Here is a 130,070-nt window from a genome sequence, read left to right as displayed (position 1 = left end):
ATCATACGTGACGATGATGCCACGCGGTTCAGTGCAGCACGGCCACGTCCGTACATTGCCTCGGGCTCAGGCCCGGCGTAGCGTTTCATATGTCTGCTACTGAAATGATCTTGGAAAACATGATCACAGGTTTAAGAGAATCACGTAGCCACCACAGGTCTTCGTATAAATAGGCCGTTGGACATTGACAACTGTGCAAAGCTTCAATAGCGGCCCGGGTGATGAATTCTGCCCATACTAATACAGGCCTGTTGATTTCCCATTTGCAAATGAATTTCTCAGACGTGAATGGACGTCTTCTCACCACACATAGTGAAATACCAAGGCAAATATCACGCTTGGCCTGGTCGCTGATTACGATGGGATGTGGACTGGTACAGCTGACAGCATGCTGATTCGATCACAAATTGCAGAAATTACTCATTATTTTACAAACGAAATCCAGTCATCTATATCTCCCACTCAATGTCTGACGCCGAAAAAAGAGAGAGAGAGACTGAGAGTACGTAGAACTAGTGTTGACATCACTTTAGTACTTACTCAAGTCACATCAAAATCCTTATCAGCGGGCTCCAGGCTGTGGAACGCCTCCAGTGGGTCTGAATGTTCGACAACGTCAACCATTACTTCTTCAAAGAATCGTCATCTACTGTTTACTGAGTGGTGTGCGGCCAGTCGCCAAGTACATGTACTCGTACCAGTGCGAGTACTGATTACGATGATGCCGTTCACAAGGGAGTAGTAAAATACCTACTCCGCGCCCAGCTCACAATCGATCGATTTGGTTTCTTTTTTTGTTGCGCGATCGATCGATTTTGCGCGATCGATCGATCGTTGCGCGATCTGTCGATCGACAGATCGCGCAGCAAAATCGATCGATGTGGCAGATCCATAGATGGCGCACAACAGATACACGTACATGTACATAGGGGCTCCCGTAAGAAGACCATAGGTCTGTGGGAAACACCCTAGTAAAATAAAATAATGATACATGACATGTACCAGCTCTGATAACCTGCCAGCAAGAGGCTATGGCGGTGTTGCTACTCTTGTAGCTGACAGATCGTTCATGTCCATCAAGCGCCGCTTCGACCTTGAGCGCTGTGGACTGGAGGCGGTTTGGCTCGAATTGCGGCCAGTGATCCTTCCCTCACTCCCCCTCATCATCTGCTCTGTTTACAGACCCCCTGGAGACAGCATCTCCCAAGTCCAGGCATTTAGTGACCTCCTAGAGGACTGTCTGTCCACTATTAGCCTTCCCAATTCGGCGATTGTACTTGCAGGAGACTTGAATGCTCGCCACTCTGACTGGTCTCCTAGTGACACCACGAATCGTGCTGGAAGGGAGTTCCGTAACCTCTTCTCTTGTTTTGGCCTTGAGCAAATGGTGACATTCCCCACACACTTTACCCCCCACGGCTCAACATCGTGTATTGACGTTGTACTCACGGATCATCCTCACCTACTACTCTCTGTTACATCTGTTGCTCCTCTTGGTGCATCTGACCACGCACAGATCCTCAGTCATTTCCTACTGCCTACTGATGCTGTTTACCGTGAGGAACCTGCTGCAAGCGGACATCCCGCTGCTGCACCCCAAAGCCACTTCAGCAATGTTCCTGCAAAGCCGGAATATGACTTTAAATCCGTGCCATCTTCCGTCTGGGATAGTGTGAATGCAGAGCTCTCTGATATTGACTGGAGCTGGCACCTGCGTACCAGCAACGTCGATGATGCGCTTTCACACTTTTCTTCCATTCTCAACAGTGCCCTTGAGAAGCACCTCTGGCCATTCGGAAAGCAGCCGTATTCTCACCGCTGCCCACGGCCCAGTCAGCCACCCTGGGTTGATGCCCATCTCCGCACAGCAATCAAGTGGAAATATGATCTCTATAGCATTTTTAGGAAGTACCCAACACAACAAAACAAACAAGCATACCAACAGCAGCGAAATATAGTGAAAACCCTGACGCGGACAAAGTACAGAGCTTATATCCGCTCAATGAAAACTACTTTGCAGGGTAGACACCGTCCATCGCTTCACCAGTTTGTGAGACAAGCAAGAATTCGAAACGTATCACGGGAAATTCCGTCACTCACAACAGGGACTCAGCAGGCGGCTGACCCTTTGGCCAAAGCTACCGCATTAAACGCCCAGTTTGCCTCTGTGACTCGGCCAGATGACCCGTTGCTCTCTATTCCCCCTATTCTCACCCGCTCGGAGCCCTCAGCTTGTTTCACGTCCGTCATCACTACAACTGCCACTGTCCGGCGTCATCTGAAGAAGCTTCCGACGTGCAAGGCGTCTGGTCCTGACGGCATCCCCAACCGGGTCCTCAAGGCCCTGGCACCATCCATAGCATTCCCTTTGTGCCATATTTTCAACATGTCATTTACCACGGGCATATTCCCTTCCGCATGGAAAACAGCGAAAGTCATACCTGTATTCAAGAAAGGTTCCCGCCACGAACCTGCAAACTACCGCCCTATCTCTCTTCTTCCCTGCGTGTCCAAAGTATGTGAACGCATCTTTTATGATCACTTATACAGACATGTTTCGCCGTTTCTGAGTCCCGCACAATCTGGGTTTCGTAAAGGCGACTCCACCTCTCTTCAACTGACCCGCATCGTGCAGCAGGTGTGCCAGCATAGGGATAACAGAGCGCTTGCTGGCATTTGCTTCTTTGACTTGGCCAAGGCTTTTGATACCGTCTGGCATCGAGGACTTTTGGCAAAGCTCGAGCATGCATTCAGGGTACGCAAACAGCCACTCTCCTGGCTGAAATCTTATCTCTCTGGGCGTTATCAGTACGTAACTGTGCTTGGCACATCCTCGGCTGCAGAGCCAGTATTGTCGGGCGTTCCTCAAGGATCAATTCTTGGTCCCCTACTATTTATAATTTACGTAAACGACTTACCTGCAGTCTTCCCTGGAACGTCTCTGTTTGCTGACGACACGACCCTTCTCACCTCATCAGCTTCCCTCACTGGCCTGAAAAACAACTTGCGTGCTGGCATTCAGGAAGTTCTTTCCTGGATGTCGTCCTGGAGGTTGTCCCCAAATCTATCAAAAACAAAGATCATGCTCTTCCCGCCCCAGCCGGAGTTCACAACCCTCATCCATGCCAACTTTCCAAATCCAATTGACATAGTGTCTTCTCACAAACACCTTGGCATTGTGATTGACTCTGCACTCTCTTGGGTACCTCACATCGAATATATCTGTAAAAAATCAAGTAAATCCTTAGGAATTCTCTCCCCCCACTGCTCCTACCTCCCACTTTCTTGCAAGCTTCTTTTTTATTTCGCCTACCTTCGCCCAATATTTCATTATGCAGATACGTCTTGGGTTGGGTTATCCTCTTCCGCTGCTGCAAAGCTTGAAATACATCACAAGAAAATCCTTAAAATTCTCCTCCGTCAACCCCGCATGCTCTCATCATCCGCCCTTTATAAAATCGCTCACACAACCCCGTTATCACATGGACGCAGTGCACACCTGGCTTCTCTTGTCCATTCTATTAATGATAGCTTGCATAGACCTCGGTCCTACCGGTAGGACCTACCGGTAGGACCATCATACACAGACATGCTGCATGGCCTCTGTTCTAACATTGACCTAAAACTTGACCCTAAACTGTTGCTCAGGGGCTAATGAAGGAGTCCACAAATTTTAGACGTGATCGCACAAGGCATACTACGAAATTCCATGGTAACAGCCCATGGTAACCATGGAAACGGTGTATGGAATTATGCATTCCACTGCCTTGGCAGACTAATAAAAACATTAGTACCTCACCACGATTGATGTGCCATGGTCAAAATTCACTTTGGACAGAGTTGCTAGCGCTCCGACAGGAGTATGTGCGGCCATTTTGACAATTGATAAAATTGCGCGTATGCAATGCACTGGACATAGCCTTGCATTTTGCGCCATTACTTTGCCTGACAAAGACCTCATCTCAACAATTGTTTCAAGAAATTTCTCAACCAAAAGCACTTTTGCAGCGCGATTTCTTGAGTCCTACCGGTAGGACCCGTGGTCCTACCGGTAGGACGGCATGCAAGCTATCATTAAGCTTGAGTTGTGCCCACCTCATCTCATGTGTTTTAATTGGTTCTCTTCTCTAAGAACTAGAAACTCACTCTTACTCCCTAAGTGTAACTCATCCACTCTTTTGCGCTCCCCTCTCTTTATTGCTTATTCTGTTTGGCTCACTCTACCCAGAGAAGTTAAGGACCTGACCTCACTCCGCCTGTTTAAGATCCGTGCCGCCCCTTATTTACTACGACATGCATAGCTCATTATCCACATGTCCTTTGCGTCTCTGTGTTTTTCACTGTTTTTATTTGACATTATCTTTCTTTACGAAATTGTGGTTGCTGTTCGTTTTGCTACTCTTTCTTTTTCCCTCCCCTTCTTTCTATTTATCGCCGTGGTTGGCAATCACCCACTCTCGTAATATTGGCCGGTGTTTCCGCCGAGTCTTGAGATGTTGCAATAAATAATAATAATAATGTAGAGGCGCTACATGTTGGCCATCATTAATTTTAGGGCATTCCATTGGTGACACAATTATAGGTTCTGATCGGTGGAATATGCTGCCTTCCACTGTTCGTGCTTATCGGCCATTTGTTCGTTCATGCTTAAGGTGGCAGTCTGGGTTCAGAGGGTCAAAAAACAAAGTTTCGATTTTCTGTATTTTTTCACTGGCAGCGTCTTGTGTATGGTCCAAAGGGTTTATCCTGAAAATTTGAGCGTAATCGGGTGCTTCCTTCCGGAGATATAGCCGCGCAAAGTCTGCACAATTGTTTTTGAAATACTGAAATATCAGCAAATTTCTACAAAATTTAGGTTTGCACACTATTCCGATTTTTACCGTCAATCTTTGAGCGATTTCATTAAAATTTTCTGGAGCGACTCCTGGTACTCCTCTGCGCTGCAGACTGACAGCCGCGCACGATCTTTGTCACCATGGCAACCAAGATAACTTTTGCGCATGCGCAAATTCAAAAAAATTCAAATTTCGACTCTCATGATCTCAGCTGATCGCTCTGCTGTTGAAACTAGTTACTTTTGGAGTAATTGTTTTGGAGTAATTGTTTCTTGGAGCTAACCCCTTCGTTGGCTACTATGGGGAAGTCTAGAGCCAAGGGAAAGCCCGGACGATCTAAGAAAAGGAAAAGAACGTTCTATGGAGTGTCTCAGGCGCCGAAGGCTCCCTCTGGTGAAATTTCGCCTGCAAAACAAATTCCTGACTTGCCACTGTCTGATGACGACCTTGAAGTGTCAGCTGAAGCCACGTCTTCAAACAGCGATAGTGATGGAAGTGGCGGTGAAGTCGACAGCAGTTCCTCCGACAGTGACTTGGATGAAGAGTGTGAGGAAGGGGCGCATGGATTTCGCCTGATTGATCTCGAGTGCCTTCAGCAGCTTTTGTCAGCTGCAGTTTGTTGCAGTGGCTGTAATGGCGCAGTCACGATCAGCGAATCGCAACGGGGAGGCCTTGCATCATGCCTGGAGCTTTCCTGTGTTAACTGCGGCGACATAGCAAGCGAATTTATGTCCAAGAAGTTCAATCGGGTCTGGGAGGTGAACAGACGAGCAGTATTCGGAATGCGACTGATTGGCCGTGGACGTCAATCAATGGTAAAGCTGGCGGGTGCACTGAATATGCCATCACCTATGAGTCGGTCGACATTTTACAGCCATGCTAAAGGCCTGCATTCCGCGTCCAAGAGCGTCGCTGAGCGTAGCATGACTGAGGCAGCTGAGAAAGCAGTGTCCGCAGCAGATGGGGGTAGCGATATCGCTGCTTCCTATGACGGTACCTGGATGCGCCGAGGATTCGCATCGCTCTTCGGAGCCTTCACTATAATTGCATATGATGTCGGCAAAGTGGTGGACTGCGAAGTGCTTTCAAAGTTTTGCCACAAGTGCACGCACTTGGCGTCTAGAAAAGAGAAGGGAGAGCTAACCAAAGATGACTATGATCGACAGATTGCCGAACACGATTGCTCAGTCAACACCACTGTATCAGCTCCTGCCATGGAGAGTGCAGCCGCCAAGACTCTGTGGGCCAGGTCCTTTGAGAGCCGCAAGCTGAGGTACACCACCTACATTGGTGATGGAGATACCAAGAGTTTTAAGGCTGTGCGTGACGCTTGTCCGTATGGGCCCGAGGTGCCTGTAGTCAAGGAGGAATGTGTCGGCCACGTTCAAAAACGCATCGGTACCAGCCTAAGAAAGCTGAAGAAAAACCTTGCGGGCAAGAAGAGTGCTGATGGGCGCACTATAGGCGGACGTGGTCGCCTCACGGATGCCATGATCGACAAGCTGCAAGCCTACTATGGCATGGCTGTGCGGAACAACAGCGGAGACTTGCAAGCCATGGCCAGGGCCATATGGGCATCCCTCATGCATCGTGCATCCAGCGACAGTAAACCTCAGCACCAGTATTGTCCGCCTGGAATTAACAGCTGGTGTAGATGGCAGCAGCAACAGGCAGGTGGTGATGTCTACGCCCACCACAATATCCTGCCAGAGGCAGTATGGAAGGAACTGAAGCCGGTCTACATTCGGTTGTCCGACCGGAGTTTGCTCGAGCGCTGCCAGAAGGGTGCTACGCAGAATCGCAACGAAGCGTTCAATGGACTCGTGTGGCAGTTGTGTCCAAAGACAGGCTTTGCATCCGCTCCCACTGTCCAGATGTGCGTCTACCTGGCCGTGGCCTGGTTCAATGATGGAGGTGTGGCAGTGAAACGCGTTCTGGACGAGATGGGCCTCCCTACTGGACACCATACGACACGTCTCATCAAGCTGCTAGACCGTGAGAGACAGGCACATGCTGCCAGAAAGAAGTCAGAAGAAGGGAAGAGGTCACGAAAGAAGCGAAGGAGGATCAGGAAAGGCATCCAGGATGAGCAGCAAGAGGAAGAAGGTTTGACATATGAAGCTGGTGGCTTCGACTAAGTTCTAGTAAGTTCTAGTTGGACAGACATACCTCCATCTGTACTTGCACAGAGCACTTTTTTTCTCCATTTTCCACTGAGTCCCGTACCTCTTAGACAGCGTAGCGAAGAACCTGTAAGTCACAGACCCCATAAACCATACATTTTTGGAAACTGTGAGCATTTATCAAGGTGCTAAGTGTCATGGATTTTTATATTTGTCTAGTAGCTTTGAGTAAAGTGCTACTGATCGAGGACCTAAATTTTGCGCGATTGCATGATTTTTGTTTGACAGCTTGAGTACTTTGTTCTGAATATGATTTCAAAATTCCGCTCCACTTAGCACCTAGGTATATGTGAAGGAAATCCTGTGGAGCACTCAGTTTCTACCCAGCTTCTTTCTGCGTTTGCATATTGCGTCTAAGGTATTGGTGGTACGGCATAATCGCAGATTTGACTATTGTGTCTGCGGATTCCCATGTGTGAGCTTGATTTATACTTCATTGGACTTAGTGAAATACACTGGGTATGTGGTCAAGATTTGAGCAAAATTCATCAATTATTATGGAAGTTACGGCTGTGTTCATGCGGTCGGGCCGCGAACCCAGACTGCCACCTTAACCTTTCTAGGGGCTCCCGTAAGAAGACCATAGGTCTGTGGGAAACACCCTAGTAAAATAAATAAAATAATAATAATAATATCCTTTAGCCAAAAAAACAAAAGAAATTATAGCAATAAAAACTGCTTTATGGCAGTTTTCTAAAAAAAAGTTATTGTGTTCTAGTCCATGGACCCCGTCTAAAAAGTAAGAAATTAACGAAATGTGATAGCCGAAAATTAAAATTTCACACAAAACCTCACAATAATCACACACAGGATGCGAGACGACCTTTTCCCCTCGTGGTCCTCTTTCATATGCAAGCATGTTGGCGCAGTACATGTACATGTACATGTTCGTGTACAAGTACAAGTGTCGGAATAAACAAGTGTTGAAAGCCGTACTATTAGATCTTCAAGTGTCGTGATTATTGTGAGGTTTTGTGTGAAATTTTAATTTTCGGCTATCACATTTCGTTAATTTCTTACTTTTTAGACGGGGTCCATGGACTAGAACACAATAACTTTTTTTTAGGGCATGTTCGATTGCATTTGGTAGGATCGGGATCCCGATCCACCGGATCCACTGGATTCGCACCCTTTCGATTGGTCGAATCTGGATCCGGATCCTTCGGATTTGGATCCGGTCAACCCACCTCGGGGAGCAGGGTTGACCGGATCCAACGGATCCAAATGTGACCTTTGTGCGTATATGGCGGGTAAAAATCGTTTTTGTACACATTGTGGTACGCACACGTGGATCGAGATAGACCTTGCTGACTTTTTGTACAACTGGCGCGGTGAGTACGACTTTTTATTACTTTCGTCAACATGGCAACAGTCAAGGCCCAAAAAAGTGTCCAGTGGACTCTGCAGGATCCGACGGATCTGAGATCTGGATCCCGATCCCGATCCTTACCAATCGAACATGCCCTTAGAAAACTGCCATAAAGCAGTTTTTATTGCTATAATATGATATGGCATACGCATGCAGTGCAAAAAAAAATTGACGGTTTTTTAATATTTTGACGACGTCGAACGTGCACGTGCACGTGCGTGCAGTGCGCTCAGCGCTAGTGCAGTGATCGACTGATCAACGTGCAACACTCAACAAAGTATTAAAGTATTTTGAAATATTCTGTCAAGGCCGTGCTGTTTCGATTTCCGAAGGTAATCATACTGTCTGCACAAACTGCGAGAAAGGCATACCGGTATCATTTCCCCTGCACGACTTTAAAGTGGAGAAGCCACTATAACACGTAGTTGGCTGTGTTCATTCCTTCTCGGATGAAAGAGAGACGATTAGTGATCCCTGACACAGTACAAATTAATAGTCATGTCATCTCCATCATCAGCATGTAATCCTTGTTTCATGGGATTAGACTTGAGCACTCAGCAGCTGAAAGTGATCGTCATTGATGGTCAACAGCAGATTGTCTACCAGGATTCCGTTAGCTTCGAGAATCATCCCGTGTTGGCGGAGAAGTATCATGTGAAGGAAGGATATCATGAGCATTCTGATGGACAAAGATTCACATCACCCACGCTGATGTGGGTGGAAGCCTTGGATATCCTTCTGGAGCGTATGAAACTGTCCCAAAGTGATGTGTTCAGTATCTCTAACATCGTGGCAGTATCTGGTTCAGGGCAACAGCACGGCAGCGTGTATTTCCGCACGGGTGGCCAAGCCCTACTTGCCGCTCTCAATCCGGAGAAAGCACTCTGCGAGCAGCTGTCGGCTGCTGATGCATTCGCTGTGGCCAACTCACCCATCTGGATGGATAGCAGTACAAAGGCACAGTGCAGAGGCCTTGAAGAAGCTGTGGGCGGTGCTGAGACCCTTGCCTTGGCCACAGGTTCACGCGCCTATCCTCGATTCACCGGCTCACAAATTGCGAAGATTTCACAGACCGAGCAGGATGCGTATGGTGACTGCGACCGAGTATGCTTGGTAAGCAGCTTCCTGTGTTCGCTGATCTTTGGAGCCTATGCACCTATTGACTATAGCGACGGATCTGGCATGAACCTTCTCAACATTCACACACGTCGCTGGTTCTCCGAAGCGCTGCAATACTGCGGCAAGGACTTAGAACAGAAGCTTGGCATGTCAACGGCTTCCTATGTGCCGGTCGGCAACATTTCCAGCTACTTTGTTCAACGGTATGCGTTCTCGCCGGGCTGCCAAGTGTTCCCCTGCACCGGGGATAACCCGTCGTCATTGGCCGGCTTGCGAATTCGCCGTGGCGATGTGGCTGTGAGCCTGGGATCCAGTGACACTGTGTTCCTGTGGATGGACGAAGCCAAGCCGGGTTTGCGCGGACACGTGTTCGTCAATCCGGTCGATGCCGACGCCTACATGGGAATGCTGTGCTATCGAAACGGCAGCAGGACTCGTGAGCTGATCCGCGACGATCGCGTGCAGCTCAACGGTGAATTGGAAAAGTATCCAGCTGATGTCATTGCTTCGAGATGGCAGTCAGAGTTCACTGATCACCTTCTTGCCACAGCGCCGGGCAATGGCGGAAAGCTCGGTGTGTACTTTCTGTGTGAAGAGATTGTACCTCTTGCTCATTGCATCAAGCGTGTAGATGCCAATGACAGTCCTGTCCACGAGGCGTTTGACAAGGCCGCTGAGGTGCGAGCACTAGTCGAGGGCCAGTTTCTGGCTAAGCGCATACACGCCAAGAGTCTGGGCTATAGCTTTGGAGCTGAGCGCCGCGTTCTGGCAACAGGTGGAGCATCAGTGAACCAAGCTGTCCTGCAGGTAAGACTACACGTGTCATGACGCTTCGGCTGTCCCTTCCATTGTGTGTCTAATTGGAGTACACTCAGTACAGTGAAACCTGTCTAAGACGACCGCTTAAGGGACCTTCAAGATGTGGTCTCTGTTACCAGGTGGTGTCTCCCTATCCAGGGTCATTTGACTGGAAATAGAATCCCTTGGTCCTGGTTTTCAGTGGTCTTCTGGGCAGGAACGTTTCTGTGGTGGCATTGTGCTTTCCACACCACTTTGGGAAGAAACAGCATGCTGATGATGATCGATTATTTTAGTAGGGCTGTTACTTTATCCTAGTCAAGGTTGATACGGCAACGGGGCATTGTCTGCGCATAGCCCATGTACATGTACATGTATCTGGTGTTGCCACTAGTGTACTTTTCTCTACTGTTGTAAATGTGTGCTTGAAGGTACTGTCTAACGTGTTCAATGCACCGGTCTACACACTGGATGTGTCCGAGTCAGCGTGCCTTGGTGCAGCCTACCGTGCACTACACGGCTATAAGCGTAAGGCGAACGAGTCGCTTTGCTTTGCTGATGCCCTTGGAGATCCGCCAAGTCTGAACCTTGTGGCCTCGCCAGACCCTAACGCTACTGCTGTCTATGATTCCTTGGTAGAAAGATACCAGCGGTTGGAGGAATCGGCAGCTCGTGAGTTTCAAGCCAGTGCGTAGAGCTACGATGATGCCTGTGTGTGTGTGTGTGTGTGTTTGTGTGTGTGTTTGTGTGTGTATGCACGTGTGCACGTGTGTGTGCGTGTGCGTGTGTGTGTATGCACGTGTGGGTGTGGGTGTGTGGGTGTGCACGTCTGTGTGTGCACGTCTGTGTGTGTGTGTGTGTGTGTGTGTGTGTGTGTGTGTGTGTGTGTGTGTGTGTGTGCATGGGTGTGCAGTTTGCAAGTATGGACGTGGTATATTGTTTTCACCTTGATTTGTCCTAGGCTCATTTCTACTACAAGTACATGTACCAATGAATGGAACGACCATTCTTAGATGAGCAGGTTTTCTGAAGCCTCCGTGTAAAGTTTTATTTCCTACTTTGAAGTATTTTCAATGGGTTGTGACTATTCATTTAGTTGGTGTGGCTCTAAACTATGACACAACTGTGTGTCACCACCTGATGGCTTGATGCTACAGCAAATCTCAGTTTGACGCAGCAGTGCTCTGCTGGCACGGAGTAGCTACGCTTTCTGCATTCTTCGCATCCCAGTGTGTCTATGTTGCACATCACATTGCCAGGTCTGCTCCTGGGAGTACACAGTGATATTGCAACGAAAAAGTGCACAGTGATTTTTCCCTTTCCTATTTAAAACTTATTTTGAAACTTCTCTCTAACACATGGTCGTGCGTACGTACGTGTATTTGCACATGCCAGAATATACATTGTACGGGTATGTTTGGACATTTGCAAGTGGTGTGTAGCACATGATGTATGGATGTATTAGGAATCCAACTTCAGTATAGCGATGAAGACTCTCCATACAAGTATATATGAGCCAGAGCACGCGAAAAGGGCCCTTATGGTGATTTTCAACAAAATTCAGCTGATGGCATTTTCAGGTAGCCAGTGATTGTAGAAATCGAATAAAAAAAATTTGACTCAATTTGGCCAACTCTAATCAAAGTTACGGCTCCTGCCGTGGGCTCGTTTTTTACGGAAAATGCGGACATGTAGATAAGGGAGGTAAGAAATTCCTAGACATTCAGCCAGAGTAGACTGGTTGCAATAGCCATGGAGAATATCTCAGCCGAAGTACAGCATTTGTACACAGTTACAGTCAAAAGACAAAATTGAAAAACAACCTGTTGAAATCTTTGTTATGTACACAGTAACTAGGGAGTCATCCACCATGGAGTACTACGCAAGAAGCGGACCCAGAATGTGGCTTGCGGCAAATAGTTGCAACGGAAGTTACAGTAACAGCAACAAACATTGTTCCCCAAGCACCAGGTGACCGGGTTCATATGCACTCTCTTCTCAGTTTCAAGGCGAGAGCTGACTAGAAGCAGCGGGGGCAGGGCAGAGAGTGTCTTGATGCTCCACAGCAATAAACGGCCGTATCTCCTTGTGCAAATACTCCTGGCGTGCTTGCGACAAGCCACCAGCAGGCAGAGTTGCGGGAATACCAGCAGCCTTTACCTCCTCAGCAGTCACTTTCAAGATAGGTACAGCCACAGCATCACTGTCACCGTTATGTGCTCTTCCAAATTGCGACAGGCGGTCAGTTTATCGGCTTCAGCCGCAGCAGAAACAACTTTGCGCCGGAGGTCCTCACAAACTGCACAAACATCCATTCGCGGCGTCATGAAGCGGATGTGTGGTAGACACTGATGCCAAATGCTGCGGAAAGTAGACTCCGCTATAGCTCTCCATCCCTCTGACTTACACAGTGCCACAAATTCTGCATGGACTTCTTTGTATGTCTGGTGAGCTGGCAAGAAAACAGGAGGTACATCATCACGCCGCGGAGAGGGGCTGGGTATGGGATACCATAGACATCAGCGTGTCGCTTGATGAAGTCAAGGCAATTCTTGACATCAGCAAATTCCAGTGCATTGGGCGGCCTTCGCCCACGGTTACCATGTACTCTTGCTGTGACACCATGCTCATGGAGGTGCTTTCTCAAGTTCTTTAGCCGCTTCTCACTGATGTCGTACAAAGTCCTGAATGCAGCAACACAAATTTCCACTCCCTGGAACGAATAGCGAAAGCGCTGTCGCTGTCTCTTCTCTCCTGGCTTGTGGGACAAAGCAGTTTCGTGTCGACCTGACTCGAGCAGTCCCAGTATAATCAGGTCACTCTCAGGTCGCTCGAGCTCCTTCATGTTCAGCACATTCACTTCAACATCTGCCTCGTCAAACTTCCTAAAACAATTCAGGCTGCATCCACACGAATAATTGCGATTGTGTTCAGCCGCTTCACCAGTCTGCATGGCTTCAGAGGGGCTACTGCTACTAGAAGTTGCCTGTGGAGCGGCGTGCGAGCTGTCCAAAGACATGAAGTCCATTGCTGCACTGGCTGTGTCGATTGTCGCAGCAAGGAAATGTTCTCGTTCGTCATCGCTGCTGTCAGAACTATCTTCACATTCGCTCCCTGCGCCATCACTCGCACACTCGTCATCGCCATAAAACTCAGCTTCATCTTCTCTGAGAAGAAGATCCAGCGCAGCATCAACAGTGAAGCAGGTTCTCCGGCTCATGTTCAACTCGAGCATCCACTGATCCAGCTAGTGCAAGAAAAGCTAGAGAAGGGAACGGCAAGTGAAGCGCAACAAGAAAGAAGTACATGTACTTTGCCGTGCCAGCAGCTAGCTGCCCACGCGCGCGCGTGCGAACAACCCACGAAATCAAAATCGCTGAAACTTTGGCTTCCGTAGCTCAATTTCATCGCGGTAACTTGCAAATGAAAGCTGGAAACCCCAAGATCATTTTGGAATAACACCTATTTCATCAGTCAAACCGTGGAAATAGTGCAGAATCGATCACGGTGGCCTGTCAAAATCCTACGGTAAATTTGACCCACTGCACTTCAAACGCGATTTTCTCAGTTCGCACGTGCATCCCATAAGGGCCCTTTTCGCGTGCGCTGGCTCATATAGTTAAGTACTACAATGTAGTAACGGTGTCCACGTTGATTATTTAAATCCAACTTCAAAGTATATGTTTTGTTTTGCACCTGCATTCCTCACTCTCCTTGTTGGATTATGTACAAACGTGTATCAAGCTGCAAGTGTCAGCATTTCCTAACTTTCAACACATTACAAGGTGATGGCTGCACGTCTTGAGTGCTGGTCGACTTTACATGTACGTACAGTGGATCCTCGTTTCTCTCTCTCTCTCCGTCTCTCCGTCTCCCTCTCTCTCTTCCTCTCCCTCTCCCTCTCCCTCTCCCTCCCGCCCTCCCGCCCTCCCTCCCTCCCTCCCTCTCTCTCTCTCTCTCTCTCTCTCTCTCTCTCTCTCTCTCTCTCTCTCTCTCTCTCTCTCTCTCTCTCTCTCTCTCTCTCTCTCTCTCTCTCCCTACTATCCTCATGCCAGTGGTGGGGTTTGGCCATGCTGTCTGACATAAGTCAAACTCCCTAAGACCCAGCAATATCCAGCCATGCACCATTAGATCGTCGTAGGTTGTTGCTAGTGCAATGCTAACCGCTAACTACTACTGAGTGATAGGCAGATTAATCATATATTATAGAAAAAAACGCTTAAAGACCGTCAGAGTGAAATCAAGCAAAATCGCTTCAAATATTCTCACAACTGAAAAATATCCGTAGGCTTGCTGTGTACTAAAACACAGTATTTATATCCAGGTTTAAATGGTGGTTGATGTGGGGGCTTAAAGTAGGCCTAAGCTACATTTTGTGTACTGTATACGGGGGGGGGGGGGGGGGGGTGCCCAGGCTCGTAGGGTTGGTGCTTTGAGTAGGTGCTATATACTGGAGAAGTAGAGTGAGGGCCAGCCGGGGCAGCAGCTGGAATAGAGTGCATTTTCGTAATGCATGGGAGTTCAGGGTGTGTTTATACTTGAAAAGTACTTTGGCCAGAAATGGCATGGGTCAGTGCTCCGTGCAAATTGGAATTACTTGTGAAGGTCCATTGCTGAAAGGAGGCAATTGAAAGAAGAAGCGCAGCTTCGTTGTGTAGCGGAAGACCATGCAATAGCAGTTGATAAAATAGAACACAGGCTGGATATTTGATCCTTGCTAGTGGAGCTGGGGGAAAATAAATAAAACATAATTAAAATTGTCCTATCTACATAACGTTCTCACACTCAGTATAGTATTGCTAGCAGCACTATTCCTCCCCTTTAGAACGGCCATATGAAAACCAAAAGCCAAAGCGTTGCTTTGCGGAGTGCGGCGGGGAATAATGGCGCATGACGACTGACAGCGTTGTCTCAAGCCCTGCTCAAGGAGACCGTGCGCCTTATCACCCGTGCTGTATTCATAGTATGTGCATGTCATGTATGTACGGATGAGATACCGCGTAGGCACGCCAGGTCCGTCCGATTCCATAGACTCTAGTGCATAGGTTCAAGGCATTGATACCGGTTTTCGCTTCCCGGTCTGTTCAGCACGGCAAGCTTGTTGCCATCGCTCCCCAAAGTACTAATGCGATGACGTGTACCCGGTACTAGTCGAGAGGCGGACGGCATTCTCGGCTGCATGTTATCCATGTTAATCTCGCTATAACTGCTGTCTGTATTGAGGTTGCCGGGAGTGGGGAGAAGCGATGTCGGGCGGCGAATGCAAGTAGCCATCTTGGACAGACCCCGCTTCTTCAAAGGCGACTCGCCGCAGAAGGCGTTGTATTCGTTTCCCGTAGTGCTTGATGCTGTTCCAGGGCTCGGCGTGTTGGTGCTCAGATCATCCAAAAAGCTGCCAACAGTGTAGCAGTTTTCGTTCATGATGGCAATGACGCTTGCAATACCGCTATCCATGGGCCTCTCGTAACCACCACGATCTGCATCCATCGCCGCTAGTACGTCGCTCGGAGCAGAATCTGTTACCGAGACAGAGCGGGTAAGATTAGACTGGTCAGCTTTGGCATAGATGATCTCCTCATTGTCACGGTTACCACATGTATCAGCCGTACTATGGTGCATATCCATATGTCCAGGGGGGATTCCCCCGTTCATCACATGACTAGTAACCGCAGTAGCATCTGCAGGTGTGCATTCACTCTCTGGCTGCAGAATAGCGTAAGCAACGGGCAAACTGTCCATGGAGTGCTCGCTGCCTACAAGCGCTGTGCACGTACTAACGCTGTCCTCAAGAACGTAGCCATTGCTGGCGCACGGGCTCATGCTGAACGTTGTCAGTGCGGCGGAGGTGTTGGCGCGTTTCTTGTCAGTGAAGTTATCGGACAGTCGGGATGAGTGTCGCGTGAGCTTCCGCGCAGTTGACCTTCTCTCATGGCGCGATGGTGTGGCGGGAACATCCGGAGGCTGTTGGGAGGAAAGATTCGGCTGTGCATACTGCACAATGGTGTTGCCTTGCTGCCTTTGACTGTTGCCACTTTCTGCGGTGGTATCACCCTCTAAGCGAACGTATTGATCATCTTTGACGTAGTGAGGTTCGGTGGCGCCTTTGTCTGGCTGTGTCTGGCGAGGGCTTTGTGAGCCTAAACGTTCGTATCCCTGCGACGCACATGTCTCAATGTGATTTACAGTTGCATGGTCGCCGGCGGCCATAGTAGCTGCTTGCACGTAATGTGTAAAACAGCAACATAGAAGACAAAGGCAGGGTAACGACGACGACACCGCCACACAACAACAACAACAGAGGAATCACTGTCAGTACCATCATCAGCATGAGCAGCAGGAAAACCAGATCAACAAGTGCCATGTCCTTTGCCACGCACACACACACGCACGCACACACACACGTGCACACACACACACACATGTGCACACACACACACACGTGCACACACACACACACACACACACCACTTCCACAGATAAACACATGAGACTTCCAGGCTCATTAATTTTAGAGTTAGCTGTCTGCAGCGTTGCGTGCATTCTTCTACTGTTGATGTAGACTACACACCGTGCTGGTAGCCGTTGTGAACTTTGTTTGTTAGGTGGCTCCTTGCTCAGTCGTGAGTGAAACACATACATTGTACATGGACTGGTAAGAGTCAGCGGTTGAGCGATTGAAAAAGAAACTTACATTTTGCAGGACGCTTTGATCGCATGTATATCAGGATACCAAAGATGATCATGATTACAAGCACTGCGCCGCTGCCCAGGCCAACCCAAAGGGTCATGCCTGACAACGATACGCTTCCCACGCTGTTGAGAATTAGCGGAAGGGGTGTTGCTGTTGTTTTTGTTGCTCCTTTTTCTGTTGTTGTTGTGTTGGTGACCGTAGACGTATTCGCTGTCACACTACTGTTGGACCAGTCTGGCAAGACTCCTGATATCATGGTGGCTTGCACTGTTCCTTGACCGGGGAGCGCTGTTGGATAAGGAAAGTGACACAGAGATATAAAATATTACTTCAAAATCCTCTCGGACTATCGGTGATGCAATGGTCCAGACAGCCTGCCGGGCTAACAGTATAACTGTATTCACGGGACAGCTTTGTACAGTTGTCAGTGGTACAAACATGCATTTTAGGATGCCACGGTCAGCCATTGTAGACTGTACGCAGAACTTGAACCTTTTTATTTTTATTTTTTACTAGAGCCACATAAACCCGTCATGTGTGAGCCATGAATAAGGGGAGTGGTGGCGTGGTCTGGGATGCTCTGCCGACCTTGGGTCGCGGCTTCATCACAACCAGGCGTGCCAATAGCAGAGAGAGAGAGAGAGAGAGAGAGAGAGAGAGAGAGAGAGAGAGAGAGAGAGAGAGAGAGAGAGAGAGAGAGAGAGAGAGAGAGAGAGAGAGAGAGAGAGAGAACTATATCACTATGCCTGCCTGTTATTGGCTAAGTGCCATGCTTGCTATCTTGCACATTTGTTATTTCTACTCCAAGTGTACATTCTCAGCCCATCACCACCATGCGCTCTCTGCCGAGCCAATGCATGAAGCATGAACACACCAGCACAGCAAGGACACTTCCGTTGACAGATAGTTTTTTTACGCCTCTAGACAGCTGTTTTGCTCCTTTGAGCTCATCAGTAGAGGGTGATAATGATGATAATGGAGTGTAAGGGAATGATCATTCTTATACATCAGGAGTGACGCAAGTGTGCACGCTTTCCACATAGAACATTGGCATATGCAAGCTGCCACATATGAGAATAGTGTGAAGAGCTATTGTACGCGCTCATTGGTGGAGAAACGCACCATACAGGCGACGTAAATCTTACACAGCAATAACACTACACCTGATTACTGTACAACTGAACTGACAGGGCGGTGTGAATCCTGAACGGCAACCGAGCCTGTCGCATTAGCAGATCTCGGCGGTGAGTCTCGCCTCGCCTGCACACACCGGACAATGCAACATCATCTCACTACCTACAACATACTCAGTTTCTAGTGGCATCATTATTCTCGTTTTATTGCAATCAGTTGTAGTGTCATTTCCACGTAAGGTTTACGTCGCCTGTATGACGAGTTCCTCCATCAACGAGCGCGTACAATAGCTCTTCACACACTCTCACATTTAGCAGCTGGCATATGCCAATGTTCCATGTGGAAAGTGCGCACTTGTGCCATTTCTGCTGTAGAATGAATGATCATTCCTTTACATTCCGTTATCATCATAATCGCCCTATACTGATGAGCTCAAAGGAGCGTAACAGCTGTCTAGAGGCATAACGATTATCTGTCAACGGCTGTGCTGTGCTGGCGTGTTTATGCTTCGTGCATTGGTTCGGCTGAGAGCGTGGCATGGTGGTGACGGGTTGAGAACGTAGTAAATTGGAGTATGGTCTGTCGCAATATTATATTTAATTACTTCAAGTGTATACATCGTATTGCTGTTTCCTATTCCCACTAGTCACGTGTTGCCACTGATAATACAGGTGAAATCCTGATAATTCGAACCTCAAAATGCCAGGAAAAAACTTATAATTATCCGGACATTCTAATTATCCAAACATGAACCCACAACACAATATGTATGTCAAAATGCGCTCACGGTCACGCAGAGTTGCGCTATGGACCTTAGACACAAATTTTACGGACACTGAACTGACCGGCACAGCCTGCTCGTGCAAACTGAATTGACCAGTACAGTGTACAGTGAACTTCGAATTACACTTTGCTAACTTCGAATTATCAGCACAAATCCCACACATTTTCTATGTAAGTGGAAACTGTGGGACTTCTAATTAACCGTACATGTCGAGTTCAAAGTTCGAATTATCAGAATTTTTTATGTGGGAATCGTATTGATAGAAATCGGTCCTGGAAAAACTTCCAATTAAGCGGTATGTTCGAATTAAGCCATATTCGAATTATCAGGATTCCACCTGTAATTGTGAAAAGAAAATGTTCTGAACCACAACTTTGTTGCCATGTACAGAGCAATCATACCTGCACAGGCTGGAAGGATGTGAACTAGAAGTACATGTGCAGCACAACCACTTGCATACCTTTTCCAGGCACCCTGGGGTCCTGTGGGTGTGGTGGGACTGGTGCTGTTGTGAAATCCACACCAGGCACATGTGTTTGCCCTGTAGCTGTTGTCGTTCCAGGCTCCTGTGGGTTTTGCGAACCTGGTGCTGTTGTGAAATCCACACCAGGCACATGTGTTTGCCCTGTAGCTGTTGTCGTTCCAGGCTCCTGTGGGTTTTGCGAACCTGGTGCTGTTGTGAAGTCCACACCAGGCACATGTGTTTGCCCTGTAGCTGTTGTCGTTCCAGGCTCCTGTGGGTTTTGCGAACCTGGTGCTGTTGTGAAATCCACACCAGGCACATGTGTTTGCCCTGTAGCTGTTGTCGTTCCAGGCTCCTGTGGGTTTTGTGAACCTGGTGCTGTTGTGAAATCCATACCAGGCACATGTGTTTGCCCTGCAGCTGTTGTCGATCCAGGCTCCTGTGGGCTTTGCGAACCTGGTGCTGTTGTGACATCCACACTAGGCACATGTGTTGGCCCTGTAGCTGTTGTCGTTCCAGTCTTCTCTGGGTGTCGAAAAACCGGTACTGTTGTGAAATCCACACCAGGCACATGCGTTTGCTCTGCAGTTGTTGTCGTTCCAGGCTCCTGTGAGCTTTGCGAACCTGGAGCTGTCGTGAAATCCGCGCCAGGCGTATACGTTTGTCCTGCAACTGTTGTCGCTGCAGTCTTCTTTGGGTGTCGGGAAACTGGTACTGTTGTGAAATCCACACCAGGCACATGCCTTTGCTCTGCAGTTGTTGTCGTTCCAGGCTCCTGTGGGTTTTGCGAACCTGGTGCTGTCGTGAAATCCGCGCCAGGCATATACGTTTGTCTTGCAACTGTTGTCGCTGCAGTCTTCTTTGGGTGTCGGGAAACTGGTACTGTTGTGAAATCCACACCAGGCATATCTGTTTGCCCTGCAGCTGTTGTCGTTCCAGGCTCCAGTGGGCTTTGCGAACCTGGTGCTGCTGTGAAATCCACGCCAGGCACATGTGTTTGTCCTGTAGCTGTTGTCGTTCCAGGCTCCTGTGGGTTTTGCGAACCTGGTGCTGTTGTGACATCCACACTAGCCACATGCGTCTGCTCTGCTGCTGCTGTTGTCGTTCTCATACGCGTGCCAGACACGCCAGGCTGCTTTGCAGGATCAGGAGCTGGTACTGTTGTCGTATTTATGCCAGGTGTGTTTGTTTTCCCTGCAGCTGTTGTCATTCTCAGGCTGGTGCCAGACCATGCTGGTTCATAGCGTGTTGACACAGTTGCCATATTCGGACCAGTTAGAGTACTCTCAGTGATACTAGGTATGTCATTGCTCCCTGGGTATGATGTCATTGTCCCTTCCATGACCTCAGGTATGGTTGAGTTCTCTGTTTGACTTGTGCTTGGTATCACAATGGCAGGGTTTACGGTCACAGCAGGACCTGCCATAGTTGCATCTGAAGTGAAAACAATATTTTTTCAAATCATGACTGAATACTAGGGCCGAAAGAATAATACGTGTGCCGATATAGTCCAGCAATTTGCGAATTGCAAAAAAGAGAAGAAAAAATTACTGGCTCAGTATCCGAGTTTAAATTCACAAATTATCGCCGTATTTGTTTCAATTAAAATCATTAGAAATTGATTGACCGAGTATTTGAGTTGCTACAGGTTGACTGGACTGACATAAGTACACTCACACCTCAGTCATCCGGACACTGGAGTTGCGAGCTCTTTGGTCTAAATAATAAAATAACCGGGGGGGGGGGGGGGGGGGTTGGAGGTCACACGTTAGCAATCATCAGACAGCACCACTGTCGCCGCAACTTGCCCTGAGTGTTGTTTGTGAGAAGTGGGAATGGGCATGACGTGTGTGGACTATCGTCTCCTTCTGACTCCGGAGTATGGCTATGTGGTATGGCTTTTTAAAAGCTGTAGATTCGTGAAAATATTCGCAGCAGTTGTGATAATATCTTACCTGAGCAGAATGCACCAGTTTCTTTGTACCCAGGTTTACAAGGACACGTGTAGGAGCCATTGGAGTTTTTACACACAGAGTTGCGACGACAACGATACGTTCCACTCGTACATTCATCGGTATCTGTAAAGCAAGAGCATTCCCGGGCCCGTGGAAGCAATGCTACATTACAGTATTGTTGGGCGCCAAAGAATGGAGAGCCGAAGAACGGCCAGGCTAGAATTTCACCAATTTCTAAGAACGGTCTAGGCTGGATATTTGCGGATAAGGACGGAAACTGTTATGTACACTATAATGTACGCTCAGACGTACATGTATAACTCTGCATAAATGCATGTAAGATTGTACCATGGAATGAGAACGAAACTGCTGTGTTTGCTAGAAATACGAGTGGGCTAGGCTAGAACCCTGGTTTTCGTTTGTCCATGTGTTGTCCATTTGACCGCTACGAGGTCTGAGCGCCCTTTTAGGGGTTTGGGGTTCGCCGTTGCGTGCACCACTACGCTCAGACTGTGCTGGTTGCGCTACTGCGTGTGTACATATTACCATTTCTCACAAAGGCAGAAGAGAACAGAGACAGCCGGCTAGGTCATTGTTGTAACGCTGCGTTTCATGCACGTAGCAAAGCTAAGGCAATCCTCAGATCTTTAGTATTGCCATTTCTCGTGTGGAAGTGCTTTGCTTTTTCCTGAACTCTCTCCTTGCAACAAGAACAAGAAACTGTTCATGCTAGTTGTGTGTACGAGTGAGAGTATCGGAAGAGCCCATCGTCAGTTTCGAACCCGACGACAATTGGTGCCCAACGTGGGGCTCGAACCCACAACCCTGAGATTAAGAGTCGCATGCTCTACCGACTGAGCACTGAGCACTGAGCTAGCCGGACTGCAGAATGTAGTACTAGAAGGACAGTAAGGACAGTGAGGGCAGAGAGGGCAGTGAGGACAGTGAGGACAGTGAGGGCAGAGAGGACACATTGCGCGAAATCGCGCATCTATGAGCGACATCCACATAAACTGCTGGGACCATGGTTTTGTACTCGAATCTCATTCTGAGCACCCTTTTTTCTTCCTTTTTTCAGCCATTTTTTTGCAAAAAGTCCTCGTGCTCGATTTTTTTGATCGATCGTTCTTCAAGGAAAGACGAGTGGACAATCGATCAACAGGGCCGAGGACGAATGCGTCTGGTTGGAGTTCTTGCGTGGCACAGGATGACCAGACACACATATAGATACATTGCGACGATCCAATCTGCACAGCGTTTCCTAATACCGCACGCACGACGGTAAGTACAATTCATGTGATTTCAAATTGTTTGTGATCTACAACGTCGCGAGCAGGACGGAAATACAGCAACAGCACGACAACCCGTATACCAGGCAGTAACCAACAGTCACCTCCATCACATTCTCCAGATCAGAAGGCAAGTGAGGCAGTGAACATGAAGAAATAAAGTATGAAAGAATGAAAAGTGAATAATTCAAAAATCTCAGAAACGTTGAACGTAAAAAAACACTGAGAACAAGGAAAGTGACTTACTTCGATGGCAAAAGACAAAGCGAATGTTCCTCGTATGGACCTGGCTCTTGCGGAATCAGCCACACTGTGGAACCATGTGTTTGATTCTACAAGGGATGGCTACCTGCTCCTCGCCAACCAGCCTCCACGACGGTGGTAAAGTCGCCAAAATTACGAAAGTTGAACATTTTGTGCATGCATGCAATAGAAAATTTGTGCTGAGTATGTCGAGTGGCCATTCGAACAGGACAAAGCCGTTGCGCAAGCTGTGACCCTGAAATTTCGTCCATTGGTAGCGAGGGTAACCCTGAGCTGGAAAGTGTAAGGGATGGCATGCTACACTCCCCCGCATACGCTTGACAGCACGATTTGAGGCGTGGAGTAGTAATATACCAGTATCTTACTACCCCCTGATACCTGATGCATGGACGTCGTCATCTTCATCCCGCAGATCGAAAATGTACAGATGTCGCGTGATTTCGCGCAATGGTGAGGGCAGAGAGGACAGTGAGGACAGGGAGGACAGTGAGGGCAGAGAGGACAGTGAGGGCAGAGAGGACAGTGAGGACAGTGAGGAAAGTGAGGACAGACAGTGAGGACAGAGAGGACAGTGAGGACAGTGAGGACAGTGAGGACAGTGAGGACAGTGAGGACAGTGAGGGCAGAGAGGGCAGAGAGGACAGTGAGGACAGTGAGGGCAGAGAGGACAGTGAGGACAGTGAGGGCAGAGAGGACAGTGAGGGCAGAGAGGACAGTGAGGACAGTGAGGACAGTGAGGACAGTGAGGGCAGAGAGGGCAGAGAGGACAGTGAGGACAGAGAGGACAGTGAGGACAGTGAGGACAGACAGTGAGGACAGTGAGGACAGAGAGGACAGTGAGGACAGTGAGGACAGTGAGGACAGACAGTGAGGACAGTGAGGACAGAGAGGACAGAGAGGACAGTGAGGACAGTGAGGACACTGTGAGGACAGTGAGGACAGTGAGGACACTGTGAGGACAGTGAGGACAGTGAGGACACTGTGAGGACAGTGAGGACAGTGAGGACAGTGAGGACAGTGAGGACACTGTGAGGACAGTGAGGCCAGTGAGGACAGTGAGGACAGTGAGGACAGTGAGGACAGTGAGGACACTGTGAGGACAGTGAGGACAGTGAGGACAGTGAGGACAGTGAGGACAGTGAGGACAGTGAGGCCAGTGAGGACAGTGAGGACAGCGAGGACAGTGAGGACAGTGAGGACAGTGAGGACAGTGAGGCCAGTGAGGACAGTGAGGACAGTGAGGGCAGAGAGGACAGTGAGGACAGTGAGGACAGTGAGGCCAGTGAGGACAGTGAGGACAGCGAGGACAGTGAGGACAGTGAGGACAGTGAGGACAGTGAGGACAGTGAGGCCAGTGAGGACAGTGAGGACAGCGAGGACAGTGAGGACAGCAAGGACAGTGAGGACAGTGAGGGCAGTGAGGACAGTAAGGACAGTAAGCTTTTTTTTTCAGTTGAAAGGTTTGGGCTAGTTAATACTCCAGAGCAAGGTTGCTGGTAGCCGATCGAAGCAATCAGAGCAAAGCATTGAAGAACACCAGGAAGAAGTCATGGAGTTCGCTGCTTTGGCCGCGTACTGCTGTTGGCGGTTGGCATCAGTTCCACACCTGCCAACCATAGCACCCGCGTCAGTTCGTCACAAAGCGCTACCTTGATCTTTAAGCACCATGGGTCGCATACCGTCTACGACTGAACAAGTTGCCATCTCACGGAAAGGATACATGGCGACCAGCACCAGGAAATTCTCACCAGAGACGTTGAGTTCTATCAAATCAAAGCTGACCCTGCAACCCATGTCACAGTGGAGAAATTTACTTTGGGTGGAAGACGTCCTAAGAGCATTGTCGTCATATCAAGGGACTCAACGATATGCGTCGGAATCCTTTTAACCCCCAATACTCATTTGAGGATGTCAACAGCTTCCTTTACATTTGGGAGGTTCAAAACTCGTCGAAGCCGGTGTGGTACCGCCCGGCAGAAGGACATGGCAGGCGTGGCAGCAGCCGTGGCAGCTGACGGCTCAGCTATTACACTGGTAGAACGCAAATTTGTTCCTGATTCGGAAGTTGAAACCTTTGCAGTCTCCTTCCCCAGCAATTATTGACTGGAGAGCTCTTGTCACGCTATCCAATGGAGGATTTTAATGCTGGCTCGCACCAGGATATACTTGCCTTAAAGGGTGGGGACATTTTCATGCATAAGACCCCCAATGCTTAGTAACAAGATAAGACAGCGCGCAGGGAAGTTGACTAGCTCCTTGTGAATTAAGCTATTATGTGTAGTACATAGCAGGGTTCTAGCCAAAGGAGAGTAGGGGGCGCAGCACACCCCCCCCCCCCCACACTCTAATTGAGTGCCCCCTCCCCCGGGAAAGTATGACGCCCCTACTCATTAGTCGATTTTGTGTTTTCAGGCAATTCAACAAAGATGCAGTCGAAAAGTCACTAACAGAGTGGTCATAAAGGCATACTTGCCTGCGGTGAAGTCAAGGGTTTGCTCCCGTACATTGCATTTTGCATTGCGAGATGACTTCGGAAAATGGAAAAATGGGTTACGGGGTAACTGTTCCCCCCCCCCCCCCCTATCCGCCCCCTACTATTTTGACCTGGCTAGAACCCTGCATAGGACTAGACAATATTTCGTGGCTAGTGAGAAATGCTGGATAGCACACTAGCAAATTTGCTCAGCAGCATTCCGCTTGCCGCAGAGTCATGATGATATGCTGAAAACTTGAGTGTAAAGTGAAATCACCTGATGCGGGATGTCATATCTCATGTTGCGGGAGTTCAGTCTCAAAAGCACTGCCCTCTCCTCCCAGGATTCGTTCTCATGATGTTTTCCAGCAATTGAGTCGCCCACATGAACAAGAGCGTATCCTGACCAGGGATTTCAAGGCTTACCTTTCCCACAAATAAAGCCATCCGCGGTTGGATAGGGCTGAATGACAGACCTGTCAACTTCTTGCATTTCAAGATTGTACCTGACCATGGTCATGTCAGTACCTTTCAGCCAAACATTCCTTACTTGTCCCTCAAGAAGTTTAGTTCTTGCACCCTGGATGCAGAAGAAAAGGAGAATTGCAATCGCAGCCGAGTGTGGTTGTATGAATACATGCTATCAGCAATGCGTCTGAGTTCAATCAGTGTCATTACCAGGGCAAAGTGTGTACACACACGCGCACACACATGCACCCGCGTACACAAATCTCAGTGGCATACATGTATACAGTCATACACACATGCTCCGGCGACCACGCACGAGCCTGTATGCGCACGCACACACATAAACACACACCGTGACTCGTTGTCTCCTTCTCTCTCATATCCCCGAATAGAGATGAAAGAAAAGAAGATCCCACATCAATCCAGCGTTTGTAGCGGCCACCTACTTCTACAATTACTGCCGTACTTGCACCATCCCAGTTCGTAAATCAACCATTAAATGTTTTAAACATTTCAAACTAACCTGGTAGCATTTATTCACTTTTAAAATGTGCTCAAGTAGGTCCAGCCTTAAAGGTGGCCGTACTGTTGTTTGGCATTTGCTAGAGACATGTGAAGCGTTCACCCGTGGATACGAATGGAAGCTGACAATGAATCCGCCACATGAAAGGTTGAACGATTTCTTTCCATCTGTGAAGGAGAAACAAAGTGTCCGGAGATGCAAAACTCACACTAGCATCTCCCCTGTGCCCGATCAAATCCCCAATTGCAGTCACTCATGAGAATGATCCTCATCCCACTGTCTGAACAGACGGCCGGACAGTGAGTGTGATCACTTTGAAGTTGTTCAAGTAGCGTAATGGTCAACCTGCACCACGTGCATTGCACTGTACAATATGCATGTTACTTGATAGCGCAGGCCAAGCATGGATAGTCTGTATGCATCGCAGTTTTCTGCAAGTCACGGGGACTTTTAAGTAGCAGTAGATCGATTTTGCATCGCAAACTGCGATGCACTGCAGGATAATTTCATCCCTGGTCAATGTGACCTTGGCTTCTCAAGTTCACGCAGTCACCTAAATGTTGGTGTTGATCATGCCTGCTACTGATATATGGGTCCATGTTGGTATTTCATCCATCTACTTCAAATAGTGTTCTGCACAGCTCATGCATACTGTTGGTGTCTAGTCTGAGCCACCCACCGGTACGTACGCCTGTATGTTTGATATATTGCAATACGTAATAATTATGACCCCGCTTCCTCTTTCACACGCCCTATATTGGCCAAAAGAAACCAGATCATCCAATAAGCGCATAAACACACGCTGAAACTGAGAAATAAATGGAGAGGATTTCAGACAATTGGGTACAGCATTAGGTAACAGAGCAGCGTGAAGCATAAAGGATCTATGGTCCTGCATTTTAAATGAGCAATATCATTGTGTGTCGCGACTACACGTACGCCGTGTAGATTGTGCGGTTGGGAATAGAGGTGCTAATACAGTGCAGTAGAAGTAGCAAACGTCGCAATGCCCGGACCCAGAAGTCACAATGTGCCACGATGACTGAATAGATGGTATCAAGCCACAGCAGGCATGCGCCGCGTAGCTAGTCAACAAACGATGACTCGGAAGTCCAGATACCACAGACGTGTGGCCTTCTTCATGGCGAACCCGACACTACCCAGGGGCCAACTAATAGCTGCTGCCTTGGTCTAAGGTCAACCTCACACACTCAACAAAGACTGCTTTTTTCACGTTGTGAGTAGTCATTCAAATCCGAGCTCAAAGAGACTGAGACTGCACGGAGACCTGAGACTGAGGAGTCTGCGACTGAACTGAACTCCGAGTTCTATATTGAGGAGATGAGTGCGTGGGTCTGCGTACGTGCTGTTGTGATTGTTGAATGCATTCAGCACCTCGGAATGCTAACCACCGGCCACAAGTCATGGAAAAGAATGGGCCAGAGGATTGCGGCGACAATGGATACTAGTACGTTAATGCAGCAACAACCCTCAGGGCAAAATAAGTACAAGTAGTTGTAGCTTACACGTGGAGCAAGATGAACGATTCATTTTTTCGCTGTTTTCTCCTTGATGCCACCGCGGATGGCCGATTATCATTAATAAAATAATTCTAATGTTGAAAATGCTCCATGGCTCAGTACCATACCTTTACATCTATAACTGCCCTTGGTGTTGATGCAAGCAAAGCCCATGGGGCAAGATGTTGGCATTTGACACTCATCTACATCTACCCAAGAGAATGGGATAATGAAAAAGCACATCAATGGACAACGAATGAGGTAAAGACTACTAAAGAGTTCATAACAATATGAGGAACACTAACACTTTGACAAGAGAATTGAATTAAAAGACATTACCTAGGATATCGAAAGCAACACTATTGGAAATCATAACCAAACAAAACATTTCTCTCCTGTACACATATCTCAGGGACAACTCCCGCATATTTCAGGGACAACTCCTGCATATTCAGAGCTTACAAAACAGCAAGATCTGAAACGCGTCAAAACAGTAAAATATCATCTTCGTGAAAACGACAACTAAGACCACCTGACAATGATTAAAATTCTGTTGGACAATTGACAATCCGACAGCAAACTGACAGAGCATTTGTTTTTGAAACATGAAGGTTTCAAGACCACACGTCTACCTCTCTGTATAGTCTATCAAATGGAGGTCAACACACACCAAACATCATACATTCCATCTATAAGTGAAAGACAATACTCACACAGCACATAAGAGTGAAAGAAATGCAAACTGCTAGGAAAGGTTCACCTAGCATGCATAGTGCACATCATCCTGATGCCGGAATAGTAACATAGGAACATCAGCACAGTCAACGCTTACCCTTTGCACAAACAAAGCCATCAGCTGTCACCATTTGATCGGTGGTCTCATTTCCCTGAGTTTCAGTATTATACAGGATTCCCGCTTTCTTGACATCAGCCCTGAACAAAACCTTCTTTACGTGTCGATCAAGAAATTCAGATCTAGCGGCCTGAATGCAAGAGAAAGGGAACAAGCTATGAAATGTTCGTACTTACAAGACTCCGCACTGTGAGCCTCCACCACTATCGCCAAGAGTACATACGCCCAGGGGTTATGCACGCTTTCTAGCGCTGTGCACAAGTCACAAGTTATCCATGTGAAGGAAGTACAGTTAATTTATGTCGATTGATACCCCACTCGCATACATTGCTGGACTACAATGCTGTACTATAGCATAATAGCAATACATCGCCTTAAAGTACCCTAGAGCCATGCTAGACAAGTACAGCAGTGTAGTAGCGGGGGGGGGGGGGGGATGTAACATGTAGATTCATGCACATGTACATATACAACTTAACAAGGAGAGAAAAACGTAAATAACTGTCTGTCTTGGGGTTCAAACCTAGGATCTCTCTAGCTCTACAAAACTGTGTTGGTTTATCACGGCTGAGCGTATCGAAAGAATGTAAAAAAATGTATTTTTCACTCACCATTTTCTTTCCGTGAACTGCTGCTCTTCCACTGCGCAACTCTCTCTCACCTGCCATCATGGTGTTGTGTTTGCTCGTGGTAGCTTGGAGCTTCCCTGCCTACCCTACCCTCCCTTGGGTTCCGTACGTTTTTGCTTGCTTTTCTGCTGTTTCTGGTTTTCCATGGCATGCCGCATGCTGTGTTTATGTTTGTGTACCAAGGGTCTCGGTGTTTTTTGCATGTTACTTTTTTCACTTGCTTCTCTTCACGTTTTGGGTGTGACCGGCAGTGGGGCAGGTCCCATATTAGTAGAAGGGTTTTTTGGCCACAAGGCGAGTTTTTCCTCCAGCCCGGTTGAGCGGTCGTGGCTGGAAATTTAGGGAGTCGTGTTTTCAGGCGCTCCCCTGCTGCCTAGTCACCCACACCGTGCCATTGCTCTGCCCGCGTTTTTCACTGATATCTCTCTTGCTGGCCGACATGCTCTTTATCATTTTCTGGCCTTGTTTTTTTGCTAGCGTGTGGCTGCGAGTGTGGTGTAGCGGTACACTGTGAGTACATTCTCTGGCACGTTCTCTGTGAGTACATTCTCTGGTAGACCACTACCGTAAAATTCCGTAAATAAGCCCACCCTAAATAACGCCCATGTCCGATAATAAGCCCAGTTTTAGGCGGTGTACACTTCAAGTCCGTTTTAGCGCCCATGCCCGAGATAAGCCAAGGGTGTAAAGTGGACAAGTGGTTTACCTATCAAATCTGTACTTTATCGCTACATTCTTGGTTACGACTAGGGGTGAAACGAAGTAGTCGAAGGTTCGAAGGACCTTCGTTTTCCTTTGAAACGAACCTTCGTTTTTGATTCGAACGAAGGTCGACACGGGTTTAGTACATGCATCAATGCATTGATCTTGTGCGATGTGCTGCATGCACTAGCACTGTCCTGTGTACATGCTGTACTACAACTACAAGTAGGGGCACGGTCTGCGTGCGCACCGGAACTGAAGAAGTGACAAGTCAGTGAAGAACTGGCCCTGTTCCAGTCACCAGCGTGTTCCCGTTTTGCGTTGGTGTGTAGATCTACCATGGTGTACACACGGATGACTTTTTTGATTGTATTCGTCGAGTGTTTGGCGCTCTGCGATACTAGTAGGAGAGTAGTTTTGCGATTTCGATCGTGTTTTCACTCAGTTATGCTGCTTGTACCAGGACTATAGCTTGCTGTGGGTGCTGTCGATATCTGCTAGTGATGGTGTCTGGAGAAAGTTGTAGCAGAGATACGAGTGTAGTCTCATAATATTTGAATCGAAAATATAAGTTTCCATCGCTGAAGCCATTGCAGTATTCACTCTCCCAGCAGCAGCGAGAGGGAGCGCAGCGATGGCCTGAAATCATCGACGCAGGTGAAGTTCCTCACCCAGTGACTACCGGTATTCACTCTCCTCTCAATCACCAATGCACCCGGTGGATGCGAGCAGATAAGCGAAAAGTACATGTCCAGATTTGACAATTTTTTTATGAAGTTGGGCATCTGATATTTACTACGCAATATGGCTCTTTTCCGTCCATTTTGGTATTGTTCAAGCACGCAACTGGCTGTATACTAGAGCAGTGATCTCTTGTCGCTTTGTGTCAAAAAGGCCAAGGCTAGCAAGTCTGTACACGATCCCAAGTACACTGATCTAAATTGTCAGAAATATGGACAATTGACTCACAAACAGGTATTGGGTATGGCCTCTATCAAGAGTATGTTAAAACCTTGCCTCTATCTATAGTGGTGAGCTGGGCCAAAGTATTTTCTTACCTGGAATGGATACATTGATACCAGCAGATTGAGAAACAAATTGCACATACAATATAAGTATTGGGTTCTGATATTTTGCCCCCTTTTATTTTTAAGATTTTTGAGCGTTGATCATGCTAAAAAAGAATCCTTCGACACCTTCGTTCGTTTTAATAAAGAAGTTTCGAATGGGAATTTGAGACCTTCGTTTCACCCCTAGTTACGACCAAATTTCCAGCTGTGGTTTGATGTACCTGTACCGCGCTCAGTGTGATTGGTAGTTCACTGAAACTAGTGGGTTGCTGATACTAGTGATAGATTGATCTTCTGCAGATTGCGTCCGAAATAACGCCCATGCCCTAAAATAAGCCCATGCCCAAATATACGCCCGGTTTTTGATGCTCTGCAAAGTATACGCCCGGGGCTTATTAACGGAATTTTACAGTACCTCACGTACAGACCGGTTGCTCTGTGAGTGAAAATATATATTATCTATACCGCGAAAAATATACTTTCTAGCAAAGAATGTAACTCCTACAGCAGCACACCTTCCAGTGAGTTTGATTGATTATACCCAGTGAGTAACCTGTTATCTGGCAAAACCTCTACTGAACTGGCTGACACATGCATGCACACGCACACATACACAAATGTGTGCAATCCCCTACCCCCCCCCCCTTTGGGGGCGCGCGCGCACACACCCACGCACACACAGACACACACACCCAGACAGACAGACAGACAGACAGACAGACAGACAGACAGACACACACACACACAGATGCTCTTAAAATTGCATTGCAGACAAACCTGGAAGCATTTCTGTTCTTTCACATAGTAAAGAAATCGAGTGAACTTGAAAAGTAATAGGTCCTGGATCTTGCATTCTGTGCGGGCAACCGAAATGCTTACTCTCGGGTACGCATTGAAGCTGACATTGAATCCACGGCATGCAAACATATTAAAGTACCGATCTGTTGAGGAGAGACGAATGAAAGAGATGACGAGATTAAATAAAGCAACACAGTTTTGGAAGTTCTACAAAAGAACACTATGGTGATCGAAGATGACCAACATGACCATTATACAACAGCAACAAACAACACATAGCAGCTAGCAGAAGAGCTTCAGACCCTCTGTTTTTTCATGTACTTGGTCCGCGTCAGCGATATTGTCGCTTATCTTTCAGCTTTGTTTACATGTCGCCAATGCTCACTTGGCAGCCCATTTCATCCCAAGTTTGGTTAGTAAGTTAGTTTACTAGTACCTGAAAGGTCTAGCTAGATTTCGAGTGGATATCGAGAGCGACGGGTGGGTGATTTTGATTGATACAGCGCCGCATCAAAATTGATTATCTTGTTACGCTGTGCAGGCAAGAGCAGCGCAAGTCGCAAGAAAGTAATCGGCTACTCGGAATCAGCTTCATTTTGCTGAACGGCCGAGATTGCTCACCTCAGGGATCGCTCGTCAAGCTGAGATCGCAGCTCCCTTACCTCCAGCTCAACGCTCGGAGTATCCAACGCGTCGTGGAGATTTGCAAGTACTGTACGCGTCGTTGTTGTCGTTCAAAATATAATCTTGCAAAGAACGGCGTCTGATTTGAACCACACAAGCTGTCGTGCTGCCCACGCGAAGTCCTATAGAGAAGGCGACCGTCATGATCGACTTCTCTTTAGAAAAAGCCAGGCAGCGGAGAAGAAGAGAGATGAGCTTGCAAAAGCAAGAGAGTCGATCCCGAGCAAAAATATTTGTCACCAGCGCTGAGAGCAGCGACGAGGAGGACCGAAAAAAGTATAAACCCTTCCTTGGACAATAAATTCCTCATAGCTAGTTGTCATTTTTTACCTTACCTTCCATCGTACCAAGTTTTATCACTTCAAGTGCACGCGTTGATGTCCAAAGTCTAAGTTCAAATTGTCGAAAGATAAGCGACAATATTGCTGACGCGGACCAAGTAGGCATGTACACACACACACACACACACACACACACACACACACACACACACACACACACACACACACACACACACACACACACACACACACACACACACACACACACACACACACACACACACACACACACACACACACACACACACATACACACACACACACTTGTACTTGTTGCTCACTGCCAAAACTGGTCACGTGGGTCTCCCCGGGAGAGGGGAGAGAGACTCAAAAGGAATCTTGGAAAGATGACTCAATTGGCTATTGAACCGCCCAACGGCCGACACCCCCTGAAATCACCAAAACTCTGGGTGGACTTGAAAATGATCCCACTTATGGGCTCACCACACCTCAGTAAGTGGGTGAGGACAAGTTGCAGAAAAAAGGATTTACGGCACCAGGGTATCCGTCCCGGGATCCAACTGCAGTCACCCCTGCCCCCAGTGAAGGTAATACTTGCTACTAGTGTGGGTGGCTAAATCAGAGTGGATCTGAGCTTCACTAGCACCTTTGATTACACAAGAGTTAATCTAGCCAGAAGCAGTCCATGGTTAACAGGTATGTATACTTCAAATAGAAAGTATATGAACCCTGGAACCAACAGAGGTGGCAGGTACAACATTACACCTTCAAGTAGCCGAGCCCGTTGGCAACAGACCCAACACAATCAGGCATAAGTGTACCCACCAACCGAACTAGCTGGCACACACACACACACACACACACACACACACACACACACACACACACACACACACACACACACACACACACACACACACACACACATACGCACACAGTGACACACATGCACACGCATGCACACACATCACGTGCAGCTCATGCGCTGCACTTTTAAAGTCCCTGCTTTGCGGGCCACCTGGTGGTTTTCTGTTTCAAACAAGTGACTACCTTACAGTAGTAAAAAGATCCTGCTAAAATGTCTCAGAGAGAGACACCTCCACCTCATTGCCCACCCCAGTATAGAAGTGAAGACCAGGAGGTACATACTGCATTTTTGGAAATTAGCGCCGGTCTCTTTTATCGCCCGTCTGAAAAAACCAAATCAGGGCTTTTGTGTGGATTTTTTTCAAATTGGGTGATTTTTGGGATCGCAAACTACTAAGTGCCTTGGCCAGTATTGCAGAAAATAAGCGAGTACTGCATTGACATACCCTCAACAGAACTGGACAATCAAGTTGACCACAATACATACTTACATAGCCAAGCTTCACTCTCCTCATATCTTCCCCGGGCTTCACACTTTTGGCAAGAGAGATGTCATATAGAGTGGTTTCACATCTGTCACATGACCACATGGGGCAGCCATGTTGGTTCCAACTCCACACAAACCCTGCATCTATGGGTCACATGATGTCGGCCATGTTGGTTCCACTGTCCACATGCCATGATCACTTTCTGCACAAACTTAGTCACATGACAACCACTCTTATAACCTCTCATTAGAACATGGACGATCTGGTGGTCTAGGAAACGACTAATCAGCGACGTTCTTACCAGGGGCCTTATCTGAGTTCAAAGCCTGCTGAATTGTAATGTTACTACTCTTTCATGCCGCGCTCAGGGCCTTGTGTTCACTTAAAGCCACTGAATGTATTCCTGGCAGGTGTGTACAACTTTGTATACACGTTGCTTTACAGTGTAGATATATGAACTGTGCAGGGAATTTACGGTGTGCGACTAAGACAAAGAGCCTTCTTAGTTTCTTCGTATTTCATGAATGAAACTGTTCCTCCTGTATAACAGCTATTCAGTTTAATCTGTACGACTTTCCTTTGTCCAAAGCCAGCTGATGTGGACATCCCTGAGTGAGGTGATATGTGGAGACATTCCTGAAAGGGGTGCGGTATGTGGAGACATTCCTGCGAGCTAGGGTGGTATGTAGAGACATTCCTGAGAGCTAGGGGTGGTATGTAGAGTCATTCCTGAGGGCTAGGGGTGGTATGTAGAGTCATTCCTGAGGGCTAGGGGTGGTATGTAGAGACATTCCTGAGGGCTAGGGGTGGTATGTAGAGACATTCCTGAGAGCTAGGGGTGGAGATGTAGTTGTGACTGTACATGCTGCGGCTTACCCACACAGGTATAGCTGGATACAGTACCAGTGCACTTCCAGGTAGGGGGACAGGATTGCTCTTCTCCAGGTACATTCTCACAAGAACTGGAGCAAAAGGAGGCTGCCTTGCCTACAAACAGAACAACCAATAGTAATACCAATGGTAAGCAGTCAACGGGGCCACAGAGAGGCTTCAAATTCCAAGCACTGGATCAGAATCACACAGTGTGTGTTTCCTAAGTTGCTACTGGTGGACGGTGTGACGTAGGCAGTGATGCAGGATACCTGGCTGCTCTGGACTTAAGTGCCGTTGCTGCCTATCCATGTGCATCCATGCAAGGGTCCATAAACACAATCTGAGTATGCAACTGTGATCTCTTTTCTACGGACCAGATGCATGGCCCGTGACCTTCATTACACCATGCAGCTACAATCCACGCGTTGCGGAAAATCAAGCACCACACTTTCCCGTGGTTTGAAGCCAGATTTCCTACGGAACTGGAGTTTTCAAAAGTACAATGCACCCAAAACCTGGAGCTCGAGTAGGTACTCGAACGGATCAAGCAAGAGCAGATGTGCTGGTGTGAGAGATCATGGGTTTGGGTGCATGAGTGCAGGACGTCACAGTGATGCAGGCTGAGATAACGAAACGAAGGCAGCACATCGTGCACTGAACCATAAGCACAGCTGCACCGTGACTCTGAGTTACGGACTCTCCATACATCAATACATGTACATGGATGACCGTCCGTACACAGTAGGCAACTCCCACGGATGCCACTGGTCTCTTTGCTTCAGGTGGTACTAAGATGGACATCAATGATACACGTAAACAAGGCTGCGTTATTTCTAAACTCATTACGTACTGCTGTCGAGGTAATGCCGGACTTCTGAATCGATTTCAAAAGATGACGGTTCACTGATTGTACGTTCCGCCACCTCCAACGCGCAGAGTCTATGGTCCAACGACAAGGAGTTGTTGTGCAGAGAGCTATGCAATGAGCAAATATTTGAACAAGACATATGTTTGAAATAAATCATACAAGGCTAAATCCAATTTGGCAAAGGAATTTGTTTGCGCAAGCAAACAAAGCACCCTAGTGAGTTTTCATGCCTGTGCTTCAGCTTCCGGTTCATTCAGTTAGCATCCCCCCACCTCACAACAGAGCAACCGAGTTTTTGCATTAAGCTGGGACTGCCGATTCGAGCAACTGGTATAATGGCTCGCAGCTGAGCCAGCAAATGACTCCGCTTGGAGCAGGCGAATGACTCCGCATGGAGCCGGCAAATGACTCCGCATGGAGCCGGCAAATGACTCCGCATGGAGCCGGCAAATGACTCCGCATGGAGCCGGCAAATGACTCCGCATGGAGCAGGTGAATGACTCCGCATGGAGCCGGCAAATGACTCCGCATGGAGCCGGCGAATGACTCCGCATGGAGCCGGCGAATGACTCCGCATGGAGCCGGCAATTGACTCCGCATGGAGCCGGCGAATGACTCCGCATGGAGCCGCCGAATTACTCCGCATGGAGCCGCCGAATTACTCCGCATGGAGCCGCCGAATGACTCCGCATGGAGCCGCCAATGCCTCTGCATGGAGCCGGCAATGACTCTGAATAGAGCCGCCAAATGCTAGATATATAGAGATGCATAACCAGTTGAGAGCATATATTCCATAAATCGGCACTCCCGGAGCGGATCACAAAGTGCAGCTACCTGTGAAATTTGTAAGCAGTGCAAGCTCGGTAACGATTGACTAACAGGAACTCGATATCATGGGCTGAGGCCATTGCCACAGTTAACCATGCTTTGGCTGCTGGCGGCCTCTGAATGTTACTCGGGCAGACATGGCTTTCCACCTTCCCGCCTCTCTGAATATCGAGTCCGGCAGCTGATTCGAAACGAGTGGCCGGTGTATAACGCCAGGCCATAGCCACAACTGATGAGCAAGATTTTTGCAGTTGCTGTAAAGTCGATCGATTGGCATCTGCAGCTGGTGCCGCTAGCTTTCCCAGGTGCTGCCACAATTGCAAACCACTCTTTGCGATTGGCTGGTTTGCTTGATTGACTGTCCATTGCCCTATCCCCGGTCGCAATTGTTTGCGCACCAGCCAAGTGCACCACTTGCATCAGTGAATAGCAGCAAGTTGGGGGACGGCGTCCACTTAGGGTGTAGGAAGAAGGACCGGCCGTTCAACTATTCCAGGAGCTCAGGCCATCAGCGAAGATATTTGAGGCACTCTTCGGAGAGCTTGATCAGGTAATACGGCTGCCGGTACCAGTTGGCAAGTGACCACAATCTGCAATGTGCGTCCTGGGACTATCACTCTTCTAGCAAACGAGAGCTTTCCCAGAAGATACTCGAGTTGACATTGGGTAATTGAAGCTGTGTTGAGAGTGGCACGTAGGAGGTTGTGAAGCTTGGCAAGTTCGTCCATCGGCAGACTGATGTGAGCGCGCGGGTGTCCAGGATGACGCCGATAAACGTCAGGACGTGGGCTGGACCCTCCACTTTTGCTGACGCCAGAGAAACACCGAGGTATGTAAACGCACGGCGCCGAGTAGTGAGTTGCTGGCGAGCTAACACAGGTCCAGAGCATACATGTACATCGAGGAAGCACTTTTGCTGACGCCAGAGAAACACCGAGGTATGTAAACGCACGGTGCCGAGTAGCGAGTTGCTGGCGAGCTAACACAAGTCCAGAGCATGCATGGAGACAGAAACGTTAGTCGAGGTATTTCCCGTAATGGGAAGATGTCGGGACTTGGGCTGGACCCTCCACTTTTGCTGGGGCCAGAGAAACACCGAGGTATGTAAACGCCTGAAGCAGAATAGCGAGTTGCTGGCGAGCTAACACAAGTCCAGAGCATGCATTGAGGAAGTCATGTTAATTGAGGTATTCCCGTAATGCAACAGGCGTGGGAGTGCGAACTGCCCGCACACAATCCATTCACTGGCGGATGCGACAGAGTTCCCTATAGCTGGCCGGGAGCGTAGTACAGTCTGAAGGGCAGGACGCTCTCATAACAGTATTGATCCTGCCAGCGGTTCAACAAGGGCCACTCCTCCGGGCAGACGGGAATTCGGCAGAATGCACTTTTAACATCGAGCTTAGCAAGATACAGCGGGGCGAGCAATTGTCTAGTCATATTTGCAGCATTGTCATCTTGACATTGTGGAGAGATACGGTCTGCTGGAATGTAATCGTTGACACTTCGACCCTCCAGGCTTTACAAAGGGTGTGTCGTGTGTAACTTCCCGTTCGTCTAGGAACCGCATCTACGCCGGAACAGCACAGAGATGAGAAAGGGGGTGAAGAACACGGGCCAGCTGTTTCAAGCCTGCTGCAAGAAACGGCCCGGATCGTTGCGCAGAAATAAAATCTGGGTTAGCATGTGACCGTGTTAAATTCAATGGATCCCAGTTAGTTGAGTGGTTGCCGATGAAGCCTACCACAACCCGACAATTACGACCATGTGCAACATACTGTCGTCGGGGTTTTTTTAATCCCTCGCACGATAGCCCTTCCGATTACTCTTATACATCCATCACACGTACGCCACACTCAGAGGACAGATAATCATTGCTGTTCCAAGGAGAGTCTCAGGAAGAAGGCCCACAAAACAACCAGAATGCGCACGATAAGCATGCAAGCATGCGCACAACAACAAGAACATGTACGATAATCTCCAACCGGCGCAGTCCGCGCGCGGTCCGCACCAACGTGCCAAAAGGGGCACGCACGTGCCAAAAGGGCAGGGACAACATACTTCCACATGAAAAAAAATGCATCCTCTCCTGAGGATGGGAGAGAAGAAAACAAAACGAGAAGACAGACAGGAGAAAAAGAAATCAAATGTGAACAACATACACATGCAGATACGCAGGGCCAAAACAGTAGGATACATTTAATGTTTAGTAACTCCGGACAACGGGGGAAAAGCCAAAGCAAAGGGGTGGAAAGAAAACAGACTGGGCCCACCCATAGAGGGAACCGCCATCTTTCAGGCGTGGGCCCCCGGAAAACAACCACCTCGCCCTGGTGCGAAGCCAAGGCAAACCGACGGTACGGCGAAGACCACGGCAGCTGAACCGGGTGACCAGTCATCTGACAGCACAGGAGTTGTCCGGAAAACCATCACTCAGCCGATGGGGCTACGAAAACTCACAGATACACACACAGAAAGAAAGAAACAAGGACTGACGCAAACATCTCAGCAATACTAGGAGCCAAAATTCAGACAAGAAAAACCACAAGAAGGAATGGCAGAACAGCAACGTTGAACACGCCTACGGATACAGGGGCAGTCTATCCATGAGGACACCAGATAGCACACAAACAAATCGGTCACCAATACGCAAACAAAAATTAACATAGAAAAACCACAGGGCGCTACCCTGAATAACCACAGGCCTCTAACCTGAAAAAACCACAGGTCTCTAACCTGAAAAAACCCACAGGGATTGAACCTGAATATCACGCGTGAAACACAACCGCTCACGAAACCCAAAAAAAACACCGTCCTGAACCCTACTGGAACGCACAAAGGCCAGCCAGCAAAACACGGAAACCGAACACCCGCAAGGCGAACCGATACAAATAAGCGCTGGATCCCACCAGCCCACCAGGCAGACCGTGGCTCACCATGATCGGACGCCCCCCTAGGTGAAATGAAGAGACCCACGTGCCAAAACACAAATACCAAACAACACACTCACAGAAATATTGCCACCCGGACCGTCAACGAGAATCTCAGAAGCATGTTACACCACTGGGCGTCAGCCATTCCACATGAGCGGGACAACCAGGCGGAGCACTAAAACGCTCGACACAAAACATGAATACTAGTAAAACGAAAAAGAAAGCACTTGTACTTGAAACTGGAAACGACGGAGTGCCACCACATCGAGTAAATCGATGGGGACATCTACCAAACTGAAACAAATCAGACGACACAGGATCGGAGCAGTCCGACGACACCGAAACGACGTGCACCAGTGCACAACACAGGGCGAGTAAGCAAACACGAGCAAAGCTACCCATGCTGACTACCATGATGACGTACCAAGCAACACGATGAGCATGCACGACAGCACGGACAACAAACTTTCAAGTCAGAAGGTGTGAAACACAGTGCACACGACCACTCGAACAGCCAGAGGCCGGAGGGCGACAATGTACACTGGTTCAAAACACCGCACACACAACGTGGGCCACAATCATGTACTAACAGGAGCGAGGCTCGAACGAGGTACTTGTACACAAGAGAACAACACGGGACTTCAATGCCACGAAGCGAAACAATTATTTTGAAAATCCCAAATCGAAGACTAGTACCAGCAGAACTACGTACAAGGTACAACACATTACGCAGGGCAGACAAAGCAGGCTCACCTGAGTAGGAGCTCCGACGTCAGGGTTGAGCAGATGGAGCAAAGCGGAGCCATGGCGAGGATGCGTGGAGAAGGCAAGATTTGAAGGCACGGCAAAAACGGAAACGATCTCAGGGTCGTGGGGAACGATGCCACTAGCTGGGCGCCAATTGTCGTCGGGTTTTTTTTATTCCCTCGCACGATAGCCCTTCCGATTACTCTTATACATCCATCACACGTACGCCACACTCAGAGGACAGATAATCATTGCTGTTCCAAGGAGAGTCTCAGGAAGAAGGCCCACAAAACAACCAGAATGCGCACGATAAGCATGCAAGCATGCGCACAACAACAAGAACATGTACGATAATCTCCAACCGGCGCAGTCCGCGCGCGGTCCGCACCAACGTGCCAAAAGGGGCACACACGTGCCAAAAGGGCAGGGACAACAATACCTCCGGAGCATAGGATCAGGATGTGAGTCCAGTAAATTTGAGAAGTGAGAAACTGAGTGCTTACACAGTTACTGATGAGGCCTTACACTTTGCCCTGGGGTGCTCCTGTCGGCACTGGAGGCAGCACTGCCTGAGCTGACACGTGCAAGCGCCGTACTCGTAGTAGCGGCATACGGTTGCGGTACGTGATGCGGATCTGTACTGGTGAGTAGGACGAAATGCGCACGGAAATGCTGGCGGGTGCACTGAGCTGCACTGCTGGCAGGCGGGTCATGCTGTTCCAGTACACCGTGAGGCGCAGTTGCCACAGGTTGATATTGATAACCTGGCTTTGGAGATTTTTTTCCATTGCTATCAAATTCGGCTTACTTGAATTCCCTCTGTGCGGCTGATGAGTTCACAAAGGACGAAACAGTTGTCGATAACGTCCAGTTTCTGGGTGGCAAGAACTGGCGATTGGCCGCGACGATCGTGGCCAAATACATCCACAGGCACTCGTGAAACGCGGTGAGGAACAGTGGAACACAGACCATTCATGAACACTGTCCAGGTCTCAACTCAAGTGCTACCGTCATGCAGCCTACGAAGCGCAGTTCTGGGTTCGGATTCAAATAAATGCTAGTGCGCCAGAAGAGCAACATATGAGGGGCTACGGAGTTGGAACGTCGCCGGAGCTGGACTGACTGCAACTGTATCGGGCAGCAGGAAATCGAAGTCCACGAACTCGCCTCTCTGGACACGATCGAGAAGGGCCCGTATAGGACAGTCAGGTTCACCTGCTGTTGGTGCTGCATGCGCATATGGCGGTCGTCACTGCACCGGGCTCCCAGTCGGGTCCGGCCTGCTGGCGGCGAGCGGCGATACGGATCCAAGTAGAGCGAGGAGAAGCTGGGTGGCGTTGGTGACGGCAGTGGACAACTAACGTTGTTACTTCCAACAGAAAATCAAAGTCCACGAACTCGCCTCTCTGGATACGAATTACGATCGTCAGGCTCGCGCCTGCTGTTGCAGTGGTGGTGCTCTGTGGCGGCCGTCGCTGCGTTCGCAGTAGGCGGGCGGCGGAGCCAGGTAGAGCGAGGCGGTCCGGAGAGGCTGGACGCCGGTTGGTGACGACGACATTGTTTCAAGGCACCGGCAAACAAGGGTCGCTGAGATCGCGTGGAGGTACTTCATTTCAGGAGACCTGATGATGGCACAAGCTAAAAGTCCACAGTCGACGTTCCACTGTAGACGACGACATTGTTTCAGGCACCAACAGGCGTCATTGAAGTCTGAATTTGAAACGTAGAGATACGAGGATGCAAGCTTGAAAGTCTAACGAAAGGAAATTGTTTTGGGAACACCTGTTCCGCAAGTTGCATGCTCGAAAGTCCAAACAGTAATGACATGAAAGAGACATTGTACAGGATTTTGAAGGGCGCGTGCCCACGTGACTCGCGCATGCGTGCAGGTTGGGCCAGCTCGCTGGGCTGGCTGCTAACTCGCGTTAGCATGCTAACGCTCATAAATAATGGGCAAGTTCAACCTAAATTGAAAACTTCACCGTGAACTTGTGAAGTTTTTTTAAGTACGGCAAGATCGCATCTAGAGTGTGTGTAGTTGCAGTTTGTGTTGCTTGTTGTTGCTGTTGCTGTTGCTGTTGCTGTTGCTGTTGCTGTTGCTGTTGCTGTTGCTGTTGTTGTTGTTGTTGTTGTTGTTGTTGTTGTTGTTGTTGTTGTTGTTGTTGTTGTTGTTGTTGTTGTTGTTGTTGTTGTTGTTGTTGTTGTTGTTGTTGTTGTTGTTGTTGTTGTTGTTGTTGTTGGTGTCATTGTCATCGTCGTCGTTGTTGTTCTTGGTGACATTTTTAAAGTTAAACAGAAGTAGGGTGCAACTACAGTCAGTTTCAAAAAGATTAGCAATCCTGGCGATCGCCCGGGGAGTTTGCCGTCTTACCGTATGCGCGCTCAAGAGCTGGCTGGAAAAACTCACTGTGAACTCGAAGAAATAATCCGCGCGAAAGCATGAAAATGACAACTCACTCACGTCGGTACATGTACGTCTGGTTTACAACAAACGAGTTCTTCCTCGTATCGATATGGAGTCAGAGAGGACATGTCGAAAGTGTGGTAAATGTTGACGAGCGGGATGGGTCCCAATTCGTTTCGTGCCCAATTTCTTTGAGCTGCGATGCAATTTACTCTCACGATGTGACGAAAACGACATCGACACAGACTCATTCCCAAAGCCATGACTTGGCAAAGCTATCCGTGTGACTTCGACGACATTTTGAGAAAAGCAGACGCCTGTGAAAGCTGATACATAGAAGACGGCGTTGACTCCCAAATTCAAATAAATTGACGATCTTGAAATACTAAAATAATTCGCAAGAAGAAGTCGATCGATCGATGTGCCGGCGCCGTTGATTCAACAACCGTGACGTAGCTACAGCGCAATGATTTCCGTGTTCACTCACACGGTTTCAGTGTTGTGGGTGTGTTCACATGGCGTGAACCAGTCAAGTGTCAGTAAGTTAGTTCGGCAGGAACGCGAGCTCCAACAACAAGTCGTTGGGCGCAGCAAGCTTCTTTGGCTTGTGATTTTTGTACCAGCGTGATCACCAAAACAATGAAAAAAAAGTTTGACTTGAAGAAAGTTTGGGATTTGAACTCACAACTTCATGGTCAGCAGACAGCATTCATAACCACAAGGACAAAAAGGAAAGGATAAATCGTGGGTTTTGATAAAAAAATCGATACTGACATCCAGGGCAAATTGTAAACCATGGGAAAAGGCCGGAAACCTGGCCGAAATTCTAACTCCTTAACGGCTGGTCCAATTGTTCCGAAACCTTCACACAACAATTTGCCGTGTCCTAACAAGCCATTCTATGTACTTTGTTGTCCAAATTTCCCTTGTCTTCATACTTTTTAAGACCAAAACCTGATTGCTAATCTTTTTGAAATGGACTATAATTGCATATTATTGTATAGTCAAAAACAGAACAGTTCTTATTCCTGGCTATTGCAGGCAGGTGTTGACTTACAGAACAACCAGTGCTTGAAGACTGTCAAATACATGTGCAGGCAAGCTTCTTAGCTGATTTTCAGACAATCTCCTGGAGAAAACAACATACAATGAATGGGGGTGTTTTCCCCACAACGCATCAGAAACGGCAGCCTACATTCCAGGGCGAAGAGAATTTGGCATCCCCGACATTGTCATTGTCAGTCCCCAATAGAGGATTGTGGTAAACCAACACAGGAACCTCCGGTGCCTATTCACACAGTATGCTTTAATATTCCATTATAGCCTGGACTAGCAGCTAGCGGCATCTGTTATTTTACCTCAAACACTAGAAACGAGCGCCCGTGTAGGGAGCAATGCACAATTCCTTTGTAAGAAATGCAGAATGACAGTGAAACCCGACATCGTAACACATCACCAGTGCCATACAGTAGCAGAAGAGCCTTGAGAGCACCTCGCACACCGTGGTTGCCATGGTGACAGCAAGGAGAGAGAACTACTTATGACGGAGTGCGACTGAGACAGCACCATGCGCATGTTTGTACTGTGAACCGAAGTGTGCTACTACAGTAAAAGCAGAACTTTTCGGTGGTGTTTTTTTTATTTTCGGCAACTTCGGTGCCGACAATTTTTACCAAGAGTACATAACCCCCAGAGTGTGCAACTCCACTATGGGTGCTGTCCCGACAGAATTTCAAGTTGACGTCATTTTGATGATGCACACTGTACACGGATTATCAGACCAATCCGGAACCTGTGGTTGACCGAAGCCGATCGATCCTGTACAAATTATTGCAAAGAAAAACGTGTGATGCGTTGACACCCGTACACATGTTGTAAATCACTGGTGCAAGGAGCATTGCGTCATAAATAATGACGTCAACTTGAAATTCTGTCGGGACAGCAGGGTATGTGGGAGTTGCACACTCTGGGGGGGGGGGTTATGTACTCTTGTTTTACCTATAATATAACGCACGGAAAATTTCGGTATTAGTACTACCACGGTAGTACACTTACCTGGAAAACAGGTTTACCGAAATTTTTCCTCCACTGAACCGCCGATTTTGGAGACTACCGAAAATATTACACCACCGAAAATTTCTGATTTTACAGTATACTGGGCTTACACCAGCTTATTGTGTATCACTGTTATCCGATGTGGAGTGAGTGCCACTCCCAACTGAAGCCGGTAAGTGCAGAATCATGGACTTAATTAACCACATGCAGTGTGTGTATTCAATGTATTCACATGTACCTCAGACAGTCCTCAGTATCAACCTGGTTGTGATGAACTCCATTAAGATTAACTCTAGGCAAAATGTAACGTGTTAGTTGGTAACGCATCACTTACAGATAACGCAACTTGATGCTATTCCTAAAAAGACCACTTGGTAATTCTATCAAAGAATTCCCCTTCATATCCCTACACATAAACGAAGAGAACAAATGGTATGTGACAAATTTTTAACTTTGTGTAAGAAGAAAAAATCTCATTGCCTGAGCTTTGCCAAAGGATTGTGATGTCACATAGTGATATTATAGTTTGTCCAGAATCAAGCAACCTGTAAAATGTGTGTGTATGTGTGTGTCAGGGATTCACTGGCCAGAAAAACCCACTTCATAGCTGTGTGGTGTAGACCAGGCTGAATAGTGGCGGTCAATTCTTCAGCCTTGCAAGCTGTTGATTGGTGCAATCCCAGCACAAGCTGCTATGGCTTCCGCTGTAGTATCGCTATCATCGCCTCCGGCGATGGGCGTCCAATGGTCCAATGGTGTCGGTGTGTGTGTGTGTGTGTGTGTGTGTATGTGCGTGTGTGTGTGTGTGTGTGTGTGTGCGCGCGTGCGCTTGTGAGCATGTGCATGTGTGTGTGTGTGCACGTGTGTGTACATGTATATGCGTGCATGTATGGCGCTTGTGAAGCTTATATCAGATCCACTCTGATTAGCCACCCGCTCTAGTAGCAAGTAGACCTTCACTAGGGGCAGGGGTAACTGCAGTTGGATCCCAAGACGGATACCCTGATGCCTTCAATCCTTTTTCTGCACCTTGTCCTCACCTACTTACTGAGGTGTGATGAGCACATAAGTGGGATCACTTCCAAGTCAACCCATAGTTTAGGGATTTAAAGGGGTGTCGGCCGTTGGGCGGTTCAATAGCCAATTGAGTCATCTTTCCAAGATTCCTTTTGAGTCTCTCTCCCCTCTCCCAGGGAGACCCACACGAACAGTTTTGGCAGTGAGCAAGTACAAGTACAAGTGTGTGTGTGTGTGTGTGCATGCGTGTGTGCGTGCGCGCGCGCGCGTGTGTGTGTGTGTGTGTGTGTGTGTGTGTGTGTGTGTGTGTGTGTGTGTGTGTGTGTGCGCGTGTGTGCGTGTGTGTGTGTGTGTGTGTGTGTGTGTGTGTGTGTGTGCAATGTTCACAGTCAATTACCACATGACCAAATGATCACAGGTGAACGACGGGCGTTTACACAATATCATAGGGCTGCCCCTATCACGTTTGCTTCATATCACTAGACCCAGTGATCACGTGAGCATATGTTTGATTGTTCGCATGCATGTACCGAGTGTCCAAATGATCACGGGAGAGTCAAACCATTTAAGGAATTAATCTTTAAACTCAAAAGGGAATGGGATAAACTTCAAACTCAAGGTCAACAGCCAATCACTTTCTTTCAACTCTGGTAGTAGTTCCAGAAACTGACCATGGTTGGTCCCCGGGGTAGGGACAACGACCCAAGTGCCATCAGTATGTGTGGCACGTGTTGCGAGCTGCCTTTGGAGTGAACACCGCGTCAGCGTCTTCTAGGTCCTGCTTGGTCCCATAGCTCAGATGGTTACTAGTAGAGCATTGCTCATGACAAGAAAGGTCCGGGTTAGAGTCCTGGTGCGGTTGGCATTTTTTTCTCTTTTCAGGCAGTTCACTTCCCCTAACTGTTTATCTTTTTTAATGTACTTCATCTGGGTCAGTACAATTGTCGCTTCGCACATCGCAATGTTTGTGACTTGCTTGTCTTAGTCTGACTGTCGGAATCGCTGTTTTCTGTGTTCGAACATTGGTACGACTCTTCCTGCGCAATGTCTACTTGTTACGGAAGCCGTGGTGGTCTCGGAGCTCTCTTCCGCACCAAACAAATTTATCGCGCTCTGCACTATTTCGTCCTAGAGGAAGTATCTTTTTCTCGAGTTCGTTCCGGCCCACATCGTTGCGTGGGCTTTTATCAAGACAGGAAGCTCGGGTATAAGAATCCTGGCATCTCTCCTGAATTCGACATGCTGAAGTTGACAATGGCAAGAACAAAGTGTTCTCAAATCCCTAAAAAGCGCTACGTGTGGCGCATGTTGCTGCAAAGGTAGCAGGTCTGAAAACACCAACTAAATCAGCAAAGAGCTTGTCAAGGAAGGAAGGTGTGGAACTGCTTTCCCAATCCCGCCGGAAGGTTGTTACAGAATCATGGCCAGCAGTCGAGGACATCTGAGAGTTGTAATTTTTGTACTCCTCCGAGGTGTGATTTTTGGCGTGCTGAGCCCAGCACAAGGAAGCCATCTGCAAAAAAACTGCAGAAAATGGTTGTTGTTTGATCCTTTGGTGTAATCTTTGTTTCTAGTCGAAGCTAGTTGCTGTTTGGAGCAGAAACGCTGAAATTGATTATTTTCTGCATGTACTCATACATGTACTCATGTACTCAGGCATGCAGTCTCACTCGTATTTTAGCTCTTTTTCTGGAATGGATGCTGCTCTGCGCCCCTTGGTGAACATTTCCTGCGCTCGTGGAGCAGCTGAAAAGGACCACTGGTATGTCTGGTCCCTGGTTTGAAAGTGGAGAGTCGACTTTTGTGCCTTGAAAAAGGAGTAGAGAGCGATAGAGGTACGTCTGTTGCTTATTTTTGAGTGCTCCTTGTACATTTTTGATCGTGATAGAAATTCTCAGACCAAAGTCAGACCAAAGTCAGCGCGATGATGGCCGTACAGTTTTCTTGTGGATTTTTTAGTTGTTTCATCTCGTATCTATGTCAGTATCATGATGGTCAAGTGGAGAGGGTGATTTTCTTCCTCTAGGCTTCGTTCGGCCGACTTTGCTTCGTCCTCGTTGAAAAGTGATCCTGAAAAAAAGGTCGATTCGAAAAATTATGTTGATTTTGAATGTACGTGATGACATGCGATTGCTGGCTATGACTTCAAAAAATGCTAGTTTGATGTCATTGCCTGCCACCTGGAGGCATAGGTTTCAGTGCAATTTCTTACGTAGGCGCTGACCGGTGGAATGCACTGCCACCTGCTTACCGCCTTTCTAATTCACCTGCCGCAGTGAATTTCGATCATCCATTAAGATGTTCTTAGGATTCCCTGTAAGAAGGCGATGACGCCTGTTGGAAATTCCCTAGTAAAATAAGATTAAAAAAAATAAAATAATAATCGATCGCTTGAAAACGGATTTTCATGACCAGAATTTTTTGATTTTTTGAACGCGCGTCTTGTTCAGCATCTTGTTGAGTGCTGAAGGGTCTGCCTCAAACTCTGATGAAGACGTCGACCTCAGCCGCAAGTGCAGTGAAGCGGGAGATCACAAACTCAAGCTTAGTAGTCTGTCGGCAATGCTCGGTCTTGATTTCTAGCTGATTTCTTTGCCCTTTGAGTGTGGACAAAATAAATTTGAAAAAATCGCTCTGGGAAGTGACAGTTTTCACTGGTTTGAGGGAAAGACACAAACGGGAAAAGGCTGAAGAAAAAATTGACTGTCAAAATTGACTGTCACCACCAGGACTCGAACCAGGGATCGCTTGTAGCCAGCGATGCTCTAACCACTGACCTATGGTGTAGTCATCATCCCAGCAGAGACCGTTCAACATTTTCTTCAGACTTCGTAGCTAACACTTCCTGTGAATCCACACAGGCAGGTGGGACGCAGCCCTCACTGGAACCCACACACTTCATGTACAAACTAGCACGCGGGGAGCCCCAAGTCATAAATGTGACAATTGCCGTAATGACGCGTAGGAAGTACACTGCACTTATACGCTCAGTTTGTTCACTATCATACTTACAGAGAAATTAACGATCGAAGACCATCAAATATACCATCAGGTAAGTGCTCAAGAAGATTGTCGTCCAACCCGCTGGAGGGAAAACACAACAATTAAATGTTCATACAAAAGAAAAAGGACCAAAACTACAAGTTACACTATAATGTCCACTTACACCATCAGTTACCAAACAGTCAGCTCATGCGATAACATTGCACGACACTGACCGACTTGGTCCTTTTTCTTTTCTATAAATTCTTCCTTGGCTCTCCATCCGAGTCCAATCAAATGTTTGCTGTCTTGTTTGGTGCATTCAGCTAGCTCTTATGGGACATGGTCAATTTGAAATTCTGGAGTACACAGGACTCCAATATACACATGGCTTCTTAGTCAGTTCTTGTCAGTGTCAGTGCTAGCTTGCAAAGTGAAAATTTCCCGAAGACTAGGGGTGAGTCAAAGGGTCTTTGTCTGAAATTTTGCGATGAAGTACTCCCAACCAAATGGGCTCCCAAATGGAATTCATTCTGCATTGAAAATGTTTTTCTGGCTGCCACTTAATGCAGAAATATATCATCATTCCGTTTGATTTGGAAAAATCCATAAATGGGATCTATCCAATGCTGTAGACAGCAAGCTGTTTCGGCCATAAAGGCCTCACTGGGATCCGTGGATAATTTTCCTGCCCTTCATTGTCCGGGGCAAATGAAGCAAGTCTGTTTCAACGCTACACACCAGCTACGAGTGGTAGTGGGGTTGCGAGTGAATTGTTGGATGCAAACCTTTTTTTCTGCTCACAGGGTCTGGACTGGTCACCGTACATATACATGTGTCCGCGTCTTTAAAGCCATTGCCCCATATTTGAAACACCACTGCTGTCCAAGCTCATTGCGCGAAATCTCGCATCTATGAGCGACATCCACATAAACTGCTAGGACCATGGTTGTGTACTCGAATCTCATTCTGACCACCCTTTTTCTTCCTTTTTTCAGCCGTTTTTTTGCAAGAAGTCCTCGATTTTTTTGATCGATCGTTCTTCAAGGAAAGTGGACAATCGATCAACAGGGCCGAGGACGAATGCGTCTGGTTGGAGTTCTTGCGTGGCACAGGATGACCAGACACACATACAGATACATTGCGACGATCAAATCTGCACAGCGTTTCCTAATACTGTGTTGTAACTCGCTTTTCTCTGCCTGCTCCCAGTCCCGTGCCATCTCCACACTTGTACAAAGGGGCGACGATAACTACATTTAGAAGACTGTTTATTGACACGACGAAGAAACACAACTAGACATGACGAACTGAAGACGAAGACATCATGAACTCAAGGCGAAGACATGATGAACTCAAGACGAAGACAGCTTTTCACACCACAGCAACACGCGCATGCACCAACATGACGTACACACGACGTACACAAAATAACGTACTACAACAACTGCACGCACGACGGTAAGTACAATTCATGTGATTTCAAATCGTTTGTGATCTACAAGGTCGCGAGCAGAACGGAAATACAGCAACAGCACGACAACCGTTATACCAGGCAGTAACCAACAGTCACCTCCATCACATTATCCAGATCAGACGGCAAGCGAGGCAGTGAACATGAAAGAATGAAAAGTCAATAATTCAAAATATCTTAGAAACGTTGAACGTAAAAAAAACTGAAAACAAGGAAATTGACTTACTTCGATGGCAAAACACAAAGCGAATGTTCCTCGTATGGACCTGGCTCTTGCAGAATCAGCCACATAGTGGAACCATGTGTTTGATTCCACAAGCGATGGCTACCTGCTCCTCACCGACCAGCCTCCATGACGGTGGTAAAGTCACCAAAAAACGAAATTTGAACATATTGTGCATGCATGCAATAGAGAATTTGTGCTGAGTACGTCGAGTGGCCATTCCAAAAGTACAAAGCCATTGCGCAAGCTGTGACCCTGAAATCTCGTCCATTGGTAGCCAGGACCCCTAGCTCTCAGGAATGTCTCTACATACCACCCCTAGCTCTCAGGAATGTCTCTACATACCACCCTAGCTCTCAGGTATGTCTCCACATACCACCCCTAGCCCTCAGGAATGTCCCTACATACCACCCCTAGCTCTCAGGAATGTCTCTACATACCACCCCTAGCTCTCAGGAATGTCTCTACATACCACCCCTAGCTCTCAGGAATGTCTCTACATACCACCCTAGCTCTCAGGTATGTCTCCACATACCGCACCCCTTTCAGGAATGTCTCCACATATCACCTCACTCGGGGATGTCCACCTCAGCTGGCTTTGGACAAAGGAAAGTCGTACAGATTAAACTGAATAGCTGTGATACAGGAGGAACGGTTTCATTCATGAAATACGAAGAAACTAAGAAAGCTCTTTGTCTTAGTCGCACACCGTAAATTAAATTTCCTGCAGGGTTCATATATCTACACTGTAACTTTGAAGTAACGTGTACACAAAGTTGTACACACCTGCCAGGAATACATTCAGTGGCTTTAATTAAGTGAACACAAGGCCCTGAGCGCGTCATGAAAGAGTAGTAAAATTACAATTCAGCAGGCTTTGAACTCAGATAAGGCCCCTGGTAGGAACGTCGCTGATTAATCGTTTCCTAGACCACCAGATCGTCCATGTTCTAATGAGAGGTTATAGAGTGGTTTCACATCTTTGTCATGTGACTAAGTTTGTGCAGAAAGTGATCATGGCATGTGGACAGTGCAATCAACATGGCCGACATCATGTGACCCATAGATGCAGGGTTTGTGTGGAGTTGGAACCAACATGGCTGCCCCATGTGGTCATGTGACAGATGTGAAACCACTCTATATGACATCTCTCTTGCCAAAAGTGTGAAGCCCAGGGAAGATATGAGGAGAGTGAAGCTTGGCTACGTAAGTATGTATTGTGGTCAACTTGATTGTCCAGTTCTGTTGAGGGTATGTCAATGCAGTACGCGCTTATTTTCTGCAATACTGGCCAAGGCACTTAGTAGTTTGCGAGCCCAAAAATCACCCAATTTGACAAAAATCCACACAAAAGCCCTGATTTGGTTTTTTTCTGACGGGCGATAAAAGAGACCGGCGCTAATTTCCAAAAATGCAGTATGTACCTCCTGGTCTTCACTTCTATACTGGGGTGGGCAATGAGGTGGAGGTGTCTCTCTCTGAGACGTTTTAGCAGGATCTTTGTTCTACTGTAAGGTAGTCACTTGTTTGAAACAGAAAACCACCAGGTGGCCCGCAAAGCAGGGACTTTAAAAGTGCAGCGCATGAGCTGCACGTGATGTGTGTGCATGCGTGTGCATGTGTGTCACTGTGTGCGTATGTGTGTCACTGTGTGCGTATGTGTGTGTGTGTGTGTGTGTGTGTGTGTGTGTGTGTGTGTGTGTGTGTGTGTGTGTCCCATATGGTGCAGTGGTATGTGCAGCGATTTCCAATCGATAGATTGCGGGTTCGATTCCCGACGATTATGGTCACACACGTCTTTCTTCTCTTTCTCAGACTCTTCCTGACATTTCTTTCATTCTCCTGGGTGGTTACCAACAGCCAGTGCATGCCGGAGTATGTGGTGTGATGTGTGTGCGGGAAAAAAAAAGAAAAAAAAGAAAAAGAAAAAAAATGAAAAAGACCAAAAAAGGGATTCACTGGCCAGAAAATGTCACTCCAAATAGCTGTATGGTGTAGACCAGGCTGAATAGTGACGGTCAATTCTTCAGCCTTGCAAGCTGTTGAATGGTGTAATCCCAGCACAAGTTGCTATGGCTTCTGCCGTAGCATTGCTATCATCGCCTCCGGCGATGGGCGTCAAAGGTCAAAGGTGTGTGTGTGTGCCAGCTAGTTCGGTTGGTGGGTACACTTATGCCTGATTGTGCTGGGTCTGTTGCCAACGGGCTCGGCTACTTGAAGGTGTAATGTTGTACCGGCAACCCTAAGCTGGAAAATGTAAGCGATGGCATGCTACACTCCCCGTATGCCCTTGACAGTACGATTTGAGGCATGGAGTAGTGATATACCAGTATCTTACTACTCCCTGATACCAAATGCATGGGCGTCGTCATCTTCATCCTGCAGATCGAAAATGTACTTCCTCCGTATACAAAAACTTCGTGACTTTTTTGAACGGTGTTTTTGAGCAAGAACCTGCTCAACGAACGGCGCCAAAGGCTGTCATCGACAACCCACGTCCATGTCGAGGTTAGTTTGGTTGATCCGGAACAGATTCTCCACGGACGCCATGCGTGTGAGGACGTTGCTGACAGAAACCCAAGAGTCAAATGAAAAAAAACTAACACTTACTTGCTCGAAACTGACACAGTGACGAAGTGTAGCTCTTGGCTGGAACACGGGGTCACGCGGCACTCGCTGCCCTGAAACTGGCCAGGCTCGTACTTGCGGTGCGCGGCCCCATAGGGCCATACTCTACGCAGTGTGAGAACATAGATTTGTTTCGCTCGCACTGCAAGATGAAACATTTCAGTCGTCGTGCAACCAGCGCAGACTCAGGATCAGAATGTCGATAGCCTGGCTTTCTTCGCCTCTCTCCAGTCAGACGTCTCCTTTGTCGCCAAGGGGAGTCGCAGGGAGCTCCTCGAAGCCATTGTAGAATGCTTGGGAGGATTATCCGGGCGAGAAAATGCGAAGCGTGTGGATGTGCTTGTACGACTCGTTTCACGGTATAACGGAGGTCGCGGGTTGGAACGACTGAATATAGTCGACACCGATTCGTACACGACTCTAGAGATGAAGAAGACGTAGCCAAAGTCCAGCGTCGGATCATCACTGCAGGTGACAAGAATCTGAACGAAATGCGAGCGGAAGCAGCGACTGTTGGCGATGCAGAGTCAGCGTCGTCAGGTGACAATGACATGAGCGACGAAGACTCTGAAAAAACTCAATCTCATTCGTCTGAGTTTGCTTTTTTCTTTGTATATAGCTTGTAAACCGGTTAGACAATGCCACGAGTGTTATTCCGAGTCAAACGGAACAATTCCAGAGCTGTGCGCAGCTTTCAAAAAAAGGCACGAAGTTTTTGTATACGGAGGACGTACAGGTGTCGCGTGATTTCCCGCAATGTGTTTCTAGATGCGAAATTACCCACCTACTACGCCATGTTATAAAAGTCAATGTCCACACAGAATGTCAATCTAAATCCGAGTTTTGCACTTGATGCTGGGCTAGAAAATTGATTTTGGTACTCATTGCTTCTTTTTACAAAAACATAGTTCAAGTGTTATCTCAGTTATAAAGGCCATGACTTTACATCTGAGACTGGCTCAGGGATTCTAATCGAATATACTGGCATGGCTTTAACTTAAACAGGTGATGACATACATGTACAGTTATCGCCCCTCCCCCCGAGACACACACATCATAGCACCATAGAATGGGGTTGCATTTTTGTTGTTTTTGCCATGTGATTAAGCAATCACGAGTGAAACGAGGGTTGCCTGCTGCTCCTCGTTGCTAGTCTTGAAGAAAAAAAAAAAAAATCACGCCCATCTGCTGCTGCTGCTAGCTGCCAATATTGATGCTGTCCCTGCGTTCGCCACCTCCAACTGCTGAGGTGCCTCGTGCTGTGGCACTACCACACCTTGGTCTGCGTTGATCCGGCCTCGTACTCTCGTACTCTGCTCATGCTGTCGTACTCTCGCGTTGTGGCCTCGTGGGTACGTCTTACGCTATTTGCGCTTGCCACGTGCTTATGTGGCCCGCCTTACCTGGTGGGCTCTCGCGCCTTATTTCCCATATAAGCATGGTGGTGTCTGTCATTGTGGGCCGGGCGGCATCCGGAGACTTCGCCTCTTCCATACGTGGTATGTTTGCTCCGCCACACCGCCTGTTCTATCTTGCGTACTCGGTTAGTACTGTACCTTGGCTGAGGCTTAGTACGCGCGCTGGAGTCCTTTCGTGCCATGAAAGGAACTGCTTCCTAATATAGAGATTAGGCGCCATGAGCCCTGCTTGTAGTAAACATTGCATTAGTAGCGCTGATACCTTTATGCAAATATGGGGTAGTCTCGCCCGCGCATATGGGCGTACTCGTACTGCGGCCTGGGCTTTCCCCAGTACGGCTGCCCGCCATTGCATGCCAGACACCCCCATTGTTGCGCGCCTAGCCACGCGCGTGGCTTTTGCCTGCTGCTCGGTTGTCAGCGATAACTACGGTTTGCCGTACGCTGCAAACCTACATTAAGACGGTAACAATATGGCCTAATAGACATGGTTAGCATTTTACCGTTCACACTATTTTCGATGGTCGGCCTGTACCGTTTTTTGTGTGTGTGGACATGGCATTTTACCGTTCACGCTCTAGATCCAACGGTACTCGTACCCCAAACCCAAAAATACCGTCGGTTTGGTACCGTTTCGACGATAGAAAGCTCTTTTTAGCGGGAGAACGAAACGGTAAGATTCCAACTAGGGTTGCGTCACAAGTCGATCGTTGCGTAAGGAGTCAGGAGTCTTTCAGGACTCAGAAGCCGAACTGCTAACCGGGTCTCGAAAACATACAAGAATCAGTAGACTCGCCATCTACACGCCGACTGTCGAAAATAACGTGAACGGTAAAATGCTAACCATGTCTATTATATTATGCGGCAGAATGTTCACTTACAGATACGTCAGCTTTTGAGGATTGTCAAAGAGATGGGGTGGCAGACGTGTTAATTGATTGCGCGACAATCTCCTGGTGAGAAACAAAAGTATTAAAGTAAAAGCTTGCATAGACCCTAGCAAGAAAAGTATACACAGGCATGCAGCATGTCCTGTCAAAAAGGAAAAGGTGATCTGTTGTCACAGGTGGAATTACTTGCGCATGTTTTTTCCTCTCACGCGAGGAATCGAACCCGAAACCTCACGTTTGGAAGGCCAATGCTTTAACCACTTTGCCAAGCACACTCCCTTTTAGTATAAGTTACCAAATGTTCACATGAAACAGTTGCTAAGGAACTTGAAAGTCATGGATAAAATAATAAAATATCAAACAGCACATTTTTCGGAGGCGATCCTACAAGATGTGCACTGGAATTTCCATCGCAGCAGCAAATCGAAGCATGTGCAGCCATTTTGACACTGCGCAAAATGGAATGCACTGCATACCCTCCTGCATGTTGTACCACCGCTTCATCGCATCAAGAGTGAATACACCAACATCTTCGAAAACCTTCTCGGCCAAAAGCACTTTCAGAACTCAATTTCTAGGGTCCCACTTGTTGTTTACATGCTCCTATCGGCAGTAAGGCATGTGCAGTTTCTTTAAACCTAACATTGTTGCCAAGGATACATTGAGAGGCAACTCACAGCCCTCTTTCACGGAGCGGAATGAGAAACTTAGTCTGAAGAAAAATATTGACTGCCGCCACCTTCATTTTAACCAGTGAGTCAAAGAAAGTACACACACTGACATGGCAGGATATGAGCTTGTTTAGGAAGCACAATTATACACCACTACCTAAAAGGGTCACACGGCTACATTTCTTCCAAACATATTATAGTTCTATACAAATTTTCAGGCTAGGCCTAAACATTTGGATAAAACTCAGGGTTCTAGCCAGGTCAATATAGTAGGGGGGCGGGCATGGGAAAAAGTTACCTCATGACCCATCTTTTTCCATTGTCCAAAATTGTCTTGCCATGCAAAATGTAACATACAGGGTGAACCCCGACTTCACCCCTCACAAATGTGCCTTTATGAACCCTCTAGTAGTGACTATCGACTGTATTTTCGTTGAATGGCGTGAAAAACACAAAAATCGAAAAATGAGTAGGGGGGCGGCACTTTTTCACAGGGGGGGGGGGGGGGGGGCGCAAACGAAGTAGGGGGGGGGGGGGGGGCGCTGCGCCCCCCTACCCCCCTTTGGCTAGAACCCTGAAACTATAATATGTTTGGAAGAAATGTAGCCGAGAGACTGTTTTGGGCAGTGGTGTATGATTGTGTGCCAGATGGAGTGGCTACAGCGGAGTCTACACAACCAGAGGAAAAGGTTTAGGAAGCACTTACAGTTTCATCAAGCTGACAGTAAACTTGAAAAGACCGCCGGGCAAGTGTGTGAGAACATTTCCTTGCAAGTCTCTGCGAGCACAAGATCACAAAGAACTGTCATAAAACTTTGGAGGCCATCGGGATTGGATGTATTACTGCAGGGTGTGCTGCAGGGAATGAAGTTTGTTAACCAGTGCAAGGCAATGGCATGAGGACCGTCCTCACTATGGAGACAGGAAATGTACCGTATTTCCCCGAATATAAGTCACACCTTTTTACACTAAAATTCAAGGCCAAAACATGGGATGCGCCTTACAATCGAGCGTGACTCACTACCGAAGTGAATATATCTAAACAATACGGCTCAAACTTGAAGAAGGGAGTGCGGCTTATAATCGAGTGTGACTTACAATGGGGCAAATACGGTATCTAGTAAACAGCAATACTACACAATTCAATTGTCCGCACGTGATGCTTTCGCTACTTACAAGTTTCGCAAAGATTTAAGATTACGGAATAGACTCGCGGGTATGGTCTTTAAGCGGTTGTCGGCTAACAACCTGGGAGGACAGCAAACGAAAAAAAATCATATAACGTATAGGAAGTATGTCATACTTGATGAACATGAATAAAACAAATTAAATATTTCACGGTTTGCGTGAGACTTGGCTGGAAGCCGAGTTTTCCGCATCCGCAGGAACGCCACCACGTTCTTGGATCAAGGCGCAGATGCAGCTCCTAAGGCCGCGGTCACACCGAGCTCGATTCAGCCGTTCAGCCAAAACAAGCGCTTGTTTACGTCACTATTACCATGGAAATGGCTGAAAAATGTCCTACAAGCGACTTTCAGCCGTGGCTGACTCTCAGCCGTTTTTTTCCGGCTTGTTTCAGCCACAGCTTGTACAAGCGGCTGAAAGCTGAAATTCAAAAAATAATTTGAGTGCGCTTGGAGCTCCGGAGCACACCATGTAGCTAGTTGACATGATGAACTGATATTGATGTTCTTTCTTGTGTCCGTGGAACCGTGCTATCCCTGTGCCTTTGGTTTTGACCGTGAGTCTGTCTACCCCAACTACACTGTATTCAGTTTGATTTGGATTTTGCCCGACGACCGTGGATTTATGCCGCTGTGCCTCTAGACTGCTGCGTAGATTGTTGGAGCTGTGGTTTGAGGCCAAGACAAGGCACCACACTCACGACCGAATTCATGAAGAAAGCCGGGTACGAAGAAGAGAGTGGATTGCAACTGAGTTCAATAACGGCAACCGGCGGGGCAGAAAGCTCGACATCAGGAAACACCACCCGAACCATCGCGTCCATGCACACCGAACAAATAAAAAGAGCACGACTTCGCAATTCAGATTCCGGGCTTCCTTTGCTTCTTCATCAAAACTGAACACTAGAACAAGTACAGTTTTAGATCGCGAACGTTCTGCTCTCCAGTTTCTTGCAAACATTGGTGTGTTTCGAGATATTCAAAATTTGGCGGGTAAGAAAAACAAGCCATTCAAGCTTTGCAAGCTCAAGGTCTGGTGTGACCGCGTCACAGGGATCACGCAAGCCAGCTGAGCGCCAGCGATAACAAGCCCAAAGTGGCTTGTTTCGGTGTGACCTGGGCCTAAGCGATGGGAGGTGAGTAGATCAGACCCACCACACAATGGCCAAAGACCGAAAATCCCATTCACTGCATCCGTGCTTCCCTCGTGCCAGGCCACGAGTTCCCAATTTAACTGTGGGTCCGCGCAGCACGGCTGGAAAAATCCTTCCGCTTCCAAGCAGGACTTGAACCTGGTTCCCTCTGTTTCTCAATCATGGTCTTAGACCATCCCACTATGCCTGCCTGCATAGTGGGGTGAACATGAATAGGAACAACCAACATATGCAAGCCAGAAGACGTTGTATTTCTCGCCGGCCGAGCGCAGCGAGATAGGCGAGAAACGATTTCTCGCGAAACATTTTCAGTTGCAAATATGGCATCTGGTTTGTCACATCTGGCTGCGGCCAACTACCCTTCACTTTGTGTGCTGTCGCTATTGCTGTCTATGTCTTTGTGTGGAGTATATGTGGAGCGAGAAACTCATGAGGAGTATGGTCGTAAAAAAAGAAAGAAAGAGAGATAGGACAAGAGAGACGATGGGGAAGAGGAGAACGACAATGGTGATCAACTTATTGATCACCAAATTGTGTTGAACGAAGGGCCGTAGGTCAGTATTACGGAAAATCAATTTTGCATTTTTTCAGAGCACTAAGCATTAACGGCCTCCATCCGCATATAGCTTCCACATCACTCAACAGTGTTTTGTCTTGATTTATGGCTACCTCGCACTGAAATGAGATATCAGCGCAATACTCTCTGCAAACGGTGGGCAGAAATACACTACAATAAGCTTAGGAACCAAACAAATAAGAAGATAATGTACAAATAGTCAAAATACTACTTACAATTCCCGTAATAGTGTATTATTGCTTCTGAAAAGCTGGGTCGACAGGAATTGAATAGAACATTCACTTTTAAAATGTCTGCATGAGAAAAAAGGAGAATGGAGTGCATAATTATAACCATGTTAACTTGTAGATCAACTAATTTTCGCTGGTAATCTAATTTCGCTGCTTGGTACCTAGCGTTGTTGTGAATGTGGGCCAAGAGTGCAGTGTGGAGAGGTGGGACGGTTGATATTATTTTCAAATGGCCGAGTTTGTTGCTACTTCTGAGTGATAGGTACCTAGCGGCCAAAGTAAATCACCGTCCAAAGTTTATCTTAATTATTGGCAAATGATGCATAATTGAGTCAGAACTGCAAGTGAGAGCAACACATACCGATTGATTTCGTTTTTGAAAACCCCAATCGGCCAAAAGTTTCATTTTGAGATCGGCCAAAGTTTCTCGCCGGCCAAAATTTGTTGATTTAATTCAAGTATGTTGCTAGATCCTTGCAAAAAGTGTTCAATACCACGGGGGTAGAGCCAAGACACAGGCCACAAACAAATGGAAACATTTAATGCTCATGTGAACACTCACAAGTTTACAGTCTTATCCGGGCAATCAGAGAGGGTGTGATCCTTGCAGGAGCACGGTGCACACGGATCCGTACTCGAAACTCCTTGATGGGAAACCTTGCAACACAGTAACATGGCAGTGATAGAAAACTGCGTCCAAACCTGGCAAGGGAAGAGGACACATACAGCAAAAACCAGATACAGTGAGCGGAGAAAGCGAGAGCCAGTGAGCGAGAGGCGCACCGAATAAGGACCATGGCATGCTTTCTTGCGTGTTTTGTTCCTGAAGAAAGCCTTCTCATTAGGGGAATTCCAGGTATGTGAACAATAGTTTCCTCGGCGCCAAGACCAGTATCAAGAGTACATGAACAAGAGCGGGCAACTCCACAGATGGTATGGTCCGCTGGGGATATTTTTGACATCGCCTTTCGCAGAATCTATGATCCATGTCGTACAAAGCATGCGCAAAGCATGCGCTGGACCTTCATCACGAGTTTGTGTTTTAGCTGCTTTCAAAATGAGATTTTTTCACTTTTTCTATCGCTTCTGTTACTAGTTCTGTAGGATTCTACTGTACTTGTAGTGTAAGTTTAGTGCAAACCCTGCCGAGTTTAGTGCAAACCCTGCCGAGTTTAGTGCAAACCCTGCCGAGTTCACTCAGCCACACAGTGACAGTGCATGCCTCGTACGGTAGGACTCACCGTTGGATCTCCAGAAAAGGTGACATCAATAAAAAAAAAAACTCCGCCGTGGGCCAAATCAAGCGGAGCTGCACACTCTTGTTTATGTACTCTTGCCAGTGTGCTGTCACATGCTGTATGCAGTTGTCATGGTTTTGATGAAGGTCAGCGTATGACTTTGAAGCCCCATATCTTACTTGTAGATATTCTTCTGCCTTATGTTATGATTAAAATTATCTGTTGATTTTTTTGTACAATCATGTACATGTATTTCTTTCCCCAACATTCAAATTTAATTGCCTGGCTCACTTGCAAGGAAAGAAAGTCGGCGAACTCCCTACTCCTTATTATTGGGACTGAACCTCCAACTCTGCTATTCACGTGGACTTTTCCATTCGATCTATAACCGAATCCGCTGCATTCTCGAATGACTTACCTGTGAGGTTTCGGCATCCCAGGTAAGCGCTTGCCGATTTTTCCAGGTTCTGATGAATTGTATACATCCGTTACTTCAGTTCTGCGGCATGCACCAAGAGGCTGAGCGGTGACATGACAGATTGCGAGCTCTTCAAACAAATACTGTAGCGGTGCAGTAAGCAGGCGACGGCCACCAAACTACAGTCAGACGAGCGCTCAAGACAAGACGAAGACTCTACGTGGTCAACGAATGACGGAAGGAACTGACAGCTGCGCCTGACAAAGCGCTACCATGAACATGCTCATCTAAACTACAACAAAGTACTTCTACTTCGAAGTTCTCTGAAGAGAGAATAAGAGAGAACGGTCTAAGTAACGTTAGTTCGTTTGCAACCTTCCTCATAATCAGATACATGTAGTCCGCAGTACAGTCTGTGGAAGCTACACAAGGGTTGAAACTTGTTACTATTTTGAAACTCGCGTTGCTACCGACCGGCTAGCTACATGTTACTTGTTAGTTCCCTTTCCAGATTTGAGGATCTTACCCTACAGGCTACAGGCTAGGCTACACTATGTAGATCTACACCCCCCCCCCCCCCCCCCTCTCTCTCTCCCTCTCAGTCTCACGCACACCCACTTGCCTTTGAACTATTTTGTTGCCCTGTTTTGGTGGCAGGTGTAGCGCCTTTGTTGGCTGCGCGCAGGGTTGGTCAACTAACGTGTTACTTGGTGTGTCCAAGGGAAGTTTCTTACCTCGTGGAAGCGCTGGACTGATAATAATAATTATAACAGTATAAGTGATATGCCTGAGTAGAGAGATACTCAGACAGATCTGACATAGAGACTTCCAAAATTATCTAATGACACCATGGTAGATCTACAGTACAGGTATAGTAATGAGTGGATTTACCGCCTGTAGTGTAACTCACAAGCTGTGTTATTCATGAAGTGTCACGCAGAATGCTTGCCCTTGGCAAATTATGGTCGGTAAATTGCCGAATTATGCTTTCCATTATGCCCGAATTATGCCAGTGATTATGCTACATTATGCTGGTGGGGCTAAACTATGCTGTGGTCCAATCTAATGGTATGGTGAGCTCAGTACAAGCAGCCCTTGGCGGATTATGCTCGGTATTACAGTCAAACGTCTTTAGGACGAACACTAAGGGACCAGTGGTTTTTGTTTGCAATAATGGGAGTTGGTCTTTTCGGGGCCATTTTTTATACCCAGTGAATACACAGTCACGGTGTTATCCAATAAAGTAACGTTAGTTATGAGCTTCAAAATTTTGAAGGACGCTTCACGCAGCTTCATTATACTTGAATCGTTTGCAGGCAACCTGCCTACACTCCAGAGAGCACTGCATTTCACACAAATCCATTAGGGCCCTATAGGGGTATCGTTTCAACGTTTCGGTCTTCGTGAAAACGTTGAAACGATACCCCTAATGGATTTGTGTGAAATGCAGTGCTCTCTTGAGTGTAGGCAGGTTGCCTGCAAACGATTTAAAGGGGAAGTATACCCTAAAATCAAATTTTCACCAGTTGTAGTCTTCTGGGTGCTGAGTCGAATGGTCTTGGTCCGAGGAAGCTGCGACGCTCCCTTCCTACTTGAATCCCAATCGAACTCGCGCACTTCCACCGAAACTGGGTGACTGCGCCCTACTAGATGGGGATTTGTATGCAAAATGTCACTAAAAGCGCCATTTCGTTCTTATAAAAGCACGGATGACCGCGATTGGCCCATATGTTGTAGTCTTTTGGACGCTGAGTCGACTGGTTTTGGTCCGAAAAGGCTGCGATGCAGCGTTCCTCCTTTATTCCCAATCGAACATGGTAGAACAAGCGGTCACGTGCTCCTGGGTGCCCAAATCACCTGGTCACCACGCCAGCGGGTGACAACTTTCACACCAAGGTTCAACTCGAGTTCAACTCGAGTGACAGGACTGCACCCAAAAAAGGTCAAACAGGCTAGTAAGTTGTACCCTGCAGGCACGGTGACCAGGTGACTGGTGTACGCAGAAGCACGTGACCGCTTGTTCAACCATGTTCGATTGGGAATAAAGGAGGAACGCTACATCGCAGCCTTTTCGGACCAAAACCAGTCGACTCAGCGTCCAAAAGACTACAACATTATGGGCCAATGGCGGTCATCCGTGCTTTTATAAGAACGAAATGGCGCTTTTAGTGACATTTTGCATACAAATCCCCATCTAGTAGGGCGCAGTCACCCAGTTTCGGTGGAAGTGCGCGAGTTCGATTGGGATTCAAGTAGGAAGGGAGCGTCTCAGCTTCCTCGGACCAAGACCATTCGACTCAGCACCCCGAAGACTACAACTGGTGAAAATTTGATTTTAGGGTATACTTCCCCTTTAAGGAGGTTCGCGACGGTTAGCGCCATGTTGGATTTCCGAATCTTTTTCTGAAAAATAATGCCTTTCGGAGTGGAAAAATGGGACGCGATCATGCACAGTAAACTACATCATACATGATTGTAGTTTGACCCCATGACTTCGCAGCGCCTGCTCGAGTCGAGACAAGATTTGAGGAAGAAGCTCAGCCACTAGTGGACTTGCGGATTTGTTTTGACATTGGCGGTTTTTGGATAGCTCGGTTCTCCTGCCGACGTGTCGTGGAGATGAAGACGCGGGAGAGTAATCCGTCACCCACGACGCGCCTCTCATTCTGCGTTCTGGACGATGCAAGAAGCCGAGGAGGGGGACGCTTCGCAAACTCAAACGATCGATCGAGTTCCTGAAAAACGGAAAGGGCGATCTCCACCACTAACGCCACTGGATTCGACTCCCGCGAAGAGGTCGTTCAGTGCCCCTCTTCACGGTCGACGAATCGTTCATCTCAGGTATCTGGCTGTGGGATTGTCTGCGTGCCAGAATCCTGGATGTGGCAAACCTCTGGCGCTCATTGATTGCGTTGAAGAGAAGAGGTACGACCTGGGCAGCGTACTTGTCATTCCGTGGCAGCAGTGTGGGATGGAGAATTTTATAGATACAGATAGCCCTGTAACTGCTCAACACCCTGGCCCCCGTGCTTCCACAAGCAACACCAAAGCTGCTTTGGGTAAGTGCGTTTTTCAATCTCATAAGATTTATTCATGATATTTGCGAGTCATTGCCACCCTATGGCTATGGAAATGTATGAGCACACTGTATGCGCGGCGGCCGCGAGCGTGTGTGTTTGCATAGACCTGCATGTTTGTGCATGTGTGCACCATACGCATGTATGAACATGCACATGCATATGCGCTCATGTGGACGTGCCCTCGCACACATACTATACACACGTGCATGACCGCTCCCAGGGCATGTTGGTGTGACATGTGTATGCGGGCATCTCCACTCATGCACATGAGTGTGCACATGCATGTGGGTGGGTACGCACACGTGCGTGAATGTATGTGTGTACGCGCGCGTGTGTTCTATTGCGTGTGAGAGCATGCATGTGTGTGTGTGCGTGTGTGTGTGTGTGTGTGTGTGTGTGTGTGTGTATGTGTGCACGGATGTGTGTGTCGATGGTGTTCATTTTTGTGCTGGGTGAACACTCTGATCCCTAAACCGCGATACCGGAGCTCCCAAGCTACAGCCTCAGATTGATTTATAGTTCATCGTTGGGAATGAGTTCGCTGCTCATGATGCTGTTGCGGATGTTGCGGCCCTAGCTGAAATTGTCGAAGCTCGCCCTGATGCCAGTATCCTGTAGCACTCTGTCACTTTTGCATCAGCATGTTCGGCGATGGAGTTTGCAGAACATCAGCAAAAGCGGCTGGCCACCCTTCAACCGTTGGTCCAAGCAACGTGCTTCTCTAAATCAGTTGCAGTGCGGGCAGCTGCCAGTGGGTTGGTGATCAAGCACTTTGTCTTGTCCTACGAACGAAGTGGTGAGCCAGCCATTTCCAGACTGATGAAGGAGCAAGTCAGAGGTAAAAAGCGGGTGACAGTCTCAAGGAAGATTATATTAGCGGTGGCTGAACACCTAGCGAAGAACCAGTAGCAACCCAACTGTAAGGAACGCCCTGTGGCACAGTGCTTCACTTGTTTGTGCGCACCGTAAAATACCATCATTTTTGCCAGTGTGGGGACACGTTCTAGCTCGCATAGTTGAAGAACAAGAGGACTCAATGTTGTCTGATTCGTTCCAACATGTCAGCTTTCATTGTAATTTGAAATGGGGCTGTGCTAAGCGCTATCACAGCTACATGTACATGTATCAAAACCAAGTACCAACAGGAGAGTAAGCATGGAGAAAAGTACCTATCGATAATGCGTGCACCCAGGGTTTTCCGGCAAATTCACTAGTTCAGCTATTCCATCCTTGTATTGTTCTGAACGCCGAGGGCTCTAGTGAGTTAATGCAACACCTAACAGCCAAAAATCCAATAAGTTATGACCAAAGCAGCAGCAGCAGAGAAGTACAAGCAATATAGATACGTGAATTTGCCAATTTTAGGCAAATTTTGACAGTTTTTTGGATTTTTCTCCAGAATATGCACGGTGACCCCTATTTTCGCCGCGGTAAACCTGTTCCAACCCACTTATAGAACGTATTTGAAGTATCCACATATGGGGCAAACTCAAAAATAAGCTGCAAAAAATATTCAAAGTTTCATTTTTTGCGTCTTTTTGTTCTTCTCCAGGAAATGACGACCTGGATCCCATCGTCAACCAAAGTGTACATTTTTCGGTGTTGATATCAACTTAGTCAATACCTCGAACAGTCTGTAAATTTTATGTTATATTTTCTGTCCTAACTGATGTTATGGACGATTTCTCATCAATTTCGGGATTTTGTGTTATTTTGTGTCATCAAGGAAAATTGTGTTTTTGGCAAGACCTATTCAGGCAATTGAAAAACTGATGTGACTAAGCGAAAATATAAGGCTGTACCTATTCAAACCTGTTGTCAGATTGGGCTGATGTTGAAATTAAATTTTTGGGCCTAACTGTCCCGAACCCCCCCTTAAGTTATGAGTGTTAGTTCTTCTAAAGCGAAAATTTGTCTTATCAGTGTTCTTCCTAACGAGGTTTCACTGTATGCCTTCCATTATGCCCAAATAATCATGCCAGTGATTATGCTACATCATTATGCCAATACTGTACCCGTGCACTCTTGTTGCACTTTGCAACGTCACAACGACTCTGGCATCATGACTTACATGTACATAGTCATTGTATGGGCCTACATAACAGGCTACAGTAGGGGTGACATTCACCAGCCTTGGTTATTTCCTGTATTAAACATGCCTAAATATGTCAGCCAGCATCGTAATCATGGTAATGCCTGTATGCCGACCGTCTGGTCTCAGAGTCAGAAATCCTTTTATGACAGGGCATAATTTTTAGACAAAATCCCAAGATTATGCCAGAAATTATGCCAGCATAATCCGCCAAGGGCTATTTCCCAAGAATGAACGAACCAAAACCACCACTGCCTGTTCCGCGTCTCGTGTTCCTTGACCGTGGCCGGAGTGTCCGGCGCGCAAAGCTGAAGTCAAGAATCCGCAGCAACTACTATGGCTGTTGTAAGCAGCGCTTCAAATGTTCAATGGGGGGTAGCTAGGTGAGTGAGTGTGCCGTGCCCTGCGGTTTCGCCTGGCGAGCCGAAGTTTACCCGTGTTACTTTCAGACCAATTGAGGCGTGCAGGGACTTGGAAATTTGAATATTTGAATATTTATTATTTAAAGGATTTCCCAAAGGCATAGCCTATCGGGGGGATCTCCTAACAGTCGAAATGATCATTGCTTTATATACACGTCCTAGTGAAGCGACTTGTGCAGAAATGTGCCTTGTACAATGTATGTTGACACCGCACTACAGGGTACCGGTCCCTTTGACTGGTGCCTGCATCGTCGTGCACATTACAATGTCCACTGATCTGATGTTGTTCAGAACAACGAAAGAACTGTAAAAACTGGCTAACTTTGTTACTGTGCACTACACTCTTTTGGTCTAAGAAAAAAGAGTATTAATCATTCATTTGTGCGGTGTGTTTAAGGTTGTATGCGTTGTAACCTCAAGTCAACCGCACAGCTGCTATCTGCAGCCCCAGATCATAAGTGTCCGCCCATGTCTGTGCTTTGTCTGTGCCTCAAGGCAACGTGCTGCGGGACAGAGAAAATTCTACGTACATGCAGTAACACCTAGAAAGAGAACGGCGAAGTAAGAGGAGAAAAGACCGAGGTAGAAGGCAGATTTAAAAAGATCTGAAATGCAACCGTGTCCGTCCGGTCAACCGAACCGAGTACGTACCGTTAGCCACAGAGATGGCATGATGGTGGCCGGTCGTCGCTCACATAAGTCCAGAAGAGATGCAATCGAACCAGTTCAGCGGATGTATAACGGACTTAACGGTACTCATATGTTGCCTACTTTGATAGAAAATCAGATCTCTTTCCCACGACGTGTCGATCACACCTTTTAGCTCTCTCTCCTCTTGCGGATCCTACAACTAAGTCTGAGTTAGGAGCGAACGCGGCAGTGGAAATGCGATCCTTCAGTGGTCGTCTGCATTCAAATTTCAGTGTTAGAGTTTCGTTGAGTTTGATATAGTTGAATCATTATAAATGATGGCTTTCTTGTGGGAGGATATGAGTAATTATCACGTTCAGTATCGTCCGAGGCATGCAAGGGTTCGAATCCGCAATCAGGCCAGCTTCATTCCTTACCACCCCGAAGCGCCATTGCGCGGCAGTCTTATCATAAATGCCCGATTGAGCTCCCTTGCCCGTCCTGCTGCACCAGGTGTCCCGGTACGGAGGAGAATCAAGAACAGACACCCGTTTGATCTCCACCAGTGTGTCATGCATGCCAGGTCACGCGCGGTCGTCGCACCGAACAAGGAAAACAGTCTTTGCGCGGTCGTCGCACCGAACAAGGAAAACAGTCTTTGTACAGTCATGTGCATGACTGAATCATGTGGTTCCCTCTTTTTTTCATCAGCCACCCACCACACCACAACTGCGCTCTCCAGGTTGATGAAAAAAGGGAGTTGTTGGGTTGCTGAGTTGCTGTACTCGTACCAGGCTGAATGCTAACCCTTGTTTTTTTTCCAACACCTCTCTTGGTGCGGCGGCTGTGTGCGTTGGAAATAACTGTGATCATGTGCCAATGCCATCATTGTTATGTTCCTGAGTGAACATCAAGTTTAGTTCCTGCACTCCATCAACTTCACTCCACAAGTCCCAGACAACAACTAAAGTTTATTTACATAGAACAAGGAAAGGTAAAGATGCACAACCAGGAACCATAATTCTATGTACACAGTACGGGAATGCATAGGGGTAACCGATCCCGGAACAGATCGGGTACAACAACGGGACCACAACATCTCCCTTTTTATGTTCGAAGAGAGAGAGAGAGGTTACAGAGGTAACAGCTCGAAGAATATTTAGTCATGTACATACAGAGGAGATAGGGTAGAGACAGACAAATACTACATGCAGTTCACGATCATCAGCGTCAGCGACTGGAGTGATCATAGCATGAGTAATGACTAATGCGTTTACAGGTCGAGCCTGTTCAGCGGCCGGGATGGACGTGCTGATCGGTGCAGGGTAGGCTGGAACTCGACATCAACGGATGGAGGCTCTGCAGGTGTAGTGACATTCAACTGCGGTGTTGGTGTTGGTTGCACATCAGGTAGCAACTTGACGTGGCGACGGTTGCGGCGGTACTCGGACAGGTTGTCAGTCGTGACAATATAGGACCTGTCGGAGACGCGGTCTGCAATCACGGCTTCAGAAGCGAGATCTTGCACCCAGACTCGGTCGCCTTGGGTCAATGGTGGCAGAGATTGTGCTCGGTGTGACGAGTCGTACGTCTCACTCTGTCTGTCTTTCTGCTACAATATTACATACATACATGTACATGTGCACACGCGCCTCGGAGTCGTAGGGTTGCTGCACCCGGGAGGAGAGCGGTCCGTTCAGAATCGCAGACGCAGTGTTGTGAACCCTCTGGTTCTCTAAAGTATCAGGAACGAACGACCCCACACGGCACGAGGACAACTATTTACTCTCAACAGTATAATATTTCACTTCCATCGACTAATAACAATAAACAATGAATGAACAACTGAAACTAACTGAATAACTAACACTAAAACCACCAGGTAGTTATAGCGTGAAAATGACAGCGTATATGAGAAAAGCATACACATACAACATACAACTACAGCGCACACAGCAAACCGCACATAGCGCCTGTAGCGTATGCCACGTCGTAAACATCAGCGGTACGGCGGAGTCGGGATACAGCTGCATTGAAACGAACACAATGTCACAAGCGAGAAGGCCTTTCACTCTCGAGAACTTGTCGTTTCACAACATTCTCCCCACCAAAGGGCTTCTCACCGACGTACAACAACTCCTAAGTCAAAACGATTTGGGGCTTACTACGCGTCATCTGCTGCTGCGGTGGTGGCCATGGTAGAATATCACTAATGCCCACCACTTCAGACAACTCGACATCGCGAAGCTCGCCGCTGTGGGCTGTCGCACACGACACTGTCACCGATCCACTTCGACATGGGGCAGACGCTGGACCAGACAACACACAACCGATAATGTCATAAAGCTCGACGATGTGGGCTGTCACACACGACATGGTCACCGGTACACTGCTTCGACCCGGGGCGGGCGCGGAATCCGAGGACACACATCGGATCTCTGTCTTCCACACAGTCTCGCCGCTTACTTCTTCCGTGCTAACCAGTAGTATCGCCCTTCTCATTTTCTCGGCTACTACGCCTTGCGTTTCTAAGTCTTGCGCCTCTAACTCTTGCGCCTCCAACTCTTGCGCCTCCAACTCTTGCGCCTCCAACTCTTGCGCCTCCAACTCTTGCGCCTCCAACTCTTGCGCCTCCAACTCTTGCGCCTCCAACTCTTGCGCCTCCAACTCTTGCGCCTCCAACTCTTGCGCCTCCAACTCTTGCGCCTCCAACTCTTGCGCCTCCAACTCTTGCGCCTCCAACTCGTTCGCCTCCAACTCGTTCGGCCGAGACTCCAGCTGCTTCTGAGCGTCTCCGACCGATGTCGCCATGCACTGTACCGACCCAGTGGGCCTTGGATCTGATCCTCCCACTGGCTTCGAATACTCTTCTGACCGCTGCTTGTCTGTAAGCAAAGTCTTACACGCCTTGTCCGGCGTCCTTCTGGGCGAGGCAAGCAAATCTCGCTTTGCTTCCTCATAATATGTACTGACAGCGATGCGCTCGTCCATCTTCTTGAGCTTTTCGTTAAACTCTGTGCGGAGCGCACCCTCTTGCCGTCTAGCACTGTGCTCTTCAAACTCCTCGCTCTGTCGGAGCCTCTTCTCCACGTATTCTCTCAACCTATCGCCTTCAAATCCATACCGAATTCCGTTGGCGATAAAGCTGGCTTCAATGATCCATAGTTCCTGTGCCATGCTCGCTTCGTATCCTGGCGTGGTCGCCAAATGTTGTGAACCCTCTGGTTCTCTAAAGTATCAGGAACGAACGACCCCACACGGCACGAGGACAACTATTTACTCTCAACAGTATATTTCACTTCCATCGACTAATAACAATAAACAATGAATGAACAACTGAAACTAACTGAATAACTGACACTAAAACCACCAGGTAGTTATAGCGTGAAAATGACAGCGTATATGAGAAAAGCATACACATACAACATACAACTACAGCGCACACAGCAAACCGCACATAGCGCCTGTAGCGTATGCCACGTCGTAAACATCAGCGGTACGGCGGAGTCGGGATACAGCTGCATTGAAACGAACACAATGTCACAAGCGAGAAGGCCTTTCACTCTCGAGAACTTGTCGTTTCACAACACGCAGGTTCCGGGTTGATTGATGTACATGTACCGGTAATGAAGGCCCATGATTTACCTATGAGATCCGGGAGTCTCCTAATGATCGTACCGAGCGGCTTTCCTGTGGAACGAAAGTAAGTTAGTTCAAGCTAGCTCAGCATGCAACTTCCAAAAAATGAAAAAAAATGAGAGACTTCTTTTGTACACCACCATTCGGCTTGAACTGGGGCTTTGATAGAAGGCCAACAACCTGTACTGTGGCCCTGTGCAGCTAGCTGTGGGAGACACCAGACTGGGAGTGGTAGTGTCTGCTCTAGGATTTCAAACCAACCGGGCACACCTGGCACAACTCTGGCAACCGCGTCAGTACCGGGTACATGTAGTACATTCAAGTGCGGCTACATTATGGTCAATGTGAAGCTTGATGGAACTCACTCTTCCATGGTGTTTTTAAAACTGTGGTGTCCCCCAGGGACGGGCCAGGGACGGGCCAGGGACGGGCCAGGGACGGGCCAGGGACGGGCCAGGGACGGGCCAGGGACGGGCCAGGGACGGGCCAGGGACGGGCCAGGGACGGGCCAGGGACGGGCCAGGGACGGGCCAGGGACGGGCCAGGGACGGGCCAGGGACGGGTCAGGGACGGGCCAGGGACGGGCCAGGGACGGGCCAGGGACGGGCCAGGGACGGGCCAGGGACGGGCCAGGGACGGGCCAGGGACGGGCCAGGGACGGGCCAGGGACGGGCCAGGGACGGGTCAGGGACGGGCCAGGGACGGGCCAGGGACGGGCCAGGGACGGGCCAGGGACGGGCCAGGGGCGGGCCAGGGACGGGCCAGGGTTCGCATTTGAGCAACGCTTAAATTTCAAGCAATAGTTCTTTGTTTATACACAAGTGAAAGACCAAGGAACTACAAGTTACGCTATACTGTCCACTAATTTTGCTTTGGTGTAGCCCTGAGGTTGATTGCTTATTTATTTCTACCCTTCCTCTCTCCATACTTCTGTCCCCCCCCCCCCCCTCTCTCTCATTCCTTCTGTCGTCCACATGTATCAAAGGAGGCGAAATCGCCTGTTTGTGGTGCGACGTTAAATAAACTTCTACAACACAACAACAACAACAACTAACACCACCAATTACTAAACAATCAGCTCATGCGATAACATTGCACTACACTGACCGACGGTTCTGACGTTCTACAACTAACTGGCTAACCGCTCTAGCACATCTTGGATACGCACTCCAACAGCCTTCCAACTTGGAAGGTTCTAAGTTATAGAAATAACATAAGGAGGGGAAGGTGAGCGCATCTCGCATCTTTTGAGCCACACAAGTTGTGTGGAATGTTGCTTTGCGTTCTTGAATCGTGGTTTGACCGTATTGTCTAATGGTCTTGCCAGTATCGTCATCGACATGCATGAACATCCGCCAACGTCCTTCACAGCTGAGACTTTCAGCTCGTGCTTATCTTGGTTGCGCTCACCTTCCCCTCCTTATGTTATTTCTATAACTTAGAACCTTCCAAGTTGGAAGGCTGTTGGAGTGCGCATCCAAGATGTGCTAGAGCTGTTAGCCGGTTACTTTGAAGTAGTTGTAGAACGTCAGTCGGTCAGGGTCGTGCAATGTTATCGCATGAGCTGATTGTTTAGTAACTGGTGGACAGTATAGCGCAACTTGTAGTTCCTTGGTCTTTCTCTTTTGTATAAATTAAACCTTCGCTCTCCACCTGAGTCCAATACGTCTTTGTCTTTGTCTTTCCTTGTCTGCATGGTTTATCTAGCCCACTTTTCAGCCTCCTATTCACTCCCCGCTGCACTGGCCCACATACTGCTGCCACAACCCGCGGCCAAGCTACAGCTGCTCTAGTCTTGCCTGCCTGCCACTCCCGGTATTTTAATTTTTAATTTTTTTTAATTTCGGCCAGTCGGCTACTATCATTTTCGTCTTGGGGGCTAGACAAGGGGAAGTAGCCATGTCGGGGCGTGAGCCCGGCTTTCGGCATGGTTTCAATTCCATTGCGTATCTTGGTGCCGACAGGTGGAATGCGCTGCCTCCATCTTGTCGCCTGGCCGAGTCGCCTGCTTTGTTTCGCGCTCTCACAAAGTCACATTATTTTAGGGTTCCCAGTAAAAGGGCAACATTGCCTGTTGGGAAATCCCTAACAAAAAAAAGAGTTTTTTAAAAGAGGTCGGAGGCGGATAATACTTTAAAACGATGGTGAGTATAATAATATAATAATAATAATCTTTATTTCAGGATTACCCAAAGGCTAACGCCTATCTGGGGGATCTCCTATTTGTGTATGTACTAGTAACATAGTTAAGGATGCGAGAGAAAGTGCGCAAAGTGAGTGTGAAATGTTGGTTTGAAAAAGGAATAATAAGAAACACAAGGAAAGAAAGTAAGACAGAAAAGAAAAGAACAAGCATGCAAATCAATGATTGCACATCAAAGGTGTACCAGTGCAGTCGAACTGATACTTAGCAATGTGAATACGTAAATGACGCTTGAATTCAGATAGGGAATCAAAAGTTGTCTTACATGTAGGTCGCAAGTATCCACGCAAACACACATCCAGTCAAATAAGGCATCTGTCATCAAGTATCCGAACGTTTTCGGTCCCTTCTCATCAAAGATTGTACAGGGAATGGCTCAAGTTGTAAAGACTACAACTGCCAGCATTGAGCTCAGGATATCCATGGGAGATTTTCTCCAGGAAAGCCTCATCTTTTCGAATTATGACATTCCTGACTCCTTATCTGTTTTAACGGACGACATTCCAATTGCATCTGGGCGTTATGTCAGCTAAGCATCTTGGCGAACGAGTCGGAGAGCTCAGCGATGGTTTGAAGTTCCATGACCACTTCCACACTATCATTATATATAGGCTATATTCAGGAAGTCTCAGCAACGTGTCAATCTGTTATGCTTCATGGGCCGACACTTACCATCATCACATATTGTTCTCTTGTATAAGTCTTATGTGCGCCCAGCAATTGCATAATACCGGTATGCCAGTCCTGTCTGGTCATTTAGGACCACATCCGCTCAGTTAGAGTCACTTGCTGTGCATGTGCTCCAGGCTAAGGTTTGCCGGCGACTCCTGAATGCGAAAAAAGCTTTGATATCTATGAATCAAAATCGAATTTGAATAGATGGTGTCCTTTAGAATCCCTGCAATTTCGCCGTAGCTCTATTTCGCAATAATCAGGCAACACGAAGATGGTGTGCCGACCATGCCGTATGCCAGGAGAGGCTGGGTCTTGTAGCACTGTGTGACAAGCTGTGTGAGAATGTGGGGTTCACGGGTCGCGTCAGACTCCGCTAGAGCCTAGGCTAGAGGCACCGCATCCGCATCCGTAGCAACGCCACCACCCTTCAAGGATCAAGGCGCGGATGCGGCTCCTAAAGCGATGGGAGGTGAGGAGATCAGACCCACCAATTATAATGGTCAAAGACAGAAAATCCCATTCGCTGCATTCAACTGTGGGTCGCAGCACGGCTGGAAAAATCCTTCCGCTTCCAAGCAGGAGCAGGACTTGAACCTGGAACCTGGTACCCTCTGTTTCTCGTGCACATGGTGTATGTACCCCCCCCCCCCCAAGACTGTGGGGAGGGAGAAAGGCTAGTTTATATTACATACTAGTGCGACTCTGAATTTCACTGCTCAGTGCAACCATCCGACAACATAGGGTTGCTGTTGGGCATTCCAGTGCGTGTATTCATGTGATAATGTATTTCCGTCTACTAGTGTAATATTGGCATGGCCAAAAACATCACCATGTTGCCGGATGATTGCCCTTAGGCATGGGCGGGTAATGCTAGCATTATGGCTGGCATTATAGTCCCTTTTTTCAGGTGGCATAATGCTGGCATTATAACACCATTTCGCATGCAAAATTGGCATTACAAGCATAATTGCCGGTCGACAACGGTGTCATGCATGAAGCTGTCTAGGTCCAGTTCCAAAAATCGTGCATCTGAACCCGTCCGGCTTCGTCCGGAGACTTGATGTTGCAAATCAACCTTCTCAGTGGATTGTTTCAGACAACATGCGCTGCAGCCAAATATGCCGGATGCATGATTTATCACGTGCTGCCTACGTGCTGCCAAGATGGCCTTCTTAAATCGACTTTTCCAACTTTCAAACTGGCATTATGGAGTAGTGTGAGCATTATAAGTGGCATTATATCCTCATATTATGAGCATTGCCTTTAGCATTATCGCAGCAAACAACTAGCATTACCCGCCCATGCCTAATTGCCCTGAGCGGCATGAAATTCAGAGTCGCTGGCATCGCCTTTGACAAACCGCCAACTGGATTGGTTCAGATGGTTCTCGATCTCCTCTGCTGGTGGCCTTTAGAAGTTTAGTGCGGGGGGGGGGGGGGGGATCAGTTTGTCATGTTCTTGTCACGGCTCTCAATACTGATAAGCATCAACCAATAATATATCCTCTTTTGTCCCACTCCTTGTCCATAGCCACCTGCTGCAAGCATTTGAAGAGTTCGTGTCTCGTGATGCTTTCACATTTTATATTTGCTGTCTTTCTTTCTAGGCACCTGATCATCACTGCTTCATCGTCATCATGTCCATCGTCATTTTGAACAGCCTCTTGTACGGGCAAGCAAACACGCAGTACATCAAAAAATTCAATAGAGTGAAAAGAAAGGAAAAGCAACGCAAAGTGCAGTGGAACTCAATGAGCAAGGGGCCCCCAAATGCCCAATGGGAAGAGACCTGAATTACAGATGGAGCGGACTCGCTCCCTTCTATTTACACTGCAACGTTCGAACACATTTTCGTAGTTAAAACAACGTTTCGGCATATAGCCCTCATCAGGTTTGCAATGATGTGCACTCTACAAAGGAGCAGCAAATATACTGTGCTGTGCTGTGTTTGCGCCAAATGTGTCAGCTACAAAGGTGGCGAAAGGGATTGGTGATATATTAATATCCAGATACGATATATTCACAGTAGTGCCCAGCCAGCATTAGTGTTTACTGGATATTAATATATCACCAATCCCTTTCGCCACCTTTGTAGCTGACACATTTGGCGCAAACACAGCACAGCACAGTATATTTGCTGCTCCTTTGTAGAGTGCACATCATTGCAAACCTGATGAGGGCTATATGCCGAAACGTTGTTTTAACTACGAAAATGTGTTCGAACGTTGCAGTGTAAATAGAAGGGAGCGAGTCCGCTCCATCTGTAATTCTGTATGAAACTGCAGGAGGCCTCACCGCTTCTAATCTCGGGAAGAGACCTCACATAGAAAATTACCAAAACCAAAACAAACAACCAAGGCACTGCGCTTGTATGATGCCCGCGAACCACGTATGCAAGTGGAGAAACACAGCGACCGTTGCCCTCTTTTGCCTTGTTTCCTACTTTGATGACTTGTGTTTTACCCCTGACGGTTAACTGCTAAGCTAACGGTCGGTTTAACGGTTATAACCTATAAGACACGGCAATCCTGCGGACTCTTTTTTAACCGTACATTTGACTATACTCATTCAAAAAATGTACCCTATTCAGTACAACGCACACATGTACATTCTCTTGCATGCTCATTCATACATACTCTCACACCAAGAGACCAGATATGACCGAGGTGATAGGCTGATAGCCCAGAAATTGCTTACGCGTGCGACAGCCTGCGAAAGTGCATACTTTGCAACGACCTGATACTTGAAAAATTGACTGAAAAGTTACTGCATAACCGTTATCTTTATCGGTTAACCGTCAATTATTCGTAACCGGTCTGCAACCGGTTAATCGGACTAAAGGCTTGAGCCCTACTTTTAAGTTTTAATCCTTTGAGGATCCATAGGTCGACCTACAAAGGCTACATGTACATGACTGTACATGATACAGTCATGTACATGTAGGTCGACCTATAATTATTATTTTGACAAGGTACAGTGCTGGCGACTGAAATCCGACCCCCTGGGCGGCGCGACGCGGCCGCCCAGGGGGTCGGATTTCAGTTGCCAGGACTGTACTACTGGTAATAGTCACTTGAGATATTATACATACCAAGATGCAAACTCTCACAACTGCTGCCATTTACACCTTTCCGTTGTGGGTATATGAACCAGTATCCAGATTTTCTCATTACTGTTTTCTGATGATCGCTTACTAGTAGTGAGTGAAACTCGGAGCAAAAGTACTTTTTCATCCTCTTATTCTTGCTTGAATTCGTTATCACGTTTCGGCAAATTGCCCTCATGAGGTATGCAAGCTTGCAAAGGAGTAGCTATTATGCTGGGCGCAGTAACCAGTTTCAAGAGTTCATCAACAGGGTGGTGCTGGTGCCATTGTTGTGTGTGTGCTGGAGTTAGGAGTGGTGGGACTCTTGAAAATCCTCTATACTGTGACAGAATTATGGTGCCCCCCCCCCCCCCTCCAGTTTACGTAATACTGTAACAGACATAGCCAGTTCAGTATGAAGGGAGTTGGCCTGTATAGGAAAGTCTCTGGGAAAACATTGAGCCACACCACTAATCGTGTGCTCAAAGAACGAGAAGAAGAGAGTCTAGTAGTAGTAGTAAAAATACCTTGGTCATGATGTCACTGCTCCCTGGTGGGAAGCGAAAAATAGTTTTTTTTAAGCGGAAGAGGAGAAAAAGAGTGAAGTTTATCGTAACAAACAAGAAACAGCGAATCTAGAACACTGTAGCTGAGGATATACCAAAAAAAATACAAAACTGACCGGCTGACATTCCTGGAGACACTTTCAAAGTGAGTTCCACAAACGGAACGTGACACTGGATGAAAGACGAAGATGCAAAACAAATAGTCATTCAAAAAGAAAGTAATAGTATAACTCAGAATCCACTCAAACACACAAGTGTGGAAATATCAAAAAAAATGCTCGAGTGTTTCTCTTGCACGCAGATATTTTGAGGACACAGCTATAGCAGTACACGGAAGGAGTCACTGTGTTGACAGGCCACTGTCTGCAGCAGGGTTGGTGGGACACTCGTAACCATCATGATCCGTATCTGCCTCTATCATATCGCTTGGGGCAGAACCCGCAGCAGAATCCATAGCAGCAGAGCTCGTGGCGGAAACAGGGCTAAGATCAGACTCGTCGGCATTGCCATATATGGGCTGCTCATCATCGTCATGCTCACCATCAACCATGCTTAGTTGTGTACTAGCTCTAGCAAGGACACGCTCATAGGCCGCACTGGGATCTGCTGTAGCTGGCACTAACACGTTGCCTGGGGCGGAATCCATGACAAAAACAGGCGTAAGATCAGACTCGTCTGCTTTGGCATAGATGCCAGTCTGCCCATCATCGTCGTCGTCCCTACTATCCTCTCTACTATCAAAAAATACACTATGCCTGTGCATGTGCATGTGACCAGGGGGAGTTCCCATATTACCTGGGGGGATTTCCATATTCATAGCGTTCTTAGCGGCAGCTGCAGCTGTGTACATGTTTTCTTGCTGTAGAATAGCATAGGGAGAGGGCAAATTGACGAGTGAGCACTCACTGCCTCCAAGCGCTGTGCATGTGCTGACAAGGTCCTGTAGAACGCAGTCATGGCTGACACACGTGGTTGTACTGAACCGCGCCATCACGCTGGTGCTGCCACGCTGCTTGGCAGTGACGTTATCTGGCAGCATGGAACAGTTCAATGCCATCTTCGCAAGTGACCGGCGCTTATGGTTAGGCGACATTGGCGGCAACTCTGGAGGCTGGTCGGAGGAAAGACTCGGTCGTGCATACGGCGCAATATTGAGGATTTGCTGCTTTTGACTGCTGCAACTTTCTGCAGTGTTACTGCTACCCTCTAAGAAAAAATATGGATTATCTTTGACGACAGCTGAGTCTGACCGTGTCTGAGAAGTGGTTTGCGAGCTGGTAGTTTCGTATCCCTGCGATGGACCTGTCTGGATGTGATTTACAGTTGCATGGTCATTGGTGGCTATAGTAGCTGTTTGCATGTAATGCGTAAAACAACAGCATAGAAGACAAAAAGCAGGACATTGTTGACAACAGCCGTGAACAACGACGACGACGACGACGACGAGGGCAACTGCAACAACAGCAAAAACAACAACAACAACAACAACAACAACAACAACAACAACAACAACAACAACAACAACAACAACAACAACAACAACAACAACAACAACAACAACAACAACAACAACAACAACAACAACAACACAGACATACACAGACACTTGTATACATACGCATCCACAGACACTTGCACACATGACCCTAATTTCGAAATTTCTACGGGGATACCCCCCCCCCCCCCCCCCGACCACCTCCAACGGCGGTGCTACACGCCTGGACTCACTATCTCAAACATGCTACAATCGATAGATAACAAAATGTAAATCTCCATACTGCTGGCTGTTTTGACTTTGCCAAGTGACTCATTGCTTAGTCATTAATGGAGCACATAATATACTAGTAGCAACTGGTTGGGCAATTGAAAAAGAAGCTTACCTTTTGCAGGGCGCTCCGGTGGCTTGGGTATCAGAAATGCCAATGTGATAATGAAGATAAGCGTCACGCCGAGACCCAGTCCAACCGAAATTGCAGTCGCGCTTGTCGTTGTTGCAGCCCTGCTGAACCTGTCTGGTCTGGTCGTTGGCATCATGGTGGTATCTTGCACTGTTACTTGAACAGGGAGGAGTTCTGTGTGGCAAGTAAAGTGACATGGCAATGTATATTGCTGCACAATTCTCAGTGACTGCAGACATTCTAGCAGATCCAGACTCAGGATATTGGAAAGCTGGTACCATCTACTACTTGGCTAGTGTCAGTGTGTATGTTCTTGAACGTGGCGTGGTATGTAGAGACAATCCTGAGAGCTAGGGGTGGTATGTAGTTGTGACTGTACATGCTGCGGCTTACCCACACAGGTATAGCTGGATACAGTACCAGTGCACTTCAAGGCAGGAGGACAGGATTGCTCTTCTCCAGGTATGTTCTCACAAGAACTGGAGCAAAATGGCGTTGTGAGATCTACAGATAAAACAGCAAGAGGCAGATGACCGGGCATGTCATCTCTTCTTTTCACTTGCAATTTGGTTGCCATAGTAATTTGGTTGCCATAGTCAAATTTGTATGCAGACTACCATGAACGTTGTGCAGTGATTCGTGTTGGTGAACGGTTGATTGATTTTTATTAAGTATGAGTAAAATAATAAACGAGAAAGCTTGGAAGCTCAGGGCCCTACGCTATGCTTTTTTGCCTAGCTCATCATGCATGTTATTAGAACTGATGGAAATGTTTTTTTTTCCATTGATTAGCTACATTATTGTATTGCAAAAACGCTTTAATCAGTTTGAATATGAGTTAGGCAAGAGCAATTGCAGAATTTTATTCGGTTGTATTATAATGTATTATGTTATTGCGAAGAGCTGCGCTTCGGTCCTCTGAGCTGTGCTGAGGAGGTCTAACAGAGCGGAACAGTTGCTGTCCACAGATTTGAGTATTATGCTCCCGGTCTAGCAGTCAGCAATGCCGTTAGGTTGAGCGCTCTTACCTTAGCGCGAACCCTTGCCGCCGCTCGCCTTGTGCAACGCTCACTGCTCTTGGAGCATTTCGAGCACTCTTGGCGGGGTTTGCAGCTCTTTATAAAAATGCTTTGCTTCACAGAAACGTATTTCATTGCGAAGAGCTGCGCTTCGGTCCTCTGAGCTGTGCTGAGGAGCTCTAACAGAGCGAAACAGTTGCTGTCCACAGATTTGAGTAATGTATTATGTTATAAATTTTTCTTTTCCCCCTTTTTTTTCAAGACAAACCTGGGATTCGAACCCGCACTATCGCCCTGCATGCATTCCCCCGATACACTTCGCATACATACTCATTCTTCCAAGTTGCTTCACGTTATGATCTTGCATTTAAAAGCCCTATTAGAATATTGTGGCCAGCTGTCTTTGATGGTACGGGGCAGGTGCGGGATAGCGCCAGGCATCTTTTCCGTTTGCCGTTCTTCGGCAACAGCTCTCGCCTTCATCTCTGGTGCGGCTGTGATCTAGTGACTGCGTACATGCATTATGATTAGGGCTCAAACGGTTAGTCCGATTAACCGGTTGCAGACCGGTTACGAAGAATGAACGGTTAACCGATAAAGATAACGGTTACGCAGTAACTTTTCAGTCGCTTTTTCAAGCATCAGGTCGTTGCAAAGTATGCACTTTCGCAGGCTGTCAGCCTGTCGCACGCGTACACAATTTCTGGGCTGTCAACTAGGTTATATCTGGTCTCTTGGTGGGAGAGTATGTATGAATCAGCATGCAAGAGATTGTACATCTGTGCGTTGTACTGAATAGGGTACATTTTTGAATGAGTATAGTCAAATATACGGTTGAAAAAGAGTCCGCAGGATTGCCGTGGCTTATAGGTTATAACCGTTAAACCGACCGTTAGCTTAGCAGTTAACCGTTAGGGGTAAAACCGTGACCGTTTGAGCCCTAATTATGATAGACCAATCCCTTTGTCTGGGTTCGTGAAAAGGGCCACGCGTGCAAGTCAGCTCGTGTGAAGTGCATACCTGCCAAGTACTGAGAGTGCTTTTTCTGGATCGCCATGGCAAAATCGCGGGATTTGCCTTGGTTTTTCGGGATATGTCATATTTTTACCAAACTTTTGAAAATCCTTTTTCAACTTTTGATGGCACCAACATTTCGATAATTATATTCTTAGATGATTGATGGTGATCATCGGATCACACTTACACATGTTCAAGACTCAAAAACGGAGGTTTTTCAGACACTGTTCATGGAAGGAGCACTAGGAGATCCACTGGTACTGCAGGCTATGGCGGTCCGGGATCAATAAGGACAATTACTGGCCTGTGACAAGTCATTTGAAGTGTTCCAAGTACAATATCAAGCTTGTTTCTTGTACAGTAAATTTCGGGATAATCGACAAGAATTTCGGGATCGCGGGAGTTCATCCAAAATTGCGGGATAATCCCGAAAAAATCTGGATGCTTGGCAGGTATGGAAGTGCATGTTTTGTATTTAGTTGGTATGTGGCAGCTTATGGGACGGAGAGACTTTTGCTCCCCCGAGCTTGTGTATGTAAATAGTGTTTTACGTCGACCATGACGGTTGCAATGCGCAACCATACCACAACGAACTGATCGGCTACATCAGTGTATTGCAAAAAGTTTCCATCTGTTCGAATAACATGCATGATGAGCGAAAGAAATTTACTTTCTCTTTGCATTCGAGGGTAATACGACACTGTCTACCGCCTTGATGACCTAGGCAAAAAAAAGCATAGGGATGTTATAAATTTTTCATTTCTCCTATTTTTAAGACATAACCTAGGATTCGAACCCGCACTATCGCCCTGCATGCATTCCCCCGGTACACTTCGCATACATACTCATTCTTCCAAGTTGCTTCACGTTATGATCTTGCATTTGAAAGCCCTACTTGAATATTGTGGCCAGCTGTCTGATGGCACGGTACGGAACAGGTACGGGATAGCGCCAAGCATGCCGACGGAACAAACACACAAACACGGAAATAAGGCTGTGTGGACCCTGGTTAGCGCCAGACGTTACTGAAGTAATGTCTTTTGCATAGCTACGGGAATAAAATCGCCCAGTGCCCTGCATGAGTGCACAGTCCAGTGTTCACTGCCAGGGTATCGGGGGCGTACAGCACGCCACCCAAGGATCTCTAACACACTATAGTCACACTATGCTATCGACCGTCTTTGTTCCAAGTACCCCATGAATCCACAAGAAAAGCATCGATTTGGGCTCTGAATTTCAAAACATTTCAGCATACCCCCCCCCCCCCACACACACTCACGGGTAAATTGTGCTACAGATGGCTGGCCGTACCGCCCTAAAATGCCTTCTGACGTCCCGGACACCCCATGCTAAAATTTCAGCGGATCTCCCCCCACCCCCCGCCCCCACTCATGGGTGAATTGTCCAGATGCGCTCGCCGTACTGCCCTCTAAAGTACCTCAGTTCTGCTGCCCCTGACACCCCGTGCTAGCCTAGGTTCAGTCACGTGATTGGGCTTCATTGTGCTGCAATGTTACCACTCACTGTCCCCTCACTACCACGGCAAACCAACAAGCCGGGCGACACAACCTTAAAACTTGTCACTCTCTTATTATTGACCACCACGGAAACTTGTGATCTCTAAGCGGTCAAATATCACCATACATTGACCGCTTATATTGACCACTTACCCAGAGGACTTAGACATTTTTCCTGAACTTACAAAAAAGTCAGAAATTAAAGACGAACAACTTACTGCTGTCGAGGTAAGTTTGGACGTCGGAGTCGACCAAGAAAGCTGACATATCATCGATGTTATACCTAGCAATATTGAATGTGCATAGCCTGAAGTCCAGTGACAAGGAGTTGCGGCGCATAGAGCTATGCATCAAGAAAATAATTGAAAAGCAAAAATGCACGTGGGTCCGTGTATCAGCAAAATAGTTTGTTTTTCACATGCAAAGCAGGATTGGAAAATTTGCCACTTGGCTGTAACAGTAGTAGTACATGCTGAGGTTCAGGCATCAGCAATCATCATGAGGTTCAGGCATCAGCAATCATCATGAGGTTCAGGCATCAGCAATCATCATGAGGTTCAGGCATCAGCAATCATCATGAGTCACCCGGCATTGTAGTGTGCGCACACTCTCTCGAGCTGCTTGTTTCAAAAGTACTTTCAGACATATCGGAAAAGATCGAGGCATGTAATGATAGCAAGGGATTGAAGAAGCCATATAATCTACCTTAGTTTAATAATATCACCTGCAGCGACCTGCTGGTGGCTACACATAATCTACCTTAGTTTGATAGCATCTGTTGCAACCTGTTGGTGCTGGTGGTTGATGATGAATTATACGATAACACAGTAGAAGCTACTCGCTCTCACGGGAATAACACAACTCAGCGCATTGACTGAGAATTTGAGTTAGCGGCGGCGACCGAAGAGAGCAGTTATCACATGACTTGTGCCACCCTTTCAGTGTGTTAATATCAGCCTAACAGTTAATTACAAACTAGACTTCATGAGCCAAACTTGTGGATTCACTTGAGATTCGCTTTTGAGAACACAACAGAGACATTTCGTTCAATTTGTTGTCTCCTTCCTTTCTCTCCTGTTCAGCCTTTGTCCATTATGGGACACTGCACTTTGGCAATGTATCCTCATTAAGTACTATGTTGGACTTACAGGAGGGTCAAGGATCCAAGATTGTCAAATAGATGAGGTGGTAGGCTTGAAACCTCATTGCTTGCAATCCGCCTGTGGAAGGCCAAAAAGAGGGTCTTATTGCCAAGAAATTGGCATGCGTTTGACGTACATTCTTTTAAAAATAGTGAGAAAGACTCAAATAAGAGATATGACACCTGAAACTCCAGCACTGAAATGCTTCAAGTGTGAACTGTAACAGGAATGGTAATGGAAACAGGAATGATAAGAGCAAACACCAATGTCTAGTGTGTGTTAGTGTGGTTAGTAAAGCCAAGCGCAGCGGCCGTTATTGTTCTAGGTGAAATGTTTTGCTGTTTGTAGTAGCACGTTGTCCTATTTGATTTGCAAGTTAATTGTTAACACACACATTGGTATGGGATGTTGAGCCAATAATAAAATGTAGAAAGGAAAAGGACATAATTATGGATACGATCTAGTTACAGTGGTGGACAGTTTCTCTCAACTCGTATCCATATGTCCTTTTCCTTTCTACACTGACACATTGGTGTTTGCTCTTACCGGTCCTGTTACAATTCACAAGTGTAGTATTTCAGTGCTGTAGTTTCAGGTGTCATATCTCTTACTTTTGGTTTTTTTTTTATAAAGACTCAAAACCCTTTTTTCACAGCTGAGCGTAGCAAAAGAATGCAAAAACGTCTCAAGTTTTCACACACATATATTTTTCGAGCAGTTGCTCTTGTTCTGCGGAGCTCCACAGACCCTGCCATGGTGGTCTTTGTTTTCCTCGTGGTAGTTGAAGTTGCCCACCCACCCATTTAGGTTAAAAATGTGTGTCTTCAGCTGTTTTTTTTATTCAATAGTATATGCCGATACGTATAGGTAATGATGTACAACATTTATCACATAATTATAATTTCTTGTTTTCTCTATTCTTGGATCCGACTGGCAGCAGGGCAGGGAGTGATGCATTAGATGTTTTTTTGGTCAAAAGGCGTGTTTTTTCCTCAGTCCGTTTGAGCGGTCATGGCTAGGAATGTAGGGAGTCATTGTTTTCAGGTGCTCCCTTGCTGCCCAGTCACCCATGTTCACCACTGACCATGTTGCTTCTGGTGGATCAGACGGAGTTTCTCGTTTTTCTTGGGGATCGACAACGCAGAGGGGTGAGGAAACAGAAATATCAAAGGGTGGGACAGAAAATGGGCCGGCAGATTCGCCGGCGCAAATACGATCAGCAATGTGGTCATCAACAAAGGAAGTGTGTTCATGTGCAGAAGAAAGATTAGCAGAGATCAGGGAATGCATAGTGCCAGAGTGTCCAACATGAAAGCCATGGTCCAGCCCGTGCAAAACAAACTCAGCAAGGTTTTGGTCAGATATACGTGGCATTAACTTAAAGGGGAAGTTAAGGCAAAAATTAAAATTTCACCAGTTGTAGTCTTCGGGATGCTGAGTCGAATGGTCGTGGTCCGAGGAAGCTGAGACGCTCCCTTCCTACTTGAATCCCAATCGAACTCGCGCACTTCCACCGAAACTGGGTGACTGCGCCCTACTAGATGGGGATTTGTATGCAAAATGTCACTAAAAGCGCCATTTCGTTCTTATAAAAGCACGGATGACCGCGATTGGCCCATATGTTGTACTTCAGTAGTCTTTTGGACGCTGAGTCGACTGGTTTTGGTCCGAAAAGGCTGCGATGCAGCGTTCCTCCTTTATTCCCAATCGAACATGGTTGAACAAGCGGTCACGTGCTCCTGCGTACACCAGTCACCTGGTCACCGTGCCTGCAGGGTACAACTTACTAGACTGTTTGACCTTTTTTGGGTGCAGTCCTGTCACTCGAGTTGAACCTTGGTGTGAAAGTTGTCGCCTGCTGGCGTGGTGACCAGGTGATTTGGGCACCCAGGAGCACGTGACCACTTGTTCAACCATGTTCGATTGGGAATAAAGGAGGAACGCTGCATCGCAGCCTTTTCGGACCAAAACCAGTCGACTCAGCGTCCAAAAGACTACTGAAGTACAACATATGGGCCAATCGCGGTCATCCGTGCTTTTATAAGAACGAAATAGCGCTTTTAGTGACATTTTGCATACAAATCCCCATCTAGTAGGGCGCAGTCACCCAGTTTCGGTGGAAGTGCGCGAGTTCAATTGGGATTCAAGTAGGAAGGGAGCGTCTCAGCTTTCTCGGACCAAGACCATTCGACTCAGCACCCTGAAGACTACAACTGGTGAAATTTTATTTTTTGCCTTAACTTCCCCTTTAATGTGTGAAAGCCAACAGTGTTCAGGGGAGTGGAAGTCAGCTTACTTTTTCTCAGCGGGCTTAGAAGTCTTCTCGTGGCTATCGGCGCTGCCACCTGAAGCGGGTGGTGCAGGATGTGGCGGCATGTTCTTTTTCTCCACAGGAGCTGCAGGCGTGGAGACGGTCGCAGGGTGTGTGGGAGCAGGGCCTGCCGCGGTTGAAGTTAAAACAGACCTGGCGGGTGCTGCCCGCCACTGATGGAAAGGGCTGCGCGTGTTGAGCTGCGGCATGTGGACAGGGGTAGCGGCTGTGTTGGAGCGTGCATTTGGTGTGTCACGTCCCAGAATAAGACAACTGCTGCCTGATAGTCCTGTGATAGCAGGATCTACATAGTGAGCAGCTCTGTGCTGAGCTGTCACGCCCTTTTAGTACAACATGGTTTGGCCAGTGTCTTGTCCCACGTGCTTAGCATGTAGGTTGAGCGACACGCGCTTTCCCACGTAGGTGACATGCCTTCTTGGCATGACACGTTATGGGATCCAAGGCCGGAACCTGGTCAGGTAGGTTCTCGCGTTGTACGTTTCCTGGAAGTTCTTCACTTCCTGGAAATGTGACCCCAGGCTTTGTGCAAAACCACGTCACTACGACGTTCTACAGGTTTCCACGATGCCTCGGCGCTTCGTGCAAAGAGCCAAGACTAATATGACATTGTATAACAAGAGCTAAGTGCAAGACAGGAGACGTGTGCAAGAACCAAAACCGTCACCGCAATGACCGCACGAGAGGTCAGAGTATCAAGCAAGCAAGACCAAGAATGCAGCAGAACTTACCATAAGAAGCCGCTGAACTATGGCACGTTGGGTGAGCGGGCTCCCCAACGTGACCCTCATATACTCACATAGTCATTGTACTCTGACGTGGGTGAGCGGGCTCCCCACGTCCCAATTTGGTCTTTCTCCTCTCGATGTCTTTCTTTCTCTTTCTTCTCGAATGATCACCGTACGTATATTCTGCATTTCTGCTGACTGGCTGCGCACATTCCGGTTTGACTTGTTCTGCTATTTCCTGGAATTACCTTGCAATGATCACGCCATATATCTCTGAAGCACCCTATAAAAGAAGCTCTCATTCTATCCTTTAGTTCAGTTCAGTCTAGTTCTAGTCTAGTCTAGTCTAGTCTAGTCTAGCAGTCGAGACTCGGTCTCAGCTCTCTGTCTTCGTTTACTTTGAGCTCGGATTTGATACTACTCACAACGTAAAACTAACAGTCTCTGTCTGTTGATCGTGTGGGGTTGAACTTGGACCAAGCCAGCTATATTGGTTGGCCCCTGGGTTGTGTTGGGCTTGTCGTGAGGCCACACGTCTATATTCAGTCGCCGCTCGTAGTGATTTCGGGGTCCGGTCACTCTGAGCCGGGGATGCGACAGGTGCATGACGGCCGGGGAGAGCGGAGTAGGTGAATACTCCACGGTGTCTGGTTGATCACGTCCCAGCGCAGTGCCATGCTGGCGGTGTGTTGGCAAAATGCTCGATCATAGTTCAGCACGGCAGACGTCGTGAACTGTTGGTTCGCAGTACAAAGTATGTGCTGATAGCAGACGAGCTCATGAGCTTGGTCAGGACGAGCACGAACGACGATGCCCATGTAGATCGGCCAGGCCGCCAGCGAAGCCGAGAAGTCGTTGATCATGCGCTTGTGCTTTGCGCTGAGGTTGAGCGAGAGCTGAGCCATGTCGCCGCCAGCTGTAACCAGTTGTATTGGCTCCTGCCCCTGAGAGCTGAAGTTTTCCGGCAAGAGTTCCTCAAACCTTTGAAGAGAGTCACCAGTCAGCCATGCAAATATGAGCAGGGAGCAAACTATGAAGTGTCTGGCGCGGCACATGCGCCTTCTGTGTCAACTTATTTGTGTGCGCTCGAAAAATTCATATTATTTGAAACCCAGCGTCAGTGCATTTACTCCAGGGTCCTAGCACCGGGATTTCAGGCGGTCTTGCCAAACGGGATACTGCGAGTGACCGGAAATGAGCATTTGGCTATAAGGTGCATTTTAAATTAAAAAATCAGGTAGAGTGGCCACATTGGAGTCACAAGCTGGTCACAGTTGAGTTGTAAACAACACAAATCAGAATCATTTGCCTTTTCTTTTTAGCTCGCAGTCACTTACAGCTCCTTCAAGTTGATGTTTTTGTCGAAAATACCGGCGGGCAATTCCCTGAGAAAATTGATACTCAGTGATCTGTATGCACACAGGCATAAAATATCAAAGTGCACCGATTTTGGACTCGGATGGACAGCCACACAACAGACTTGTCAACTTTTAAAAAAGAAATGCGTCAGCACAGTCGTCTAGTCTCTAAAGTCTATGCAAAGAAATCAGGGAATGCATCCTGCGTTGGCAAAACATGGGTGCTGATACTAAGAAGTTGCACCGGGCCTTTCACAGTGGTGGTTTTAGCTTTGTCAGCAGCGGCCGAAATATAAAAGAAGGCGTAATGCCATACTTTGCCATGTCGGCGCCATAACCCTGAACACACTGCCATGTATAGATGATGTGAAGTGAAGAAATGAGTGGGAGTGAACAGTACAGCACTGGTGGCTGGTCACACGGGTCAATGTATACGATCCATTATTATTATTATTATTATTATTAGACACAATCTCATAGCATGTGACAAGCATAGCTAATGCAGGGACAGAATCCCCTGAGACAAGGGCGTTGAGCCAGCCACGGCAATAGTAAGCTAGGAAAACAAAGCAAAATATGAATTAGAGCAGAAAATGAATGGAAAATTACAAAGAAAAACGATTAACGGAAGTGAGCACTATCAAAATTCGTGCATCACCCAGGTATTCGAGAATGTTCTTCGATGATAATTATTGCGTCTAGTTCAGTTGTGATAGTAGATCTTTAAACTGACCAATAGAAGAACAAGTTTTCAGACAGTATGGTAATGATAACCAATGAGAGTAGCCGGAAAACAAAGGGGACTTTAGATACTGGGCTGACTTAACAAGAGGCAGGATGAGCGCGTTACGGGTTGAGCTTGTCGAAAACCAATTGTACTTCATCATGTGTGAAGGGGTTTTATGAAGAAATATTTTATGAACCAGTGTACAGAGATGGTGCTTATGACGAACGGAGAGAGGAGAAGTGTGTGCAAGTCGATAAAGGGCATCCGAAGGAAAACATCGATCCTTGTTGTAAAGAATTTTAAGTATAAATCTATGGTGGACTTCTAATTGGTTCAGAGTTGTGTCAGAAAGGCCACACCAAGCGGTATCGCAATAGTCGAATATAGGGAGAATATAGCACTGATAAAATAATAGTTTACACTGGATGGGCAAATGAGTGCAATGTGGTTGTAGTACCCCTAATGCTGAACTGGTTCGCTTGCATACACAGTTGACATGTGCAGCCCAAGAGAGTTTGCAGTCAAACATCACACCTAGATGTTTGTGCTGAGTAACAACGCGGATAGGCATAGTCGAGTCAGGGAAGTATAATGGTTGATCAGGAGGGGATGAAGAAATATACATGGCTTCTGTCTTGTCTAAATTGGGCTGGAGTTTCCACGTTTGCATCCACATGACAGTGCTGTTGATGCGATGCTGCATGGTAAGGAGTAATTGTGCAGGGGAGGAATCAGAACAGATAAGGCCAGTGTCATCCGCATACAAACTAACATCGGGGACAACTGAAGGTAGGTCATTAACGTAAAGCAAGAATAACAAAGGACCCAGAATGGAACCTTGGGGCACTCCAGACGTTACAGGGAGGGGATCGGACAAGAAATAAGACAAGCGAACAGCCTGAGAACGAGCAGACAGATACGAGGATATCCAACGCAAGGCAGCATCCTCCACCCGGAAGGTGACCTCCAACTTGGCAAGTAAGCCACGATGCCAAACGGTGTCGAATGCCTTAGCCAAGTCGAAAAACACCATTCCCACATGCTCCCCACAGTTCCTCTTTGTCGCTATGTCTTGGACAAGTCGAGTCACCTGGTATTGAGTTGAGTCACCACGGCAGAATCCCGACTGAGCTGGTGAGAGAGCCGGAGCGATGTGCAGGTAGAGGGAATCGAATACAATACGCTCACAAAGTTTGGAAACTGTGCGCAGCAGAGAGATGGGGCGGTAGTTTGCCGGGCAAGCACGGGAGCCTTTATTCTTGTAAAGCGGTGTCACGATGGCGGATTTCCAATCCTGTGGGAATGTACCAGTTCGAAATGACATATTAAAAATAATGGCGAGAGGATAGGCTATTGATGGTGCAAGAGACTGCAGCACTTCATTCGGGATCCCATCTGAGCCGGGAGACTTTCCACATTTCAGGCGCTTCAGATATTTCCGAACTTGAAACGTAGTGACAGTGATTGTACGGAACGGAACAGATATGAAAGGCGACTGGGACAAAGGGGGAATGCGCCACGAAGGATCATCAGGTAGCCCAAATGAGGTGAACTGAGTGTTCAGAACATCAGCTATGCTCTTGGGGGACGTGGCGACCGTACCGTCGGATGCTATCATCGTTTGGGGCATGACACGGCCGGAAGTGTGCCGCTGTGCTCGCACAAACTGAAAGAGTGTAGGTCGATTCGGTGACGTTAGTGATGCTTGGATGGAGCGTATATATTGACGATGTGCTTGCCGAGACAGGTGCTTTACAGCATTCCTTTGTCGGTTATAAGCTGCATGATTTACTGCTGTCGGATATTTTTTGTACACACTATATAGATCACGCTTGCGTTTTACAGCAGACCTGAGCTCAGCAGTAACCCATGGTGGAGATTGCATGCGGGGTCGTGGAGATGTCACAGTGTGGGTGGCTCCGAATGAGGTGAGGTGACGACGGAAGGCGGACTGGAGCTCACAATCAAAGTGATGAAGTGCGTCATTAACATCAGTGTACGAGTTCAGAGAGGACCAGTTGTAGCCAGCTAAATCAGCGTTGATTAATTGCCAAAGGTGCGAAGGTACTTGTTTGAAGCGATACAGTGAAGAGGGAGGACCAGTGGAAGAGTTGGGGAAGTAGTTCGAAATAGGGGCGTAACATAAAGTGCAAACAATCTGTATATGGTCAGACATACCCAAGGGAGGTGCTTGATCAATGGAGCGCACGAGGCGTGGTCGGTTGGTGATCACCAAGTCCAGACACGAAACAGAGCCATTAGGCGAGGAATGAGTGGGGAAGTCAACCATCTGGTGGAGCCCAAGAGCAGAAAATACTGTGCTAAGGAGATCACCAGCCTTCGAGGTAGAATCGGTGGGACACCAGCTTGAGTTGTGGGCGTTGAAATCGCCAGTCACTAACAGATCATAAGAATCTAAACAGACTGACTGTAATGCCTCAACAAACATGTCACAAAAGTACGACAATTGCATTGTGCTCTGTGAGGGTGGTCGATACATGCAGCATAGTAAGATGGGATTCTGAGATTGAGTAGAGGGGGAGCCAAGTTCAAGCCACACAGACTCGCAGCCAGGGCGTTGAAGGTCGGCACGAGGGGAGACGTACGGAAAGGAGTCCGAACGGACAAGTACGGCAACACCCCCATACCCACGGCTACAATGCGCTGACCGATTGTCTTCCGGAGGTCGATCTCTGCGGATGCAGATATAGCCTGACAGTGAGAGCGGGTTCGAGGGACAGAGCCACGTCTCTGTTAGGCAGATTATGTCAGGCTTAGCACATTCGGCAATAACGCAGAGCTCAGACAACTTGTTGACAACAGAGCGACAATTCAGAGATACTAGGGTTAAATCACGCTGGGATTTAGGGAAAAAAGGGAACGCTGATGGATTTAGCGCTGGACATGCAATGTGTGCGGGTCGGCCAGAGGAGGGCTGAGCGGGGTAGAGCCGGTGGGCTAGTTTCGATCGTGGGGTGAATACAGGGGCGTTGGGATTTAGTCGTTGTTGCTGCATCGTTGTGTATGTTGGTTTGTTAGCATGACAGTTCAGGATTGATCATCACTGCCTCGCCGCGAAGTAGAAGACGACTTGTTACCTTGGGCATCAGCAAAGCGCCACTTTCGCACTGTGTGCTGGATGGTGGCCGGCCAGAATTTGGAGTCGAGAACTTTGTCCTCGTCCGATGCTGCCACGGTTACGCGAGCATGGCAAGTACCCAGGTACGTGTTTTCTGAAATCGAACAGTTCAGTACGTCCAGGACTCCTGGGGGGGGGGGGGGGGGAGGCGACCAAAAGAGAAGAGATGCTACCAACTCTTCCATCAGATGGACCCCGCGTGTTTCTCCAACAACGCGGGATTGGTAGGAAGGGACTCGGAGGGGCGATGCACTGCGAGGGATTTTGGTGGAGTTTGCACATTCAAAGAACTCCAGTTGCTGGACATATTCAAAACGTTCGATCGGGAAACCCACATACCATATTTCTCGAAGATTGGTCAAACCTTCAAGTTTTTCCATATTAAAAACTTCAAGAGCGGAGAAGGGCGGAGACTTACGATTGAGTGCAACATCCTACTACTCTGCAAATACATTGAAACAATGTGGCTCAACCTGAAAGTGTGTGTGTGTGTGTGTGTGTGTGTGTGTGTGTGTGTGTGTGTGTGTGTGTGTGTGTGTGTGTGTGTGTGTGTGTGTGATACTTTTAATCGAGCGTGACTTATATCAGAGTGCGACATGTGATTGGGGGAATGGAACTTGAGGTTATTGGCCCAATCAACTTACAGAAAGGTCAACGATCCAAGGTTGTCAAAAAGGTGAGCAGGCAAGCTTGTTAGCCGGTTTCGACCAATCCGCCTGTAGTAAACAAAATAACCATGTAAACTACTAGTTTTAGTTGAGACTGAGGACTGGGACTGTGTGAGACAAAAGACAGGGATAACATGTCTGGTAGGTTTGCCAAAACATTGAGCGGGTGTATGCTAGTTCGGTTGACCAAGATGGCAGCAGGGTAGACCTGATGCTTTTTAGTGGACATGTCAACCATAATGTTGTAGGTTCGATTCTGAAGTTAGTGTGGAACAATGTTTCCATCCTCAGAAGACCAATTTGGAACCGAATTTTAGTTGAGGAGGCAGGGGTAAGGGTGGTGAGATTGCAATGGGAGCTGTGCATAGTCTCCCTGCCATTTGGTTTCGCGGGGGAAAATCCACTTCAGCCGCACACAGTATGATACCAGTTTCTGCATACCCGTAAAATCCTCATGAACTGTGTGCAGTCATAATCACAAGTGTACTAGAGATGCATGTTGTAGTGTATAGTGTTTGTCGCAGCGTTGTCTCTCTCCGTACTGTCTCTCACTCTCTTGTCCGTATTATAATGTGCATACTCAATGTAAATAAATCAGTCCTTGTCGTGTCCCACAATGGACTCCTGCGTGGCTTGAAGGCCGGATGCAGCAGATGTAACTGCAGAATACGGGAAAAGTTGCCCCACAAAACCCAGCAGCCATGATACATGGCCAGCAATCGAGGACATCTGAGAGTTGTAATTTTTGTACTCCTCCGAGGTGTGATTTTTGGCGTGCTGGGCCAAGCACAAGGAAGCCATCTGCAAAAAAACTGCAGAAAATGGGTTGTTATTGATCCTTTGGTGTAATCTTTGTTTCTAGTCGAAGCTAGTTGCTGTTTGGAGCAGAAACGCTGAAATTGACTATTTTCTGCATGTACTCATACATGTACTCATGTACTCAGTCATGCAGTCTCACTCGTATTTTAGCTCTTTTTCTGGAATGGATGCTGCTCTGCGCCCCTTGGTAAACATTTCCTGCGCTCGTGGAGCAGCTGAAAAGGACCACTGGTATGTCTGGTTCCTGGTTTGAAAGTGGAGAGTCGACTTTTGTGCCTTGAAAAAGGAGTAGAGAGCGATAAAGGTACGTCTGTGGCTTATTTTTGAGTGCTCCTCGTACATTTTTGATCGTGATAGAAATTCTCAGACCAAAGTCAGACCAAAGTCAGCGCGATGATGGCCGTACAGTTTTCTTGTGGATTTTTTAGTTGTTTCATCTCGTATCTATGTCAGTATTGTGATGGTGAAGTGGAGAGGGTGATTTTCTTCCTCTAGGCTTCGTTCGGCCGACTTTGCTTCGTCCTCGTTGAAAAGTGATCCTGAAAAAAGGTCGATTCGCAAAATTATGTTGATTTTCAATGTACGTGATGACATGCGATTGCTGGCTATGAATACAAACGTACCATTGTGATCAAAGTCATGACGACATTCAGCTGCCAGCGAAGCAACAATGCCCAGTCGTGTCCGAGTGCGACAAATTTGAGGGAGATTGCGCATTCAAAGATGTCCAGTTTCTGGACAAACTCAAAGTCTAGATAAGTGCATTGAGTTGGCGGCTATTGGTTCAATCAACTTACATATATATCAGCGATCCAAGGTTGTCAAACAGGTGAGAAGGCAAGCTTATCAACTGGTTTCGATTCAGCCGCCTGGGGAGAATGAAATATGTAAAGGGTGTTATAAAAAGGCAACCATTTTGGAATTTGATCGAGTTATAGGTGCACAAGAATGTGGCTTACAAGTATTAAAAGTGCAATTTCTGCATGAATTCGTGCTTAATTAACACTTTTACAAATACATTCTTTTACAAAACATCTTTATCGAGTGAAATCAGTAAATGTCATTATGCTTTGCACTTGTGTATGTGTAAAGCAGCATGAACCCGAAAGCCAGTCACACAGAAAGCTCACACACCGGTTACGATCCCCAATTTGAATACTTCTTTCACACTTACAGTTCTTCCAACTTGGTATTTTTCTTGAAAATTTCAGCCGGTAGTTCAGTGAGATAATTACTAGCCAGGGACCTGTGTGGACAGAAGCCAAAAGATACCAAAGTAACGGGTTTGTGACACTGAGTGCAGGAAAAAGCCATCAGTTTATCTTTTTATTCTTCAGTCAAAACCTACTTTCTAGTACGGTTAGTCAACCGAAATATTCGGCGCATATATATTTTCGGCTATTTTCGGCCTGATCATATTTGCTGCAGCCGAAATTTTGTTTTGCAAGATTCAGTGTGACAGTGTATACAGGCAGCAGCAGCACGAAACAGGACGAAATTTGTTGCAGCCGAAATGTGTTTGAGCCCTGGAGGGCCGAAATTTGAATGGGCCGAATATTTGTAGACTTACAGTAGCCAGACACAGTCACGGCTTACCACTCTATGATGTGCTCTCAGACACAGTCACGGCTTACCACTCTATGATGTGCTCTCAGACACAGTCACGGCTTACCACTCTATGATGTGCTCTCAGACACAGTCACGGCTTACCACTCTATGATGTGCTCTCAGACACAGTCACGGCTTACCACTCTATGATGTGCTCTCAGACACAGTCACGGCTTACCACTCTATGATGTGCTCTCAGACACAGTCACGGCTTACCACTCTATGATGTGCTCTCAGACACAGTCACGGCTTACCACTCTATGATGTGCTCTCAGACACAGTCACGGCTTACCACTCTATGATGTGCTCTCAGACACAGTCACGGCTTACCACTCTATGATGTGCTCTCAGACACAGTCACGGCTTACCACTCTATGATGTGCTCTCAGACACAGTCACGGCTTACCACTCTATGATGTGCTCTCAGACACAGTCACGGCTTACCACTCTATGATGTGCTCTCAGACACAGTCACGGCTTACCACTCTATGATGTGCTCTCAGACACAGTCACGGCTTACCACTCTATGATGTGCTCTCAGACACAGTCACGGCTTACCACTCTATGATGTGCTCTCAGACACAGTCACGGCTTACCACTCTATGATGTGCTCTCCGACACAGTCACGGCTTACCACTCTATGATGTGCTCTCAGACACAGTCACGGCTTACCACTCTATGATGTGCTCTCAGACACAGTCACGGCTTACCACTCTATGATGTGCTCTCAGACACAGTCACGGCTTACCACTCTATGATGTGCTCTCAGACACAGTCACGGCTTACCACTCTATGATGTGCTCTCAGACACAGTCACGGCTTACCACTCTATGATGTGCTCTCAGACACAGTCACGGCTTACCACTCTATGATGTGCTCTCAGACACAGTCACGGCTTACCACTCTATGATGTGCTCTCAGACACAGTCACGGCTTACCACTCTATGATGTGCTCTCAGACACAGTCACGGCTTACCACTCTATGATGTGCTCTCAGACACAGTCACGGCTTACCACTCTATGATGTGCTCTCAGACACAGTCACGGCTTACCACTCTATGATGTGCTCTCAGACACAGTCACGGCTTACCACTCTATGATGTGCTCTCAGACACAGTCACGGCTTACCACTCTATGATGTGCTCTCAGACACAGTCACGGCTTACCACTCTATGATGTGCTCTCCGACACAGTCACGGCTTACCACTCTATGATGTGCTCTCAGACACAGTCACGGCTTACCACTCTATGATGTGCTCTCAGACACAGTCACGGCTTACCACTCTATGATGTGCTCTCAGACACAGTCACGGCTTACCACTCTATGATGTGCTCTCAGACACAGTCACGGCTTACCACTCTATGATGTGCTCTCAGACACAGTCACGGCTTACCACTCTATGATGTGCTCTCAGACACAGTCACGGCTTACCACTCTATGATGTGCTCTCAGACACAGTCACGGCTTACCACTCTATGATGTGCTCTCAGACACAGTCACGGCTTACCACTCTATGATGTGCTCTCAGACACAGTCACGGCTCACCACTCTATGATGTGCTCTCAGACAGCCCAATCTACTTGCACATCACCACAATATCAAGGACAATCCCATTGACATAGTGATCTCACTGACCCTTCAGACAGCTGTTTCGCTCCAACAGGGCTTGTTGTGTATCGGTAGAAAGACTTTTCATGGCTCTTTTTTGTTGTGGTCCTTTCGTTTATTTTGGTTTGTTTTGCGTTCTGCTTTGACTGGTTTTGGTTGCATGTATAGTTTGTACATGATCCAAGTAACGGTTACGTCATTGTCATACGTTGTGTTTTGTTGCGCGCATGCTCGTATGCTGCCATAAATGTTAGTCTTTTTCTTCAGTTTTCAGTTTACCTCGTCGTGTCCGGTCTTTTTGTCTGTCCGTCTCCGTCTTGTCAAGAAATTATGTAGAACTCTTAGTTCAGTTTCGTTGTTGTGTGTGGCGGGTCGGATGGGCAGGGAGGCTGGGCCCCTGACGCCTGGACAACATGTGCGCGTGCACAAAAGGGCTCATCAGTGGAGGTAGTAGGCAATGCAATAATATGAGCTGAGCGGATAGTTTTGATGTAGGGTCAAACAGTGGACTGTGCAGTGAACCGTGCCTGGAATATGAGCTGAGTGGATAGTTTTGATGTAGGTTGAAACAGTGGACTGTGCAGTGAACCGTGAAGTGTGACATGCAGTCATAAACTGCAGTGCTGAAGATGATGCCTGCTCTAATAGAGATGATAATACAGGTGTGCATTGCGGGAACATAGCATGCCGAGCTAGAAACGTGTGCGAAAACCAATCAGCAGACAGTAACTGTGAGGAGGTTGTACATGTACTGCGTGTACTTGTACGTGTCACTTTCTCTCCGATACATACACACAAATCGGAGTGTTGAGAGGTTGATGCACAAGTCTACTGGTACCCGTGACATGAGTCAGTGAAGCGGACACTATAATAACACTACGTGGCAGACCCCCCCCCCCCCAAGTCACTCAATACACTGCCTGCCCATCGCCCGTGGTCCCGTTGTCACCTTTGCAACATCTATACTATTGTAATCTCCGCGGTATAGTATCGGCATGGAACCGTGCCGCGGGACCTTTTCTAGCATAGGACGCTACGTTCCAGCAATGCGCACTCGAGCTATCACTTCCACGGTATGCCAAGCTCCATACCAATGCTCATTGCATCTTGATCACTAGAGACTTACACTTTTTCCAGTGATGGAAGATTGTCAAATAGATGAGGAGGTAGACTCTTTAGACAATTGCGTGAAAGTCTCCTGCGCAAAGATGAAATACGTGACACATGAGTTAAATACATGGCATGAATTCATCTAATCCTGATGATGGCTCCTGGCACAAAAATTGATTGAGATATTGTAATTTGCAGCGAAGAGACCACTTGATTTGAGGATGGTGTGTGTAGGGTTTTTCATGATTTCATCTAAACGAAATGAAATGCATATTGCCAGCCGCACCAGCAAGTGATGAAAAGGGTCACCCTCTTTTAACACACATGCATCCATTTTTTTTAAATATTTTTATTCTTTCACTATTACCGTAAAATCCCGCCAGAGCGCCCCATCTCTCCTATCCGCCCCTCCCTGACTTCTTGTCAGGGACGTTATTTCTCGTATCTCTGTCGCAGTCTGTGATGCCGTACTGTACTGCAGACGTGTGCTCGACCCCGTTGGAAATGTACGCAACAGTGCCCACCCTCTTGACCAGGGATCGCACAAACCCTGAGTTTTGACGGGTCTGTACGACTCGTGGCTCTTGACCTTTGGTCGGTGTACGAGATGCATGAACAGTTTTCGTAGGGTGAGTACTTTTTCATGTAGCACTGAATGCGGCAAGTAGGACTCGCCCATCCGCCCCTCCCCACCTGAAGCGTCGAAGAGGTAGGGGCGCTCTGGCGGGATTTTACGGTATTCACACCATGTACTTGGTTATGCAACACAAACCATTATTATCATGATCATTGCCCGCTCACATTCCAGGGAGTATCAACACGCCCCTGATGCCCCTCTCCTGATGCACCTCTCCTGATGCCCCTCTCCTGATGCACCTCTCCTGATGCACCTCTCCTGATGCACCTCTCCTGATGCACCTCTCCTGATGCACCTCTCCTGATGCACCTCTCCTGATGCACCTCTCCTGATGCACCTCTCCTGATGCCCTTCTCCTGATGCCCCTCTCCTGATGCACCTCTCCTGATGCACCTCTCCTGATGCACCTCTCCTGATGCACCTCTCCTGATGCACCTCTCCTGATGCACCTCTCCTGATGCACCTCTCCTGATGCACCTCTCCTGATGCCCCTCTCCTGATGCCCCTCTCCTGATGCACCTCTCCTGATGCACCTCTCCTGATGCACCTCTCCTGATGCACCTCTCCTGATGCACCTCTCCTGATGCACCTCTCCTGATGCACCTCTCCTGATGCACCTCTCCTGATGCACCTCTCCTGATGCACCTCTCCTGATGCACCTCTCCTGATGCACCTCTCCTGATGCACCTCTCCTGATGCACCTCTCCTGATGCACCTCTCCTGATGCACCTCTCCTGATGCACCTCTCCTGATGCACCTCTCCTGATGCACCTCTCCTGATGCACCTCTCCTGATGCACCTCTCCTGATGCACCTCTCCTGATGCACCTCTCCTGATGCACCTCTCCTGATGCACCTCTCCTGATGCACCTCTCCTGATGCACCTCTCCTGATGCACCTCTCCTGATGCACCTCTCCTGATGCACCTCTCCTGATGCACCTCTCCTGATGCACCTCTCCTGATGCACCTCTCCTGATGCACCTCTTTCAGTACGTTGGTGTAGTAAGCACATGCACCACCACTGGCATTCAGTATGCTCTCATTCTTATTCCACACTGCCATTCAGTATGCTCTCATTCTTATTCCACACTGCCATTCAGTATGCTCTCATTCTTATTCCACACTGCCATTCAGTATGCTCTCATTCTTATTCCACACTGCCATTCAGTATGCTCTCATTCTTATTCCACACTGGCATTCAGTATGCTCTTATTCTTATTCCACACTGCCATTCAGTATGCTCTCATTCTTATTCCACACTGCCATTCAGTATGCTCTCATTCTTATTCCACACTGCCATTCAGTATGCTCTCATTCTTATTCCACACTGCCATTCAGTATGCTCTCATTCTTATTCCACACTGCCATTCAGTATGCTCTTATTCTTATTCCACACTGCCATTCAGTATGCTCTCATTCTTATTCCACACTGTCATTCAGTATGCTCTCATTCTTATTCCACACTGTCATTCAGTATGCTCTCATTCTTATTCCACACTGTCATTCAGTATGCTCTTATTCTTATTCGGCCTGCACACTGACTACAGTTAAACCTGTCAAGGCGACCACTCGGATAAGGCGACCACCTGTCCCAGAAGACCACTGAAACCAGGATCAAGGGATGCTATTTCCAGTCAAATGACCCTGGATAAGGAGACCCGATGATCTGGTAACAGAGACCACATTTTGAAGGTCCCTTGAGCGGCGGTCGTCTTAGACAGGTTTCACTGTATACCCTCATGCACAGCTCTTCTATTTACAGACCGACACGATTCACTGGGAGAGTTCAGAAATACAGTATATTGAAGGAAAATGGAGGTAAGAATAAATCCAGGGAGCAGCGACGTGCGGAATAAGCAGCCAAGGCAGACCGGAAAGAAAAAAAGCACACCGCACATGCACACACAGTGGATACAATGGGAAGTCCGCATAGCAACAGTAACTAGGATGATCTAGTGATGACATCGCACATAACACATGCACGTGATCTATAACGCAGCATCTAGCCAGTGCAGCAGCTATGCAAAAAAAACAGATCACTTACAGTCTAGCTAACTTGATGTTCTTCTCAAACGTGCCGCTGTGCAGCTGTGTAAGGGAATTGTATTGCAGGCTTCTGTGTGCACGTGAAAAAAATGGAACACAGCATACATAGTGCGGTGTTCATAATCTCAACAGCACCACAAGGATGAAGGCCTGGACATACTTGCCACTTCAATACTACACAACAACGATTGCACTACAGTTAGAAATACAGTGGCCGCTCAGTTCTGGGCAGTTACAAATGCAATACACTCGATGAAGACAAAAGGAGAACTGTGAAGAATGCACGGAGCAGAGTTGGCACGTAGACAGTACAAGGGCACAGGGGCAAGTTTTGCGGATGTATCCAAGACGCATGTGCCCGCACTGAGGTGTGAAAGAGGAAGCGTGGTCACATCACAAAAATGCCCAACGTGAAACACGTATGCACAAACAGGAGACTCTCTACCTAACGCCATGTTGTTATTTACTAGAAGACATGACTTGTGACATCTAATATCATCAGTAAGAATGTGAGAGGAAAGTATGATGTGAATATCGAACATAACCTTTGTTACAAACTTCTCAAATTTTGTTCATGCTTTCTTTCTCTTTTTACTCCGAGTGTATCATAGTTTCAAAATCCTATAGTTATTTTTTCAATCACCTTCAGTTACGAGATTACAATGAGAATTGCGACAAGGAAACGTTCTGGAACTCGACTCTGGCTGCTATGCTTGTGCCGGATAATGAATGTGAATGTTATTATATCCATTCATACGACGATAACTATCTTCTAGTCGACCGGGGGAAATGTTTAAAAAAAAATTTAATAGTTAGGAACCACTTACATATCCTTCAAGTTGACAGCCTTCTCAAAAATACCAGCGGGCAATTCCCCCAGAGAATTATTGCCCAGAGACCTGTACGAGGCAAATAAGTAAAGGATAGGAGAAAAAATGTGTTTTCCTTCTCTGAAAGGGACCAAGACAAGGATGAGTACAATAATGACAAAAAATGACAAAGAAGATGAGGATGAAAATGACAAAGAAGACAACAACGACGACGACAGAGCAGAAGACAAAACAATATTTTCTTTGAGGACTTACACTCCTCTTAGCATTGTGGAATTGTGGAAGAGATTACTAGACAGGTATTGGATGTTGCCATCTTGTAAATAGCTGCATAAGCATAACGGAATGGAGAGTGGTTACAAGATAGAACTGATAGAACGTCTTTGCAATACAAAATCGTGTGCCCGATAATCGTATTGCAAAGACATTCTATCAGTTTGAACAACACACATAATGCCCTAAAAACAAAGCATGGCGAGGGCTCCTGGGCTTTCAAGCCCTCTCGTTCCCAATTTTTGTGAGTTAAAAAAAAAAGAAAATTTAGGTCTTAAACACACACACCTGTAGATACATTGTAACTTAAGCTCTTACTTCCAGACAGGTATAATTATGTACACTCTACCGAGTAGTTATATTACAAATATTACGCTATGGTGCTAGCCTATAATTTTTTTCAATTTCTATTTTTTCAACACGTAACATGAGATCCAAACCCGGACTATCGCCCTGAATGAATTCCCATGTCATACTTCGCATACATACACATTCTGCCAAATTGCTTCACATTATGATCCGGCCGTTGAAAGCCCTATTTGATTATGTGGCTAGCTTTCTGTGATGGTACGGTACGGGACATGTACAGGATAGCACGCCCTACCACACACACAGATAAACTAAGCAAAGCGGTGTGGACCCTGGCTAGCGCCAGACCCTACTAAAGTAACGTATTTTGCATAGCTTTGGGAACGAGAGAGCTTGGAAGCTCAGGGCCCTACGCTATGCTTTTTTGCCTTGATGACCTAGACAAAAAAAGCATAGGGATGTTATAAATCCTTATAAGTTTCTACTTTTTGTTTTTAGACATATTAAACCTGGGATTCGAACCGCACTATCGCCCTGCATGCATCCCCCGATACACTTCGCATACATACTAATTCTTCCAAGTATTAGTTGCTTCACGTTATGATCTTGTATTTGAAAGCCCTATTTGAATATGCATTGTAGCCAGCCGTCTTTGATGGTACGGTACGGGATAGGTACGGGACGGGTACGGGACGGGTACGGGACAGGTACGGGATAGGTACGGTCGAGGGTAATACGATACCATCTACCGCCTTGATGACGGCAAAAAAAGAAAAGGGATGTTATAAATTTTTCAATTCTCCCCTTTTTTCAGGCATTAAATGGGATTCGAACCCGCATTATCGCCCTACATGCATTCCCCCATACACTTCGCATTCATACTCATTCTTCCAAGTTGCTTCACGTTATGATCTTGCGTTTTAAAGCCCTATTTGTATATTGCGGCCAGCTGTATGTGGCCAGCTGTGTTTGATGGTACGGTACGGTACGAGACAGATACGGGATAGCGCCAGGCGTGACACAAACACACAAACACACAAGCAAACAAACAAACACACAAACAAACAAACACCAAATTAAAGCTGTGTGGACCCTGGCTAGCGCCAGACGTTACTGAAGTAACGTCTCCTGCATAGCTACGGGAATAAATATTTTTCTTTCCCCAAATTATCGTTTGTACTGGAGGTTTGCATGTCGTGCGTCGAGCACTCTGACCCGTAGTCAAGGTTCTTTCCGTAGCTATATTTGGCGTTCCTTCACTGAGTGTAGTAGCTGATGGGTCTACTTTTCGAGGAGAACCTTGGCTATCACATTAGAGTTATCTGAAGTCCCTTCGAGGTACAATTCCGCCGCAGCGGACATAGAGGTCTGAGACAAACTGAAACTTACGCCGGCTCAGTTCGAAAATTTGATATTTCGCATGCAGTGCACTCAGTCAGGTGGAATTTCCCCATGCTGTTACGTCATGCTTCAGAATGTTGCATTTCAAAAACATATCGATTTTTGCACTTCAGAATAGTTTTCTACTGCAGTTTATTTGAAGTAGGTGTGATAAAAGAGAATGAGATGGCAGTTGCTTTAACATTGCCAAAAGACTCAGGGAAACCAGTGCATACTGTAAAGTCGCAGATAAAAGCCGGGCTTATAAGCACATAAGCCGCTTTCTGCATCAGGCTTTAATGCAAACCAGGCTTGTATGCAAACCATGCTTACATGCACCACTGCATATTTTTGCCAGGCTTGTATGCACATAGAAGCCAGGCTTCTGCGCGCGACACGCGTAGATCTAGATCTGACTACTGGTATGGTGGCAGTTTTACTATGCACCGTACATAGCGCATGCACTCTTGACCTACCCGATCCGCGCTTGCATAGGAGCCAGGCTTCTACGCGCGGCAGGCTTATATGCATTTGACCCGTTTGATTTTCAGGCTTCTATCTGCGATGTGCTTGTATGCAAACCCGGCTTTTATTCGCGACTTTACGGTAAGTCACAAATATACATCTAGATGCATAACTCACAGATATTTGACGTTAGGACAACTCGAGAGATTTCTGTCTAGGCAGGAGCAGGGCTTACACGGATTAGCAGTCACGGCTGCTTCAGAGGATTTCTTCCACAGCACCAATGTTGAAGTGGTAGAAAACGTCCAAAACTGGAACAATAAGTATAAGCAATAATACAACAATAAATTCACATGTAGCTTTTGGGGTAGAGGGACGCCGCCTTTTTGGAACGATATAACAGCAAGCATCAAGTTGTCAACCAATGGAGTCAATAGCATAGAATGTTAACTGAGCATATGGAACCTGACATGTCAAAGTTTGTCCAGAGGCTAGAGTCGATCAAACTGAACCATTCCTTTGTTAGATTGATGTATATTTGTGTCTTCTGTTCGCGATGGTATATTTCCATTCTTTGCGGGCTAGTCGTTGGGGAGCGCCTTAGATAGAGGTGTGTTAATGCTGTAAGCACTCGACATTGGTGGGACCAAGTTGCTTTTCGTAAGACTAGCATGCTAGAGCCGTGTAGCTTGAAAAGTCACATGCCTGGAATGGCACTTCTGGTAATTGTAGGCCGTCATGAACGTTTGCCTCAGAACATAACATACCTGATAGCCTCACACCGGCAATGTTTTCAAGTCAAAATCCCCAGACAGAAAGTTCAAATTTGAGCCTGTTCCTACATGCAGGTGACAACTCCATTCTGAAAAGGCGCCCACCCTCGACCAGACAGAATGAGCTTTCTGCAAGATGGACGCAACTTACCAGTATTCAGCTGAACAGCCTACACCATCGGCCATTTCCCATCCAAAACAGCATAATATTATGCAGCTGGCAGGCCCTGGTTCACTGACACTACAAGTGGAATGCACCTGTGATCATGGTGATCTGGGGCGCGGAAGGCTCCCAAAATGTCATGTATTCTTCACCACACTTGTACGGAAGCACCGTTCTACCGGACAGCTTCTCACCAAGGTTACGAACGACTGGCTTGTCTCGCGCGACGCTGGACTGCATACGGCGGTTGTCTGTATTGATTTGAAAAAAGCGTTCGATATGGTGAAGCATCAACAGCTTCTTCTTGCTCTCGCAGCTGTCGGTATTTCGGGAGTGGCCCTGGCCTGGTTCCGATCATACCTTTGTGCCAGACAACAGCGGGTGGTTACCCACACTGGAACATCTCCGTTGGTGGCAATCACTAGTGGCGTGCCACAGGGCACCATTCTGGGTCCGGTGCTATTTAACATATATGTACGGAAGCTCCCATTGACAGCAGAGGCCTTTTCTTGCAAGCTCCCGATGTTCGCTGACGACATGACGTTGTATGCCAGCAGACGTACACAAGCTGAGGCCGTCGCTACCGTTACTGATTCGTTATCTGCAATTTCTGTGGATCTAGACGAGCTTGGGCTGCGCATTAATACAACAAAGACTGTAACTTTGATGATTTCTAAGTCTTCTCAACCCCTCTCAACTCCAATCGTTTTTAACCAACAGCCTCTGACTCAAGTGTCTAGCACGAGAATCCTGGGAGTCATTGTAGACAGTGATGTTTCTTGGTCTGGTCACATAGACTTTATCGTTAGGAAGACTTGCACGAAAATTGGCGCTCTTCGACGGTGTTTTCGGCAACTAAGTTTGAAGGCAACACGGCAGTTTATCCTCTCGGTTATCCTGCCTGACTTATTATACTGCTGCTCTTGCTTTGCAATGAAGCTATCCACCAAGGACCGACAGCGACTCTCGTCCGTTTATCGTCGTTCTGTACGCGCTGCTTGTGGCTCGAAACTACAAGAGGACGTCATGCCGCTGTTAGCTAGATTGTCGATTGATCCGTTTGAACATTACCTTATTCGTAGCATTGCTAAATTTATCCATGTTAATCATGTCGTTTTCCCTCTCCCAAATCTGACGGACCTTTTCCCTCAAGTTTCAACCGGCCCTAGGACAACAAGAAGCTCTTTTAATGCTGCTATTGCAATATCTAAATTCCGGACGACTGACGGTGTCAATTCCTTTTCAAATCGTGCTGCCCTGTTCTTTAATTCTTTGCCTGTGGAGTGGCGCACCCAGCACCGCACTACATTTGCTAAGCACCTTCAGACCATGCTAAAAGACGCAGCGTCTTTTCAGAAGTATTTTGATCTTCTTTTCAGCAAACTCCCTCATTGATCTGCACCGCCTGTATTGTATAACTGTGTTTACTGCGTTCCTAGTTTAAATTCGTTTTTAAAAACATCTCTTTAATTCTTGCACTATCCCATTATGACCATGCTTAAAGACGCAGCGTCTTTTCAGAAGTATTTAGATCTTCTTTTCAGCAAACGGCCTCATTGATCTGCATCGCTTGTATTGTATACCTGTGTTTACTGCTTACTGCTTACTGCTGCTTTATTGTTCCAAGTATCAGTTTAGTTTAGTTTAAATATCTCTTATTATTTTTTTTTTTTTTCTCACCCCACACCCCTCTACCCTGTTATCGGCCCTCTTAAGAGTTGTGTTCATCACTGTTGAGGCTTCCGATGGAAAATAAAAGAATACTACTACTACTACTACTACGGAAAGAAAAGTTTCCTGTCGAAGTTCAAATTAATATCAAAATCATTTTTTCGGCTTGTCCTTTGCGTTTGTTTTCGCCCACTGCATGCTGAGTCTTTTGCAAATTTTGTTGTTCACTACTATACTAGGTTGTTTAGCAGCGCCTTGCTTCCGCCCATGCATGCCCCACCAATCGACCTACAACCTTCGTAATGTTCACATGACCTACAAACGTTTACTCCAAAAGCGCACTCTTCAGTGGACCCCCTAGGGCCTAGGGTCTGTTGGGGATGTCCGAGTAATAGTAGAAACAATACATGTAGTTACAATACAAATACTCACGGCCCTTGTTTTAGGCTGCCGTTACGGCATTAGGGTACTAGGATGAATAAATAAATGAGCACATACCTAACGACTACCGGTATACCGTCGACAAAGTGCTCTCCCTGGGGCTTGACTTGGGCATTCACTCCTAGATCCTTCGACTCCAAACGTCCGCAACCATCTTGCGCCAGCTTCCGACACTCTGTGGTGACTTCCGTTTGAGGCGAGGACGCTAGGCGGGAGGCCGACATAGAAGGAGAGGCCATCGCCGAATATTCGATTACTAGTACTTGTCGATGTCACTCTTGCAGCACCCTCCGACACATCCAGCATTCGGGAAGTTGCGTTCCGTCACTCACCTCGTAACGCGTCGTCGTCCAGTCGTCCTAGTATCACATGCACAGCACTTGGTAACGGAACTGCTCACGCTCGTCCGGACGTAGACTACGTCCGGCGTTGCTCGCGCAGCACGTCGCATCCAGGATTCAAGAAAATTTACCGGTACCGGTATGAGCAAGTGATACGGTAGTGACACACCACTAGTACAGCTGTACTACACTATTGACAGTAGTGTGTCGGACAGTCTGTCTCACCACTCCCTGGTCAGTAGATCAACTCGAGTCAGACTCTGTGAATGACCGTTTACCGGTACTAGTACAGTAGTAGTAGATCTACTAGTAGTAGTAGGGTCCGCGAAAGACGTAGACCCGGGTGCTCGAATGAGACACAGGGTACCAAAACAGAAACACCCTGAAATTGTACCTAAACTTGTTCCGAATTCGTTTAGTTTTCACAAATACCATCAACATACGGCCTGCTAACGGTATGCCAAATTTCAGCGCTGCCCGGTAAACACTTTTTGAAATACTCGCGACCCACTTTTTGCTGGGTCCTTGATTCGAGGATATGGGTCTCCTGTACGGTGCTGCCAAAGACCTGCTGAATCTGCGGCTCCACTGACCATCTTGCTCTCAAAAATGAAGTAGTAAGTTACTACTCCCTGCCCTCAACTGCCACACCAAGCGTAGACGATGGCAGACCCGTGTGCATGAATCGGAGACGATCTGACTAGTTCGCTGTTTCTGATTCGAGCACCCAATTTTCAAATAAAAAATCCGAAGGAAATACGACAATTTTACTGCGTACTGTAGCTTGTGTTGTAGCGCACCCAGGTTCTGAATTCCTGCTGGGTGGGTCAAGCCAGACTCTCTTCCCTGTTCCATCGCCTCTCCAAAAGTATATTCTGACATTGTTGAGATTTACAGATGAGAAATTGCACACCTGTCAAATCGTTTCTGATTCGAGCACCCGGGCCTACAGGTATGCTGCAAAGAGTGCGCTCGTCATCATTATTATTTTAAAATATCATTGAAAAGGCATACACGGAGATTCAGACTGTCTATGTTCTCTGTCCTCAACTTACTTTCTTATTCAGATTGTGGCCGTCTGTACTCTGATTACCAGTACTTATACACGTGGTATTACTTTTGAAGGCGTTGGCTAAAAGGCAACCATTCTCGATCTCCGAAAAAACGCAGCATACAGGCAACATTTGGCCTTGGTCAGAGTGTGAAAAGGCGGAAAGAAAAGAACACTTGTATACTTGTATAGAACGTAGTCAAGTAGTGTCCTCCACTGGACCACTGCCGAAGAGTGCTCGACGACCATAGTACCATACAAGGCGGGGCCCTGAGGCTGTCGCGTTACTGTTTGTTTTAGAGGATCCGAAGTAGTATAGGGGGAGGGGGTTCTGGCTCACCTAGCACACAGTCTTAGGCATGCCCTCACTTAGTGGTGTATCTCCATATACACCACTAAGGGAAATCAGCAGTATTTGTCGGTGAGGAACAAGCCATTAGGAGGCCACTCAGATTCGTGGGTCAAACACTTTTGATGAACAAGTCAGGCACTATCAACTTCATGCTTTGTGGTGGAGTTTTGCACCATTTCTTGTTTTCACTAACCGCTCCCTTGCACAGACAACCAAAACAGATTGTTGTTCATCCTATACACCACGTTGTAAAGTGCTGTCAATAATTAATTGTGAAATGAAAATATCAGGTATACTCAGTACTACAAATTACAGTATCCGCACATACCCATAGTGATAGATACCGCATGATGGCGCGCAGTTCACGTGTGATAACAGCCTATACGATCCAACCAAACCAGATCAGCGCATTGAAATGCTATAGCTGCATATAGATTATAGGTATTGTCCACTTCGATCAAGATTATGATTCTCAATTCCGTTCGAAGCTTGAACAAGACAGATCAAGACAGATCTACTCTCCCCTGTCGCTTCTGTATGCTACCCCTAGATCACTGTGGCAGGACTGCAGGAGTAATCTACATTCATAACCCGGGGGTTATCTACTCTTGCCTAGGTAGATCTCTGTAGGTCCCATGTGGTGGTCGCCTCCTTACGAGCTATGTCACCTCCTTACGGGCTATGTTACCTCCTTACGGGCTATGTCACCTCCTTACAGGCTATGTTACCTCCTTACGAGCTATGTCGCCTCCAATTACGGGCAATGCCGTAACGAGGACATGGCTCTTTGTTCCTTTTTTGGTGCACTAGTGGAGCCAGTCTCATAGATTGCACCGTAATTGATACGCAAAGGTTAAACTTGTGTATACGTGTGTGTTGCTCAGCGGTAAAGAATAACCATAAACAATCATTGAGTGTAGAAAAGCGCAAAGTGCGAAGGTGAGGCCTCGAGGGAAACTGATGTACAGTGTTACCCCCCGAGAGCATGAAGCTTGAAGTCGTAGCAAGAAAACTTTGATTGTCCTTATTGTTCTGTTAACATGTTCTGGATGTACAGTGTTATGTAGCATGCTGAGTGTGCGACTCAGATGGGTTGCTGACTTGCTGTACTACATTTCGAAATTCCCGGACTACGTCATCCGTTGTAGTGATGTAACTTCGTTAGGATGACCCAAAGGCTGACCGCCTATCGTGGGGTCCGTCGCATTGAAGGATGATGGTACAAGAGAGTACAGATTGGGAAGGGGGGGGGGGGGGACTACGATGAACAGGGTAACGGCATGCCAGCGAGTAGACCTGAATACTGACAAGAATGTTTGCGCAGCTCTTTCTTGAATACATGGACAGAAGATTCCGAAGTCAATGTGGGTGGGAGACAATTCCAGAAAAGGGAGGTTTTGAATAAAAAAAGTGATTTGGATGTTGTCAAGGCTTTGGGGAGGATAATTTTGTTGGGGCGTCTCTCACTACGAGAAGTATTAAAACTGAACTGAGCCAAGGTGTTCCGGTATTTGAAAATAAACTTGTGCAATGTAACTAGGCTAATGAATTGTCTACGGTACTGCAGTGATTCTAGTTTGGCGAATGCGTTCAGATCTTGCTTTGGCGTGTTGAAGGCAAATCGAAACTTACGCCGTCGCAAGTACGACCTGATGAATCTTGCTTGGAGTTTGTCTAGCTCGGTATAAGCAGCTCAATTGTAAAAGCCTCTTTTGCGGGCGAACAAAACACAATTTGCCATGGTGGGGAATTGGAACACAACTCACATACTGAAAACAATTCCATGAAAGGTTGAATGTGGTGAGGAATGAGGACACTACTCAAATACAGCATAATTATACGAAGTGAGTACATGACATTGTACTGAGGTAGAAGGTGACAGGCGTACACCACTGCACTGATATACTCTCATAGAAAGGAAATTCACTATGAGAAGTGACATCATGTCACCTAGCAAAGCCTATCAATTTAGCAAAGCAGCTCAGTTGTACGCATAATGTCATTTCTCGCCGCACATCTTCACCAGCTATGATGTAATCCCGGAACTATTTCGCCTTGCCAAACACCCATCCCATGCAGAAAAGGCGGAAGCCGCACACTCTGGGTTTCATGTCATTGTAACTCATTTGTTTCATGTAAGCATGATGATGTAGGCCAGTGGCCATAACCAGATACAGTACTTCTGTCTTGCAGCCCCCCCCCCCCGGCCCCCCCCCCCCCCCCAAAGCGTGCAATTGGCATTAGGGAGTCGTCAAAGTAAGTGTCAAAGTATTTGACGACTCCCTGATTGGCATGCACCCAGCGCTCGGTGAAATTCCTACATTACATCACGCACATCGCGTCATCCGAGGAACGTTTTGCTCAGTCGTACGATCGTTGCGATTTCCTAAAAGGAAGTCAGTAGTAGTAGTAGTAGTAGATTTTATTATTTTACTAGGGGAGTCCCAACAGGCGTTGCCTTTTTACTGGGAACCCTAGGTGAATTTTTACCATGTTTACATACAGAGTAAGAGACGGGGCCTGACGGCAGTCAGTGGGAAGAGCATTCCATCTGTCTGCCGCCAGGTCAATTCGTTAGGGAACAGCCAATTCATTTGTTAAGGAACAGCCACCACTTCCTTGCCGGATATTTCCATTCTTGCCCTGGAAAGGACCAGAGTTGAAGAAAGTTGGTCGTGTGCTGAAATCTCTAGTGGATATGACCCATAGTGCCATAGTGTGGTCAGTGCAGTTATGGTGTTTACCACGGTACGTTCGTTCACGATGCTGAACGGGAAGTCCTACCAATTCCCACGAATTGAATTACTTCATATACAACTTCAAATGCCGACAGTGCGGCAGTCTGTATGTTGGTAGGACCCACTAACATCTGTCCGAACATTTTCCATTGTCCTTGCTGATGCAGGCTGCCAGGTCTTGCAGACCGAGGCGTGGCAGGCAGCTAAAGCACCCTCACCCACAACCACCGTCTCTAGTCTGCCAGTACAGCGGCTGGAACGTAGGTCCCCCGCTCTAGTTGCGACATTCCACTGAAGGTTGTGACGAGAAAACGTTCTGGACATCACACTTTGGTTGCATTGCAATGTTTGTGATATGAGTGCGCACTATAATAATTATACGCTAACCAACGAAGAGACAAAATTAGCAAAATAGCAATCAACAGACTACTAAATCGTGCAGCCATATGAATACAAAATCTCGTTAACGTTTTCTCCGGACCCTGATTAGTGGATTTCGTCAGCAAGTGGATGCCAGTCGTGACTCAAAAAAGTCACAACATACAGTAGAGAATAGAGGAGGTCACACGTAGAGCAATAAATCTACTTCGAAGACACGCAAGTACCAGCATTTGCAGTAAGTACACTCGCGCGGTCCACACCATTGCCATTGCCATAAGCCTTTTGCGCGTTGTACAGATGTACGAAGTTCAGTACTAGGGCGTAGGTGTGTACAGAACCGATTGGGTACCGGGTGTTCATTGTGTGCTATGCATGCGCAATTGACCATTTTTTTTTTTTGAGAGAGAGAGAGAGAGAGAGAGAGAGAGAGAAATAGATAGATAGAGAGATAGAGAGAGAGAGAGAGGGAGAGATAGAGGGAGAGATAGAGGGAGAGATAGAGGGAGAGATAGAGAGAGAGATAGAGAGAGAGATAGAGAGAGAGATAGAGATAGAGAGAGAGATAGAGATAGAGATAGAGATAGAGATAGAGATAGAGATAGAGATAGAGAGAGAGATAGAGAGAGAGAGAGATAGAGATAGAGGGGAGAGATAGAGAGAGAGATAGAGAGAGAGATAGAGAGAGAGATAGAGAGAGAGATAGAGATAGAGAGAGAGATAGAGATAGAGATAGAGATAGAGATAGAGATAGAGAGAGAGATAGAGAGAGAGAGAGAGAGATAGAGATAGAGATAGAGATAGAGATAGAGATAGAGATAGAGATAGAGATAGAGAGAGAGAGAGAGAGAGAGAGAGAGAGAGAGAGAGAGAGAGAGAGAGAGAGAGAGAGAGAAAGAGAGAGAGAGAGAATTATCGGTGGCGCTAGTTGTTGTCCGTTGCCCAAAGCCAGTGCTTGTGGCGCAAGTGCCTGTGAACATTCACTTTGAACGCCTGCATTTTCTTAACCTGGAGGTTGGCGAGCATCTCTGCTGGGAGGCTGTTCCACACTTCCACGAGGCAGAAGGGAAATGACCGGCGGTTGTAGTTAGGGGCACTGTGTGTGGGGTCAAGCTTCAGGTAGGCAGGGTGGCGGCTGGCGTCGAGCTGCCGTCTAGTCTTGGGGTGAGGCCATGGCGGTTCCGGAGGTGGAAGCATTGCGGTGAGTTGCGCTGGGCCATCAGTGGAGCGTAGCTTGTACAGGTACGTGAGGCCAGCAACCGAGCGGCGTAGACTGAGGGAGTCCAGGAGGGTGCCTGGGCCGATGATGTCCAGAGCCCTCCTCTGGACTCGATCTAGGTGATCGAGATGGGTCTGGCAGGCGCCCATCCAGACCAATGGGGCATACTCCAGGACTGGGCGTACGAAACCTTTGTACATTGCCAGGCGACCGCCCCGAGGCAGGACGTGGGCAGCTCGTCGGAGAAAGCCCAGCCGTTGGCTTGCACGGACTGCGACATTGTGGAGGTGGTTGCGGAATGACAGCTTGGCATCAAATGAGACTCCCAGGAGTTTAAGGGTCTCAGTCTTTGCAACTGGGGTACCTCCAAACGTTACAGGGTCCAGCGCTGGGGTTTCTGATCTCGTGCTGATCACCAGTTGCTGCGATTTCTGTGGCTCGAAGCGGATGCGCCACGATTCTCCCCACCAATAAAAACAGCTTCCAAAACCTGAAGAACCAGACAAACCTTATGGCAGGCACTTCCTCGATTTATAGAAAAGAAAAAGGACTAAGGGACTACACGTTACGCTATATTAAAATGTCCACTAACACCACCAGCAGCTACGAAACAATCAGCTCGTGCGATAACATTGCACGACACTGACCGACGGTACTGACGTTCTACAACTACATGTACATGTAACTGGCTATCAGCTCTAGCACATCTTGGATACGCACTCCAACAGCCTTCCAACTAATACTTGGAAGGTTCTAAGTAATTACGATAACATAGGAGGGGAAGGTGAGCGCAACCAAGACAAGCACGAGCCGAAAGTCTCAGCTGTGAAGGACGTTGGCGGAGGTACATGTACATGACTTATTTCTGTTCTGTTTCCGTTTGTTATGGGCTGCATGGACAGCTCTGCACATTGCTGCAGCCCGATACCACACCAATGGTGTGAAACAATGAAGTAAGAACCAAACCAAAAAGACAACAAATTCGGAAATAAATAGAGCACTCAATTGAAATGTAAGATTGAACACAAAAGCCTGACAATAAATGGATAATGGGCCAGTATTATTGTAAAATATAAAAATTAGAAGAAGAAAGCACAATGTCATGGGAACGAGTTATAAAGCTACTATCCACGACTGTAAGTGTAACCTTGAACCTTCCAAGTTAGTTGGAAGGCTGTTGGTTTGCACACTGGGGCACACTGGAGGTGTGTGAGATGTGTTAGAGCTAGGTCTTAGGTCGCTGAATGTCTCAGTAGCCGTCAGTTTTGTGCTCTGTTATCGCACGTTCTGATTGCTTATTATCTTGTTACAGTCGTAGATAGTTGCTTCATACCTCATTCCCATGTGCTTTCTTCTATTTTTTCAATTAATCGTTACCTAATAAAATTGTCTACCGGCATGCAAAGTGAAGAAGAGGTTGGTGCAACTTCGGCGATAGTAGGGGAAGAGTGTGTTGCTCCCTACATGGGAGCTCGCGGTTTTCCTTCCGACTTGAATTCTCACTTGACTGACTCACGACTGCAATCCAGAGCACACGAGAAGCAAAGGTTGCTGCTAATACTGCTGAATAGCCGTGCAGTTCTTGCTCGCGTGGAAAACCCTCTAATCTCTACTCTACTTTAGATTGTGCGCTTTAGTCAATACCCATTTGCATTGGTGACGAATTCCAGTGATGTTTATAAGATTCATTATTGTTCTGACTGCATGATTTTAAGATTGAAGCAGCATGTCAGATACCACTACTGCACCAGTCATGAATCGACCAGTACAGTGGACACGACATGTACATGTCGCCTGGTCGATGCATCAGTTCACACAAAAAAATTAATTGTGTGAGATGATGGTGGTGGTGAGAAGGAGAGATCTGTGCCAGGGTACGGGTACCCGGGTGTAGCTAACTAACTTTGCAGTGTAGAGCGCTGTGTGGACATGCGTGTGTTTGCCGCCATTTCGCCAGATCGATGTGTCTTGACCGGCGTGTATACAGTGGTCCCTCTATAATCCGGCACCATTTTGTGCCACGGAAAATCTGCTGGATTAGCCGGGGAGGGTGCTGGATTAACAATATCATGTACTGTTTCAATGTGCATGAAGAGGACATTTTGGCTACTGAAAATTGTGCTGGTTTATCGAGGGTGCTGGTTTATAAAGTGCTGAATTAGAGAGGGACGACTGTACTCAACCACAAACACAGCTGGGCCCATGGGAGTGGATTAGTAAGGATCATGATTTTTTTATTTGATTTTTTTATGATCCTTTTTCTCGACTGTGGCCTATTCTCACCCACTTACTGCGATGTAGTGTGCCCATAAGCGCAATCCTTTCCAAGCCACACCAGAGTTTGGGCATATCGGGTAGGTATCAGCAGTTGAGCAGTCCAATAGCTTATTGCGTCACGAGTCTTTCCAAGATTACTTTTGAATCTTTCTCCCGTCTCCTGCCTCCTGGCGTTCTGTCAACAGTCTAGTTATAAGATGCCTCTCCCATATTAAAGGCCATATTAATATGCAAAAAAGAGTTATTGTGTGGCATGTGTGTGCATCTGAATAATAATAATGTGTACCGATATGTAAGCAATGGACGTTGCATGCGCATGTGTGCGCGTGCCTATGAGGAGACATACTGTTTATCATGGTTATTCTATTTCTAGACACAATAAGGTGATCTGGTTATCCATGGCAAGTACCGACGTACATAATAAAAGACTTAGTGGTCCAAGGTTTGGGGCTGGCCGCATCTTCAGGATTGTGTGTGTGTTGGACTTTTTTTGTAGTGAAGAGAGTGTTGTAACTGGTAAGTACACGATGGGCAGAAGGAACTGTATAAACTAGAACACGTGCTTGCATTGCGATATTTAGAAGTGAACGATCTTACCAGCACTGCCAGCTCACTAGTACTAGTGTGCACAGGGTTATGCAGCACATGCCTGATTCACAATTTTATATTATTGCTATGACCTGCTGCAGCCTGATAGTACAATATTTTGCCTGCGCTTGCTGGGGAACTCATCGCCTATAACTTAGTATAAGTAGTTTGCCTTGCAAGAGGCAGTGTGATGCTCAATAACCCGCACCGCGTTCCACTCACCCCGGCAGGCGGCAATCACTTTATAGCTTTAGTGCATCCAGGCACTTGTATGCCGGTCTAGGGGAGCGGGCCCCGGTTTGCGAAATGGCATGGGCTACTCACAGGGTGCTGTAAAACTATGGCGTGGGTTTTGGCCTTGTCGCCCTTCCCTTGGGGCAGGGCCAATCAATGCCATCATATCTGTGTCATTGCTCCATCTTGGATGTTGAGCACCCTTTTCGCAGCTCTGGTCTGGGATCTGGTATGATACCATATCCGCATCCGTGAACTATAGGTAGAACCTCTGTATCCAGGGTTTGAACACACACATCGTTTCGGGTGCTGTCGTCTCGTGACATCTCCCTAAAAGCGGACAGTAGCCATGGTAACGTAGTCCCTGGGTGCACCGCAGTACAGCTACTCCAGCATGAAATCTCCTTTTGCTCTTGTCAGCCTTTGAGCAATACTGCTGCGCACTACCTCTCTCTGTAGTCTGTAAAATGGTGGTCAACACCTGTCGCACACCACATTACACGATCTATGTAGCCGCAAGGAGTTCTGTCACATCTTCACGCATGTGGAGTCTTGAAATCTTTATTCATATTTTCTCATTCATTTTTAAAATCACTTAATCTTTGTGTCTTTCTAAATTAACCTCTCCATTGCTACGACAGGATACTGACTGGCCACTAGTAGTGGCTGGGGTTTCCACCATGGGAAGATGAAAAGAATGAAAAATTCTTACAAAAAACCTCTACTCGGTCACTTCCTGCTGTTTCAATACTAACGGAGTGACTAGGTTAGAACAATGCAAAAGAAGGAAACAAAATTTTGTTTCGCTGTGTATCGGCAATAATTGTTAGCTGACAAACAGCATAGTGTTGAATTGTATTCACGGGGAACAACACACTTCTATCTAAAGGCTCTGGGTAAGGAAGCTAGTAGTTCTACACATTGTCAGTACGGTGTACTGAGAAAGCATTCCGGACGAGACACTCCACATTGCTTGCACACTGGCAAGGTCTGATTGAGTCGACTTGGCCGAAGCCCATTCAAGAACAACACATCCATTCTGCTCTTCAGTGAGTGCGGCGGCACGGTTGTCACGGCAGCCCTGTCGCTGTACCTCACCATATCATTAGAATGACGCCCTGACATTACAGCGAGGCTCTGGTAGGGAGAGGGATAGGGTTCCTGATTGGACTCTCTTGTGCCCAATATCCCGATGCCTGGAGTCCACGCCGCCAACACAGATTCTTGGATGAAGCTGTGTCGCACTGCCAATGGGCTGCTTATATGGAAGCTTGCATAAGGGCTCAACCCAGGAGAGATCATCGTAATTGTTTTCCCTCTTACCTGATGACGTTGGGCTGTTGAGTGTGCTGTTGTTTGTGCTATCTAGACTGCCCGTGGCATAGATATGTTCATTTACAATGGCGCCCAAGTTCACCCTCCCTTCAATCGTAGGAAGGTCACGGGGACGAGTACTCCTTGATAAAAAGGAAATGCTTCGACCAAAGGCCGCAGCGGCAGGCACGGTGGCAGTCCTCGAGTTCTCAGTAGCACTGTCGTAGTCAGGATCTTGTTCAGAGTCCGACGGCCTGTGATCATTATCGTACAGGTATTGGCTCTGGCTACAGTCAAAGTCATAGTCATAGTCATCACTATTAGTGTGACTTGTGGGCGTGTTGGAGCCAAACATATGCTCAGTACTTGTGCGTGTGTCCGTACTCAGGGAAGTCATTGTGCTGGCCGTGTAGGCACGGTGCAAAGGGAAGCTGCCCTCCGACACCATAGACGAGTGCGATGCAGTGCGCCTCGAGCGTTCGGTGCGGGGCGACGTGTGGGGCGACGGCATTGTGCACAGTAAATCCGTAAAGTCATTGGGGGTTAGAACCATTTGTGAGTCCTGGGAGATCAAAGAGAATTCCGGGTGCATAATGAGATGGTCCCTTGCTGTCCTAGCTAATTCTGCATTTCTCTTAAACCCACATTGAGGGTATTGGTCATTGGCCAATCCAGGCAAGGGGCCAACTTGGATCGTCTGTGTGTAATGGAGGTTTTCTTTGACCGTCGACTGTGTGTAATGGAGGTTTTCTTTGACCGTCTGTGTGCGATGGAAGTTAACTGTGTCAACGGATGCGTAGTCCTTGGATGGCTGCATCTCAATATGTTTCACCACAGGGTGGTCTTCGATGGACGGAGCACCTGTGCATACGTGACATGGACAACAGACACATTGATAGCAGCAGCAGCAGTTTAACATCAACAAGAGCAGTAGCAGCTGCCACAGCAGCAGAAGCAGCAGCAGAAGCATCAGGCAAGCCAGGAAGAGATCAGGAACACCAGCAACAGCAGCAACAGGAGGAGCAGCAACAGCAGCAACAGCAGCAGCAGCAACAGCAGCAGCAGCAACAGCAGCAGCAGCAGCAGCAGCAACAGCAGCAGCAGCAACAGCAGCAGCAGCAGCAACAGCAGCAGCAGCAGCAGCAGCAGAAGAAGATGTACACAGTGCAATGATACGCTCAACAACACTTCCTTGCATCATATACATGTAGATATGTTACGGTTGTAAAGGGGTGCATGTTTCGGAATACATTTCACAGCTGTGCTTCTCGAGAGCTGTGGCATTGGTTAGGATGCAAAAACGTTAGTCTGGGTGACTCTGGCTCCAACTAAAAAATCTTCTGAAAAGCTATGTCATCCCTGTCTTGTGATAGCACTCCGCACAACAAGGTAAAGAGTCACGCACTGTTTCCATGCATTCTTGTTTTTCCAAGAATGTGTGATCGTGTCATTCAGAAGATGGGGCATACACGCTACTTTGGTGAGGGTAGTGCGAGGTTGGCAGCAGAGAAACCAGGTGGTATGACTATTGAGACTTCGAAACAGCATTTGTGTTTTTTTGCAAAGTAACTTCGGAATAGCAGCAGCTTTTAGAGTTTGTAAACTCACTATTTGCTTGTGACATTGAGACATTTAGCGGCTCAGTTCACTATTTCCTTTCACATGAGCAGCCTGAGCGAAAGGTAGGGAGAGGGCGGCACGGTTGCTCACGGTTGCTCTTGTCTATTTTGGTAGTGACTGTAATGGTGCTGTTCCTCTCTCGATGCCAACCCGGATGGGCGAATAATAATAAAAATAACTTCGGACTAAACCTAAGAAGGGGACGACCTGTTCCAGAGTACCACTAAAACCAGAAAATCAGAAAGTTAGCCAGGGCAGAACAGTGCTCTTTAGCCAGGGCAGAAAAGTGATCTTTCCTCGTAACACCGCAATCATCAGCTCGTTTCTACTGTACCTTCAATGTGTTACATTTCGGCAAACCTTCCGCCGTTAGGTTTGCACTGGCTTGCAAGCTCAGAAGTCAGAACACAGCAGCAGCATCGTGATGTGAAAAGCCGAAAACGTCCGCGTTGCACAAGCTGCGACAAGCTAGCAATGGCGCGAACATTTTGTTTTTCAAGATTTCAGTGTAACTGGGAAAGGTGAGATGTGCTCCAATTAAGTTGCCTTGCTGCAGGATGCCCCCCCCCCCATGCCACTTTTACATACATGTACTTGCAACATGTAAATAATAATTATACTATTCCTTCTCAGGATTGGTTGCGTGCCATGAAACTCCGAGCACCAACCATATTGAGTTTGCAACCATTGTCAACTGATGTTGCAAGCTCTACTTCGGGTATCAAGCACTCTCACAACTGAAGTGCACCTTTGCTTTGTACTGTTCTTCAAAATTACTTTAACTTTTTCTAATAAAATCAAAATAATTTTAAAATTAATTAATAGTCGACCAGGAGAATTCGGCTCTATATTACTTACTCTTTCTGATGCGTCCCAGTTTCTTATATAGTTGAAATACTATGAGTAAAAGAGCGAAGAGCCCTGCGCCAATACCCAGGCCAGCCGAGAAGTTCATGCCCGGCGGCACGACTGGTGGGAGATATTCCTGGAATGGTGTTGGTGTCAGAGTCGTCGTGTTTGCCGTACTTTCTGTTGCATCACCGCCACCGGCACTGGGGTCGGACGCTGACGACGGCACTGCAGTGACTGGTATTGTCACCTGAACACCTAGTTTGGTAAGAAAAGTCAACAGAGACAATACTCCGATTGATTGGTTTGAGGGGAAATGTAAACGGGAAAAGTCTGAAGAAAAAATTGACTGTCACCACCAGGACTCGAACCAGGGACCTTCCCTTGAGGCCACGCTCTAAGCAATGAGCTATGGTGTAGAGACAATACTAGTAATCGATGTTCCTTCCTAGCCTGATTAGTAGCACAGCACCATGATCACCAGCGTTATTGCTCAGACAGCCCGCTTCCAAAACTACTGTAAAAAATACCAAACTGTAGCAGACTAAGGATCAGTTGGGGAAGTGAACTGCCTGAAAAGAGAAGAAACCGCCAGACCCACCAGGACTCGCCTGCCTTTGTTACCTCCCTGTAAACCACGAAAACCCATCAGCCACTAGGAAATGATGCAGTCTGTACTACCAATACCATGCAAAACTGTAGTATAGGCCAATGATTACTTGTGTATTACTGTAATCAGTGCATGACGATTGTTATTTCTTACATTTGTATTTCGTATTTCCTGCTCCTGTCCACGTGACGAATCGCTGGCCTTGTAAGCCGCGCGCATGCTCACGTGTTTCTTGCCTTTCTCTCTCTTCTCCTCCATGACAAGTTACATTAGTTTTACTATCGATATGAACAGTTTGAGTGTCTGATGAAACCAGAGAATAGTCTTGTATTACTATAAAGAAGGGGAATCCTACATTGGTGGCAGCGGTAAACACTCTCGATCTCGTCTCCTGAGCTGCGGATCGTCTCCGAAGAAGCCTCGACACTCTGGACCACGCAAGTCACCCATTCTACCTCCGAGATGTCGTAGATTTACCTGTCTTCTTTATCAAACTACTAGTAACTTCAATGATGTTCCTGTCGTCTCTTGCTGTTCGCTCTTTTATGTGCATGATAATTAGAGTGTTTCCTTGTTGATTGCTTCAGTGTTTGCCTGTCTTTGCAACATAGTGCGGCGCCTGCCTGTCTACATTTCGTTTGTTTTCTGTACGTGCATGCACTACATCGATATACGTGCACGTAACTAAGTTGTACTTGTACAGTCTGCCACGTGAACTTTTGAACAGCGTGCGTACGCGGCGTTCCATTTTTGCTGTTGAAAAAAAGCGTACACTGTTTTTGCCGCCTTCGGTTTCGAACCGCGACCCGTTTCGTACCCGTGCGGCCGCGCGGCTCAGCTAGCTAGCTCCACATTTTTTGTGCTTTGGAAATTTTTTTGGTGGATTCAAATTTTTGAATTTTTTTCAACGATGAAAAAGGCTCGGAAGGTACGAAAGAGAGAAGAGATGAGTTTTCATGATATCAACAGATATGCAGCAGCAAGCAGCACACCACGCGACGAACGACTACCCTCGCCACCACAGTCGTCAGTCTCAGCAGGACGAGCAAGTTCAAGTAAGTTCTCACATGCTCAAGCCGCCACCACATCCTTGCCCAAACCGATCTTGCTCCCAGACACGTTTGGCAATCAACCTGGACAAGATTTTGTAGATTATATGAGTGGCAGCCACTTTGGTAACGCATGTGCCCTGTCAGGCTACACCCATGAACAATGTTTGCGCCTGTTGCCGGCGCGTCTGGTTGGCGTGCCACACGAGATGTTGACGGACATCGTCGCCAACTCGCCCAACATCACCTATCGCGAGGCAGTCGAAGCGCTGCGAGCGAGACTGGAACCTCCGCAACTGGCCCTTATGCACGAGGCGACGCTCCGACAGAGAGTGAAGTTGGCCACTGAAACCCAGTGTGCGTTCGCGCAGGAGCTGCGACGTCTGGCACGCCAGGCTTATCCCGGGCAGAGTGGGCGGCTCCTGGACTCAATGCTGCTCCAGTTGTTCATCGACGGCCAGGCAACGAAAGACCTGCGTCTGGCACTTGCATCTCCACGACCTACGTCGTTGGATGCAGCCGTCCAAAAGGCGATTGAGGTGGGTGCCATCCGCGCCCGCGAACAATCCCGATCGGGATACGCTCAGCCGGTGTTTGCAACAGCTCCGCAACACCAACAACAGTCGACTCCCGCGCCCGGTCGACCCAGGCACTCGGAGTACAGCCCCATCCGGCCGCGCGTTGCCACGGAGAACCAAAATGGCGACCAGGAATGCACGGAACGTGATCACTTGGCCGGCATCCTTGAAAATTTTGATTCTCGTCTCTCCGCACTGGAGAGAGCTGTCTATGTCGGTGTCACGAATGGTTTTGTCAGCCAACAGCAAGGACAGCTGCGGGGTGGCCGTGGTCGTGGCCGTTTCGGACGCGGAGGTTTGCGAGGAGCCATGCAGCCCGACCGCGCGGGCTATGGCTGCGGAGAAGTTGGCCACTTCCTCGCTTATTGTCCTCATATGAACCACCCAGGCATGGTTGTGCAGGAGGGTGTCAAACAGTGACTGAGGTCTTCTTCTCCATCTATAGCGGTTCTCGTCAAACGAAAGTGTCGGCGGAACATGTCCAGCATACACTCTGGTGGCTCAGTACACAGTCGGCCTTGAGAATAACGACCCCCGATGGTGTGTGAGAATAGTGTCAGAATGCGTGAGTTTTCGCTATTTCACGGTGAGGTTGAAAGGGTGAAGTTTAATGGTCACTAGGTCTAGAGATTGTGTCGGTATTCACGAGTTGTTGTTTACCCGAGGTCGTTATTCACGAGTTGTTGCTTCCCGAGGTCGTTATTCACGAGTTGTTGTTTACCCGAGGTCGGTATTCACGAGTTGTTGTTTACCCGAGGTCGTTATTCACGAGTTGTTGTTTACCCGAGGTCGGTATTCACGAGTTGTTGTTTACCCGAGGTCGTTATTCACGAGTTGTTGTTTACCCGAGGTCGTTATTCACAGATTTGACTGTAGTTAGTTGGAAATGGTATTTTATACCCCCCCCCCCACGCGTTCTGCTACCTGATAAATCCAGCTAACCACCAATATGAACTACAAAGGTGCCCTCTCACCTCTCTTCGTTATCGTCCCGAATGCTGTCTCACAGAGACAAGCGGTAGCATTTTCAACAGAGCTCTTCACGTCCGCAGTAATATGATAATGATGTGATATCTGTAGACAAGGCCGAATGTTTCGTCTTCTGCGTTCTCCTGGCCTGCAAAAACTAGCTGCGATTTCACTGTCTGCATGGGTGTGCACACCTACGACACTAGTCCATGGGTGTTTTCACTTCGAGAGTTTCACAACAACAAAACCCACGTTTGCCAGAATTCCTAGTCCACGTTGCCTGGCTTCCTTGCTACCCTCACTCCATGATGCAGATCGACGGCATTCCATGCCAATTCCAGGATCATGTGACTGAACAAGGGCAACCTCACGAGTCGCGCACGATCCGCAAAATAATAATGTTTTACGACCTGGGTAAGGTCAACTGGGAGAGTGCTGCACCTGTTTTAGTTCTCAAAACACAGTAATGGTGTACGGCTCACACATGTCCTCATCTCATACTAAAACATTCCATCGCTTACACAAAAGTCTGGCAAGTGAAAATTCTAGCTCCCCTAACAGGACAGTACACTAAAAAAACCATTGTGTCCGTTCCCCGAACGGGAAAGAACACTGCCTGTTCCAAACCCCGGGCCAATGACAGCACTACTAGATGAGTATACATGCACATGTGTGCTAACAGCAGTACACCAGGGGATTTTAGTTGCAATCGATGGAACATTACCTGTGTCCGGCGTGTAAAACACATGATCGTTAGTTGATCGTGTTGTCATGTCCACAGCAGGCGTGTCGCCTTGCGATGCAGCTGTTGTTGTTGCTCCTATGCCTACGTCAGAGAGGGTCGGTTGTTGTTGTGTTGGTGTAGGCAGCATAGTGGAGGGGTACGATGTCGCCACCATGCTCACGGCACTAAACACAGCCGTGTTATTCGGAGCGCTTGTGTTCTGATTCGCCGTGTAAGTGCCTCCAGCCTGTGTAGGATCAATTTTAGCATTATCTGCGATAGGTAAAATATACAAAAATGAGGAGTGCAGACATATTTTCGAAGGATTTTGGAGCCATCATCTTCCCAAACGGTACACAGGAAATGAATAAGTTAACCAGTGAAAGAAGTCATGTGAAGTGCACACACACACACACACACACACACACACACACACACACACACACACACACACACACACACACACACACACACACACACACACACACACAGCACCCAGTCAGTCTCCAATCTGCGCAGTCATGTTCTTTAAAATTGTTTCATGCACACAGGGAAATCATTGATAGCAGCCATTCTCTTCCTAAGACTCGAAAGCCTCAGTTTTGAGGCAGAATCCAACTCAGTCAGATTTAAACATGTCCAAATCATGTAACTATTTTTTTGCTTTTAACCATGCAGAGGCTATATTTGGGTGGAAATGGACACTACTGAGTGCATAAAACTTACCAGCAAAACAACCCAGGATCTGCCTAGAAATGACCTACGTTATATTCCAGAGTATAATCTGCACTTTACACACCAATAATTCACCCAAAAAGTCTCCGAGGCTTTTATACTACGATGGTCAAATTAACGATGATAAAACAGGTAGGATGTCTGTATTTCGTGACCTAAAACCTGGGTGCGGCTTAAACTCCAGTGCAGCTTATGCTCCAGTGCAGCTTATGCTCCACAGCTTATACTCCAGTGTAGCTTATACTCCAGTGTAGCTTATACTCCACAGCTTATACTCCAGTGTAGCTTATACTCCAGTGCAGCTTATGCTCCGGTGCAGCTTATACTCCGGAAAATACGGTACATACATATATGCATAGGAACATGACAAAGCAAACCAAAGACCGGATCTGCATGGAGATCACCTGTAGTATCCCTGCCTTGCTTGATTGTAGCGTATCCCCGTGTTAGCGTATCCTCATACGTTAGCGTATCCCCGTACGTTAGCGTATGTGGTCTATTGCCTATAAAAGCTGCTGCGCATTTCTGTTTCCACATATTAATTTTCATTACATAATAATCCAGGTGTGTACCTGAGGAAGAATAAAAAGTTAATTAGAGTTAAGCACCGTGCCTCCACTCGGCTACCTATAACATTGGTGGCAGCGGTGGTTAAAGTTAACTTTGTCAGATTCGACCCCACCTGTTTTACATTGGTAGCAATGGCGCTACAAAATTGGTGGCGCACATAGCATAGCATTGTGGCAGTAAGAAGACTCTACCTACCGACCGTCCTTCAAGATGCGTGACCCGCGCCAACGGCTGCGCGATTTCTGCGGACTACTTCTGGCGGTAGCATTCTCCTTCGGACTTCTTATTGTTGATGTGGAGAAGCAAGACTTGAATGCTTTGTGGATCGACCTGGACTCGTGTGTTGTTGATGAGAAGAAAGTTTTCGAGGTTGTGTTTGGTGGACTTACGAGAAAGACGACGTGTGCTGTGTCCGTGTCAACATCGGGCGACAGTCTGTTTCCTGGTAGTAATGATACAAGCGCTAGCACGGCCTGCAACTCGACGCCCAGTGAGCGGTGAATTATTTTCTAGTTACCGTATGTCCGCACCTTTAAAGCCATGGAGTTATATTCGATTATAAAGCCAGTCTCAGTTATAAAACCATGGGCTTCACAAATGAAATGACATTTGACGTATGTTTTGTAAAAATGAAGGAATAAGTACTATGCTAACAAACTTACAGCCCAGGAGGGAGGGTGAACAGGTGGATTTAGATCGAATTTCTGCGTGGACTTTTGACTTTTATGGCATGGCGTAGAGGGTGAGTCATTTTGCAGCTAAAATAGCTAGGAAAGCAGCGGTGTTTCGAATATAAGGCCATGGCTTTAAAGGCGCTGACATACGGTACGTACGACCAGCATGCCCCTGCCTGCTGCACCAGCCGCCGTTCCTCCTACGGCTGCCCGCCACGTCCATTAATAGCCAGAAATGATGACAGACAGCGTCTCTTCCGATCAAGCTCCATGCCCACCGTAAGCTAATTCCCTATATGGCATTTTCTTTCCTGTCTTCCTTCAGTCTTCCTATTCTCTTTAGTCTTCCTTTATGCGAGTGTGTGAATCCAGTTTAGTTTGGTAGGCGTCTGATCATGGTGAGCCACGGTTTACCTAACTAACCTGGTGAGGGAAGTGTGTGAGAATCCCCTTTTACACTCCAGGTGTGTACCGGAGTAAGTTCCCACGATGAAGTGCATTTTTTTAAACTGAATTTCCTGGCAGTTTGAGCCAGCGATGTGCAGCAATTTGGCCTGTCATTCACGTCCTGTTTGGAGGACAATTCTTTTCCTTTTGACCCCGAGAGATCGTGTGAACCTGGTGTACTTTTACTTCTATGCTATGATTTGTTATCAGTTCATTTCTTCTGCCTACTCTAAACGCTATCATTTCCGATATAATTTGCCATTTTCCGGTTGACGCTGTGTTCATAACTCTTCGCTAATTTTTGAAAATCACGAGGGCGTGATTATCTGTAGGAAGAGAGGGTGTAGTATCCCTGCCTTGCTTGATTGTAGCGTATCCCCGTGTTAGCCTATCCTCATACGTTAGCGTATCCCCGTACGTTAGCGTATGTGGTCTATTGCCTATAAAAGCTGCGGCGCATTTCTGTTTCCATATAATTATTAATTTTTATTACATAATAATCCAGGTGCACAAGAGAGAGTTTGGAAGCTTTGTTACAACTCTGAGTTTCACGTATTACTATGATCATCAGGCAATAATCCAGGTGTGTACCTGAGGAAGAATAAAAAGTTAATTATAGAGTTAAGCACCGTGCCTCCACTCGGCTACCTATTACACACCTACCTACGCATATGTAGCTGCTTTTGGTGTTGAAGCAAGTGTACCCTGCCAAACATGGTGCGAAGAGCATGCACTCATTGATATCTGTTGGACAGGGAAAGAGGAAAGAAAATGCCGTTCAGCACACAACGAATCCACGATGAGCAGATTGCCCATTTCTGCACATAGCGTACTCCCTCCGCCCAGGTGAATGAGGCCCTTATCACACATAGCGTACTCCCTCCGCCCAGGTGAATGAGGCCCTTATCACACATAGCGTACTCCCTCCACCCAGGTGAATGAGGCCCTTATCACACATAGCGTACTCCCTCCACCCACGTGAATGATGCCCTTATCACTCACAGCTGGGTCTGATCTGCTCACCTCCCGCCCGTTCAGGAGCTGTTTTTGCGCCTTGATCCTTGAGGATGACGGCATCCTTACAGATCCGGAAAGCTCAGTCCGGGCGGGTCTCACGAACCGTGAAATACATGAAGATATGGCAGATCAGATCCTTGATACCATCACTGTTTTTCTTGCTTGTGAAAGACCCTTTCCATGGCAGGCCTTGCCTTGGTGGTATTTTGCATTTTCCAGCATTTCGGTTCTGTTCAATCTATTCAATGCATGTGAAGTACAATGTCACCGTCACACGTGTGACCGCCGTGATTTGGGTGCCTGTTTTCCAGGTCTTGCATATGCTGTCATGCTGACAAGTGTATATTTTCTTTTTCAGAGCGGGAGTTCACTCCGGTCTTTTCTGGTCATGTTCGCTTATGTCCTACTGCCCTGTTTGTTGTACTGAAGGAAGTAGTCATGTGTTAGGTGATATTTAGTTAACGCCGCTTCTGTTGCCGTGTGCTGACGCGTGGAGGAGGTAGCGGGTCCCAGGCTACCTGGGATGATCTGAGAGAGGGCAGGATTCACGACAGGGTGAAAAACCCAGATCACGCAAAGCTTAGACCCGCAAACGTTCACTCCGAAAATACTGGGCCATTCGGTAACAAGGCGGCCGCACAATCATACAACTTGATGACCCGGCCAGTCCGATTCCTGCCAGGTGTACATTGGGTCATGCACGCCGGTGAATTCTGTTTCCTTTTGATCTTCACAGAGCATTGTTGTAAACTTTTAAAAGTGACTTCCACTTGAAACTGGTACCCGAGTGCAACATTTTACTATCACCAAACCGTCGGTGTTGCGTACCTTGAACCTCGCTGAAGAAGGAAGCTGGTAGAAATGTCAAGGATAAGGGCGTTTTGAAACGGTTGAAGTAAACTTGGAGAGGTGTCGACAAAGGTAGTGACAAAGGCAGTGCAAGGCACATTGTGAGCCTTGTCTCTTACCAAACTGAGGACACCTTGTTGTGACGCTGCGCACCTGCAGGATTCCACACAGAGCATCAACACTTTCAACGCTTACCTTTCCCACAAATGAAGCCGTCTGCTGTTGAGTCAGCGTCGATTTTCTGGGTGTTAATGTTGTATATCCCTATTTTCGGCTGTTCAGTATTCCTGAGCTTAAGCCAGATATGCTGTATTCGCACTCCAAGAAATTCGTCTCTTGAATCCTGCTCGCAGAAGAAACCAACAACAACAACAGCACATCACTGTGACTGTGTACTGCCGGCGATTCTACTTTCACACACTGCTGCGGCTCTAAACGGCGAACACATCTTGCAGAGCTGCAACTCACACCCGGCGGAGCAGTGCCAAGATGACGAATGGAATGCTACATGTGCAAGCTAAGGTATATGCATGGTACGTAGGGTGTGCAGGCAAAAAGGACTGGGAGAAACAGAGGGAGACACACAGGTAATCCCACTGTGATTTCACAGCATTTCTGTCGGCACCATGTACTGAAAACCCCTAACCTTCAAAAAGAGTGTTTCGGTATTATCAGTACATCCTTTTCATACATACTTCGAAGTAAACTGACTTCAATAGGCATGCACACACAGACACTTGCACACATATGCACACACAGACACTTGCACACATATGCACACACAGACACTTGCACACATAGGACATGTCCTATTGACATGTCCAAAGCATTCGACAATTTGTGACACAGCCGGCTAATCCTGGATTTGTTTGAACTTGGTGTATCCGGAGTTGCACTCAGATCGCTCCAGAACTATCTGAGTGAGCGTCAGCAGGGTGTAAAAATTGGCTCCCACCCTGATCCATAGAGGGCGGGGGCGTTCCTACGGAAAACTCAGCCTCCAGCTGAGTCTCACATGAACTGTGATTTTTTTTGTGGTCGCCGTGGCAATTCCTGCACCGGCGGTGCACCTCAAGGTTCACCGTGCTAGGGCCTATACTATTCCATGTGTACACTCGTGAGGCCCCATGCGTAACGGAGCCTGCTGTGTCTTTGCAGTTTGCGGAGGACATTTGCGGCCTGTTTAGCTGAAAAGTCCTCGGCTGCTGAAGTCTCTCGTGTGCTATCTGCCTGGGCTATGACCTTAGCGGATTGGCTTGCTGACAGAGGATTGAATCTTAATGTCTCACAGTTGCAAGTTCTTGCCACTGTTGGAGCTAGGGGCGACCCATCTCATCTCAGAGTATTCTGCCATGGCGCACAGCTGCCCAGTGTCACCGAGACTAGGTACCTTGGTATTACTCTTGAAGTCAAGATGGACTGGAAGTTACAGGTTGACCGCCTAGCCAAGGTGTCCAGGAAAATCGCCTGTCTTTGGAGAGCAAGACGTGGTCTCACACTGCACAGCAGAATTGCCTATTTCCGCAATATCATTCTACTGCCTGACCTTCTCTACGGCTCCAAATTCTACAACACAGCCCTGACCCACACCCAGCTTGATTGTCTGCAAGTTGCGCCACTGAGAACCGAGGCGCAAGGGCAGTCTTTGGACGGCGGCACTTTGAAGCAGCACATGACCAGCCAGAACGCATGTCGGTCTACCGAATCCGCGAGTTGCATGTTCAGAAGGTCTTGTCACTCGTGTGGT

At 47.3% G+C, this 130,070-nt stretch overlaps 7 protein-coding genes across 9 annotated transcripts in view; 2 read left to right on the top strand and 5 right to left on the bottom strand.

Moving 5' to 3' along the window:
• The first annotated feature begins 8,676 nt into the window (after positions 1 to 8,676).
• On the top strand, positions 8,677 to 11,060 carry LOC135817692 (xylulose kinase-like). Its single transcript, XM_065330923.1, has 2 exons — positions 8,677 to 10,313; positions 10,736 to 11,060. The coding sequence occupies exons 1-2, from the start codon at positions 8,886 to 8,888 to the stop codon at positions 10,997 to 10,999; spliced, it is 1,692 nt and encodes a 563-aa protein (XP_065186995.1). The 5' UTR covers positions 8,677 to 8,885; the 3' UTR covers positions 11,000 to 11,060.
• A 3,663-nt stretch (positions 11,061 to 14,723) lies between these two features.
• Positions 14,724 to 20,006, bottom strand: LOC135816620 (mucin-5AC-like). The gene is made up of 3 exons (XM_065329786.1): positions 19,374 to 20,006; positions 16,996 to 17,283; positions 14,724 to 16,516 (listed from the first exon to the last, which is right to left on the bottom strand). Exons 1-3 carry the CDS (start codon positions 19,768 to 19,770, stop codon positions 15,339 to 15,341), a joined length of 1,863 nt encoding a protein of 620 aa, XP_065185858.1. The 5' UTR covers positions 19,771 to 20,006; the 3' UTR covers positions 14,724 to 15,338.
• A 3,325-nt stretch (positions 20,007 to 23,331) lies between these two features.
• On the top strand, positions 23,332 to 25,746 carry LOC135816804 (protein starmaker-like). The gene is made up of 3 exons (XM_065329905.1): positions 23,332 to 23,693; positions 23,988 to 24,319; positions 25,727 to 25,746. The coding sequence occupies exons 1-3, from the start codon at positions 23,332 to 23,334 to the stop codon at positions 25,744 to 25,746; spliced, it is 714 nt and encodes a 237-aa protein (XP_065185977.1).
• A 26-nt stretch (positions 25,747 to 25,772) lies between these two features.
• LOC135816803 (uncharacterized) lies at positions 25,773 to 44,037 on the bottom strand. The gene is made up of 8 exons (XM_065329904.1): positions 43,972 to 44,037; positions 35,985 to 36,109; positions 35,138 to 35,248; positions 32,002 to 32,063; positions 28,701 to 28,851; positions 27,997 to 28,077; positions 26,349 to 26,515; positions 25,773 to 25,937 (listed from the first exon to the last, which is right to left on the bottom strand). Exons 4-8 carry the CDS (start codon positions 32,047 to 32,049, stop codon positions 25,773 to 25,775), a joined length of 612 nt encoding a protein of 203 aa, XP_065185976.1. The 5' UTR covers positions 32,050 to 32,063; positions 35,138 to 35,248; positions 35,985 to 36,109; positions 43,972 to 44,037.
• Positions 44,038 to 45,299: 1,262 nt separating this feature from the next.
• On the bottom strand, positions 45,300 to 61,415 carry LOC135816802 (platelet glycoprotein V-like). The gene is made up of 8 exons (XM_065329903.1): positions 61,074 to 61,415; positions 59,980 to 60,119; positions 59,403 to 59,480; positions 57,449 to 57,520; positions 56,979 to 57,050; positions 55,593 to 55,664; positions 48,999 to 49,070; positions 45,300 to 45,375 (listed from the first exon to the last, which is right to left on the bottom strand). Exons 2-8 carry the CDS (start codon positions 60,090 to 60,092, stop codon positions 45,300 to 45,302), a joined length of 555 nt encoding a protein of 184 aa, XP_065185975.1. The 5' UTR covers positions 60,093 to 60,119; positions 61,074 to 61,415.
• Positions 61,416 to 77,410: 15,995 nt separating this feature from the next.
• Positions 77,411 to 107,494, bottom strand: LOC135816619 (uncharacterized). The gene is made up of 15 exons (XM_065329785.1): positions 107,198 to 107,494; positions 104,270 to 104,403; positions 101,921 to 101,992; positions 101,663 to 101,734; positions 100,834 to 100,905; positions 98,169 to 98,240; positions 95,000 to 95,071; positions 94,623 to 94,694; positions 92,983 to 93,054; positions 88,452 to 88,523; positions 84,064 to 84,135; positions 83,134 to 83,258; positions 79,756 to 79,866; positions 79,345 to 79,536; positions 77,411 to 78,814 (listed from the first exon to the last, which is right to left on the bottom strand). The coding sequence occupies exons 3-15, from the start codon at positions 101,932 to 101,934 to the stop codon at positions 77,805 to 77,807; spliced, it is 2,028 nt and encodes a 675-aa protein (XP_065185857.1). The 5' UTR covers positions 101,935 to 101,992; positions 104,270 to 104,403; positions 107,198 to 107,494; the 3' UTR covers positions 77,411 to 77,804.
• Positions 107,495 to 116,869: 9,375 nt separating this feature from the next.
• LOC135817690 (uncharacterized) overlaps positions 116,870 to 130,070 on the bottom strand; it is a 60,302-nt gene continuing 47,101 nt past the window's right edge. For all 3 annotated transcript variants that reach the window (XM_065330920.1, XM_065330922.1, XM_065330921.1), the window contains 5 exons: positions 128,519 to 128,666; positions 127,121 to 127,201; positions 124,032 to 124,304; positions 120,111 to 120,359; positions 116,870 to 118,493 (listed from right to left, as the gene is read on the bottom strand). In XM_065330920.1, the coding sequence (XP_065186992.1) occupies positions 117,424 to 118,493; positions 120,111 to 120,359; positions 124,032 to 124,304; positions 127,121 to 127,201; positions 128,519 to 128,666 (1,821 nt within the window). In that variant the 3' untranslated portion in view covers positions 116,870 to 117,423. The remainder of the gene's footprint in view (positions 118,494 to 120,110; positions 120,360 to 124,031; positions 124,305 to 127,120; positions 127,202 to 128,518; positions 128,667 to 130,070) is intronic.

The sequence above is a fragment of the Sycon ciliatum genome, chromosome 5, assembly GCF_964019385.1.
Source record: "Sycon ciliatum chromosome 5, ocSycCili1.1, whole genome shotgun sequence".
NCBI classification, from domain to species: Eukaryota; Metazoa; Porifera; class Calcarea; order Leucosolenida; family Sycettidae; genus Sycon; species Sycon ciliatum.
The sequence above is the reverse complement of the archived record's forward strand: the minus strand, read 5'-3'. Positions and strand labels throughout refer to the sequence as shown.

Coding starts and splice junctions, on each gene's coding strand:
- LOC135817692 (XM_065330923.1), top strand. CDS start 8,886: ATGTCATCTCCATCATCAGCATGTAATCCTTGTTTCATGGGATTAGAC. Junction 10,314..10,735: donor TGAACCAAGCTGTCCTGCAG/GTAAGACTACAC, acceptor GTGTGCTTGAAG/GTACTGTCTAACGTGTTCAA.
- LOC135816620 (XM_065329786.1), bottom strand. CDS start 19,770: ATGGATTTCACAACAGCACCAGGTTCACAAAACCCACAGGAGCCTGGA. Junction 17,284..19,373: donor CCCCAGGGTGCCTGGAAAAG/GTATGCAAGTGG, acceptor CTTATCCAACAG/CGCTCCCCGGTCAAGGAACA. Junction 16,517..16,995: donor ATCAAAGCGTCCTGCAAAAT/GTAAGTTTCTTT, acceptor ACGTGCAAGCAG/CTACTATGGCCGCCGGCGAC.
- LOC135816804 (XM_065329905.1), top strand. CDS start 23,332: ATGGTGAGGGCAGAGAGGACAGTGAGGACAGGGAGGACAGTGAGGGCA. Junction 23,694..23,987: donor GAGGACAGTGAGGACAGACA/GTGAGGACAGTG, acceptor CTGTGAGGACAG/TGAGGACAGTGAGGACAGTG. Junction 24,320..25,726: donor CAGTGAGGACAGTAAGGACA/GTAAGCTTTTTT, acceptor GATGTTTTCCAG/CAATTGAGTCGCCCACATGA.
- LOC135816803 (XM_065329904.1), bottom strand. CDS start 32,049: ATGTTTGCATGCCGTGGATTCAATGTCAGCTTCAATGCGTACCCGAGA. Junction 28,852..32,001: donor GCTTCAATGCGTACCCGAGA/GTAAGCATTTCG, acceptor TCTTGCATTCAG/GCCGCTAGATCTGAATTTCT. Junction 25,938..26,348: donor AAGTGAATAAATGCTACCAG/GTTAGTTTGAAA, acceptor TTCTGCATCCAG/GGTGCAAGAACTAAACTTCT.
- LOC135816802 (XM_065329903.1), bottom strand. CDS start 60,092: ATGTTACTGTGTTGCAAGGTTTCCCATCAAGGAGTTTCGAGTACGGAT. Junction 59,481..59,979: donor CCGGATAAGACTGTAAACTT/GTGAGTGTTCAC, acceptor TTTCTCATGCAG/ACATTTTAAAAGTGAATGTT. Junction 55,665..56,978: donor ACTGTCAGCTTGATGAAACT/GTAAGTGCTTCC, acceptor GTTTCTCACCAG/GAGATTGTCGCGCAATCAAT.
- LOC135816619 (XM_065329785.1), bottom strand. Junction 88,524..92,982: donor CTTGGATCGTTGACCTTTCT/GTAAGTTGATTG, acceptor GTGTGCATACAG/ATCACTGAGTATCAATTTTC. Junction 78,815..79,344: donor ACCGGAGCGCCCTGCAAAAG/GTAAGCTTCTTT, acceptor ACATGCAAACAG/CTACTATAGCCACCAATGAC.